Source organism: Camelus ferus, chromosome 25 (assembly GCF_009834535.1).
Source record: "Camelus ferus isolate YT-003-E chromosome 25, BCGSAC_Cfer_1.0, whole genome shotgun sequence".
Lineage (NCBI taxonomy): Eukaryota > Metazoa > Chordata > Mammalia > Artiodactyla > Camelidae > Camelus > Camelus ferus.
In genome coordinates, this window is record NC_045720.1 from 99,728 (window position 1) to 227,128 (window position 127,401).

At 50.6% G+C, this 127,401-nt stretch overlaps 8 protein-coding genes and 2 long non-coding RNA genes across 25 annotated transcripts; 6 read left to right on the forward strand and 4 right to left on the reverse strand.

Annotated features, from left to right (window-relative positions):
- Nucleotides 1-2,475: 2,475 nt before the first annotated feature.
- LOC116659900 lies at nt 2,476-8,850 on the forward strand. Its single transcript, XR_004315273.1, has 4 exons — nt 2,476-2,495; nt 3,194-3,307; nt 6,895-7,000; nt 8,722-8,850. It is a non-coding gene; the product is annotated as an uncharacterized LOC116659900 (long non-coding RNA).
- A 406-nt stretch (nt 8,851-9,256) lies between these two features.
- Nucleotides 9,257-10,791, forward strand: LOC116656669 (zinc finger protein 252-like; the record flags this gene model as incomplete). Its single annotated transcript, XM_032468210.1, has 1 exon — nt 9,257-10,791. A coding segment is annotated over one exon (1,497 nt), but the record flags the coding sequence as incomplete, so codon positions are not given.
- A 7,565-nt stretch (nt 10,792-18,356) lies between these two features.
- LOC102505134 (zinc finger protein 16) lies at nt 18,357-34,974 on the forward strand. Its single transcript, XM_014562792.2, is given in 4 exon segments — nt 18,357-18,433; nt 21,050-21,206; nt 31,124-31,595; nt 31,597-34,974. Coding segments are annotated over 3 exon segments (1,890 nt in total). The 5' UTR covers nt 18,357-18,433; nt 21,050-21,058; the 3' UTR covers nt 32,867-34,974.
- Nucleotides 21,076-63,146, forward strand: LOC102504606 (zinc finger protein 250). Of its 7 annotated transcripts, XM_032468200.1 has the most exons (7): nt 46,672-47,886; nt 48,304-48,383; nt 49,545-49,640; nt 49,848-49,974; nt 50,111-50,224; nt 51,768-51,830; nt 59,871-63,146. In XM_032468200.1, the coding sequence occupies exons 1-7, from the start codon at nt 47,823-47,825 to the stop codon at nt 61,145-61,147; spliced, it is 1,821 nt and encodes a 606-aa protein (XP_032324091.1). In that variant the 5' UTR covers nt 46,672-47,822; the 3' UTR covers nt 61,148-63,146. The 7 variants fall into 7 exon arrangements, with proteins under 7 accessions (XP_032324095.1, XP_032324094.1, XP_032324093.1 ...); XM_032468204.1 differs by lacking the exons at nt 46,672-47,886; nt 48,304-48,383 and adding an exon at nt 21,076-21,206; XM_032468203.1 differs by lacking the exons at nt 46,672-47,886; nt 48,304-48,383 and adding an exon at nt 36,952-37,286.
- A 7,345-nt stretch (nt 63,147-70,491) lies between these two features.
- ZNF34 (zinc finger protein 34) lies at nt 70,492-83,051 on the reverse strand. Of its 4 annotated transcripts, none has more exons than XM_006188942.3 (6): nt 82,291-83,051; nt 76,592-76,642; nt 75,241-75,327; nt 74,816-74,942; nt 74,300-74,419; nt 70,492-72,386 (listed from the first exon to the last, which is right to left on the reverse strand). In XM_006188942.3, exons 3-6 carry the CDS (start codon nt 75,271-75,273, stop codon nt 71,026-71,028), a joined length of 1,641 nt encoding a protein of 546 aa, XP_006189004.1. In that variant the 5' UTR covers nt 75,274-75,327; nt 76,592-76,642; nt 82,291-83,051; the 3' UTR covers nt 70,492-71,025. The 4 variants fall into 4 exon arrangements, with proteins under 4 accessions (XP_006189004.1, XP_032324099.1, XP_032324097.1 ...); XM_032468208.1 differs by having other exon boundaries at nt 74,816-74,991; nt 82,291-82,758; XM_032468206.1 differs by having other exon boundaries at nt 82,635-82,734.
- A 1,021-nt stretch (nt 83,052-84,072) lies between these two features.
- Nucleotides 84,073-86,591, reverse strand: RPL8 (ribosomal protein L8). The gene is given in 7 exon segments (XM_032468211.1): nt 84,073-84,270; nt 84,427-84,542; nt 85,374-85,467; nt 85,469-85,593; nt 85,861-86,002; nt 86,079-86,225; nt 86,448-86,591. Coding segments are annotated over 6 exon segments (774 nt in total). The 5' UTR covers nt 86,217-86,225; nt 86,448-86,591; the 3' UTR covers nt 84,073-84,111.
- Nucleotides 86,592-90,700: 4,109 nt separating this feature from the next.
- Nucleotides 90,701-97,438, forward strand: ZNF517 (zinc finger protein 517). Its single transcript, XM_032468209.1, is given in 8 exon segments — nt 90,701-90,856; nt 92,694-92,925; nt 93,328-93,391; nt 94,025-94,151; nt 94,448-94,561; nt 95,270-95,363; nt 95,365-95,908; nt 95,910-97,438. Coding segments are annotated over 6 exon segments (1,419 nt in total). The 5' UTR covers nt 90,701-90,856; nt 92,694-92,925; nt 93,328-93,346; the 3' UTR covers nt 96,405-97,438.
- A 4,005-nt stretch (nt 97,439-101,443) lies between these two features.
- On the reverse strand, nt 101,444-103,391 carry LOC116659905. Its single transcript, XR_004315280.1, has 3 exons — nt 102,884-103,391; nt 101,700-101,865; nt 101,444-101,616 (listed from the first exon to the last, which is right to left on the reverse strand). It is a non-coding gene; the product is annotated as an uncharacterized LOC116659905 (long non-coding RNA).
- A 206-nt stretch (nt 103,392-103,597) lies between these two features.
- Nucleotides 103,598-116,732, forward strand: ZNF7 (zinc finger protein 7). 7 transcript variants are annotated; one of them, XM_032468250.1, is made up of 6 exons: nt 103,598-103,648; nt 104,065-104,520; nt 105,846-105,890; nt 106,242-106,368; nt 110,220-110,336; nt 111,716-116,732. In XM_032468250.1, exons 1-6 carry the CDS (start codon nt 103,613-103,615, stop codon nt 113,497-113,499), a joined length of 2,565 nt encoding a protein of 854 aa, XP_032324141.1. In that variant the 5' UTR covers nt 103,598-103,612; the 3' UTR covers nt 113,500-116,732. The 7 variants fall into 7 exon arrangements, with proteins under 7 accessions (XP_032324141.1, XP_032324142.1, XP_032324145.1 ...); XM_032468251.1 differs by having other exon boundaries at nt 110,223-110,336; XM_032468254.1 differs by lacking the exon at nt 103,598-103,648 and having other exon boundaries at nt 104,429-104,520; nt 105,723-105,890.
- A 6,388-nt stretch (nt 116,733-123,120) lies between these two features.
- COMMD5 (COMM domain containing 5) lies at nt 123,121-125,734 on the reverse strand. Its single transcript, XM_032467767.1, has 2 exons — nt 125,473-125,734; nt 123,121-124,362 (listed from the first exon to the last, which is right to left on the reverse strand). The coding sequence occupies exon 2, from the start codon at nt 124,304-124,306 to the stop codon at nt 123,632-123,634; it is 675 nt and encodes a 224-aa protein (XP_032323658.1). The 5' UTR covers nt 124,307-124,362; nt 125,473-125,734; the 3' UTR covers nt 123,121-123,631.
- Between the last annotated feature and the right edge of the window lie 1,667 nt (nt 125,735-127,401).

The following is a 127,401-nucleotide window of genomic DNA, read 5'->3' on the forward strand; positions in this document are numbered from 1 at the left end:
CCGGCACCCTTGCATTAGTACGCGGTGTACCCAGGATTGGAACTCAGTCCTGTTGGAGTCCAGAACGCATGCTTCTAACAGCGGCGTTATGTGCCTCCCATTTGAGGTTGAAAGTGAAGGCAGAGCGCGTTTCGGAGGGACCACTTGTGAGTCACAAAGGGCATGAGCGCCAGGGGCCTGTCTAAGGCAAACTCTGGCTGAGGACCAGGAGGTTACCCCTGGCCCAAGTGGCCTAAGGTGGAGGCTCAGGGAAGGCCCAGGAGAAATGAACTAGGCATTAATAGGCTTGGGTTCACTCAGTTAACCTGTCCAACAGAGGTTTGCGTGATGAAGGTCGGGCAGACAGGTTTGTTCTGCGTTGTGTCTCAGGTTCTCTTGGGTTTTCCTTCATGGTCATTCTAAACAGAAGTGTTTCTCCTTTCCTTTTTTTCATCAGGTAGGAAAAGCCTTTCCTGAAAGCCTCTTGGCAAATTTTGCTTAACATCTTGTTGACCAGACTAGGCCTTGTGGTCACCTAACGCCAGAGTAGCTGGATCAAGGAAAAAGGGCACGTTTCTACTGAACTAAGGAGTCTGTTTGCATGGAGGGGGTCTCCCAGGGTAGAGGCTGGCTGTATATCAGAAGCCAGTTTGGAAGGGTTTCCTGGGGGTGACACCCTGTGACACCTGTCAGCTTAAAATGTAACCAGATCTGTGGTTTTCTAAATGTCATGTGTATACTGAAAGTTTCCAGTGTATACCCAGCCAGCTTCAACCTCTCTCTTGAAATTTGGGCATGTGTATCCAAATGCCCTAATTCTCTACATGTATGTCTATTAGTTATCTTAAACTTGACATGTGCAAAACAACTTTTAATTTTTATCCTTCAAATGTACTGCTACAGTCTTATCTTTCTAGGTAGTTGGAAGTTTCATCATCTCAGTTATTTGGGCCAAACATCTTGGTGTCTCATCCCACGTTAATTTGTAAGCAAATCCTATTGACTGTTCCTCTGAAATGCATCTAGAATCTGACCACTTACCACCTTCTGCTGCCATCTGGTCCAGAACACTATTGTGTCTGGCTGTATTGTTGCTGGGGCCTTCCACCCTGCCGCCTAACCCCTAGTCTATTTTCAGAGCAGCAGCTGAGCTGGAGAAGCCACAGGTCAGGTCACATCTCTCTGCAGAGACCTTCCAGATGCCTCCCAGCTCATTCAATGAGTAAAAGCCCAGTCCTGTATTCTACAAGGCACCCACCCTCTTCTCTCTCGCCCTTGCCTACTCTGCCTCAGCCCCTCTGGCCTCCTTGCCCTTCCTCAAGCACATCAAGTGGGCTTGCACCTCACAGCCTCTGCACTTGTGCAACCCCCACCTGGGGTATATCTCCCTGATAGCTACACAGTGCCTGCCCTCACTCCATCCAGATCTCTGTTCTGATGTTACTTTATCAGAGGTACCTTTCCTGGCTGTCTTTTGTAAAATATCTCCTACCACCACTTGCTGCCCTCATTTCTGTTCCTTAACGTCACCTGACACAAGCCTCACCTCCGTCAGCCTCCGTACTGGCTTGTGCTTTGCCTTAGAGTAGGAGCCTGTTCTGCTTGATCTCAGCTGCTTGCCCACCGCCCAGGACTTTCTAGGTGGGCCTGAGATGCAGCACATTGTCTCCCCCAGCCAAGTGCACTACTAGGGACCTGGCTTTCATCCCAGCACCACTGGCTGCTAGGGAGGCCTCGTGGCAGGCAAGGGAACATACAGTCTCAGGCCACTGGGTACTTGGTCCACGTGCCCTTCCTGGGGATTTCAGGTAACCCCAAACTAGGTCTCTGCTGCCACAGACCTCTTGAGGTACTGGCGCAGATGTTTCAGAGTTGCCATGGGGAGAGAAAGCAGGTCAAGCTCCATCACACTGTTCCCCCTGCAGCTCTGCCTTCCTCTGGACAAGCTCAGAGACCCCATGATGGCCGTCAGGCAGCTCCTTCCTGGTGGACCCCAGGTGAGTGGTCCTCATAGAGACACCTCTGTGAGGCCCCAGGCCTTTCGTGGCTGCAGTCTCTTCATGGTTCCCTCTGAGGTGCTGGTCTCAGAGGGTGGATGATGCCCTGTATTCACCCCCAGTGTCCTCAGCCCTTGGGTTCAAGTCCCTGAAGTGTGCTGCACCCTGTGTTGTCCCAGCCCCTGAACTGGGTACAGTGAGGGCGGGGAGTGGGCAAGAAAACAAGTCAAAGTGATGCCTGCCTCAGAGCCCACTCTTGTGGGGAAGACAATCTAGTACATGTGCTTTGGGGGTGGGGGGGGTGGCGGTGCCCATCCTCACCCTGGTGCCTCCTGCCCCCAGGCCCTCCCTGGGCCTGACCCTGGGGTTGCAACAAGCTCTTGTCGTTCCAGGTCTTGGTTTCTTTCGAGGATGTGGCTGTGCTTCTCTCCCGGGAGGAGTGGGGCCATCTGGGCCCTGCTCAGAAAGGCCTGTACAGGGATGTGATGCTGGAAACCTACAGGAACCTGGTCTCGCTGGGTGAGGCTTCTCCCTGGAGCTCAGCTCTGGGCTTCCTGCCCCATGAATGGCCCTGGGGACTGGGACGAGGGCTGACCTCAAAGCTATTTAGTATTTCTCATCCTCTCTGCCCAGACATGGGGTGTTTTTCACCCTGGTCCCGAATAGTCCTGGTCTGCGCAGAGGAGGGGACAGGCAGTGCCAGGGACTCCCCCAATTTCTTTGTAGGACATATGGAAGGAGAATGTTATTCATTGAACACCAAGTATTTGCATATCTCCTTAATTAATCTTCATACATCTTTGAGGTTGGTGATAGGGTACACAGTTCATAGGTGAACGTGAGGCTGACAGACACCATCACTGTATTAAGTTCACATAGGCTCCCAGGGAGGATTTAGGATTTGGGTCCATTTGGCTTCAAAGCCCTACCTTAAACCTGGCTCATACTTAGGCCTTCTGCTGGGTATCAGCTCCTCCTCTACCATGAATCTTCTACATGGTATGTTCAGGCCCCAGCTAGGTCCCTTATCCATGGCCTCCCGGAGAGCTGGGTTTGACTTTTCTTCAGCTGGAACACAGACCTCTGTCTGTCTCCCTGTTTTGGAGAGCAGATGGCATGGGAGCTCATGACAGCCCACAGGCGCTGCCCTTGGGGCCGTCTTGCCCTGGACCTGGGTGAATTGTCAGTCCTGCTTCCTTTTCTTTTCTCTGGAGCAGGACTTCAAGGTTCCAAACCAGATGTCATCTCCAGGCTGGAGCAGGGGGAAGAGCCATGGGCCCCACACTCACCAAGATTTGAGGGGAGCTGGGTCTGGAGACACAGGAGTCAAGGTGAGTCTGCAGGAATACGCCAGGCTCTCCTGCCCTGCTGGCAGGTGCTGCCCCTCACCAGGTGCTTCCCGTGAGCTCCAGACGAGTCTTGTCTTTGCTGGCATTTTGCTTTCCTCCTTCTCCACCGTCTGTCTCTCCTTTTCTCTTTTCCTGCTGTTCATGGCCCCTATTCTGTGCCCGTAAATGGGTTTGTATTTACCTTTTACCCTAGAAAGTGCTCTTTCAGTTCCTGAAAAGAGCTCAGGCGTCTTTCTCTGGCAGCTGCCTCCCTGCGCGGAGCCGCCTCCCAGTCACTTCCATGTCACCCCCTCTTCAGGCCTTGCTGGCGAGCTCTGCCTTGGCTGCTTAGAGACGCCACCAGGAGACTTGCCCTTCTGCCCAAACTCTCACTCCTGCCATTCATTCAGAGTTCCCAGGCTGACTCTGGGCTTTGGGGAAACATATGAATTAGGGCTTCTTCCTGTGTAGCGAAGGATTTGGGCATGTAAACAGTAAGCAGGGCAGAGTTCCCTGCTCTGTGCTGCCATGGCAGCTAACATTGCCTGGCTGGTTGTGCTCAGTGCATTCCCAGCACTGTGTTGGCACAGTGAACTTACACAACCTCCAATATCCATGCAGAGTCAGTGCTCAGGACACAGGCACAGAGAGGTTCAGTTGCTAGCCCAAGGTCACACAGCTGGCCAGGGACAGAGCTGGGTAGTATCCCTGGCAGACAGGTTCCAAACCTCACACCCTTTTTGTTCTTTCTAAAAATAGAGTTTTTAGGATATAATTAGCATATAACATGCTGTGCATATTAAAACATACAATTTGGTAACATGTTGAATATGTATGCGCCTGTGAAACCATCCACTCCCATAGAGAACCAACATTCATTACCCCAGAAAAGTTCCCTCATGTCTCTTTGTAATCCCCCTCACCCTTTCCCACCTCTGTTCTGAAGCAATTATTGATCTCCTTTCTGTCATTATAGATTACATTTTCTAGAGTTTTTTTATAGTTGTCATCATAGCACATGTATTCTTCTTTGGCTTTTTTTGATTCACATAGTTATTTCGAAATCCATTCATGTTGTGTATCAATAATTCATTTCTTCTTATTCCTGATTGGTATTCTCTTTTATGGATATCTAGTTTGTGTATCCATTCTCTGTTAGTGGACATTTGGATTGTTTTCAATTTTTGATTCATACAAATAAAGCTGCCATAAACATTTTTGTACAAACCTTCATATGACCATACATTTCCTTTTCTCTTAGGTAAATACCTAGGAATGGAATGGCTGGGTTACATAGCAACTGTTTATTTAAACTTTTAGGAAACTGCCAAACTGTTTTCCAAGGTAGTTGTACCATTTTACATTCCCACCAGCAATGGTTGAGAGTCCGTTTCCTCCAGTTCCTCACCAACACTTGGTGTGGTCAGTCTTTTTAATTTTAGCCACTGTGATGGATGTGCAGTGGTATCTCATTGTGGTTTTGTGTTTAATTTCCGTAATGATTAAAGAAGCTGAGCATCCTTTCATGTGCTTGTTTTCCTTCTGGATTTCTTCATTGGTCTGAATGTCTGTTCAGATCTTCGCCTATTTTTAAATTGAGTTTTTGTCTTACTGTTGATTTTAAAAGTTTCTTTCTGATTACAGGATGTTCTCTTTATAAGTCCTCTGTCAGATAGATGCTTTGCATGGGTTTTTCTTCCACTCTGTGCCATGTTTTTGTTTTTGTTTTTTATAATTTTCTTCAGCGTGTTTTGAAGAGTATAAGTTTTAAATTGTGGTAAAGTCCAGTTTATCAGTTTGTTCTTTTATGGATTGTGCTTTTGGTGTCATAGCTGCGAAATCTTTGTCTAACCCAAAAGATTTCCCTCTTTGAGAAGAAAATTTTATAATTTAAAATGTGTACATATTGCATTTCAGTCTTGATTCACATTGAATTAGTTTTGGTTGTGAGGTATGATCCAAGTTTACTTTCTTACCAATGGGTCTCCAGTTATTCCAGCCATTTGTTGAAAAGACTGTCCTTTCTCCACTTGCATTGCCTTTGCACCTTTGTCAAAAATGAGAGTCCGTGTGTGTATGGATTGATTTGGGGGCACTTGAGTCTCCCCTTGATCTGTTGTCAGTCTTCACTCCACACACTGTTCTGATTGTGAATGCTTTACTAAAAGCCTGGAAATCAGGTAGCGTTAGTCCTCTGATTTTTGTTCTTCCTTTTCAGAGTTGTTTTGGCTTTTAGGTCCTTTGTATTTTCATATGAATTTTAAAATCAGCTATTGATATCTGTAAAAAGTCCTGCTAGTATTTTTGTTGAGATTGCATTGAATCCATAGATCAATTTAGGGGAACCTGACATATATTGAGTTTTCTGACCCATGAACAAGATATATATCTCCATTTATTTATGTCTTGGTTTCTCAGTAATATTTTATAGTTTTTTTGTGTACAGGCATTTTACCTCTTTTGTCAGATTTATCCTTAAGTATTTCATAATTTTTGGTGTTTTTGCACATGGTATTTTTTTTAATTCCAATTTCCAGTTGCTCAGTGCTTGTATATAAAAATAGAATTAAATTTTGGATGCATACAGTGGGAACACTTGTGTATGTGGGGGAGGTAGGGTAACAAAGTGCTGTAAACAGTTTGTAACGTGGCCTCTGTCTCTCTCACCTGGACTTTCCCTGATGAAACAGAACCAGTTACACGTACTTTTGGGGTCCTCTGCAGCTTCTCCACATGCAGTGCCTCACCTGTGAGATACACAGTCTGTTAAACACTGTCCCCTGGTCACTTCCTTTTCTGTCCTGTCCTACCTCCCTACCTGGATGGAGCAGTAGTCCGTCTCCTGGGAGATGTCCACTCTCTGGGTCCACGGTGTGCAGTGGGGAGAGGCCTGAACAGAGACACGGGTGTTTAAGGGGAAGTAACAGGGCCACGTCAGGTGGAGTTGGATTTGATTCTTATCCCAGGAGAGTAGGAAGCTACGGGATGTGTGTTTAAAAATAATTTATTTTTGTGCAGTAATATGTATCAATTTAACAGCACAACAGAACTGATCTGTGTAGAGAAGTGTGATGATATGAATAAAACATCACCCTAACTCTTGCCTCACAGAAATGTTCGTTCTCTGTGTTAGGTGATGGTCTTTCACAGACCCCAGATGCATTGTCTCAACCAGATAGAAGTTTGTCTCCCTCCCAGGTAACTGGGTCCCTGTTTGGTGGGTTCTCACTTTGACATGTTCGTTTGGAGGCCGGTTTGTTTGTCTTGTTTCTCTGCCACCTTCTGGAGCAACCTGTCCAAACACTCAGCTCCAGGTTTAACGGCAGGCCATGAGAGAAGAAAGGGTGGAAGGGCAGTTTCACTCCTTGAAGTAGTCAGAGTCCGGTTACGTGGCCCCACCTCACACTGTCACTTCCTAGCAGTTGCTCTTAACTTACCCACATGTCCTTGTGGTTCATACAGACAATTCCAGTGACTGCAGAACGGGTATTCCTGTAGAGCTGTTTCCTCTTCTCCCTTTCTATGCTGCTGTTGTACACCTGTGCGTGTTACAAATACAACAATACATGTTTGTAATTGTTACTTTATAGAATTCTGTGTCTACCATGGAAACTGAAAGAAGAAATGAAAGCAAGCACATATGTATACAGTTTCTACGGTCTTATTTGCCGTTTATCTTCCTTTGTTCCTGTGCATGTAAGTTACCGTCTGCTGTCACTTCCTTGCTCCAGCACGTCTCTACTCTCACCTACCTCCTTTGTGCTGTTTTTGTCGCATTTGAGACTTTTCTGTCTGTGACACTGAGATTTAGACTAATGTATATCTCATCCTCATCCCATTTCTGGCACAGAGCCCTGTAAAACCCTCACCCTAAGTGATAAGGCCAGTTTGAGAACACCCCAGGGTATGCATAGGCCAGCAGTCCAATCCAGCTGGACTGGACAGCAGTGTTCTCAAAAGTCAGTCTTGGAGGTTTGACCTGACTCCAGGAGGGTGGGAGGAGGAAGGAGTCTCCTGCCCTCTCAGCCACATTTCTCCAGGAGCTTCACCTGGGATGTGGAGGGGATGATGAGCGCTGGTGGTCTAACCTCCTGGTGAGATGTGGTAAGCTTTGCTGGGAGCTGAGGGGAGAGGAAGCCCCTTCTTGTCCCATCTAACTGGAGGGAGTATCTGTCGTGCTGAGCTGAGTGAGTGGGGGTGCAGCTGGTCACGGTTCAGGTTTCACACACACTTGCTCTTCTTACCAAGTTTTGGTAGAGTTTCTTGGATAAGCGTTTCTCCATTGGCTGTTTGCCCTTAGGACAATTTCCAAAGACAGTAAACGGTTGTTAGTCTAGGCTGGGTGTTTGTTTGGTTTTGTTTTAGTACTTCCTGCCAGCTCTGCTCGCTTCGCTGAGACATGCATCCATGGGGTTCATTACGCTGTCATCAACACGGAGTTTCCCAGCTTTTGGTTTTGAAGAATATTTTTGCTGGACATGGAATTCTCGGTTGACAGTTACATTCTTCAGTACATTAAAGATGTCCTTTGTCTGCTGTCTTCCACTTCTAAAGCCCTGCAAGTGTGGCGACTGTGGGAAGGCCTTAAGCGTTCGCTCCCCACTGGTGCACCATCACAGGACTTACACCCGGGAGAAGCTGTATGAGTGCAAGGAGTGTTTTGTTTTGTTTAGGGTCAGTTTCCTTTCGTTGGGTCTCAGAATCCAGGTGTATCACAGCTGTCACAAATGTCCCGGCACTTCTGCTCATTGGAAGCGTATGGTGTGGGCTGCTGCACACATCTGGCTGTTTTGCCTTGTGCTGCACCTTCTGTTTGAAGGGTGGGCTGCTTATTTGTTTCTGTTTTTCTCTATTTTCTATCATTTTTGTCTGTGAGACCAGTTGTCCAGATGAAATTGTTTTTCCTGTTACTCATTATTCTGTATACCCTTCATTCGTTAAGTCATTTATGATTCATTTATTTCTCAGCAGGTGTTTGAATGCCTGTTGTGTGTAAGCCAGGGAGATACCGTGTTTCCAGAGTGTGCGGCAGTGAGGTCAGCAGAGCTGGTGACCTTCCAGGCCTCCACTCCCTTCACCTTCCTTATGCTCCTCCTTTCTGGGAGCCCCTCTCCCTCAGTCTGCCCCACACCCCTGCTCGGCCTGTGCCTGGTGAGCCCACCTGCAGGTGGGGGCCTCTGACCGTGGGCCTCCTTCCCTCCCTCCTTCACTCCCACACCAGCTCTCACTGCGCTGACAGCACGCTTCTCTCTGCTCACCTTCTCTTTCCTCTTCCCAGTGAGGTCGTTTTTTCTTTTTGCATCCTAAGAACCCAAATCCTCCTAGGAGAGAATTGTTTCGTATAAATGTTCCTATTTACGTTCAAATTATCTCCCATAGTAAAACATGAGTAATTCATTTTCTTCCCATTCTTTCAGGTTATGAGTCTAGGATGGATAAAAGGGAGTTGACTCCAAAGCAGGAAATTTCTGAGGAAATAGAATCCCAGAGAACAGAATCAGAAGAACACGTAAGGACTGCTTCCAAGGAATATGATTTAGAGGAGATGAGTAGAAGTGAGAGAAAGCTAAAGAATTGCTGGGGAACATTTGCAGTGGAGGGCCTTGGGAAGGGCCCCCCCGAGAAGAGCAGTCTCAGGCCAGTGACAGTGACACGAATGCAAACCCCCACAGGGGAGGGAGGCCCGAACGGCAGGCCCACTGAGGTGAACTGCTCTGCAGATGCAAACCCCGTCAGACACCGCAGACTCTCTTCAGGGGAGAGTCTCTGCCAGGATGTGTCACATGCAGAGAACGCCCAGCCGAGTGAGGACCTCACAAACCTCCAGCGTTTCCATGTAGGAGAAAGAGCGTGCCAGGCACCCGAGTTTGTGAAAATGCCCAGGCAGAGTTCACTTTTCATTGAGAACCAGAGGATTCACTGTCCAGAAAAACCCTTTGAAAAGTGTGCTGAGTGTGGAGAAGCTGTCAGTCAGAGCAGAGCCCTCACAGAGCATCAGAGGGCTCACAGTGCAGAGAAGTCCCGCACAGTGTGAGGAACGCAGTGAAGCCTTCCCTGCTCCTCCCTGCAGTTGCTCAGGACTGGGACCCTCGCACTGGAGAATGGCCCTACGAGTTTAGTGAGTGTGTGAAGGCTTTCAGTGCACACTCGCCTGACGGTCAGCATCTGAGAGTTCACACAGTGGAGAAGCCTCATGAGTGCAGGCAGTGTGGAAAGGCCTTTGGTCACAGCTCTCACCTGACTCGTCATCAGAGGACCCACAGTGGGGAGAAACCCTACACGTGTGAGGAGTGTGGGAAAGCCTTCAGTAGACAGTCGCACCTCACGCAGCATCGGAGAACCCACTCTGGAGAGAAACCGTATGACTGTGCTGAGTGTGGCAAAGCCTTCAGTGCACGATTATCTCTCATTCAGCATCAGAGAGTGCACACAGGAGAAAAGCCCTATGAATGTAACGAGTGTGGAAAGTCCTTCAGCCTGAACCGAACCCTCATTGTTCATCAGAGAATTCACACTGGAGAAAAACCTTATGGGTGTGATGAGTGTGGGAAAACGTTCAGTCAAAGGGGACATCTTATTCGGCATCAGCGAATCCACACTGGAGAGAGACCCTTTGAGTGTAAGGAGTGTGGGAAGGCCTTCAGCCAGAGTTTTAACCTCGTTCACCATCAGAGGACACACAGTGGCGAGAGACCCTACGGGTGTAATGAGTGTGACAGGGTGTTCAGCGCACTCTCCTCTCTCGTCCAGCACCAGAGAGTGCACAACGGGGAGAGGCCCTATGAGTGCCACCGGTGCGGCAAGGCCTTCAGCCAGGGCTCACACCTGAACCGGCATCAGAGGAGTCACACTGGGGAGAAGCCTTACGAGTGTAGCGAGTGCGGGAAAGCCTTCGGACAGGTGTCTACCCTGACGAAGCACGAGCGGACGCACAACGGGGAGAAGCCCTACGCGTGTGATGTGTGCGGGAAAGCCTTCGGACAGGTATCTACCCTGACCAAGCACGAGCGGACGCACAACGGGGAGAAGCCCTACACTTGCAGCGACTGTGGGAAGGCCTTCAGCCAGAGCGCACACCTCATCTGCCATCAGAGAATCCACACTGGGGAGAAGCCCTACGAGTGCGGCGACTGCGGGAAGGCCTTCAACGTTCGCTCTTCCCTGGTGCACCATCACAGGACTCACACTGGGGAGAAGCCGTACGAGTGCAGGGACTGTGGCAAGGCCTTCAGCCAGCGCTCTCAGTTTATTCGGCATCAGAGGAGTCACACTGGAGAGAAACCCTACGTGTGCAACGAGTGTAAGAAATCGTTCAGTGTCCGCCTGTCCCTTATTCAACACAGGAGGATTCACACTGGAGAGAAGCCCTATGAATGCACTGAGTGTCAGAAATCCTTCCGACAGCGCTCCCACCTCATGCGACATCAAAGAACGCACAGTGGAGAGTGACCTTATGCGTGTGACCAAAGTGGGAAGACTTTCAGTCAGGGAATAACTCTCATTGGTCAAGAGAAAATTCACAAGCTTCAGAGAGGCTAGCAAGCCCAGACGCTGTTGGCTGTGGGGACCTCTGGTGCAGAGACGCTTTCATGCAGCACCACCGTAAAGGCCACAGTGGGGAGGGACTGCTTTGTTTGATCAGTTCTTCACTGTTGCACAGCAGGAGAGTCATACTGATGAGAAGGCTGTCACTTTACGACGTTCAGCCTGGACATTCAACCTTCAGGCCTGTAGCTACCTCCCAGTGCACTGCTAACTGAAGGGAGGCTGCCAGATTATGTGGTAAAAGTTCCAAGGTAACGCACCTCTGTGTGAGTGGCCCCGACAAACACAGTAAATACTCTTGCTCTGACCCTGTCTTTAAGCCCCAGACCTTCCTGCTCAGTTCGATGCCCCCTTTGGCCTGGTCTTTCTTCTCTCTTCTCTTCATCTGCTTCAGCTTCAAGAGAAGCAACTGGGATCCTTGGGCTCTGCGTGATGGAGCCAGCCTGGAGTTCTCTTGGTTGTTTGTAGGGCCTTTCTGGAATGCTTTTGCTCTAGTAAGAGGGACAATGCCTTTACCTTCAAAAGCATTCCCCATTTTTAGCATCAAACAATGCACAGTGGCGAGAAGCCTCTTGAGTAGAAGCAAAATTTGTTAAGGAAAGAGGTGAGGCTTGTGTGCAGAGGCAAACAGTTGGAATCTTGCTGAGAAGTCGAGTGACTCATATAAAGTGGGTTCCAAACTAGAGGATAATTTGGAAAGGAAACCCCTGAGAATTGGGAAGAAGATGGGCATAAAGTAGACACTGTGGCGTGGGACCCAGGACATAATTGAGACTCTGTTGGTAGTTTCCAGAACCATTTCTGAGGCAGAGAAGGTGAGTGGTTGATGTTCCCTTTCGCTGGGCAGCCTGGCGTGGGGCGAACCCTGTCAAGGCGGCAGGACCCAGGTGAGGCAGGGCCACAGTGCTAAGCAGCCTAGTGGGTAGATTGTCGTACGGTCGTTTGTCTGCCTGTGAACCGCTGTCTGCATGCTCACAGGCGCTTTTGGTCCCTTTTGGTCCCTCCCTGGGCTTTGTTGGTCAGCAGTGTCTCAGCGCCCTTGGCTATCCCACACGCAACCTGAGGGGCTCTGCCCTCAGGGCTCACCTTGTCCTGCAGTGTCTCTTCAGTGTCTCCAGAAATTTCTCTAGCACTTCCTTCTACTTCTTTTCTGGAGGAAAGGTTAGCATCAAAATGGGCTGAAATAGGGTTATAAATGTGAGAAATTCAGCAAAAACAGTCTGTAAGAGACAGTTCTAGAAACTGAAATCTGGCAACTGACAGTGTCTGTAGAGTCTCTGATGAGCAGGTGGGGTCGTTTGTGCCGACACTTGGGAAAGGGTGAACCAGTTGAGATTTGGGATGAGCTGTAGTGGCATGGTGCTTTGTGGATAAGAATCAGGGCAAGAAGGAAGAGAAGGAAGAGTGATGAATTATGTAATAGCTGGACATTCTGTTTCTTCATAGTATCCTTCTGAATAATGAGTTTATTCCAATTTTCCTGCTCATTGAAGGAACTTTCTCTTAGAAGTTGACCTGCCTTTTCTGATACTGACTTGACTCAGGGTTCAGGCCTCATTTTCCAGGCTCCTAGCTGTGTAGTAATAGTATTGGTCTTTACTCATTTTAGGATTTTGAAAAGCTGGTTGGAAACTGCCTCTTGGTGATACCCCTCCCAAGCATTCTTCACCACAAATAGCTTTGACTTTTTTAAGTGGGGTTAGTCCACTGTGATGACAGTGGTTATCACGTGCTGAACAAAAATCCTGATTCCGTCATCAAACCTTTACCTTAGCGTGTGCCAGTTACTGTGATGATGCTTTGCCCGGGTTTTCTCATTTAATCCTCACGTCAGCTCAGTGAAGTAGGGACTTTTAACCCCGCTAACCCCATGTCACGGTGAGACTGAGGCACAGAGAGGCTGCTCAGTGGAGGCTCCAGCACCACGAAGCTCCACCGCCTATGGGTGTGGATGCCTGCTGAGCCGCCGCAGGCCTGCACCTGCTGCACCCCCAGCACCCCAAAAGTTAAGGTACCACTGGGCAGGGGGCTGGCAGTCCTGCGGCTGGCCCATCTGACTATTTCTGGACTGTTGAAAGTGTGGTTTAGTAGATGAGTCTTCCAGACGTGTTACCCACAAAGGAAAATGGAAAACGGTCCACAGTTGGGAGTCTCTGGCCTGTGACTTCACTAATCATTGCCTAGTCACCGTGTTCCACCTGAGAGATGGAATGTCTGTCTTCCTGAGATGACCGGACACCTTAACCTCCTGAAGCTGTGTCAGAAGCTCCTTCCCTGGCTCTCCTGGCTGCGGTCTGAGATAGGGCCTTGGAGCTTGTCATCCAGTTACAACTTCTGCTTGTAGAGAAAGGACTTTTAGGAAGGAAGAAAAATTAATTCACTGTTACTATTCCAAGGATCGCCTCAACATCCTTTCAAGAGACCGAAGGACTAGGAAACTGTGGCAGTATCTTCCTCAAGGCTGCATGATTAGAGTGCCAAATGAGGGGCAGGGGGGAGGTGACTTGGGTTTTTCTTACACTTTCATCTTTACATACAGTCGAAAGTTTTCTTAATTGAGAACCTCAGCTTTTATTCTAATCCTCTTTCAGGTAGTTTGGCCAAAACGCCCTCATGAGTAATTCCTGCAGTCGGTTTGGATTAATGTTTTAGTTTTCAGTTAAATATTTCACGCAAATTGCATTGAATTTTATATACATAGTTTTCTATTACATAGTTAATGTTCTACATTACGTAGTTGATGATTCCAGTCATAAACTGCCCAGTTGCACTCCTAGCTTCGTGATGGCATTGACATTGGTTGGGAGCCGTACTGTCCTGGCACAGGGCACTCACCCACTCGGTCCCCCCTGCTGCTGAGCCGAATAGGTTGGCTAAGGTGAGAAGACACGGGCGTTTCAGGTGCTTGGTTGGTAGAAACTTTCTAGAAGAGCTTTGTGCCTATGCCAGCAGGCGTGTAACCTTCCCAACCCCACTGTGGCCCACACCAGTGGCACTGGCTTTGGTCTCCTGGAACACACTAGAAGCAAGAGACCTGTTGCCAGAACAGTTGTGACCTCCAGGAATCTGAGGTCTGCTCAGCAGGCGTCATACCGTCTACTTGATGCGGTTCTGAAGGCGCCCTTGTTCCTGCTGCGCTGGTCAGTCATGCTTGTTCCCCCCGCGAGGGAAAGCGAAGGCAGGGCACTCTCAGGTCCCCGAAGGCTGCTGTTCTAGGGAAGTGACAGCTGTTTTCCCATAGGTCTTTCTTACCTGTGCTGTATAGCAGGCAGGTATAGTCTCCTACCTCAGATCTCTCTGTATTGGTCATTCTTACCACACGCTGTGTGGGATTATGACAGGACAGAACTTAAGGTGGTTAATACTTTGAGGTAGACATTACTTTCTGCTCATTGGACTAGTAGAGTATGGATGGTCTGGTCTCCATGAACTACTTTTGTAGCCTGGCTGGACTTGTGAGCCAGAGATATTGGTGGGGGTCGGGTCCTGTTGGGGGTGTGGAGAAGGACCCTTACCTTCAAGCTTGTACTCCAGGAGCTGCCCGTGGACTCAGCCTTCCTGGCAGACAGCTATTACCGTGAGGGCGATGGTTCACGGGGCTCAGGCAGATCTGCTTCCTGTGTGGGCATCACAAGTGTGGTATTTACTAATCCAGTATTTTGCTAATTCTGGTGTCTGACTATTGCCAGAACACAGGATTATTAAGTAAAATTCCCAGAGGCTTTGGGCAGCCTTTGCTGTAAGGAGAAAGGGTGCCCCAGGCAGTGGGGGCAGGTGCTGAAGGTTCCCAGGGGCCCCTTCACTTGCCTTCTGTGCCTGCCTGTCTTACAGCAGTTCCACTGGGGCCTTGCCATGCTGGACTCAGGGTTGATCCATGTCCTTGACCTCTACCACTAGCTCTTGAAACACAACTGGATGTGAATCAGAAACAGACTGAAATCTGGTCTTCTCTGCTGTAAAAGGTGTTCTGCCCTTAAGTGCCTGTTAATCTGTTGTGTGAATTCCTGTGCCAGTCCTATGCTTTATCATGTGTAGTTGATGTTTCCTTTTTCCCCACCAGTTCTAGGGTTTATTTGAGTTTCTTGTGCTTCTTCACAAGCATTGAAAAGTAATGGGTGGATTCCATTACTGCTTACATTCATGCAGGAGTGAGTGGCCCGGTCACTGCCCCTGATTCCAATTTCTGAGGCCCTGACTCTCCAGGCAGCTAGACTGAGCTGAGTCATTTCACTTCCATGCTGTATATATGCCGCTGCTTCTGTATCTGAAGGTGGGGTCAGAAGAAAACTGCAGACTTGAAGGTGGAGGGGTTGGCTGTGTGCATTAGGGCTCCTAGTTACAAGTAACAGACACCTACTTAAGGTAACTTCAGCAAAGAAGGGTGCACCATCCGTAGGGACCCAGGGACGTCTCACGGAACCCCACATGGAAAAACTGGAGTCAGTAACGGGAAGTTTCTGCATTTCCCACCCCTCGGCTTGTATCCTGGTTTCCCTGCAGACCTGCCTTCTCAGTTCCACAGTCCACTGGGCTGAAAAACTGGCCACCACAGTTACTGGGGTCATCTCTGCTTCCCAGAGACCTGCCAGAATAAGGCTGGGAACTTAGTGTTTTGATTCATATTCTAAGGAGAGGGCTCTGGCCAGTCTCTGGTCAGGTGTCCACTCATGTATCCTGTGGACTTGTGGGGCTCCAACAAATGTGGCCATGGGTGCAGAGTTTGGGGAAAGGACTGACCCACCTTGGCCATGTGGCAGCACCTCTCCAGTTGGCTGTGTCCAGAGGGATAGATGGCTGCTGGTGCCACTATTCATTGAGTGGGCAGGGTCATCCTAATGACCTTGATGGGTGAGTGGTCAAGGTCAGGCACTGCCTTCCCACCTGAGCTTGGCGGTGCAGGTGGCCTTGAGGTACCGTGAGCTAGGGAGAGGAGGGGCAGCATAGAGAGGGCGATAAATACAAGACAGGAGACCTCGGGCTTTAACCTGTGTATAGATGGGGCCTTTGCATGGGAACTAAATGGAAGTGTGTAGACAAGCAGCTGGCCCAGGCTCCCAGCTGTCGATCAGGAGACCCTGTAGAATTGGGCAGTCCCTTGCCTCCCTCCTCAGGGTGGTGGTGGAGGGGGGGAGGTGCGTGAAGCCCCAGAGTGCCAAGTCCACTGACAGACCCAGGGCCCAGAGAGCTCCTCCCAGAGCTGAGTCTGTGAGCCAGCTGCTGTCCTGAAGCTCCCTCCCTGCCAGGGAGAGGGTCTCAGCAGGAGACTCTGCACTGTCTGCACAGAGGTGACTGCTAAGCTCGCTTACAAGTGTGTGAAATTATGGCATCCAAAACAGCTACACAGTGTACCCAACAACCCCACATCAGCCTCACCCTTGGACACACAGCCAGCACAGCGTGGACACTGCTGTTTCACCTCCTCAGCCTTCTCCACACTGCAGATTGGGGTGGGGGGGGGGGGCAGGCAACTTGCCCTTTGTTCTAGGACCTGGTGGAGAGGCTGCACCTTGTCCACAGGGACTCAGCTGAGCTGCCTGGCGACTGGACAGGACTATGGGGTTTTCCTCTTGGCCAGGGGCTATATCCTGCTGCAGCAGGTGACCACAGGGGAGACTGCAGCAGAAGCAGCTCCTCATCTCCCTTTTCCATTCCCTCTTCCCCTCCAATTCATCGAGCAGGATATCCTCAGGCAGGGAAGCTGGGTCCCTGACCACTGCCTTGGGGAACCTGCCATACAGACTTCTGATTTTTACATGAGAGAAAAATACCCAAACTTCAGGTGCTAGCACGAGTTATCCAGGCTTCTAACCCCTCCAGCCCAGCAGCGTGAGGTGGTGTCTCTGCCATTTAATTTGTGTTTCTCTGATGGCTAATCAGAGCATCTCCTCCCAGGGTGTCGAAAATATTTCCTGTGTATTTTTTCTGCTAACCGCATTTCTTTACTGTCCACATTCAGGTCTTAAGTTCACTTAGAGACTCCCATTGTATGTGTTGTCAGGGGTCTGGTTTTGGTTTTCTTCATTGAGTGAGATTACTTTTTCAGCACCTTCTAAACAACCAAAACTGTCACGGATGGTGGTACCACTTTTATCATTTGTTAAATCACACGTGTGAGGAAGTCTGACCCTCAAGCTCCCTTTTGTGCTGCTTTTCCTGCTTGTCGGTTCTTGTGCTGATACTGATGGCACAGCTGCCTGCTTCCCTTTTTAGGCTGATTTGGCTATTCAGTGACTTTTTTTTTTTTTAATTTGTAAGATTTGCTTAATGGCCTGGCTTATGATTATTTTTTAATTGAAGTATAGTCAGTGTACAATGTGTCAATTTCTGGTGTACAGCAGTGTTTCAGTCATACATATACATACATACATTCCTTTTCAATATTAGACATTGAATAGTCCCTTGTGCTATACAATATTAACTTGTTTATTCAGTGACTTTTCTTTTTCCATCACATCAAGTTTCCTTGTAAAACTCTAATTAGAATTTTGATTGGATTGCAGTGAATTTATAGGTTAAATTGGGGGAAATTTTATACTTTGAATTATTAAGTTGTCTCATCATAGAGCAAGAAATCTCTCTCCATTCACTCAGATCATCTTCTGTGTCCTTTACTAGAGTTTCAGAGTGTTCTTCACAGAGGTCTTGAGTGTTTCTTGTTAGTTCCCCAGTATTTCATAGTTTTTGTTGCTATTGTGGTGGACATTACTTTCTTGTTACCTTATATGATTGGTTATTGCTGCTGCAGAAAAATGTTCCTTTTTCTAGCTTAAGATAAATGTTTTTGTCTTCTTTAATAATGAAAAAGTATTTAAGGTTGATATACATTATATTTTTTCTCTGAAAAATATTCAATGAATATTATATATTTTATACTTTACACTGAGTTCTATAGGTGTGGGGATGAAGTGCTTTGCTTTTTATTGCTTTGTAAATAGTCTGTAATTTTCCAGCTAGTATCATTTTTCATACATAAGTTATGTAGACACTGTTTCGTAAAGTCCAGTAGTTAAAGGGTTTGGGTCAACTTTTTATTACATATTTCTATTCTAATTTTGATAGTTTATTCTGCCTGTAAAATGCATACTTTAAAATATTTGTATTCTTTATGTAGAAATGTATAATCAATTTTTATAAATGTCCCATGGGCAAAATGTACATTGTCTATTGAAGGTATTTGGGTTTTTTCCATCTGTCTGTCAAATCATGTACTGAGGGATTCGGTTCTTCCACGTGCATCCCATTTTTGATCAAGCAAAATCTGTTCAGATGCTAGGTACCTGTGTATCTAAGTCCCTGGTTCTCCCTGAATTTATAATCGCTTCTCTCTTTTTTTATATTTCTTTGCCACCTGGTCAATTAGTTGCATGAGCCAATTCTGAATGTAGGGCTCTCCTGGCGCCAGGGACCTCGCGGGGGTCGGGGGCGGGTCCACCGAGTCGCCCCGACCTCCCGCAGCCTAGAGAGGCTACGCTGGGTGGGGCGGGCCCGCGGGGCGGAAGTTGAGGCGGGACTTCCGGAGTCCGCCTCGGGGCCGAGCCGCTTGGGCCCTGCGGCCTTGCGCGCTTCCTGGAGAGACCCGCGGAGGTAGGAGGTGGCCCGGGTGAAGCGTCCACGTTGCTGACCGTGCTGCCGCGTGACTCTGATGCCCCCGCGGTGCAAGCCAGCCCGGGCAGTCTGAGCTCGGATGCGCGGGAGGTCGTGGGGACCGCGGGCGGAGGGGCGGGCGCTGCTTGTCGTGGGCGGTCGCAGCCTCGGAGGGCCCCTCCCCGGAGGGCTTGTTGGGGGCGGTGAATGGTGTCTTGGCGCGTGGGGTGAGGGTGGTAGACGCGCCCCAGGAATTCTCTGCGAACATCAGAGCTGTACGCAGCCGGGTGAGAAATGAATGGGGTGTCGCTTGGCGCCAACTGTCCGGCCTGGAGGCCCAGTCGGTGATGGATTCCCCCTCCGGATGGAGAACGGGCTCTGGGGATGGAGAGTGGGGCTGAAGGCTGGGTCATGCCCATTCTGTGGATGCCTGCGTGGACTGTGGCTGCTGGTCCTTGAAGTCGTACCTTAGCATCAGGTTGAGCCTGTAGCCAGGAGAACCAGCTTCCAAGCTCGTTGGTAGAATCGGTTCCCGAGGGTGCATGTTTCCTTGATGACTGTCCTTAGCTCCTGGAGCACCTGTGAGTCAGCAACAGCTCGTGTGATTAGGTTGCGTCCTCCAGGATAACTCAGACCCGTAACCTTACTTTCCTCTGCAGAATCTCTTTTTGCTGTGCAGCGTAGAATATCCATAGGTTCCATTAGGATGTGGAAATGGGTAGGGAGGGACATTCTGTCTACATAGACTGGAGCTATGTCCTCCTGGGCAAGATCCCATATATACTGAAGTGAGAAAAACAAGACGTAAAACGAGCATCATTTGGTACAGTTTATAATAAGAAGGTGAAAGATACACGTATTTGCTTTTGTAAGCTAACAGCAATCTGGAAGGATACATTAGAACCTGGGAAGGGGAACTAAGTGGCTGGCTGGGAGATACTCCACCTTAAGTCCTCTTAACCTTTTGAATATTGAGCCTTATGACTGTGCTCCAATTCAGAGACAGTGATGATCATTTCAAGAATATTTAAATGGAATGAAATGAGTAAATATTGCAAGTGACTGAGTCTCCCCTTGGGAGAGGGTAAGTGAAGGTTCACCCTTGGAAGCAGCATCTGCCTTGTTCTGCTGCTGCATGGTTGGGTGCCTTGAGTCAGTGCTCTCCCTGCTCTGAGTCTCACCTGCACCATTCCTTTGAGTGACCACACCAGGTTAATCTTCCTGAGATGGTTCGTGAGTTATGACTCTCCTAATGTAGAAATACGGCTGGTGCCTCACTTTCATCAGTCAGTCATGGCCTCTTATAATCCATCCCCAGTAATCCTGTCTCTGAGCTTTGTCCACCATCTCACCCCTGCCTTCTCCCACCTTTCCAGCAGGCATGGCCTAAGCTCTCTTCTCTGGTCCTGGTTTAAATGCCCACCTGCCCCAGGCTCCACCCCTCCCCTACTACCTGTGTCCAGAGCACTCGCCCATCTCATATGATGCATTTGCTGTTATCTGTCTCCCCAGTGAGATCCATGAGGGTGATGGTCACACTGTCCCCAGAACAGACCCTGGAATATAGTGGGTGTTTTGGAAACACTGAAAGCATGTGTCCAAGTGGAGAAATCCAGTCCAAAGATTGGCTGGCAGATTGGCCACCCTGGGCTTCTGCCAATGTGTCCTGCCTCGTCTTCTCCACCCTTGAAGGGCAGAGGGGTCAGTGGTACCTGTAGATGGTGCAGTGTGAGTAAGGGGCCAAGATGTGTCACTCCACTCCTGGTGGGCTGCTGGGCAGAGCACAGTGCATTTGCACAGAGACAGCAGTGGGAGGGTTGGAGGAAATTAGTAACTTGGTCCATGTGGGGGACCCATCATGTGTCCAGGTGGGAATGTCCCGTCTCTTGCTCAGAGAGAGCACTTAGAGCCAGGGATGAACCCAAGTTTGAAAGTCTTCACAGCATAAAGGATGTTGATGCCTTAGGACTGGACGAATTAACCAAGGAAGTTAATATAGGGAAAAAAGTGAACCCTGGGGGACCAACATGAAGGGGGAGATAAGGAGGAGCCTCGAAGGGAGCCACTGGTGCAGCAGAAGGGCAGCCCAGGAGGGTGGGGTTGGGGACACCCTCTGTGGATGCTGCCAAGAGGGCACAGTCAGACAGGATTGACCAGTAGGGTGGCGCTGTGATGACTCTGTGCATATCTGCAGTTCATGCTACCCCTGGCAACCCAAACTCTGGAGCTGCTGCTCCGCCAGTGACTGGGTCTGGTGGCGAACCTCCAGGGCATTGTGTCAGGAACAAGGAATGTCCCACAGGAGGCACAGGCTCCACAGGAGCCGCTCTCTTAATCAGGGCAGGCCTGAACCCTTCCAGGTGGTGCCCACAGGGCACTGTGTGCTCACCTTGCCTTGTGGTCATCATCTCGCCCCTTCCCACCCATTACCTTCGCTCGTGAGTCCTGTGTCCCTGGCTGACCCTCCCCTTGGTTCTGGAATCAGGGAATGTGGCATCAATCACCAGGCCCTCTTCAGGTCTCAGGCTACAGGGGTGGAGGGAGTAACCCCTGCCTGGTGGGAGGACGAGTCCCAGGACCCTCTGCACACTCACCTGCATCCTTGCTGGTCTCCAGGTCCCAGCCATGCCCAGCCTCAGAGCCCGCCCTGAAGAGGCAGAAATGGAGCCCTCAGTTCCAGGACCATCCCCTTGGACCCCTGGAACCCAGGCCTGTGTGAGTGATGCTCCCGCCATGACCCACCCTGGATCTGCCCTTCAGCATCAGCAGCCAGGTACTGGGAGTGTGTTTCCTTGTTCTGATGCCTTGTTCTGGGGGGACTTTGTCTACATCACCTAGTACTTACCTCAGGAGGTGTCCATGTCGTTAGGGGCAGGGTGCTTGTGGATCTGAGGGGCCAAGGCAGAGATCAGAGAGAAAGTTGGCCTGGTGCCTGGCTGTCCTGGTGCCCTGAGCAGGACCCTGGTTTCCTCACTTGACATAGAGGGATGTGGCGTGATGGTCACCAGCTGAGCCCTGCCTTACTTATTCACCAAGCTGGTGCTGGTCCCTGCACTTGGACCCCTGCCCTAGTCCATCCTTGGCCCATTCCCTCCTGGCTGCATTCACACTGCCAGATACTCCCAACCCCTTCAAATACTGGAGAGTCCTTCCTGAAGACCCCTCACTAACTCACCTCTTCTGTGAGCCTCTCAGCAGTCTTAGGATCATTGTAAGCTTTCCTTACTGGGATTTGTTTTACAAGAAGACACTCTTAACTGTGTGGGACCTATTAATTGTACTCAGGACATCTGAGCAGAGTACCCTGGTCAGACCTTGTGTGGCCAGGGAAGGTTGGGCAGAGATGGTACGGGGCAGTCCTACGTCTGTTAGAGGGAGGGGATGGATAGAAGATGAGAAACATGACGGAGTCCCAAGAAGTCACCCTGAGGGACAAGCCTGCTGCCAGATGCCCAAGGATATGCCAGGCAGAGAATGGTGAGTTAGGCCAGGACTCTTGGTCCAGGGAGAAAACAGGCTGATGATAGCTCAACCTTTAAAAGCCTCTGTAGAGCAAAATGGAGTAGGCAGCGCCTGACACCAGTTCATCCACATAAACGTTAAAAAAAAGTAGAAACTGCCAAACCAGATTTGTCAAAATGTAGAAAACATGCAGGTTTACAGCGACCAAGCAAATGCTGAATCAAGAAAAACACAACTTAAAAAGGAAAACTCAACAAACACTCCCTGGTTCAGTAGCAGTCTTAAAGTGAGCAGCCTGTGTTCCCAGTGTGGGACCCTGGTCCCTGGTTCCAAAGGGAGCAGAGCAGAACTTACTCAAAAACCATTTTGTTCTCACTTATGTGGGGTTTGATAAAGAATTGATGCAGTGTCTCTATGTTGCCTAACTCAGAACTTACTCAGCAGAAAAGTGGTGAGCTCAAAAAAATAAAGGTGGGAGGGTGAGGGAGAAAGAAAAGAAAAGTGGTGGGCTCAAAAAAAAAAAAGAAAGAAAAGAAATGTGGTGGGCTCAAAAACATTGTAAGGTGAACTAAAACCCCACAGTACAGTCAACCACCTAAAACCTAAGAGGGAGAGCTGGAAAAATGAGGGTATTCAAAAGCACCCTTATATATCAGGGAATTGAAAAAGCCACACATGTGCCCAGGATAGGTTGTATTCTTAGAAAAGACCTATGAAGACTGTAGCTTCACTTCGGCTGATCTCTAAGATCAGTGGAAGCAGGAAGCCACATCAGAGTAATAAATAGAGTCCCAGCACAGGGCCAATCCACAAAGTGGGAGAAGTGTATTATTTTTATTTTACTGTTAGTGTTCAAGGAAACCTCCATCAAAACAGTAGCTGAACACAAGCTAAAGAAACAGAGACCTCAGTGACCACACATTACAAGGAATGCAGTTTTTGCAAAAATAGTTTGGAACATGACTAAATTAACAGATGACTGTAGCCTTCAACAATTGAGAACAGGGAAAAAAAAAAAAAAGCCTGTAGATGGGAGAGACTGATTTACAGAGTTACCACAATATTCAAATGTCCAGTTTTTAACAAAAAATCACAACGAATAAAAACAAGCAGGAAAATATGGCTGGGCCATTCAAGGGAAAAAAGTTAACTGGCAGAAGCATCCCTGAAAAAGCACAGATACTTGACAGACCATAAATCAGCTGTGTTAAATGTGCACAAAGATCTAAAAGAAACCATGGACAAAGAACTAAAGAGAAATGATGCACAAACGAAATAAGAATATCAATAGAGAAAAGTACAAATTTACAATTTTATATAAAAAGAAAGAATGGAGAAAGAGATTAGAAATCCTAGAGCTGAAAATTACAATAACTAAAATGAAGAATTTGCTGGAAGGTTTCAACAGCAGATTTGAGCAGGCAGTTGAATCAGTGAGCTTGAAGATAGACAATTGAAATTATCCAGTCTGAGGAGCAGAAAGAAAAAAGTTTGAAGAAAAGTGAATGGAGCCTAGCAGACTCATGGGATACCATCAAGGGAACAAGCACACATTTGGGAGTCCAAGAAAAAGGATGGGGGAGGGGGGGGTTGAAAGAATACTGGAATAATGGCCAAAGTGGCTTAAATTTGATGAAAGAGTTGAATCCACACATCCAAAAAGCTCCACAAACTCCAGCCAGGATACAAAGAGACCCACACCAAGACTCATAATCAAATTGTGAAAGGACTGAATCTTAACAAAAGGCAAGAAGCCCATCTTGTACAAGGGATCCTCAGTAAGATTAACAGCCAGTTTCCCATCAGAACCCTTAGAGGTTGGAAAGCAGTGGGAGGACATTTAATGTGCTGAGAGAATGAACACGCCAACTAAGAATTCTGTATCTGGCAGAATGATCTTTCAAAACGAAGGTGAAATGAAGACACTCCCAAATAAACAAAAGCTGAGGATGTTTATTACCAATAGACCTGCCCTGTAAGAAATGTTGAGAGAGTCTTAGCAGTTAAGATGAAAGGACTTCAGACAGGAACTTAAAGCCATACAAAGAACTAAAGATCTCTGGTAAAATTAACTACAGAGGTAAGTTAAAAAGCTAGTGTTATTGTATTTTTGGTATATAACCCCACTTTTTATTTCTTATTTGATTTAAAAGACAAATGCATAAAAACAATCATAAACCTGCACTAGTGAACACACAACATACAGATTCATTTGTGACAGCAGCAGCAGAAATGTGGGAACACAGCTGTGTAGGAGCAGAGTTTTTGTATGCTATGGTGGCTAAGTTGGTATCAGTTCAAATTTGATGGCTTTATTTGGGGGTTTTAATATACTGCATGGTGATTATAATTAATGTATTATATACTTGAAAATTGTTAAGAGAGTAGGTCTTAAAAGTTCTCACCAGATACATGCACACACACACACACACACACACACACACACACACACACACACACACACAAAATGGTAACTATGTGAGGTGATGGATGTGTTAGCTACCCTTATGGTGGTGGTCATTTCATAGTATATATGTATATCATATTACCCTGTCACACAGCTTAAACTTATACGATGTTTCATGGCAATTATAGTTCAACAAAGCCGGGGGGTACCAAACTAGATTGTTTTAGGATGTTAGGATGTTAATTATAATCCCTATGATACCGCTAAGACGATATCTTTGAAATATACACAAAAGGAATAAAGACAATCAAGATGGTACAATTCCAAAAGAGAGAGAGAGAGAGAAGAGAAAGAAAAGAAAAAAGAAGGAAGGAAGAAAGAAAGAGAAACAAAATGGAACACAAAAGGAGGCAGTAATAGAGGAAATGAGGGACAAACGGGATAAAAGATACCAAAAACAAAAAATTCAGAAAGCAAAGTGGCAGAAGTGAGTCCTCATTGGTAATTACTTTAAATGTTACTGGTTTAAACTCTCTAGTCAAAAGGCAGATATTGACAGAATGGATTTAAAAAGCATGATCCAACTATATGCTGGCTACAGGAGGCTTACTTTAAATCCAAAGAAACAAATAAGCTTAAGTTGAAAAGTGAAAAAATACATTCCATGCAAATGGTAACCAAAAGAGAACTGGAATGACTATACTGATACCAGACAAAATCAGCTAAGTCAAAAACTGTTACAAGAGAAAAGAAGGACATCATATATTGATGAAAGGGTTGATTCATTAAGAAGGTAGAGCAGTTACACATAAAAAAGAACCAAAGTACATGAAGCAAGCAAAGATTTGAAAGGAGTAGTGGATACTTTTACAACAATGGTTGGAGATTTCAGTACCTCACTTCCAAAAATCGATAGAACATCTAAACAAGTTCAATAATGAAATAAGGAAATTGGACAACACTGTAACCCAACTAGAGCTAAACAGTCATAGATATGCACACCAGCAAGGAGCAGATGCACATGGAACATCTTCCAGCACAGACTGCATGTTAGACACAAAGCAAGTCTTACTACGTTTTAAAGAATTGAAATAATGAGAAATATCATCTCCAATTGTAACAGCAGGAAAACTGGAAAAATCACAAGTATGTAAAAATAAAACCACACACTCTTAACCAGTGGGTCAAAGATGAAATCACAAGGGAGGTTAGAAAATACCTACAGACAAATGAAAACAAAACCACAAATACCAGAACTTAGGAGTTGCAGGTAAGGTAAAGCCAAAGGGGAAATGTATAGCAGTAAATGCCTACGTTAAAAAGAAAGAAAGACCTTAAATCAGCGACCTAACTACATCTTAAAGATCAAAAGAAAGAAGAGCAAACTAAGCCCAGAGCTAGCAGAAGGAAGGAGACAGTAAGCATTAGAGCAGAAACAATAAATGAAACAATAGAAAAATGATAGAGAATCAATGAAATTAAAAGTTGTTTTTTTTTTAAATGATCAACAGAATTAACCTTTAAAGTAACAAAAAAAGAAGATACATAATGAAAATGGGATGGGGACATTACCACCAACCTTACAAAAGTAGAAAGGAGTAAACAAGAATACTCTTAACAGTTGCATACCAACAAATTAGATAAACTAGATGGAAGAGATACATTCCTGTAAATTAAAAAAAGAATTACCAAGAGTGACTCAAGAATAGGTAGAAAAATCTGAATGGACTTACAATAATTAAAGATTGAATCAGTAATTTTAAGAACTCCTGACAAACATTCAGGACCAAATGGCTTCATTGATAAATTCTTCCAAACATTTGAAAAAGAATTAATACTGATTTTCTCAAACTCTCCCAAACTATAGAAGAGGAAGGAAAGTCAAATAAATACATCACAGGAAAAGGAAACTGCATATCAAGACATGTTATGGCTAAATGTGCAAAACCCTCAACAAAACGCTCAGACTGAACCCAGCAGCATGTTAAAAGTATTATACCCCATGACCCAGGGGGATATAACCCAGGAACACAAGAGTGATTCAACATGAAATCCAGTCAGTGCCATTCACCACACTGGTAGAATGAAGGAGAAAAACTAATCATCTTGATGCAGAATATGTTGACAAAATCAAACATACTTTCATGATAAAAACACTAGGAAAAGTAATAATACGAGGCATCCTCCTCAACATGATAAAGGATATTCACGAAAAATCTGCACCTAACATCATATATATTAGTGAAATATTAAAAGCTTTCCCCCAAAGATCAGGAAAATATACCTGCTTTCAAGTATATCACTATTTTACTGGAAGTCCTGACCAGAGCAATCAGGCAAGAAAAAGAAATAAAAGGCATTCTAATTGGGAAGGAAGAAATAAAATTATCTCTGTTTGCATAAGGCATGATCCCAAATGTATAAAATCTCAACGAATCCATTAAAAAGCTACTAGACCTAATAAATAGAATTCAGCAAAGTTGCAAGGTACAAGTCAACACAAAATCAGCTGTGTTTCTGTATGCAAAAATGAGCAACCTGAAACGGAAATTAAGAAAATTCATTTATAATAGCATGAAAGAGAAAAAAACTTTACAAATACATTTAAGCAAGTGGGTGAAAGGCGTGTTGACTGAGAGCTACAAAGCATTGCCAAAAGAAATTAAAGAAAACCTAAATAATTGAAAAGACAGCCCGTGTCCATGGATTGGACTTAATAATGTTATGATGTCTGTGCTATCCAGAGCAACCTGTAGATTCAATACAATCCCTATCAAAATTCCAACAGCCTTTTTTTGCAGAAACGGAAAAGCCATCCTCAAATTCATGTGTAATTACAAGGGACGTCAAATAGCCAAAACAAACTTGAGAAAGGACATCCAAGGAGTCATTTTTCCCGGTTTCAAAACTTACTGCAAAGCTGCAGTAATCAAAACAATTTGGTACTGACATAAGGATAAACATATAGATCAATGGAATAGAATTGAAAGTCTAGAATAAGCCCAAACGTCTGAAGCTGATTGACTTTCAACCAGTGTGCTAAGACTACTCAGTGTAGAAAGATAACTCTTCAATACATGGTGCTGAACAAGTAGATTTCCACATGCAGAACAATGAACTTGGACTCACTACCTCATGCCATATGCAAACATTGAAATCATCCAACAACCAAATACAAGAACCACAGTCATAAAGTTGTTAGAAGAAAACGGTATATTTTCATAACCTTGGGTTTGGCAATAGATTCTTAGATAGGACACCAAAAGCATGAGCAACAAAAGAAAAAGGTAAATTGGACTTCATCAAAAAAACTTTGGGGCATGAAAGAACATTATCAAGAAAGTGAAAAGACATCCTACAGAATGGGAGAAACTCTTTGCAAACTGTATAGCTGGTAAAGGTCTAGTACCCAGAATATATAGAGAACTACAACTCAACAACAAAAGACAAACAACTTGCTTTTTAAATGAGCCAAGGAATGGAATAAACATTTCTTCAAAGAAAATATACAAATAACCAACAAGCACATGAAAAGATGTTGAAATTTATTAGTCACTTGAGAAATGCAAATCAAAACCCCAATAAGATTACCACTTCACACCCACTAGGATGATTGTAGAAATCAAATAATTAACAAGTGTTTTCAAGGATGTGGAGAAATTGGAACCCTCATACATTGCTGGTGGGAATGTGAAAATGTTACAGCCACTGTGGAATACAATTTGGCAGTTCCTCAAAAGTTTAAACATACCATTACCATGTGACCCAGCAACTCTACTGCTAGATATATGCTCCAAGAGTTTAAGGCAAGTACTGAAACAAGCACACGTACATCGCGTTCATAGCACTGTTCACAATAACTAAGAGGTGTCAACAGCCCAGATGGCCATCAGTGGATGAATGCATAAGCAAAATGTGGTATATCCACACAGTGGAATATTACTCAGCCATAAAAAGGCATGAAGGAGGGAGAGTATAACTCAATGGTGGAGCATGTGCTTAGCAGGCATGAGGTCCTGGGTTCAGTCCCCAGTACCTCCATCAAAAAATAAATAAACCTAACAATACGAAACAAAAAGGATCAAAGTACTGATACCTGCTGCAGTGTGAATGAGCCTGCAAAAGCATTAGGTTACGTGAAAGAACCCAGACATCAAAAGTCACATACCATCTGATTCCATTTATATGAGGCATCAGGGATAGTTAAGTCCATAGAGACAAAATGCAGGTTGGTTACAAGGGGCTGGGGCAGGGAGATACGGGGGTAAACTGATGGGCTTTGGAGTGATGAAAATGTCTTGGAACAAGATAAGGTTTTGACTGCACAACATTGTAAATATACTAAACGCCACTGATTGTTCATTTAAAACAGCTAATTTTATGTTTGTGAATTTCACCTTAATAAACTATTACGTAAAACAAAAGCAGAGCCACAGCGGGAGGTGGGAGACTAGTGGAGCCGGCGGGGGATGTGGCCCCCGGGTCTGTGTGGCAAGCGAGGGGTCAGGCACTGGGTGTGGCCCCTGCTGCACCCCTCAGCAGCCAGCACCGCAGCCACATGTGGCACTCACACGAGCGCGGCTCTGAGGCAGGTGCCTCTCTGAGCTGCTCTTCATGAACCCGGAAGCTGCTGATCACAGTCTTCATTGAGCGCTTCTCTCAGGAAACACGGGTGGTTTATCATGTGCTGGGAGAGCTCAGAGCTCCCCTTCTCTCCAGTTGCATCACACTCGTTGGGCAGCGAGGACAGTGCAAACAACTGCGTTTGTTTTCAGACCTTGTCCTTCACCTTCACAGCCAAACTCGATTGTTTTAGTTTTTTTAAGATTTTCTTAAGGGAAGCCATGTTTCTGATTTTATATTTCCCTTCAAAAGAGGAACTTTTCATCATTTTTTCCAGTAGTTCTTATGTTGCTGAGAACATTACATCGGGTTTAACAAATCAGGAGTGACCTCTCATCACTCTCACCACCGGACTTGTCTCCTGTCTCAGTGAAAGGCTTCCAGGTCGACAGTCACTCTGGCCCAAAACCAGTTCCCATGGCCACCCCTCCTGAGCCACACCAGTGACCTTGTCTCAGTCAGGGTCAGCAAACCATGGTCCAAGGCCAGATTCAGCCCGCCTGTGGTTTTTATGGCTGGCAAGCAAAGAACAGTTTTAAGGTTTTTTAAGCATTTTAACAAAGCTGACTGTGTGACAGAGATCACGCAGCCACAGAGCCTGAAATGGGTCCCCTCTGACCCCTTATGGAAAAGCTCCATTCCTTCTCCACCTGCAGCCAGAAGAGGGTGGGGGCTCCCTGGGTTGGTCATGGGGCGCAGTGGGAGCATAGGGGTCCTGGGCCATCCCAGCCAGACCCTTGTTTACTACACCAGGTCCCTCATCACTCCTGGGAGCCCGCGTGCCGTGTGTGAGGACTGGCCTGCCTGAGGGTCAGCAGGAAGTCCAACCTCGGTGCCTCCCTCTGTGTGCTGGCCTCGTGGCCCAGCGGGCATGCCACAAGCAGCGTGTTTGGACGATGGGTCAGGTGACGGGGACGTGAACTGTCACCACCAGGCACGTGGGCATGCCAGGCAGGCAGGCTGAGTTTGTGGCAGTCTGGTTCTGTGTTGAGATCAGTGGCGACTCCTTTGAGAACAAGTGTCCAGATGAGGGGAGACAGTGCTGCTGTGGTAGTAGGTCCCAGAAGTTCCAGGCAGGAGGGTCAGTGTCATCCTGAGCTGAGGGGCAGGGCAGAGGGCAGCAGGCCCAAGGAGGCTGGGGATATGGAGGGGTGTCCACCCACCCACTCAGCACCACTGGGTGGCCCCAGTTCTGAGACACACAGCCCTGTCTGGGGCAGTCAGGGCTGTGCAGGGAGAGCAAGGAGGGGCAGTGGTCAGAGAAGCCCTCTCCTGTGAGGTGCTGGAGCAGAGACCAGCGGTGGGAAGGGGGAGCTCAGGACCATCTGGGGCAGGTGCACGGTGACCCTAAGGTGTTCACTTGCTCCCATGTCACCAGGCTGTTGTGGGCAGGAGGGAAGGTGGGAGGCCAGTAAGCTACTCCCCATCCAGGCAGGAACAGGCAGCAGTGGCATGGCCTGTGTCTCCATTTGAACGGGAGAGTGAGAGATACTTTAGACATGAAAAGAAGCAGCCTTGTGCATGCCTCCACCGCAGAACGGTGGGGCAGCAGTTTAGCCCCTGTATCAGCCGACACCAGTCAGAATGCATTTCTGTGAGTCAGGCAGCCTTGGCAGGATGGGGCCTGGTCTCTGAAGGATCCTCTGTTGAGTGGGACAGAACTTGACATTCCAGAGGCCATGACATGACACAGTCAAAGCCTGCTCTGCTCCTCTGAAGGGAAAAGTCCCCTGCGCCTGCTGGCTCGGGGCCCACCCCAACACTGGGATTCCTACAGTGAGGCCAATGCCAGTGCTTGGTGCTGGGAGACAAACAGCTGGGCCTGAGCAGCTGGCACCGTGCGCTGTGCATCTGGAACAGAAGAGGGGAGCACCCTCAGCAGTGTAGCAGGCAGTGTGCGGTGCTTTCCTGGAGCAGGCTGGGTAGAGCCAACAGGACTTGCTGATGGCCTGCTGCGCGCAAGGGGAAGGGCAGCTGAGAGCCTGCCTCGCCTCAGGCCAGGATTTTGTCCTGCCTTGGAAGGGAGGCTGCAGGTGATTCCTGAAATGTGGGGGCAGGGGGCAGCCTCATCCCCTGAGCTCTCCCAGCCCCTCACGGTTCCCTCGAGAGTCCCAGGACCACCCTCCGTGGGTCCCACGCTCCCAGACTTGTCTGTACTTCCTGTTTCCTTCCAAGTGACCTCATGGTTGTTATTTCAGGTTGGGCCCCTGGGACTGAGGGCAAGGAGTTTCTTCAGAAGGAAGAGCTTTCTGAGGATTTGGAATCACAGGCAGGAAAATCAGAAAACTATGCCAGTGATGACTCCCGGGCACCTGAGGTTGGAGAGCTCTGTGATGATGTATCAGAAAGAGACTGGGAGTTCCTCTACGGGGAGGGCCACTCCGCCCCGGAGCAGGTGCCCCTGAAGGGCCACGTGGGAGAGAAAGAGGTGGATTGTGATGACCCGGAGAGAAGCTGCAGTCTGAGCCCAAACCCAGGGGCACAGCAGGGAGTGACTTTGAATGAGGGGACACGTCTGCACGGTGCACGTAGCCACCAGAGCTCCCAGCACAGCCTGGACCCAACCATCTCCGAGGGGGTTCACACAGCCGAAGGCCAGTTCATATGCAGCGAGTGTGGGAAGACCTTCCGAGGAAGCCACGGTCTTACTCAGCATCAGATAACGCACACCTGGGCAGAAGTCCTTCATCTGTAGCGAGTGTGGAAAGTCCTTTGGCATGCACTCGGAACTCCTCCAGCACCGGCTTAGCCACCGCGGAGAGAGGCCTCACGTATGCACCGAATGTGGAAAGGCCTTCGGCCAGAGCTCCAGCCTTAAAAAGCACCTCAAGTCCCATATGAGTGAGAAGCCCTATGAGTGTAGTGAGTGCGGGAAGGCCTTTAGGCGGAGCTCAAACCTCATCCAGCATCAAAGAATTCATTCTGGGGAGAAGCCGTATGTGTGCAATGAATGTGGGAAGGCCTTTAGGCGTAGCTCAAACCTCATTAAACACCACAGGATCCACACCGGGGAGAAGCCTTTCGAGTGCAGTGAGTGCGGGAAGGCCTTCAGCCAGAGCTCACACCTGAGGAAGCACCAGAGGGTTCACACTGGAGAGAGGCCTTATGAGTGTAGTGAGTGCGGCAAACCGTTCAGCCGGGTCTCCAACCTCATTAAGCATCACAGGGTTCACACTGGGGAGAAGCCCTACAAGTGCAGTGACTGTGGGAAGGCCTTCAGCCAGAGCTCCAGCCTCATTCAGCATCGCAGGATCCACACTGGAGAGAAGCCTCACGTGTGTGGTGTGTGCGGGAAGGCCTTTGGTTACAGCTCGGTGCTCAGGAAACACCAGATCATCCACACAGGAGAGAAGCCTTACGCCTGCAGCGTGTGCGGGAAGGCCTTCAGCCACAGCTCGGCCCTCATCCAGCACCAGGGTGTACACACGGGCGACAAGCCCTATGAGTGTCACGAATGCGGGAAGACATTCGGGCGCAGCTCCAACCTCATCCTCCACCAGCGGGTTCACACCGGGGAGAAACCCTATGAATGCACAGAGTGCGGGAAGACCTTCAGCCAGAGCTCCACTCTCATTCAGCACCAGCGGGTCCACAACGGATTGAAGCCCCACGAGTGTAGCCAGTGCGGTAAGGCCTTCAACCGCAGCTCAAACCTCATCCACCACCAGAAGGTCCACACCGGGGAGAAGCCCTACACGTGCGTGGAGTGTGGGAAGGGCTTCAGCCAGAGCTCGCACCTCATTCAGCATCAGATCATCCACACTGGCGAGAGGCCCTACAAGTGCAGTGAGTGCGGGAAGGCCTTCAGCCAGCGTTCGGTCCTCATCCAGCACCAAAGGATCCACACGGGGGTGAAGCCCTATGACTGTGCCGCCTGCGGGAAGGCCTTCAGCCAGCGCTCCAAGCTGCTCAAGCACCAGCTGGTCCACGGCAGGGAGTGAAGCCCCCCACCCCCCGCCCCCAGAGCTGACCGGCACACCCACACCTCCACCCTCACAGCCACTGTCCCACTGTCCCCAGAGCTGGGCCTGCTATGAGACCTCTTCATGGGCTTCCTGCCCGAGCTCCCCCTCCTGTGACCTTGTGTCCTTTTTGTTTTGTTATCAGACTGCCACGTGTTGGGAGGGAGGAGATTATAGGGCTGCACTCTCAAACACAACCAAAAAAGTGCACCAACGTTTGGTTCCAGATAACTACGGTAATTCTTTTGTTCGATAACTAGTCATAAGGAGCAAGTTCTTCGTCAGTGGCTATAGTTGGTATTCTGTCCACATAAAATCAGATCAAGAGTTGTTGAGGTCTGATTGTTGTCACCCTCCCCCAGAAGTGGTGTGTGCACAACGCCACCACCTCCTCACCCTTTCTTGTCCCTCCCATTCCACAGTGAGATGCGAGATTCCCCCACTGCCCCTCTCCCTGGTGGCTGGCTGCAGTCTGAGGTCCTACCTTCGCATTCTGCTGTGACTTGGGCCCCTGTGGTCCCACTTGGGGCTGTTTCCCAGCCTCCAGCTCCATGCCTTAACCACAGAGCCCAACTTTCTCTGTGCCCCTCCTGTTCACTCCACAGGCTCCCAGGCTCAGCTTTTCCCCAGGTACATCACCTGCTGGGTGAGCACTGGGTCCCTCCTCAGTTTCCCTGAGCTGTGCCCCTAGTCACCAGGCAGGGGGAACTTGGCCCAGAAGCAGCACGTCTGCCACCTGGGAGGCCCCTGGATGCAGCCAGCAAATCTAGACCTGGAGGTGTCATAGGATGGGTGGAGGGAGGGGCACCTGCATTATCTCTGGAGGGGAGACGGCCACAGGCAGGTTTTGTCAGGTTTGTGTTAAGGTGGAAGGTAAGGTTTTGGCTTTGGGCTTCCTGGGGAGTAGAGGCAAGGCTGGCAGTTGCAGACGAGGAGGGAGAGGCTGTTGACTCGGATGCACAGCCGAGTCCCATGGGCTTGGGCAGGGTGGGTTGGTTGCCTGCCCTCACCTCAGACCACGCTGAGCAGCCATCACTGTCACACCCTCCCCTCTGCTTCAGACCCTCCGCTAAGGCAACACTGTGCAGCTTGGACACAGCCCCACCCTGTCCTCCAGCTCAGCTGCCCGGTCTCCCACCTAACAACAGGCACCTCTTCTGGCTCCTTGTCCAGCCTGGTTCTGTGATTCCTTTCTTCAGTAAATACATGCTGAACTTGCCCTGGGCCATTCACTGGGGGAGACTAGACAAATGCCTGCCCTCGAGTTTGCCTTCCAGTGGGGAGAGAATTACCCAATGGTTGTGAGTGCTGTGAAGCAAAAGTAAAGCAGGAAACGGGGTCTGGGTGTTTTGGGAGTTCATTTTTAAAGTGGGGGCAGTCAGAGAAGGGCTCCCTGAACATCGTTTGAGCTACGACCTGCAGCAAGTGAGAGAATGACCAGTGAGGTGGGTGGAGCAGGGGCGGAGGGCGCAGGCAGGTGAGACCACAGGGGCCTGGCCTGCATAGGCTTGGGGCCCCACCCTGAGCAAAGTGCTGGAGGGTTTTGGTCTGACCTGCCTTTAACAGGCTCATCTGCCATCTGCTATGTGCCCATGTCACTCCCTTCTCAACTCCTTTGCCCCCTCCCCTGGCCTCCACGCCACTGGAGGCCCCCTGGGGCCAAGGCACAGGCAGGCAACGGGCCTCCTCTGGGAGGCAGAGGTCTGGTCCACAGGAAGGACGGTGGCTGTCAGCTCCTCTGGCCGCTCGGCCCTGCTGGCAGCTGGGAAGGGTTCACCTATTTGGGGTGTGCTGTCCACTGAGAAATTTCATTTCAGGATGTCATGTTTCCAAAGAAGAATGGTCTTGAAAAGCAAGTTTCTGTCAACCACAGGTTATGTCTTTCCTTTGACTTTCACAGCATCCTTGGAAGTGCGCTTCCTGGGAACAATGGCTGAGCAGTTTGCACCTCAGTCTCCCACCCCCGTTTTGCCCCTTCCCTTCCCCCACTAGTATCCACTAGTTTGTTCTCAATCTCTGTGAATCTTTTTTGTTACATTCATTGGTTTTATTTTTGGGATTCCACATATAAGTGGTATCATACAGTATTTGTCTTTCTCTGTCTGACTTATTTTGCTTAACATACGCCCTGCAAGTCCATCCATGTTGTTGCAAATGGCAAGATTTTACTTTTTAATGGGTGAGTAATATTCCGTGTTAGCTCTAGACCCATTTTTCTGATGTTTGACTGTTGACAGCATTTAAGCCTCACCCCTGCCCTCCCCACCCCTGTGCCACATTTGGGCACACTGGTAAGAAAGCCCAGGTGCCCCTCCCTCAGTGCCAGCAGAAGTTTCAAGCCACCCAGGCCCATGCTGGTCCGTGGTGGGGCTTCCCTGGCCCCACCCCAAACACAGCAAACACCCAGGTGAGTCTCCTTGTCTTGTGCTGCTTGTGCTCTCATACCACTTTGGACCCGTCCCTGCTGACCTCAGGTATGTGAGTACTAAACCTTTTCATACACGTGTGTGTATGGCATCATCAGTCTTGACATCAAGCCAAGTCTTTGATGGAGGGGGGAGGGTCCATCCACCTCTCCAGGTGACTATAACAGTTGAAATTGGTACTGGGAGCAGGATGCCCAGACAATGACATCGCCTGGAGTCTCTCTGCTCCTGCTTTGGCTTTACTAACAGGCCTGCTGTCTGCAGGCGAGTGTGCACTCAGCCGAGCTGCACGTGTCGCACTGCGGGATCGCGGGGAGCCTCTGCTGCAGAGTTAGGTGACCCGGATCAGCAGCTTTGATACCTACTTAGTGTTTAGGGACTGGAGCATGGAATTGGGCCCCCGTCAAAGTGGCCCTGGGTCGTGTACCTGATCCCAGACCTGTCGGCCTTTAGGATCAGGGGAGAGACTGCACCCTGTGCAAGGTATGCATCCATCGGGTTGTCACTCATGGAAGAGCAGGCATTAGGTGGCAAGCTCAGGTCCACACTGCAGAGAGCGGAAGCTCATTTGGTGTGCCACCACCTGTGTCACAGCAAAGATCCTTACCCTCAGGGCTCTAGGGAGAAGCTGTGCCAATGGACTAACTCAAACCCAAGTTAAGCCAGGGGGTCCTTAAATGCTATCAAGGAACCTTGCCTTGCAGAGGCACTTGACCCTGATGACGCTGGTTGAAGGCCCTCTGGAGGAGGAAGTTTATCAGCATAAGTGCAGTAGACAGGATCCTCCTCAAAAAGGGGGAAGGAAACCAAAGCAAACCCACAATTTGACCCAACTGGACATTCAGAACTTACTAAGCTTACATAACAGAATGATAAAAAGTTTTTGTGTCTCTATGACATACCTGCTAAATTTACATCTGCTGAAATGCACCATAAGTTGGCCGAGGGCTTCTGGTGCAAGAAACTGCCCTCTTGTCCCCGTACAATATGCCATTAGAGCTGTAGCTGCTGGCCACAAACTGGGCCATCCTGAGCCTGTGACCCTTCATACCCAGCTGCTCGTCATGCTCAGGGCTGCTGAGGCCACCTCAGAACAGGATGGACTAAACCTGTGCTCTCTGGCATATTTCACCTGGGACTTGGCAGGCAAGAACTTGGATGGCCTCACCTATCCTCAGTCCCTTTCCAGATGCCAGGGTGCTAGGCCCTTTGGCAACCTGGGGGTCCCCTTGGGGAGAACTGAGTGAGCAGCAGTGGGCGTTCATAGCCTGTACGATCAGAACTGCCAACCATACTAGGAGATGGAGCTCAGAGGGGAGCTGCTTCTCACGTCATGACGTGCTACCTTGATGAAAGGCCAGCCCTGAGGTCGGCACAGCTGGGCGAACTTCAGCTGTTACCTCAGCACCCGATGGCCTGGCTAACAGATGGCCCATCTGCACAGCTTTACAGACTCGTGCAGTTGCCTAAGCATTGCCCCCTGGGAGAAGTGGCTCAGTGGTAGAGTGTGTGCTTAGCATGCACGAGGTCCTGGGTTCAAGCCCCAGTGCTTCCATTAAATATAATAATTAATGAAGAAAGAAACCTGATTACCTGCCCCCCCCCAAAAAAAAACCCAAAAAATTTTAAGAAATTTTAAAAATAGTAATTCATTTCAAAAAATTAATAAAATAAATAATACCCTGGGGAAAAAAACCAGTAAGTTGCCCCCTTTGGTATAAAAAGTTCCAGGAATCTCTTGCCTCATAGCTGCTCCAAAATACTGATCAAAGTCACTAGAGGTCTCTATCTGTACTCCCCAGGATGCCCTCCTCTGGAGTTCCACACTTGCCCTTGAAGCAGGCACCAGCAGGACCTTCACCTCCCCTGCCAGCCTCAGGCTGCAGTCTGCTCAGAGGGCCACACAGCTCATTTAAACAAACACTGATTCAGTTGAACGGAACATGGTGTGTCTCTTGTCATCAAACCTCAAGGTGAGTCATAACTGGTGGTCTGGTTCTGTTGGTTGATGTTTGCTGATGGCTGTGAGGCCTCATCCTCCTCATTTCTGTGCCCACATCTGGGAGCCGGGTGCTCCCTCCTCTGATGCCAGCAGGACACTGAAAGCACACAGGCCCTCACTTATGCTTGGAGACCCTCCTGCTGACCACACCTTCTGACTTCAGTAAAGACCCAGCCCAGTGACCCTCCTTGCTCTCTCAGCCATTTAAGACCAGTTTGTGAGGCCTTCCCTTCTCTCCTCAGAGACCTCCATTATGTAAGTAATAAAGTGTTTCATACCTTCGAAAAATATAGAAGCCCCCTTTGGCCCCCACATCTTCCACCCTGCTCTTTGGTTTACAGACACCAATAAGTCTTGTGTACTGTGACTTCTCTGGAAGTTCCCTTCAACCTCCTGAAACCTAGATGCCCCTGACTGCGCTCGCCCACCAAAGCCCCCTCCCTCCCCCAGGTACCGCTGAACTAGAGGGTATTCTCCTTGCTCCACATCCAGACGTTATTTCCATCAATAACCCACAAACTCCAGGGACACTCTGGAGCACAGTGTGTGAGAGAGAGCAGGACCAGGATCGAGAGGTAACTCCAGGGTCTGAAGGGAGAAAAGGACCCTGATGCTGAGGACAGTGCAGGCCACGCCGGGGCAGCTGTGGCAGCAGGAGAGTCTCAGCTGACCACTCACCTGGGACTTGGCAGGCAAGAACCAGACAATCATCACTGGCCCCTGGGCTTCCTTGGAAGCAACACAAAGGTGGGGGCAGCCTGGCTGCCAGGTACCCCATGTGGTTTATTCTGTGTGCAGTGTCTTCCTCTGTGCCCACGGGCCAGGCTCTGAGCCTCTCCAAAATGTCAAAACATCACCTAGAGAGATCACTTCCAGCTGGAAATTTGATACAAAAGAAAGGTGGCGTCTCAAATCCAGGGGAGAAGGACGAACTTCATAATATGTAGAAATGGGAAAACAAGATAGACATTTGGAAAAAAATACAAAATCAGACTCATTCTTCACATCACATAGCAGAATAAAGTCCAAATGGAACAGAGATTCACGTGGAAGCAAAACCAAACAAGTACTAGATGAAAACATGGATAAATTCCTCTAGAACCTGGAAGTTAACGAAACTTTACTGTAACTCAAAATCAAGAAACAACAGGGGAAAACAATGATAAATTTGACTATACAGAAATAAATTTTTGCATGACCAAAAACAATATAATCAACAAGGTAAATGACAAATTGGGGGAAATATTTGCAGCTGATGTTACACATAGCACATATAAAATTAATATATAAAAGATTATTTAAAAATTAGGATTTCATTTTCAACAAATGGTGTTGGAACTATTGAATAACCACATACCAACAAAATGAACCGCAATCCTTACCCCACACTATGTACAAAAATTAACTGAAAATGTATCATCAACAAAAATGTAAAGCAGAAACTCCTAAAGAAAACAGAAGAAAACCTTACCAGCCTTGGCTTTTGAGAGGATTTATTAGATACAACACAAAAAGACGGAAGTTTCAAGGAAGTAAATCAGTGAATAGGACTTCATCAAATTTTAAACATTTTGCTCCTTGAAATGAAATGGGAAAAAACGCATAAACTGGGAGAAGATATTTGCAAAACATATCCAACGAATTTGTATCCCATCCTATAAAAAATAAAAAATTAGAAGACAAATAACCCTATTTTAAAAAAAAAAAAAGCAGAAGATTTGAATGGACGCATCACCAAAGAATATATACAGATGGCAAATAAGCACAAGAAGAAATATTGAACAAGATTAAGTGTTAGAGCAATGCACGTTAAAACCACAGTGAGACCACTCATACCCACGAGAATGGCTAATTTTGGAAACAAGTGACTCTACCAAAAGTGGGCCGTGTATGCAGCAGCTTGAGCTGTCATACCTGAGGGGGATGAAAAGCAGTTTGGAGAGAAAAAAAAAAAAAAAACTTTGGAAAGAGGTCGGCAGTTCCTTAGAAAGCTGAACTTAAGTCTACTGTACCACCCAGCCATGCCGCTGTAGATACTAACCCGAGAGAAGGGAAAACACAGGTCCACACAAAGATGCAGACACAAATGTTTGTAGCAGTTTTAGTTGCAATAGCCCAAACCTGGAAACAACCCAATGTCCATTAAGAGGTAAATGGATAAACACATTGTGATGTATGCTTACAATGGAAGGCTAATACCCCCCAGTCAAAAGGAGCAACTGTTGATACATGCAGCACTCTGAATAAGTCTCAAAATATGTAAGCTGAGTGAAAGAAGCCAAGACCCACGCACACTCAAAACAAGTGCCGTTTACTTAAAACTGTAGCCAATACAAATCAAGCTAGAGTGACAGCAGTTCACCTGCCAGTGGTGGGGAAGGGGATATATTTTGGGCTCATGGGTTTGTTCACTGACTTGATTGTGGTGATGGTTTCACAGGCATATGTTGTGAAAAATTTCTCATCAAGTTGCACAATTAAGATGTGCAATTTATACCTCAATAAACCCATAAAAAAGACACAGCAATCAAATATTTTTAAAAATCAATGCATTATCAGCCTTCTAGTGTGTTTCCCCTCAAGAAACTTCCACTTCTCTAGATGGGGTATTTCTAAGTACTCTCCATTGTGCACATTGATTAGGTAGAGGATGAACTGAATACTGAAAGTTGATGAAATCAGGCTTAGAGAATATAAGTTAAAATCTACTTTGAAGTCTACTCTGAATAACCATCTCTCTGGTATCAAGTCGATTGCTTATTATAACTTCTCAAGTTGCATTCAAAAAGACTACAAGGACTTTGGCAATGTTTAATCTTAAACAATTGATAAATTGGTGCATTAAAAACAGAGTTTTAAAAATATCTGCAGCTTACGTCACAAAGGGTTGACATAATAGTGCTTCTGAAATCAGAGGGACGAGACTGAAACAGGGCAGGACCCTGTGGGGCCTTCCCAGGACAGACACACACACCCCACTGTATCCTCTGCCGGCCTCCTGTCTGTAGGAAAACCTAAGTCAAAGAGTAAGTTTAATCAGAGAAATAAGCAAATACAGAAACAAAGGGAAATAGTCAAGCAATACAAAATAATAACAGTTTAGTCACTAAACAAAGTCAGCTATCTTTATTTCCTCCTCAAGGGCTGTAGACAGTATTCTGAGCCATGTCCTTTGAGCTGTCTTGTAGATACTGAAACCCTCACCTGATGGGAGAAGGTAACCACATGATGACCTGACTGTAGGCATGTCATAAGCTGCCACAATTCCAAGAACTGGACTCAAATAAATGGGAACAAACTGACCCTGGAACTGAAGATTAACTGTACTGACAACAATCAAGATGATGCTGATTAGACACCACGTGACTAATTTCAGGATGGCTGTCAGAGCTGACTGCGGTTCTGCTTATAGCCCCCTCCCTCCGCCTGTACACCCCTGAGACTCCCCTTTATAAGCTCTTGTCCCCTGATTCACAGTGGAGAGATGGTTTCTGGATACAAGTCTGCCCTCCCCCCTACAGTTGCCAGCCTCCAGAATAAAGCAAAGTTTGCTCTCTACCAACATGTGCCTCTCTTTGTATTGGCTTTCGAGTGGCGAGCAGCTGGACCCAAGTGTTGGTGACAAGACCTATAAGCAAGTTCACGAACAAGTAAGTGAAAGTGGCATTAAGACATAGGAAAAAGATGTTCAACTCCACCCCGAAGAAACATGCAAAAGGAAACCACACCAAGATGCCTTTCCTTGCTTCTCAAATTGGCAAAATACCAAACATTTGACAACATAGTTGGTTCACAAGGGTGTGAAGAAAGACCACCAGAGGGAATGCATGACCTTACAACCCTTTGGAGGGAGCCGGGCAACACACAGCAAAGACGCAGTACAAAGACCCACTGACCAGGGGACGTCTAGGGATCCATCCTGAAAGTAAACTGGCAGAACTGTGGAAAGACCCATGTAAAACTATTCATTACAGCACTAACTTGAATGGCAACAGACGGGAAACAACCCAAATGTCCAGTAGTAACAGACTGGTGAATACACTGCCGCACAATCATGAAGGAGAGGCGTGTGTAGCTGCAAGAAAGAGTAAGGGATATCCCTGTGCTCTGCCAAGGAGAGGTCTCCCGAACGCTGTGGCCTGAAAGATGCCAAAGGGCAGGCCTGTTCGTTGAAGTTTACTTAGATTTTTTTAAATGGAAGGAGAAACCATAGTCTCAATAAGTGTCTACAGACAGAGGGAGATGACAGGTTGGTGGAAACAGGGAGAGAAGCCAGACTTCTCTGAATGTTCTTTTTTGTCAACTTGGCTTTGGAACCATATAAGCTTTACATAATCATAAAACAAAATTATATAAAACTGAAAAATGTAACCTTAAAAAGCAAAAGCAAAATGAGACAAAGTGAGCTAGTATATACAGTTGGGGTCTGAACTCCACAGAAACAAAAAATGTTTAATTTACTTTGAAGCAGAATAATATCCAAAATGGGATAGATCCTAACAACAAGAACAGCAAAGTAATTCTAGATTATTTTCAATAATCATACTGTTAATAACAATGGCATTGTTATTCTGACTCAATTACATATATATAGTAAAGTAAATAAGTAATTGTGTTTAGATAATTAGGACCCAGGATTTTAAATATAGAAGAAAAAGAGATACAAATATAAAATCAAAGAAGTTAAAGCCACCTAGCCCTAAATTTGGAATTTGAAATATAATTCTAAATTCATGGGGTTTTTTACATTTAAAACAATGTATTCTAGCTCTGTCCTCAGAAAAGACCTCGAGATAACGTCTAGCCTCGTGGCAGTGAGCACCTGCAGAGCCCAGCTGTGCCCTCCAAACCCCACTTCCTACTGAGAGGGACTGGGGCTCCCAGGATTATGGGAACTGAGCCTGAGATGTCCTGTCATATCAGAAACTGAGGAAGCCATCAATGATCAAAGGGCTTGTGTCAAAGAGACTCAGGGCGAACTTGAAGAAGTTCACACTGACCACAGATGGGATGATATGAGTATTAATTTTCAAAACTCGAGGTGGGAGGGTGTAGCTCAGTGGTAGAGCATGTGCTTAGCATGCACGAGGTCCTGGGTTCAATCCCCAGTGCCCCTGTTAAAACAAACCAAAAAAATAGACCTGATGACCTTTCCCCTCCAAAAGAAACAAGCAGATAAAACTGTAATGAACTAAAACGCATTATATTTATTAAATTTTTTAGTTCAACTAATAATAGAAAAAAGAAAAGTACCAAACTGGTCACCTCTGGAGAATGCTAGGAAACCAATTCATTATTCTGAAAGTTATAAATAAAGGCAATAATTAAGCATCTACTTGCCTTTTCTCTGTGGACCATATTTCAGGGCAACCAACCAATTTATAGGGGGAAGTTTGTCTTTATAGAACTGTTTGCACAATGCAGAAGGGCGCCAAAACCAGAATGTCACCATCCTGCAAACTCTGAGTGGGCTGCACTCGGGCAGAGGCTACTGGACGAACACAAGCCCCCACCTATGAAGTGTTCTTGCCCCTGCCAACCTAACCCGGTCAGTCTCTACAAGCTTGCAGGACTGTCTAAGGACAGAAAGTTACCACAAGAATGCAAATGGCAAAATCCCAAGTGTGAGAAACAACACAGGGTGCTGACTTTAATGAATAAATTTCAAAGAGGAAAAAAAGAGGTGGGAGGAGGCTATCAGTTAAGAGATTTTAAAAACCTATTGACCAAATGCATTGTGCATTTGTGTACCTAGTTTTAATCCCAATTTACACAAACCGATTGTAAAAAAAAAAAAAAAAAAAAAAAGATAATATTAATGTATGAGAAAAATGGTAGAATCTGAACACTGATTGGATATTTGATGATAACAAGCGATAATTGTCAACATTTAGGTGTGATAACGGTTCCATAATTGTTTTGTAAGGGCCCTTATTTTTCAGAGACAGATATGGAAGCAATTATTAAGTAAAATGACTTCATGTGTGGGATGGGAGGGAAGTAACTGAATAAAGAACAGGTGAAAAGAGATGGGTCAGTTACTGTTTCAGCTGTGTGATGAGCATGAGGTTTCACGGTACCACTTGCCCTACTTTTGTACATCTTTGACATTTTCCATAGAAAGAAGCTAAAGGAAAGAGTGAGGTAAGTGGGTCCTCAAACAGGGACTCCTGTCCCCCTTGCCTGCTCCGTTTTCCTTCCCTTCCCAGCACACTGGCTGCCAAAGTCACCTAATTTGCAGCTTTATGGTGTTTTCCCCACCAGGACGTGAGTTTGAAAGGAAGGAGCTCTGTTTTGCCTGCTGCGGATAAAGGAGATCAGGAGACTGGACAACTGGTGCAGACAGCAGAGGCCTAGTCTCCTCACATTCTCCCGGGAGCCAGCAAAGGGCAGGGGGCGGAGGGCGCACAGGAGGCGTTTCCCAAGCGCAGTCAGACCTGTGGGGTCAGTGCCCAGCAGAGGAGTGGCTGGATTAAAAGGTGACCCTCTATAATGCGGATTGAAATTGCTGGACAGGTGAGGCGGCGTTTGAGGGTGTCCACTCGCCAGTGTCGGTCATCCGTCTGTTCGCTTCTTGGCCAGGAGCTCTTACAGGTACTTGGGACGTGCCAGTGAACAAAATGAGCAGAATCCCTCTGGCACTTACGTTCTAGACAGGAAGGTGGGAAAGGTGCTCAGGAGAGATTTAATTTGCATTTCCAGTGTTGTGAGTAATGTTTGAGAGTCAGTGGTATTTCATTTTCTTTGAAAAGTTCATATTATTTGCCTAGTTTTCCTTAATGATTAGAGGAAAATCTATATTTTAAGAAAATGTGCCCTTTTGCTGTAAAACGATGTACGAATATTTTTTTCCGGTTTGAAGCGTGTCTATTTTTCTACTTTGTTTTCATTTTTTGTGTGTGTGTGTGGTAAAATTCATCCTTCCAAATTTGATACAGGAGTTCTCCATGTGGATTCTGTGATGACAAAAACCAGTTGTGCATAGGCTTTCCACACACAGTAGACTCACAAACGTCAATGGAGATGAAAGCTTTAGTGATCATTTAATGAAGCACATGCTTTGAGAACTGTGGGCCAACACAACTGGTTGCCTACTGAATATCCAGTTCCCACTTCTTCCTTACAGATTGAGTCCTGATTTTGTTGAACATGGTACTGTTCCCAGATGGAAAGCTACATTTTCCAAGCTCCCCTTGGAAAAGCTAGAGCTGGTCTTGTAACACTTCAGGCCAGGGAGCTTTAAGTCACCGAGTGTAGCTCCGAACCAGCTCCCTACAGTGAAGCTGACTGAGAAAGTATTTGCTTTTGTTTTTTTGCTTTTTCACGTTCTGCCTGGAGTGTGGATGTGATGCCAGAGACAGAGCAGCTTCCTTGAAACCATAAGGCAGAAGCAACACAAGGAAATTGACTGGCTACAGCTTAAGCAGTTGCCTGATATGAAGAGCTTAGATGGGGGTTCCATAAATAGCTAGCAAGGCAGTAGAGCCACGCAGTCTAATGGCCTCCTTCTTTAATCACTTTAACACTGGCAACTGGACAAAACCAGTCCTAAGGCCGAACTCGGCCGACCTCGGCGGTCCCGGGGCTGCGCCGGAAGCTTCCGAGAGGCCGCCGGAAGTGCGGTGTGGCCTCTCTAGGCACGATGGCGGCCTCGTTTCTCGGTGGTGGAGAGCGCGGCACCGCGGTCAGTCGGGAAAAAAATGAGCAGGGAGGGGAAGGTGGGGCCGGGGGCCGACTGGGAAGTGTCGCGTTCCGGGATTGGTGGCGTGGGAGGTGTGGGCGGAGGCGCGGCCCTCCGGGATTGGCGGGCGCGCAGACGAGGCGGGGCGTCCCCTTTGTCTGGGTGGCTGCGGGCGGCCGCCCCTCGCGCGAGAGGCTGCGGCGAGGACGGTGAGTGGGGCGCGCGGCGCCGGGACCTCCCGCCCGCCCTCCCGGGACCGCGCGCCCTCCCCACGGCCGGGCGCTTCCCGCGCGCCCGCCCCCGCCCCGGGCCCTACCCCGCGCCCCCGCTCGCCGGCGGACCGGCGGCCCCGGTTCTCCGCCCGCCTGCGTCGCCTAGGCCCTGCCGCCGCGCTCCAGCCCTGCCCTCCATTCCCGTCCGGCCGTGGGTGTTGAGTGCGTCCTTGTCAAGCTGCATGTGACCGGGATGGCGTGTTTTGTTCTGGTGTGGGCGTTTTGAGCCGGAAGAATTCAAGTTTTTAACGCTCAGATGTTACTCTCAAGGCCTTTGGCTCTGAGCCGGGGCCCCTCCAAGATTGGCTTTAATATAAACCGCTGTTTTCCTCTCGTGCTTATGAGACGGTGGCTCCATCTGGAATCTGTTCTGGCGTGGGGCGAGTTGGGAATCTAGCAGCAGTTTTTTCCCTAAATCCTGATATGTCTGGCACTCTACCTGTTGAATAACTATCTTTCCATTGACTTGGAAAGCCACCGTTGTCCTGTGTCAGATTCTTCCTGTCCCGGCCCATTCCTGGGACTCGCGGTGTTTTGATGTGCATAAGGGTTGGATTTTCATGCAGATCGGTGCCCCACCCCGCGGGCTTTCTGCTTTTGGTTTTTTGCTGAGAAAGGCCTTTCCCGTCTAAAGTGATAAAAATTTACCTGTACTTTTATTCAAGTTCTTTTTATGAGGTAATTTTAAAATTTATGTCTTATTCGTTAGCTGAAAGGATTCATTCCACTTTTGGCTTATGGGATGAAAATGATCTAATTATATCTGTGTTTTTGCTCAACTCTCTGGGAGGTTGGTTGAGCTTTGTGCAAAGGTCCACTTTTATTTGTTTGTTTGTTTTTAATGAGGTGTAGTCACTTTACCATGCTGTGTCAATTTCTGGTGCACAGCACAATGCTTCAGTCATACAGGAACACACATATATTCCACTTTTAGACCATTGTCCAGTTCTGCTTATTGGCCGACCTTCCCGAAATTTGACAGCCTGGCCTGTCTCCTTGTGTTTACAGATGTGGCCCTGCTCTGCCCCTCTGGTCCTGGCCCTCTTGGCTTTTGGCATGGCTTTGTGGACACGGGGGCAGAATTAACATCTTATTTCTCATGTTTATTTTAAGCTTGTTTCCTGTTGCTCTTGTGAACAGAACCTTTTTCCCTGTGTGTTTCCTGACTCCGTGTTGCTGGCGCGTAGGAAAGCTGCTTGGATGCACATCTGTGGTCATTTGCTTCGGAAGGTGGCAGGGTTGTGCTTTGTTCTTTCAGTTGGTTCAGAACTGCATCTTTGGAAGGTGCTTCCACCTGGAGCGTTGGGCTCCATGGCGATGAAGAAGGAGGCAGTGGGCATTGGAGCTGGAAAACCTGGGGTGAGGATAGGGAGGAGGAGGGAGGGGACTGGGAGTGTGCCTGTCACAGCCTGTCACTGTGGGCTGGGTCTTGGGAAGGACAGGCATGATTTTACATCAAGATCATCAGTAATTCCATCAAGAGTGCTAAGTTCCTATAGCTTAGCTTACAAAACAAAATAGTAATAATAAAGGTAAATTCTAAGTTGTGTTTCTGCAGTCCCGTTTTTAGTTCCTGTGAGTCAGAGCGTCTCACTGCAGTGTGACCACTGGTGCAGAGGACGTTGATCTGTTTCGGTTTGGTTTGGGTTATTTCCTGGGGAATCTCCAAAAACAAAAATCCTGCATCTGAAGACTGACCCTGAGCTGTGGGTGGGCGGGCACCTCTGGGCTGGGTGCTTTTTGTACTTGCCCCGTGTTGGGGGTAGCGTGTCCTGCAGTAGATGTTCACCTGGTGCTTGCTGCTGCTCTAAAGGATGTGATGTATGGTCTCACTGCTCCTTTAGTTTCATTCACTTACTCCGCAAACGTTGAGCTGCTGTCTGCTCTGCTGTGAACTGAGTGAGGCAGAGGCCTCCCAGGGGGTTCAGGAAGGGCTTCGGCGAAGAGGGCGTCATGGCCAGATGTCAGCCAGTGGGCAGGAGCCACCCAGCAGAGGGGAGGCCTGGGCAGGGGCTGGAGGACAGTCACTGTGTTCCCTTGGTAGGGCCGGGCAGGACCACTCTGCCACGGGGCCAGGTCCTTGGCACACACGGAGGCTGGATCAGGACTGGGGTGTGAACGGCAAGGAGGAAGTCTCCTTCAGGATGGGGACTGGGTGCAGGTGTGCAGGCCAGCTGGGGCCGAAGTGGGGCTCGTGGCTGGGTGCTAAGTGTCTGAGGTACTAGAGGACATCCATGTGGAGATGTCCAGTTGGAGGACAGGATTGCCAGCTCAGCACCAAAAAAGGAGCCCCTGGACTCACTGAACATCCACGCTGTATGATGGCCACTCCCAGTGCCCTGTATGTAGTGAATGTGGAGCAGGAGGCAGCTCAGGTGCACAGACACAGAGTCAGGAGGCAGCAGGAGCCGGCCTGGCCCACGCCTCGTGGCCGCATGAGCCAACACCTCCTGGATCAGCTGTACTAGCCAGCCGCCAGCACCCCTTGAGGAGGCCCTGAATGGGGTTCCTCTTGGTGTTCTTTGTCTGACCCTGGCCCAGGTGTTGTCAGGTCATGGTGCAGATGGCTGCCTATCTCTGCCAGGTTCCCGGGGCACCGAGCTGGATTGTTCACGAAGGTCAGTGCCTTATGCAGATGAGGAGGACAGAGGCCCCCACAGAGAGGGCAGTGCGCAGGAGACCTAGTGGTGACTGAGTTGCTGGAGGGCAAGGTGACCCACTGTCCCCACTGCTAGCAGTAGACAAGAATTTAGCTGCATGAGGTCATACGAGACTTACCAGGGCCGCTTGTGGTGGAGGGGAAGGAGGCCACACGGGAGGCAGCCGCACAAAGCCATGGGGAGGATGACTGAGCACAAGGAAAGGCAGGTCTGGGAGACCCAGGAGGGGACACAGTTGGGGGTGGGACATGGGGTTGCGGGGAGGGGACGGGGAGGATGGAGGGGATGGAGGGGCAGGAGGGGTGGTGCTGCCCTCAAGCTGTGGGGATGGGTTAGCCGCCAGGAGGTCAGGGGATGCTGGCTTCTCTACGGCAGGTTCCGACACCTGGCCACACGGACCATTCCCCGTTGTTTCAAATTCCATTCTTGCCTGTCATCCAGCGTCACATTTTCAGGTGAATTCTAAGGTAGTTTTATTCACTTCAGAAGGCTCCTATTGGAATTCTAATTAGAGTTGTGTTGCACTTACACACACAGAAACACACACACAAATTTGGAGGGAATGGGCATTTTTGGTGAACGAGGGATGGGGCAGTGAGGGCCAGCCTCTCACCAGAGCCTCCTGTCCCACGGAGGCGGTCACGGTTTGGAGTTCAGCGTGTGTCTTTCTGAAGGTTATCTATGTAAACATACTCATGCACCTGCTGTTCACCAAAAAATGGGGTGATGGCTCCCTGACTTCTGCTTGCAGGCGACCCTCGGTGTGAGGTGAAGTGTCTGTCCTGTTTGTTGAGGGGCCCACGTGTGGAGGTTGAGCTCAGCCTTGTATTGCTCTTTCGTGAGTGATCTGCCTGCTGGGCTTCCGTGTCCCTCTTGCAACCCCCCTCGGCCTCCAGAAGATGTCAGCCCCTTTACCCTGCCAGCAGAGCTCTTGGTCCCCCCTTTTGTCTGACAGTTCAGGTGTGATGGACACTTAAGCTTAACTTTTCCTGATGTGTCCCCCAGAACCCGCCCACCACCAGGCCTTCCTGGGCCACTCTGGGCTCATCCACCAGAACCCACTGCATCTCATGCTTCCGCTGCACCACCAGAGCCGCCCCCAGGCTGACAGCCTCTGCCCCGTGGGCGCACCAGGGCCACTGGGGCAAGGCCAGGCATGGCCGTGCACTGGCATGCCCACAGGAGCCTCGTGCTGAAGCTGAGTGTACAAGGCCTGGGGTGGGGTCCCCACAGGAGTGCAGGCCTCCAGCTTCTCACTGGGGGCCATCTCTGGCGGCAGCCTGGCCCGTGGCCCACACCCACACCAGACCAGGTGACAGCTTGGCTTCTCAAAGCCCTGGTGGATGCTCCCACACAAGCCTTTGTGTGTCTTGTGGGCCAGGCCTGGTGAGCTGGGCAGACGATTCCCCAGTCGCAGGGCAACCAGCTGACCACAAGGACCCCAGGGGTATGGAGAGCAAAGCCTTGTGGCCAGAGCCCTGGGGTGCATAGCATCCTCCAGCATCTCAGAGGTGGGACCTTCCTGGGCCCAGGGCCATAGCACCTGGGTCTGTCTATCCATGTGGCTCTGTGGGTGGCAAGGCTGGGCCCCTCACGTGCTCCCTTCTCTCCCTCAGTCCCACAGGCTCCTCCAATTTCCATCTTCCTCGAAGACCCCAGGGGACCAGGTGATGGCAGCGGCCGGGCTCCTGCCGCCACTGGCGGGACCCCAGGTGAGCTGCCCCTGTGGCCTGGGCAGGACCTGGTCCTCCCCCTACTCCTGCTGGCAGCCTGCACACCACTGCTCCCATGAATTCTGTGGCCCCTTCCCACCCCCTCATTGTGTCCCAGGGTGTCTCCCCATACCCCACGTTGCTCACACCCACTTCGTCTTGGATGTGGAGACTCAGTCCGACCTGCAGCAGCCCCTGTCCTTCCAGGCCAAGGTGACCTTCGAGGACGTGGCTGTGCTCCTCTCCCAGGAGGAGTGGGATCGCCTGGGCCCTGCTCAGAGGGGCCTCTACCGACATGTGATGATGGAAACCTACGGGAACGTGGTCTCCCTGGGTAAGGCCCCTCAGCAGGCCTCATCTGTGTCTGTGCTCGGCTCTGGGGGCAGCGGGTCTCCCAGGGTGGGGCCATGTCTCATGCCTGCAGGCCACGCGGGAGGGTGAGGGTGCTCACAGCTGTTGTGTATGAGCAGGACTTCCAGGATCCAAGCCCAGGGTGATCTCCCAGCTGGAGCGAGGAGAAGAGCCATGGGTCCTGGACAGGCAGGGGGCAGAGGAGCACAGGGGCCTGGGCAGCGAGCACTCAGGTGAGTGTGAGAAGCCAGCCTTCCTTCTCTGAGGGCTGAGCAGGTCCCAGCACCTGTGGGTGCTGGCGGGGGACCAGGGGCTTCCACTTGGGCTGGGCCAGGCCGAGGCCCAGTGCAGGGGTGAGCGTGGACGGGCAGCATGCTGGGCAGGGGGAGCACACGTGGTGATTATGCCCCTGTGAGGCCCTGTTCTTATGGGACGTTCAGATTTTGAGGGATGCCTGGTTAGGTTAGGATAGAAGGAAGGAAGGCTGAAGCAGGCCATCTGAGATGAGGAACAAGACAAGGGAGCACACACCCCAGCCACTGGGGTCCCACTGAGTATGAGGCAAGACACACAAACACACAGCAAAACTTAAAGCTGTAAGAGTTGGAAAGAAGGAAGAAAAGTGCTGCTTGTAGTTCATGGGAGTGTCTAGTTGCAAGAGGATTGATCAGGATTCGCAGGAGAATTTACAGGGACAAAATCAGTTTCAACTCTGTTCATCAGCAGCAAAGGTGTGTTTTTTTTTCTTCCCCCCCACCGTCTTATTGGGATACAGTTGACATACGGACCACATGTTTAAGGTGTATGGCATAATGATTTGACTTACGTACACCGTGAAATAATGACCACAGTAAGTTTAGTCAACATCCCTCATCTCCTAAAGGTACAAAAACGAGAAAAAGTGTTTTTTTTAAAAGGTGTGACTTTTTAAGAGATAACATTTACTGCAGCACCAGAGATGGGACATACCTAGTGATTAATCTAACAGAAGATGTCCAGATCTTCATGGAGGACAGTGTGGAAGGGAAGGTGGCAGCCAGCAGTTCCTGAAGCAGAGGCGTCCAGTGAAGGAAGGGGCATCTGAGCCTCAGGAAGCTCAGCTAGCCTGTCCTGCCAGATGTGGCCCCTCAGGATGTGGCTGCCTGGCTTCAGGGTCCCGGCGTGGCACTTCCCCCCTTGTTTCTGAGGACTGTGTGGAGGGGCACCAGGTGTTACAGACAGCCCGCCCCTTAATGACCTTGGAGGTCAGGTATCCTCAGAGGAGCAGTGAGTGTGCTGGCCCCAGAGGAATTCAGTTTTCCAGTGAACTTAGGGAAAGACACAGCATCGTGTCGAGGAAACCTGAAATCTAGTGCAGAACTCCAAACCGCTTGCTGACTGCAGCCGCAGTGGGAAGACAGCTGCTGCCCACCAGACCCGGGCTCCCTAGTGGCAGCTGCAGTCCCACCTGACGGAGATCTTAGATGAGTGCCTTCGGGTTTGATGCCAAAGAGACAGATTTCCCCCAGAGTGTGGCAGGTTGGAGAGGAGAAGCTTCTGCACAGAAGCACCTGGTCCCCCTATCCCAGCCACCCCCACCCGCAGCCTCAGAGGAGGGGTTCTGAGAGATGGTGTGCCCAGGGCGGGGCCATCTGCTGCAGCCTGGGGCCCCAGGGCTCTGACAGAGGAGCGTGTGCCCCTGCCAGGCCCTGTGTTTCTCACTCAGAATTGTACTGTCTTACAATAGCGAATAATGGAGAAGTGTTTGTTGTCCCTTCAACTCTGTTCCTTTCGCAGGCGGCCTCACGTGTGACCACATGACGGCTTGTGTGCATCAAGACAGTTCATCCTGTCCATGGGGTGAGTGTACGTTTGAGCTGCTTTTTCATCCAGTACAGTCTTGAAGGTGCTTGTAGGCCACCAGAATGTAGATTCCCAGGGTGGTCTGAGGCAGAGCGTGTCTTCTCACACAGCACAGTTTCCACAAAACACCAGGGAGGGTTTTTTAATTCAAAATGTGTTTCAGTGGAATTGTATTGTCTTGTCACACTCAGAACATTCCTCCCTACTCTGTCCTTGAAACAGCATCTGAGAGTGAGGGCAGAAGGCGCCTGTCCCGGCTCTTGGGCAGCCTGAGTCTGTCTGTGGACGGGAACACAGGTCCAGTGTGTTTGTGCTGTGGGTGATTGAGGGAGTGATCACTGTGCAGTTAATTTATTCTTCCGTGTCAGAGTCATCTTCCTCATCTTGTTACTTTGGCATCAGACCAGAAGCCACCCGTTCAGGAAGCTTTAAATGTTAGACTTGATACTTTTCAACGCAAATGAGCAATTATTTCTTTGATCTGCTGGCTTTATTCAGTGAAGATGAGGCTTGTAAGTCAAAAAACAAAGAGCCAAAACTTGTATACTATTTTAAAAAACACATAGTGTAACTTTTAAAAAATACATAAAAGTCTTATTATACAGATGGCAGTGAATTCAGATTTTTTAAATGAAGAACCTATTAAATCCTATTACCATTTATCAATTCGGTACACACTGAATAAATCATTCCTCTGAAGAGAATAAAAGTTGAAATACCCAATAAGACCAGTGGGCAAAACATAAACAAGTTCTTTTTTCTTTTAATTGATGTGTAGTTGACTTACAATATTGTGTTAGTTTCAGGTGTACACCAAAGTGATTCAGGTGTATTTTTTTTTAATTCTTTTCCATTATAGTTTATTTCAAGATATTGAATATAGTTACCTGTGTTATACAGTAGATCCTTGTTTATCTATTTTATATTTAGTGGTGTGTATCTGTTAGTCCCAAACTCCCAATCTATCCTCCCCCTTTTCCCCGCTAGTAACCATAAGTTTGTTTCTGTGTCTGTGAGTCTTTTTCTGTTTTATAAATAAGATCATTTATTCTATTTTTTAGATCCCACATATAAATAGTGATATGCGATATTTGTCTTTCTCTGACTTATTACACTTGTATGATAATCTCTAGGTCCATCCATGTTGCTGCAGATGGCATTATTTCATTCTCTTCTATGACTGAGTAATATTCCATTGTGTGTTTATACTGATCTTCATTATTTCCTTCCTTCTGCTGTAGGTTTTGTTTGTTTATCTTTTTCTAGTTCTTTCAGGTGGTAGGTTAAGTTGTTTATTTGGCATTTGTCTTGTGTTTTGATGAAGGCTTGTATGGCTGTGATCTTGCCTCTTAGAACTGGTTTTGCTGCATCCCGTCGGTTATGTATGGTTGTGTTTTCATTGTTTCTCTTGAGGTATTTTTTAATTTCCTCTGATTTCATCATTTACCCATTTTCTTTTTCCTTTTTTCAGTTTTATTAGGTAGAATTGTTACAATTTTCATGTATACAGTATAGTGCATGCAAACACATATATACAATATGCTGCACGTACATTTTTAAATTTACATGTTTGTACTGTTCATTGTTTCTAAGAACAGTTTAGAGCTTTAGCTTTTTAAACTTACATAGTTATCGAAGGAATACAGCCAACCACAAAATAAGAATCAGCAGAATGCAGTAATCCAGTCATAAAGGACAGTCACATGTGCTTACACATATTCAGGAATTCAGTCATCTAAGTTATAAATAATAAGCAGATCCTTTGTGTCCTTTTTTTTAAGATTTCATATATAAGTGATATCATGGCATTTTTCTTTCTTTCTGGCTTATGACCCACTGGTTTTTTAGTGGCATGTGTTTATTCTCCATGTAATTGCTTTGAACAAGTTTCTGATAGGAGAGAAATACCAAAGGGCCAGTAAACATGAAACTACTCAGCCTTCATTACCTGTCAGTAAAGTGGATGTCAAGACCACCGTGATATACTGTGTCACACCTTCAGAACAGAGCGGAATGGAAAGATTTGATGACACCCAGGTGGGCGAGGGTGTGGAGCAGCTAATGGGGGGTGGGGAGGCACACACTCACCTTGGAAAGCAGTTTGCATCAGCTGGTGAGGCTGAGTATGAACCCCCCGTCAGACATTCCTGTGTGAGGAGGACACATGTGACAGCACAGGAGTCTTCACAGAGGCTTCAGGTGAAGACGCTGGGAGCAACCCAAGTGCCCACCAGCAGCAGGATAGACAGACAGACACAAAGACACATGACAGAGCATCTGCAGTGGACGTGGTTGGATAACTGCTGCGGGAGGACACAGTGACTCCCAGAAACACGATGTTGAGAGGGGAAGGCTGTGAAGACCCAGGGACCTTGGAATTATAGAAATCTCAGAAATATGCCTAACTAAATTCTGATCTAGAGACACAGGGTTCTAAGATTAAACTACTTTAAAAAAGAAGAAGCAGGGGGTTTTCCACTTCCGTTCAAGGGGAGGTAAGAGGGACCAGAGTTACCCTCCAGTTGAAACAACTGCAACACTGAACAAGATACATGAAACCGCAGCTCTCAGGATGTGTGACATCAGTGTCTCAGTGGAAGTCAGTCAGTGAAGGAAAGGAGTCCCTGGGACGCAGAAAACAAAGGTGAGCCCTTCTCACAGCCTGGAGAAGGTCGCAGAGCAGGGAGGGGAACCCGGCAAGCCCAGTCTCCCCAAGTTAGGGAGGCCTGGCTGGGCGTCCAGGGATGCTGAGGTGGCTGGAGTTCTCACGGAAGAGTAACAGAGAGGAGTCAGTTTGACAAAGAGAATTCTGCAGATATGAGTCCCCCATGTCCTCAGTCATGTACAGGTAGCACACATGTACAAGGAAACAGTCCAAGGCCAGGGAAGAGCTGCCTGAGGGAACTGGAGGGAGTTGAAGCTGTGGTAGCCAGCATCGAGTGTGGTTCTTATGAAGGACTGAATGTGCCCCACCCCAACCCCCATTCGTGTGCTGAAGCCCTGAACCCAACATGAATGTATTTGGAGATAGGGCCTTAAGGGAAGTAATTAAGGTTAAATGAGGTCATAAGGGTTAAACCCTAACTTGAAAGAATTAGTGTCCTTATAAGAAGAGACCAGAGCTCTGTGTCTTGGCACACACAAGAGAAGATGGTGGCCACCCACAAGCCAAGAGTTCTCAGGATGAAATCTTCCTTGCCGGCACCTTAATCTTGAACTTCCCTGCCACCTGCTGTTCTGGCTCCTCAGTCTGTGGTGTTTTGTCAGACACTTGAGCTGACCAAGGCACCTCCAAGACCCCTGTGCTGTGGTGTGCATGCCCTGCAAAAATCCCTAGGACTGGATTATGGGTTTTCCTGTTATGATTAGGTTGTGTTCAATGGTACTGTTGCCTTTACGGAATGGAGAACCTTCTAAATCTGGGTCTAGAGGTCAGAGAAGAGTCAAACTCAAAGAATGAGAAGGCCCTGATGCGCCACGGCTGCCTTGAAGTTGCAGGCAGGAGGCGGGAGCTGACGTGGCCATGCTGACTTCCACAAGGAGACAGTCCCCTTGGTCCTGCAGCTCCACGGAACACTTTGCCAGCAATAAAAATGACCCTAGAAGTGGATTTATGCCCTGAGTCTCCACAGGAGATTTCAGACTGGCTGACACCTTATTTCACCCTGGAGATACCCTGAGCAGAGAACCTAGCCACACCATGGGGAACTGTGGCTATGCAGAAGGGTAAGCTCATGAGTGCCGGGTGCTCACACAAGGCTGGGTACAGCCTGCTTCCCAGCAGCAGCAGAGCTCCTCTGACTCAGGGCACCACCACTGAGGGTGCTGAGGAGGGCTGCCTTCACGAGTTCGGGGAGGGCCTCAAACACTGCTCTGGCCAGACCTAGAAATACCCAGCACCGGGGACCGAGAAATCCATGATGCCCAGCACCTAATACAAACACCAGACATGTAAAGGAGCAAGACAACACACCCACAGTGAGAAGAAAAAAGGCGAGTGAAACCAGAAGTGACAGGGACTACAGGGCTTGAAGACAAGGGCATTAAAACGGAAAGATGTTCCGTGCGTTCAAGGGGCAGAGCAGACACTGAGCATGTTAGGTGGAGCATGGAAGATTTCTTAAGGATCCCAATTAATTTCTAGAGATGAAAATGACAGTGTCTGAGATGAAGAATTCACTGGATAAAATCAGTGGCAGATTAAACATTGCAGAAGAAAAGATTAGTGAACCTGAAAACAAAGTCATGGAAAATACTGACAAGGAACCAGTGGAGGGCATACAGCTCAGGGATAGAGCGCATGCCTGGCATGCACGAGGTCCTGGGTTCAATCCTCAGCACCTCCTCTAAAAATAAATAATAAATACACCTAATTACTAAATTAAAAAGGAAACAGAAGAAAGGCTCAAAAAGACTATTAAATGGAGTGTCGGTGAGCTGTGAGACAACATGAAAAATCCTGTTATATATGATTGAGTGGGAGGGTCAGAAAAATATTGGAGGAGGTGACAGTTGAAATCTTCCCAGATCTGATGAAACTATACACCCACAAGTCTAGGAAGCTCAGTGGATCCTATGCATAATAAATATGAATGAAAGTATACCAAACCACATCATAATCAAATTGTTGAAAACGAGTGACAAAGAACCTATGAGAAGCAGCCAGACAGGAGACCCTGCACAGAGAAGCACAGGCCAGCTGACACCGACTGAGGCTGTGGCGGGGATGCTGAGCCGCGCTGGAATGACAGGGCCATCGCCGAGAGGCCAGCACAGGAGACACGGCAGAATCGTGAGAAATACCTAACTTTTTTTAAAAGGAGAAAGAAGAGGGAAGAAGGAACACCGATGTTTAGCGGCTTCTCTGGGGTCAGTGTCCGTCTCTTGGCAGCCCACCCCTGCACGGCTGTGTGGGACTTCACGACCTGCCTCCGTACGGGCCTGCTCTGGCTGCCAGGACCAAACGCCAGCGACGGGGGGCTTAGCCACTGGAGAGAAAGCTCATGTCTCACAGGCCCAGAGGCTGAAGTCCAGTCAGGCGCCTTCCCATTCTGGTGTCTTCGAAGGGCATTGAGCCCGTCACAGGGCCCCATCTGACAACTCAGCTAGGCCTCATCCCTCCCAGAGGCCCTGCCTCCAAATGCCACCACACGGGGGTGGGGCCAGGGGTGGTTAGGCCTTCAGAGTGCAAATTCGGGAGGACAAACATTCAATCTGACAACTTCCCTGTACCTCCGTCTCTAATGTTTTTGATACTGTCATAGGTTTTATGGCTTACATATGCTGTAAACCCACAATGTGTAACTACTGTTTTTGCTTTAGACAGTTGTCTTTTTAGAGTGATTTAGAAAACTTTTTCAGTCTTTCACATTTACCTTCACTTTAACCATTTCCAAAAATCTTCACTTTGTGCAAATTCAAGTTTCTGTCACATGTATTTCTTCCCCATGAAGAACTTCCTTTAATATTACTTTAGGGTGGATTTGATGGTTATGAATTCTCTCCATTGGGTTTTTTTCTTTCCAAAAAATTATCTTTCTTTTCTGAAAGGAATTTTTACTGGGTATAGGGCTGTAAGCTAGCAGGTTTTCCCTTTCAGCACAGCTAGTCTTCTGACTCAGTGATTTGGGTGATGCATCTGCTCTGATTCTTACTTGGTTCCTGTGTCTTGTATGGCTTTTTCCCCTCTAGCTGCCGCTAAGATTTTCTTTCGTGTTGGTTTTTAGCAGTTTGAATAGGAAACATGTTCGCCTCTCTCTGAACTTCTTGGATCTGTGTTTTGGTTTCTCCCATTGTTTTTAGAAAAACCTCAGCCATTGTTTTCTCAGGTATCTTTGCTTCCCTGTTCTGTCCCTCCTAGGATCCCACCACATGCCAGTCGGGCTCCTTGGTGTTGGCCCACAGCTCTGGGGTGCCCGGCCCGCTGTTGTTTATTATTTATTACTCACTCTTCCTCCTTCAGTCGAAGTACTTCAGGCTCCCTGGTTGTGTCCTTAGTCAGGTTGAGTCTACCGGAGGATGAGCATGTTGGAGGCACCCTCTGCCCCATCGGACCCTTCCTCGCAGAGGCTCCTCTCCGCTGCTCTTCCCCGTGTGACCGTGCAGGCTGTTCCAACACGTGGGCCCCCTCCTGGCCTGGTTGTACTGTTGCTCAGTCTCTTGACCATGTGTACGTGCGTATTGAGGGTCACCGATCTTTTGTGGGACGGTAGTGGAAGACGTAAGCCGTGGGTCTGGAACTTCCTGTCTGTGGAGTGAGGACACCCAGCCTCCTGTGTGCTTCTATATGTCAGTGCTTGCTAGACTTGGGGAAGTGCAACCAGGGGATGCTCTGCTGTCCCGGCCCCTCAGTCTCAGCCATTCCCCAGCTGAAGGATGTTTCTGACTGTCTGGGCCTGTGGTTGTCTCCCCCATCCCAGGAGCAGAGGGTGGTCTTGTCCCTCCCCCAGCCACGATTTCATCTGTCCCCAGGAGTGGGGAGACGCCTCCAGTGACTCTCGGCTTCTGTTCCAGAAAGAAGGGTTCCCCCCTCTTCCAGACCTGTACCCCCAGGGGAGCCCATGGGGATGAGCCCTGTGTCTGCAGCTGCCAGGGGTTCTTCGACAATTCCTTGGGTGTTTAAGCTGGATTCTCACCCCTCCCTGCAGCCACAGCCGCCATGGGCCTGTCTTCGTGCTGTATGTGACCTCACTTCTGTGTGACGGATTCAGGAAAGTTGAGATTTTGTGGATTATCTGGCTTTGCTGGAAGAGATGCTCCATCTCCTGGGGGGGACGCCGTTAACAAAGTGATCAACTGATACACATCGTTTTACACAACATAGTGACGACTAGACTGGCCCGTGCGGTCACAAGACTTTGCTAGATTGGGGTTGCGTGCTTCTGATGGCCACAGCAAGGAGCCCTCGGGCCCGGACGAGGAGGCAGTGCTGGGGCAGAAGACGGTACCTGGTTGGCAACAGGAACACGGGTTTGGGCACTGATGTTGGAAGAGTAGGATACGGTGTCGGGAGAGACATGGGTCCTGGAGGCCCCCGGCCACAGGAGGAGGGAAGAGCCAGGTTCTGTTCTGGACTTTTCAGGTTGGGTGTGTTGGTGGGCCATCCAGATGGAGAGGCCTGGCTGCGGGCAGGACACCCACCTGAGCCCTGGAGAGCTCAGGGGGCAGCTGAAGTTTGGGGTGGGCCCTTTGCCTTCAGTGTCACTTCTGGAAGGGACCCTGGGGAAGTCTCCCACCCCTGCTCCTGCCTCTTCCAAGGTGACCCTCGGCAGGGGGTTTGCTGCGGGCTGGCCACCTCCATTCCTTTGCAGGAGGGTTAGCGTCTGGTATGTCTTGGTCCCTCCAGGTCAGGAGACTCGCAGGACAAATCGAGCACGTTTTATTCGCCGACTGCCTTGGCACATATCTCTCCAAACACTAAAAACGTCTGTCCTAGAAGGCCCCCTGCTTGGTGGGGTACTGCTTTGAGTCTGAGCCCAATGTTTTTCACGGGTCCGTGTTTGGGTTTGAGGAAGCCCCACTATACAGCACCTGTCTTCTCAAACCAAATTCTGAGTGAATTAAAAAGAGAAGCTTCTAGTTTAGTAATGCTGTTACCATTAAAGAAAGCACCAGGAAGGCTGATGGGACTTGGAAATACCCTCATCACAGGTAAAGCAGGACTGGGTGAAATGGACTGGCTGTCGCTTGGTGTGCCTCCTAGTGCAGAATTCCAGGGAAAAAGCCTTACCCGCCAGGCTCAGGTGGAAGGGTCTCCCGTGTGTCACAGCCCTGCCGTGTGCGTCTGCTGGATGTGCACGCAGGAGCTCATGAGGTTCCCCAACAGCTCCCCCCACAGTCCTGGGTGTGGGCTGAGGCCGCTGCTGCAACCGCGCATGCACCTCACGGGACAACCTCAGACCAGCTGGTGGCTTCTTGGCTGTGAGCACTCAGGCCACAGCCCTACCGGCCACCCTGCCCAGCGAAGCACCTTCAGGGTTGACTTACTCTGCAGTTTTGAGCAGGGTTAACGCATTCACTGTGGTTTTATCATCCCAGGATGTGAAAACAAGGAGCAGAACCAAGATGGAGACTTGAGCCTGAGGCCGCTCACCCCAGAGGAAACGTCAGCGATTGTGGGGCGAGCCCCAGCCAAGTGGGCGGAGGAGGGAGGTTGTAAACCTGAGCAGAGCCTCTGCCCGAGCCCTGGCCCTGCCGCGCCCCCCGAAGGCCAGGCTCCAAGGCCCTACAGGTGCGTGGAGTGCGGCAAGTGCTTTGGTCGGAGCTCCCACCTCCTCCAGCATCAGAGGACCCACACCGGGGAGAAGCCCTATGTGTGCGGCGTGTGTGGCAAGGCCTTCAGCCAGAGCTCCGTGCTCAGCAAGCACCGGAGGATCCATACAGGCGAGAAGCCATACGAGTGTGACGAGTGCGGAAAGGCCTTCCGGGTGAGCTCGGACCTTGCCCAGCACCACAAGATCCACACGGGTGAGAAGCCGCACGAGTGTCTTGAGTGTGGCAAGGCCTTCACTCAGCTCTCGCACCTCATCCAGCACCAGCGCATCCACACAGGCGAGAGGCCCTACGTGTGCCCACTGTGCGGCAAGGCCTTCAACCACAGCACCGTCCTGCGGAGCCACCAGCGCGTGCACACCGGGGAGAAGCCGCACGAGTGTGGGGAGTGTGGCCGCGCCTTCAGCGTGAAGAGGACGCTCCTCCAGCACCAGCGGGTCCACACTGGGGAGAAGCCCTACACCTGCAGTGAGTGCGGCCGCGCCTTCAGCGACCGCTCTGTCCTCATCCAACACCACAACGTGCACAGTGGGGAGAAGCCCTATGAGTGCGGCCAGTGCGGCAAGGCCTTCAGCCACCGCTCCACCCTCATGAACCACGAGCGTATCCACACCGAGGAGAAGCCCTACGGCTGCTACGCATGCGGCAAGGCCTTCGTGCAGCACTCCCACCTGACGCAGCACCAGCGCGTGCACACCGGCGAGAAGCCCTACGTGTGCAGCGAGTGCGGACACGCCTTCAGCGCCCGCAGGTCCCTGGTTCAGCACGAGAGGATCCACACAGGCGAGAGGCCCTTCCGCTGCGCGCAGTGCGGCAAGACTTTCAGCCTGAAGGCCACGCTGATCGTGCACCTGCGGACCCACACGGGCGAGAGGCCCTACGAGTGCAGCCGCTGCGGCAAGGCCTTCAGCCAGTACTCCGTGCTGGTCCAGCACCAGCGCATCCACACGGGCGAGAGGCCCTACGAGTGCGGGGAGTGCGGGCGCGCCTTCAACCAGCACGGGCACCTGATCCAGCACCAGAAGGTGCACCAGAAGCTGTGAGCTCGGCCACCCGGGGGGCCCCACTCAGAACCCCGGCCCAGGCCCGGAGCCCCCAGCCCCGGAGCCCCCAGCCCCTCCCCGGGAAGCCCTTCTTGGGTGAGTCGGTGTCGCAGAGACTCAGGCTGGGGAAGCACTGGCCCTGTTGTCTCTGCGGAAGCTTGAGGGGAAGCCTATTGTGTTTTTCAACATCCTGAAGCTGCACTACAGAGTAGTCACCCCTTGGTAGCCAATTTTGGTTAAGACAGCTATAGTTCATTGTTCAGCATTACTTAACTGGAAGTGAGAAACTACAGGAAGTTAAGGCATACGGATGGCTGTCACAACACAACTTCCTTACACCTCAGAGTTTTTTTTTCTTAGAACATTATGACTGTTAGAATTATTGGACCTAAAGTTAGAACGTGGGCCTATTTTCAGTGTTATGTTAAACACTAAAGTGCTGTGTGGATAAGATGACGTAAAAAAAAGATTGTCACCACATGTCATGTGATACGGCTAGAAATCCTAAGTGTGTGGAACCACTTGTTTTCTATGAAAAAGGGGGACAGTGTCAAGATTAATCAGTGAGAAGTGATGTAAACTTAGCTCTTTACCTGGTGCTTTAACTTTATCCAAGATCAGAGGGATGTCCTAACTTACGCATGAAAATTTAAATCAAAAATGGGTCTTTTTCTCAAAACTCATCGTGACCTGCAGACCCTGTGTGCATAGTCGTGGGATGTGCGGGCTTCTGGGCCCACGTGCACACAGGAGGGGCCGGCACACTCAGACACTGGGCCTCACAGCTGCTGCACCGACCAGGTGCCTTGAGACGTTACGGTGTTTCCCAAAAATGTTACTGAAAAGACAGTTCTTCAGCACATACTTTTTAAAACATAAAATTCTCAAATTCAAATAGCTGTTTTTGTTTGTTTTTACTATTTCTAACATTTCTATCCCTATGTTTGAAGGTTTTATTTCATCTTTTTTACCCCTAGTTCCAAGAGTCTCGTACCCAGTGTCATATGCTGTGATGAACCTGGTTTTCTCATAATTTTCCTGAGTTTTTTTTTTCTCTCTATGGAGAACATTATTGGCTTCTTAGGTAAAATTAAGCAGTAGCGTATGGAGCTCTTAAGTCCACAGCACTGCACTGCAGTGCAGACGGACGCTTGTTGTCTCCTGTGTGTTTCACACCACAGATGACCTCACTCTGGTGTTTTACACCAGAGATGACCTCACAGGGAAGGGCCCACCTTTGCTGACTGAGTCCACGGCTGGCATCTGACTGGATGCTGCTCGGAGCCACTCCTCAGGCATAAGTCCTACCCGTGTGGAAGAACTAAGAGTAAGAAACAGTCCTGTTCCAGTCAGGATGAGAACAAGAGGTCAGTTAATTTCAGTGTACAGAAATGCACACTGGGAAAGGCCGTCTGTGTATCACAGTACAAGTCACTCTGATTGCCACGTCCTCCAGTAACCTGGGGTTTTGAGGGAACTCTTTCCAAAATGTACAGTTTGCTTTCCCACCTTCTCCAGTGACATGTCCTGAGTATCATTCTGCCCTTTCCTGCGGTCAGCTGCCGTTGACCCAGGAGGGCAGCTCTAGGGCCCTCTCCCTGGGGAGGACCCCTGGAACGTGCATTTTTGCCCAAGAAGCAGGAGTAGCACACGGCCCGCTGGGACCCATGGGCGGTCTGAAGTGGCTTCATAGACCAGAATGACCTTTGGGGACCCCTCACCCTGACACCAGCCTTCTCAGCGTTTTCTCCCGTCTCTGACTTGTCAGCAGAATTCCGTACTTGCTTTGGACTTTTTATTTTGAAGCCTTTACATTTTGTGTACTTATTTTATAATAATTTATAATAATATTTGTATTATTTCTCCTTATGGCTACCAAGAATCTGACACTCAGTTCTCTTCAAATTTTCTATTATTTGTGAGATATTTTAGGCCACCGGGACTTTGGTGTACTGTGTATAATCTGACATATTTTCCAATAAAAGAGCAACGCGTGGAACACGTTTATGGGTGATGGAAGATCAGCAACTTGGCCTGAGGATCTCCTACAAATCAGAGGCCATCGGAGATGAGTGGGCAATCTCCAACAAGAGAAGACACAAGCAGGAAAGCCTGCAAAAGGTCAAGGGTGCCAATTCCAAACAAACATGCCCCCTGCTCATCAGTTAGTGAAGGCCATGCTGTGATGGTGGAGCTGTGAGCAGATGGGAAAGGGCATCGCTGGTGACCTGTGTCAGCTGTGGGGACACAACAGTGTGACCCACCTCTGGAGGAAGGTGACTGCACACAGGACTTGGCTAGCAGGTGCCAGGTAGCCCAGAGGGTCCCTGAGGGTGGCAGGGGCATTTCTAGAGGACAGGCCTGGGAAGCTTAAGCCACCAAATGCCAGCCCACGCACAGAGGGGTAGGGGGTGGGAGCAGCACTGGGGGTCTTTGGCCCATCTGATGAGTTTGGAGAACACTTTTAGTTTCATGTGTCAAAGCTGAGAAATGCCAGTGAGGTGAAGATCAGGGTCCCCAAGAGTACCCTTACTTCTGACACCAGCCACAGGTTTCGTGATCCCCAACATCACCCTCAAGTTCACTAATCTGCTATAAGGACACACAGAACTCACCTTGAAAGCCGATATACCCCGGTTATTAGTGTTACAGGGGACAGACAGGTAGAAATGGGCCAGGACATCACATGGGGCAGAATCCAGGAGTAGTGCCAACTGTGGAGCTCCGCTGCCCTCCCCGCAAAGTAATCGTCAGCACTGCTTCCTGGCACTGCTGTGCGATCATGTGCTCAGGGTGTCAGCAAGGGGGCTCACCTGCACCTTGGTGTCCAGAGTTCTTACTGGGGCTCGGTGATACTGCTGGCTGCCTGCGTGACTGACAGCCCCCACCTCTGCAGAGGTCAAGCTGATGCTGCACGGCCAGCCCAAGGCCTCCACCATAAATCACACTGTTAGTGTAGACCACCTGGCTTGGCCCGAGGCTGCAGATAAAGACACTTCTCTGGCAGGACTTTTCAAGCACCCAGGAGGAGTCCAGGACAAAGGCCAGCCCTCTCCTGGGCTCCGGTTAGTCTTTTCTGCAAAAGGTGATTAAGAATACGTTGCCGCCAAGACCTGCCTCCAACTACTGTGACCTCAGGCCCAGTCACTTCCCTCCTGAGTCTGGGGTGTCACGGTGGAGAATATACCATGGAATTAAATCACTGCAGGAAGACCAGCCCAGCTATCAGTCTGTGTTGTCCATGTGCTGAGTCTGGGACTCTGGACAGTGCAGCTGCCACAGGGTCAGGTGGAGCCACTGACCCACCATGAGGAGGTGTCCAAACATTCCACAAGCACAAGGCACCTTGAAGAGGCTCACCCAGGAGCCCGCACACACAAGACACTGGGACAGGCCGGGCAGGGTGGGGCAGGTGCTGCCCTGGGCCAGGCCACCCTCCATCCGCAGCAGGAGAGGCCACACAGCCGCCTCCAGCAGGGCCTCAAGGAGACCCTGGAGGCTACTAGACCCTGGGGGGTACTGGAGGACCCGATTAGCCCCAGGATAGGGCCGGGAGGGCAAAGATCCAGCTCCATGGGTCTCTGCCCCAGAGGTGTGCACAGAGCCAGGCACAAAGACCTAGCATGTGAGCATGAACCCACCTGGCCTCACCATGACCTTCGGGGATGCTGGCTCGAGGACCTCCCAGGTCCTCACTGTCTGACTGTGGGACCCCAGCTGCTGATCTCTTGATGCGCTACTGGCTGCCCAGAGCTATTAAGCAGCCTCTGCTCTGGGATGACATCGCTCCCAAAGGTTGCCCAAGACAGCTCAATGGAAACATCTAGAACCAAGGGGTCCCTCTGCCCACGCTCCATCCCCACCCCTAGACAGGCTGGACACTTGGCCCCTGTGAAAATGTGTCACCAGCTCACATTACCAGCCCCATTAAGTCAAAACAAAACAGCCAAGAAAACTGTGGGGTCACTAGAGGTAGTTCTGCAGGACACAAACACCAGCCTGCCACTTTCCCAGGCACACTGTACCATTAAACACAGTCCCTCCAGTGCCACTGGCTCAGGGGATGCCCATGCTGATGAGGCAAAGGGACCCCCAGAGCAGGGGTTAACAAACAAGCCAATGAAACGGCACCTGGGCCACAAGCAGTGACAGGACAAAGGGTGTGAAAGGAGAGGTGGTTCCCACTGAAACCAACATGGAGACATGCAGCCTTCAGAGTAATCAGGCAGTCAAGTGCAGTACCAGCCACAGCCACACCTACTTACTTGGCAAGTTACAACTCCACCATCCACGCAGTGAGGAAAGGTGGAATCAGACTGCTCTGCTCCGCACCCTGCAGGGAGTGGTTTTTGATGGTCACTGCTGGTAATGCTGGATACTGGGTACAACCACCCTGGAAAGCGTTTGCATATAAACATCAGTGTCCTTTACAACGTTACCCTGTTCTTGGAAATGTATCCTAAAGACACAGTTTAAAAGAATAAAGGAATTAAGTTACTGTGGAACTGAATTAGTCACTGTGAAATAACTATGTCCAAATGGTAAGTTTTATAAAACTTAAACATGTCAGATACACAGAGATTCTGTCGCTACTGTAAAGGCAGTTATCAGGGAGTGATGTCACAGCAGATGGCGGAGTAGGAAGCTCCGGGAACCTGTTGGCGCACCTGAATGCCACCGCGCTGGCAGGAGCTGTCTGGAGTGACTGTCCAGCAGTCAGAGCTTGCAGCATCCAGGAGAGAGCTTGATGAAGAGGGTGGAAAATTTCAGTGAATTTCCACATTTAGCCAACACCTACCATGCCCACCGCCTGGCCCCAAGACGAGTGGCCATGTGGACAGTGCCGGAGCCAGGGTGGGCACTTAGGTTTTGGTTCTCTGAACAACAGCAGGTGCTCTGACAGCCAACAGCTACTCCTGTTCACCATGCAGCTAGCACAGGGCTGGCTGTCATTTTTTTAACCACTGGTTTAAAATGGGTAAAAGCAGTTTCCAGGGGAATTAAAGACATGCCTTTTTCTTCCCCATTTGGGAGCCAGGTATTTAAAGAAACCTTTGTTAGGTCACTGGATGACCACACAGACAGTGAAATAGAAACTTTAGGGACGAACACATCAAAGAATACACACTCTGCAAAAAGCTTAGAGAGGTCAGAGCCCTCAACAAACAAGATTCAGCAGTCCCTGAGGGCTGGGAGACTTAGAGCCCAGAATCAACACCACACGATGCTCAGAACGTCCAGAGGTCAACAAAAAATTACAAAATGTACCAAGCAAAACCTGTGGGACTGAAATGTACAATAACTGACATGAAAGGCTCACTAGAGTGGTTCAACAGCAGATCTGAGCAGCAGATCAATGAACTTGAAGATAAAACTACTGCAATTACCCAGTATAAGGAGCAGAAAGAAAAAAGAATGAAGAAAAGCAAACAAATCCAAGCCAGCTATGAAATATCGTCAAAGGTACCAACAGACACGATACAGGGTTCCCAGAAAGAGAGAGATGGGCAGAGAAGGCATTTGGAGACACAATGGCCAGGAACTTCTGAAACCTGAGGAGACATGAAAATGTATGTCCAAGAAACAGTAAATTCCAAACAGGATAAACTAAAAGAGATCTACACTGAGACACATTATAGTCAAACTGTCAAAACCCAAGACAAAGACAATTCTGAAGGCAGCAACAGAGAAATGACTGCTCACATACAATGAAATGAAAGGATATTTAGGCAGTAATTCAAAGCTGTATGAAAAATAAAGAACCTAGTAAAAGTCACTGCACAGGTAAGTATAAAACCAAGTATTACTATACTTCTGTTACGTTTCATAAAGTCTCTTTTTCCTACATGACTTAATAGGCAAATGCATAACCACAATCATAAACATGGTGATGGGCATGCTCATAAATGTGTGCACAGAATACACGCACATAGAAATCATACATTACACATCGCAAATAAATCACAAATCACACATATGCACACCCCAGTGTCATAAATAGGGGAGTAATCATAAGTATGTTGATGTATAAGGATGTGATTTGTGACAACAACATAAAGAGGGGACATGTATAGGAAGAAAGCGTTTATACTATTACAATTCAGTCAGTATTATTCAAATTAAGTTGTTGTAAGATTAGGATGTTAATGTAATTCCCAAAGTGACCACTAAGAAAACAACTAAAGAATATACAGAAAAGTAAAGGTGGAAATTAAAATGGTATACTACCAAAAAAAACCCAAAACCTAAAAAGGCAGTAATAGAGAAATTGAGGAACAACAACAACAACAAAAACACAGGACAAATAGATAAATGATAGTAATCACATAAAATGTAAATGGACTAAACCATCCTCTTACAAGGTAGAGGCTGGCAAACTGGATTTTAAAGTCAGGATCCAACTAATACGCGGCCTAAGACTCTCCAGATAGAAGGACACACAGAAAGCCCAACAGAGAGGGCTTCACTTCAAGCGGGCAGAACAATTCACAAGAATAAACACCAATCCTTCTCAAACTCCTCCCAGAAACTGAAGAGGAATACTTCCTAACTTATTACATGAGGCTAGCAGTACCATGGTATTGAAGAGAGACAAAGGAAAAAAACCATGGACCCAATATCCCTTAAGCGTATTCGTACAAAAATCCTCAGCGAAATACAAGCCAACTGAATTCAGCAGATTAAAAGGATTGTGCACCTTCTTCTGTACAGGGAATAATAGCACAGGGAACTATTATTGCAACAACCTTTAATGAAAAAGAATATAAAAACTAACTAAACTAGTACGTCTGCATGACTGGGACATCATGCTGCACTTGAGAAACTGACACATTGTAACTGACAATATACTTCAATTTTTTTTAATTAAAAATTTTTTTCATTAAAAAAAAAGGATTGTGCACTATGACCAAGTGGGATTTACTCCCGGAATGCGAGGGTGGACACGTGAAAACTAACCATTGTAACAACTCACAGTAATGGAATGAAAAAAAAAAAAACCCACTTGAACATTTCAACTGATGCAAAACACTACCCAAAGTGAGCTCGAGTCAAAACAACCCCTGTCAAAATCCCAGTGCCGTTTTCTTCAGAAATAGAAAAACCCATCCTAAAATGCATATGAAATCTCAAGGGACACCAAACAGCCAAAACCACCTTGAAAAAAAAAAATGAAGTTGGAGGGCACACTCTTACTGATTTCAAAACTGACGGCAAAATGGCAGTAATCAAAACAGTGTGGTGCTGGCCTAAGGACAGACGCTAGACCGACAGAGTAGAACTGGGCCTAGGAATAAACCCCTGCACACACAGTCAACTGACTTGACCATGGTGCCAAGACCATTTGTTACGAACTGAATGTTTATGTCCCCCCAGAACTCATAGTTGAAGCTGTGACACCCAGTGTGTAGATAAGGTCTGTGAAGTGGTGATAAAGCTTGGCAGTCGCAAGGGTGGGCCCCTAACCCCAGAGGGCTGATGCCCTTGTCGTAAGAGGAAGTGACCCCTGAGCTCTCTCTCCCCACCAAGCGAGGACACCAGGTGGTGCTCAACTGCAAGCCTGGAAGAGGATCCTCACCAGGAACTGAATCAGCCAGCACCTTGATCTTGGATATCTTAGCCTCCAGAAATATGAGAAATAAAATTGTGTTTTTTAAGCCACCAGGTAGCATTTTGTTTCGGCAGCTTGAGCTAATACACTATTCAGTGGGGAAAACAAAGACTTTGCAATGTTACGGGGAACACTGGATATCCACATATAAAGGACTGAGGTTGGGTCCTTACCTTGTACCATATACACGGATTAGCTCATTAGCTCAAAACAGATCAAAGACCAAACCTAAGACCTAAAATCATAAATTTCTTAAAAGAAAGCAAAGGGGCAAATCTTCATAATCCTGGATTTACCAATGACTTCTTGGATGTGACACCCTAAGTACAGGCAACAACAGAAAATAAACTGAACTTCCTAAGAATTAAAACCTTTTGTGCATCAAAGGACACTATCAAGAAAGCAGACAGACAACTCATAGAATGAGAAAATATTTGCAAATATTATACCTAATAAAGCATTACTATGCAAAATACATAAGGAATGCCTATACCTCAACAACAGAAAACAAACAGCCCAATTCAAAAATGGACAAAGGATTTGAAGACATTTCTCCAGAGGCACAAAAATGGTAAAGAAGCACATGAAAAGCTGCTCGATACCATCAGGAGGGAAACGCAAACCAGACCCAGTGAGGAGCCACTTCACACACATCAGGGTGGCTTGTCCAGAACATGTAAGATAACCAGTGCTGACAAGGACGTGGAGAGCCTGCAACCTACATGAACTGCTAGTGGGGATGCAAAATGGTGCTGCTGTAACAGCAAAGAACAAGTCCGACTCCACATCAGCCTGTTCCTTTGGCTCTAACCCTGCGCTGTTTCCTGTGCTGAGTCACGCTGGTTCTGCACCTTTGGCGAAAGAATGCTGCCTAGAACCTGACATATACAGGACAGCCCATTCTCAAGACTGACCTTTAAGGGAATAACACTTTCCCATTCATAGGGACATAAAGAGTTGCAGAACAGAGAGTAACATTTATCTAGTGGAGGGCAACAAGAACAAAGTTTGCAATAATCAACCACACCCCCTCCCCTTTTTAGTGTAAAAGGAGCCTGAATTCTGACTTGGAGAAGATGGTTCTCCAGGACATTAGTCTGCCATCTTCTTGGCCTGCTGGCTTTCCAAAGGAAGCTGTCACTCCTTGCCCCAACACCTCATCTCCCAGTTTACTGGCCTGTTGTGCAGCGAGCAGAACAAGTTTGGACTCGGTAACATTGCCGTTGTGGAAAAGTTTGGCTCTTCTTCAAAAACGTAAACATAGAATACCACATTACCACACGATCCAGCGATTCTGCTCCTTCAGTTACACCCCAAAGCATGGGAAGCAGGGAAAGTACAAGCACAGATTTGTACACCAACGTTCAAGCAGCATTACACACAACAGTCAACAGGCAAAAAAACACCCACGTTCCACCAACAGATGAGGGGTAAACAAAATGTGGTGTCACAAACAATGTAGTACTACTCAGCTGTTAAACAGTGATGTCCTGACACAGCCACAACACAGATGAACCCTGAGGACACTGTGTTTGGTGAGATAAGCCAGGACATACAGGGCAAATACTATGTGATTCCACTTAAGTGAGGTACTTAGAATAGACAAATTCATAGACACCGAAGACAGAAAAGAGGTTGCCAGCGGCGGGCGAAGGAGAGGTAAGTTACTGTTTAATGGGTGCAGAGTTTCTGTTTGGGATGATAAAACAGTTGTGGAAATAAGACGTAGTGATGGTTACACAATATCGTGAACATATTTAATGCCACTGAATTGTACACTTAAAAGTGGTTAAAATGGGAAATTTTATGTTGTATGTATTTTACTACTATAAAAAATGCAATCACCAATTCTATTAAGTGACACAGGAAAGCACGAACAATATGCTAATTTTTTTAATTTACAAAGTGTAAAAGCATGGACCATGTAGACTTCTCTCCAGTGTGAAGTTTCTGGAGCTGAGGAAACAGGGTCTGCGAGGACAAGCACCACAGTATATTCTGTGAGAATGTTCTCCGTGGGTCTGAGCAGAACCCCGCCAGGCACAGCAGTGCTGAGTTCTCTGTCTAGGGGGAGGCTACAGGAGCTTCTCCTTTTGCTCACCTTGTTCACTCAATTTCTCTAAAGCGAACATGCACTAGTTTGGGTTCAGGAAGAGTTTTAATTAGAAATGCCCTCTCACCTGTGACAGCACTATGCGGACATAAATAAAGGGGTGAGTGGGTCACGTGGAGGAGGTGCACAGCATACCTCACGGGCCCTTCTCCACCGTCATGTGGAGAAGTCTTCCCGGAGGTGAATCCTTTGATGCTGCGACATGTTGGAACTGTGCCGGAAGGCCTTCCCGCACTCACCACACTTGTAGGGCTTCTCCCCGGTGTGAATCCTCCGGTGCTGGATGAGGTAGGTGCCCTGGCTGAAGGCTTTCTTGCAGTCAGCGCATTTGTACGGCTTCTCTCCGTGGTGTGACCTCTGATGGTGGATGAGCCTGGAACTGTTGTGGAAGGCCTTCCCGCACTCGCCGCACTTGTAGGGCTTCTCCCCCGTGTGGATCCTCTGGTGCTGGATGAGGTGTGTGCTCTGGCTGAAGACTTTGCCACAGTCATTACACTCATAGGGCTTCTCTCCCGTGTGGCTTCTCTGATGTTCCACAAGTTTGGTTTTTTGGATGAAGGCTTTCTCACACTCATTACATTTATAGGGCTTCTCTCCAGTGTGAATTCTTTGATGCTGGATGAGGTTAGAACTTTGGGTAAAGCCTTTGCCACATTCGTTGCACTCATATGGCTTCTCTCCAGTGTGAGTCCGGCGATGTCGGATAAGGATTGAGCCGTCACTGAATGCTTTCCCACAGTCGTTGCACTTGTAGGGCTTCTCTCCAGTGTGGATTCTCTGGTGGTAAATGAGGGAAGAGTAGGCGCTGAAGTGCTTCCCGCACTCACTGCACCTGTAGGGCTTCTCTCCGGTGTGGGTCCTCTGGTGCTTCATGAGGTTGGGCCTCTGGTTGAAGGTCTTCCCGCACTCGTCGCAGCGGTAGGGGATCTCCCCGGAGTGCATCCTGCGGTGACTGAGGAACTCGCAGCTCTGGCGGAAGGCCTTCCCACACTCATCACACTTGTAGGGCTTCTCTTCACTGTGAAGCCGCTGGTGCTTGACGAGGTTAGCACTGTACCTGAAGGCTTTCCCACAGCAACCACAATGATGCAGTTTTTTCCCAAGAGGCATGTTCTGATATTCTTTAACAGCTGGATTTGCACTGAAGATTTCCCCAGAATCATGAACTGTCTTTGTTTCTTTGGACCTGTGTACACGTTTATGGTTGTTAAGGTATGACCTCTGTTCAAAGCTCTGCTCACACACATCGCATTTGTGAGGCCTTTGATCAGGGATAGGGTCAGGCCTCAACCTAAGGCTTCCCCAAGACTCCAGGCTGCGCTCCTCGTTGGTCAGTGTGACTGGCCTGGGGCTGCTCTGCTCAACGAGCCTGTCCAGGCTCTCCTCCCGCTCCCTGATGTGCCCACAGGCTTCTCCCAGCTCAGGTCCCTGGAGAACAGTCCCCCTGAGTTGGCCCAGATCTCCATCAAGCATCTCCCCTGAAGTCAATTCCTTGTACTCAGTCCTGGTCCCGTGAGCTGAAAACAACAAACAGAACATCTCAGGGTCACCTGTCCTGACTCTGGAAGAGAGGTATGAGGATGCTGCGGACCACCTGTGGATTACCAACTGCACCATCTCCAAAGTCACAACACCTTGCAGACAAGAGAGCCTGGAGCTTAGGGGCCTAAAGGCCTTGCCCAGGGCTGCAGTGATGCAGCAGTGCAAGCGTCTGCCCAACTCCGACACCCACACCCTTCCTGCCACCTTCTGCTCACAGAGCCTGCCTGGGTGGGACTGCAGGACACCTGTCCTCATTACAAGACGATGGAAGACAAAAGCTTCCTAGCTTCATGGAAATCAGAGCAAGGAGGGGCCCTGAAAGTCACGGGGGTATCTGACAAGGAAATTAAAGCCAAGCAAGTCTCAGGCTGCCTCACAACAGCTAATCCACCCCAAAATCCAGAGTGGGAAGACCAGCTGTCTCCCCAAGAGGACAGAGAGCCAAGCTCATGTCAACCAAAGAGGAGGAGGGGCACACAAGGCCAGGCCCCTCAGCCCACCCTAGCAGGCCACACCCACTCCCAGGGCTCTTCCCAGGGGCCTGAGGAGCCACCGGGGTGACTCACCAGCACCCCCAACTCAAGACATTACACAGGATGCTTTCTGATACCCTCAAGTCTCTGTCCTTCCATTCCTTAACTAGACGTGCACACCTGCTCGCAGGAACACACCCACCAGAAACGCATCCTCTTGAGAGTCAAGCACGGCACACACACAACAGCCCCAAAATGGTGACAAGCAAACCTCCTGCAGGAGTAAATGGCAAATAACTAGTGGTGTGTCCAGGACAAAACAGCACGTGGTGATGAAACAGACCCAGCTCCACGCAGCACAGCAGCCTCACACTGTGCAGATGCCCACAGTCAGAGAGGGCCCATGGGGAGCCAAGGTAAAGGACAGAGGAGGCCCAATGGGCTCCCAGGGAACTAGAAATGTTCTCTAGTTTGATCTGGAGGATGGACTTTTGTAAAAGTTTCCTGAGCTGTGAACAGGGTTTGTCCCATTTCTGTAAGTATTTATATCTAATAAACAAATTCATAAAGTGAAATTCAAGTCCTCTGAGCCAGTGGTTCCTTCCCAGGACACCATCAAGACGCGCAGAGAGGTGCGCATCAGCAATGCCGACACGTGAAACTAGAGAACACCCTCCCCTACAGCATGTTCGGTGGAAGCAGTGACTGAGACCCACGCACAGAAACGGAAACCGTTCCCTGGAAGATCGGGTGACAGAGCAGAGTGCTGAGCCAACGGCCCCGGAAAAGGGGCAGCAGGGCACAAGCTAGAACACACTCGTGTCTGGGGGCGAAGCTGGGCTGAGCACTCCCTCACTTTCCTATGATGGCCTGTAATCGCCAAGGAGGTTAATTCACAAGGCGGAACGAAGCCATGTTCTCCATCCTTGTGGCCCCATCTGACACCCCTCAGAGGGCGTGAGCTCTGGAGGGCAGAGCTCCATGGGGTCCCGTGGGCCCCACCTTCCCTCGGCACACCGAGTGCCCTCCCCTTTTCTCTGCCAACATGGCTCCCTCTCATCCTCCTAGAAGAGCCAGCTCAAGAATCACTGACACACAGAAAATAAGTAAGCAACAGGATGTATTGAAAAGCACAGGAAAATATAAATATTATTTTGTAATAACTTTAAACGAAGTATAAGCTATAAAGATACTGAATCACTACATTATATACCTGAAACTAAGAGAATGCTGTAAATCAACTATACTTCACAAGACTGAGGCACCCAGGCTGGCAGAGGTGACCTGGCTTCCAGCAGAGGCCACTCCCAGGGCTGCCGCTCTGCCCATGATGCATCTTCTCCCCACCCCCGAGTCAGTTCTTACCACACACGCGCTGTTCAGCAGGCAAGTCAGGGAGGCAGCCCCTCACGCACCTGAGCCACGGACTCTCGGTTGCTTGCTCCCCTCAGCTCCCGGCAAGTCCAGGACCCACGGCTCATCCCCACGCTCCAGCTGTGCAATCACCCCAGGCTTGGGACCTGTAGGTCCAGCTCCTGGGAAGGAGACAAGGCCTGGGGTTGGTGCCAAGGATATAGCTGGGTCTCACCCTGGGAATGGCGGGGGAGGGGGAAGCACAGGTACAGTGGGGTGATAGGGAGTCTGAACACCGCATGGAGGGGTGGGGGGTCACGAAGCTGAAGAACTGAGCACAGGGGGTTCTCTCTACCAGGAGGTGCCTCTGCTTTGGATCTGGGGCAGGAGGCAGTCTTATCCAGGGCTGGCTGACCCAGCCCCATCCAAGGCCCCCCCTGCACAGACCAGGCCTGCCTGGGATCAGGGTCAGGGATGCCCGTCTCTGGGCACAGGAGGTGAGGCCCCCAGCCCAGCCCCGGCTGAGCCCTCAGTCCCCAGGGCTGTTCCCTGAGCTGCATCCCAGCAAGGGGCCTCACCCAGCGAGACCAGGTTCCTGTAGGTTTCCAGCATCACATCCCTGTACAGGCCCTTCTGAGCAGGGCCCAGACGGCCCCACTCCTCCCGGGAGAGAAGCACGGCCACGTCCTCAAAGGTCACCTCGGCCTAGAACGACAGGGGCTGCTGCAAGCCCAGGTGTGGCACGGGACAGGACCTAGGGCAGGGGCAGCAGAAGCGCGACAGGGGAAGCAGCACTGGGTTGGCCCCCCAGCATGGCCTTGGGGGGAGGTCTGACCCTTTGGCCAACGAGCCAGCTCACTCAGGGAGGCTGGAGGAGTCCCAGGGTCATCCTTCCTCTGCTCAGCGCCCCGCACCAGAGACACCTGACAGTGTTTGCTCAGGCGAGCAGTCAGGGAAGCCCTGGGTGGAGACCTCACACCTCCCAGGGAAGATGGATGCTCACCTGGGACAGGGCAGATAGATGCAAAGCTGCCATCACCTGCTACCCTGGCCTTCCCAGGGATGGAGGCAGGAGCCAGTCACTCAGGTGCTGAGGGAAGAAAGAGGAACACATGGAGGTCCAGCCTGGCCCCTTGTGTGGGTAGCCTCTGTGCTCGGCCTCCCAGGCTGATTCTGCTCCCTGCGCGGACACGTGTGGCTCCACAGGTCACCTGCCCCCACCTCCTCCCTGGCATATGAAATTGTCTCATTTAGGAGGAAGACGGAGATACTCACCCACTTCCTTTGAAAGAATAAAACAAGTTAAGGGCTGAGGAGGAAAAGGGAGTTAAAAAAAAAAAAACTCAATAGAAGGGGGAGGGTATAGCTCAGTGGTGGAGTGCTTAGGATGCTTCCATGTCTTGGCAATTATAAATAATGTTGCTGCTAATAGCAGGGTGTATGTATCTTTTTGAGTTAACTCTTATTTTGTGGCTGGCTTTACTCCCTTGATAACTATGTAAGTTTAAAAAGCTAAACCTCTAAACGTTCTTAGAAACAGTGAACAATACATATATGTAAATTTAAAAATACATGTGCAGTAAAAAAAAAAAATAATAATCTATCAAGCCATGAAAGACATGGAAGAAACTTAAAAGACATACTACCAAATGAAAGAAGCCAGTCTGAAAAGGCTACAAACTGTACGATTCCAAACAAATGACATTCTGGAAAAGGCAAAGCTACAGAAACAATAAAAAGATCGTGGTTTCCAGGGGTTTGGGGAGAGGGAGGGAGGGAGGAATGAACAGATGGAGCACAAGGGATTTTTAGGGCAATGAAATTATTCTGCATGATACTATAGTAGTGGCTATGTGTCATTATGCATTTGTCTACACCCACAGAATGTACAACATCAAGAGTGAGCCCTAATGTAAACTATGGACTTTGGTTGATAATAATGTGCCCATGTTGGTTCATCAACTGTACCAAATATGTCACACTGATGAGGGATGCTGAGAGTAGGAGAGTATATATGTGTGGTTGGGGAGGGCTATGTGCAAACTGCATTTTCTGCTCAGTTCTGTTGTGAACCTGAAACTGCTCTAAAAGAATAAAGTCTATTAAAAAAAAAAAAATCAATAGAGTGGGGAGGGTATAGCTCAGTAGCAGAGTGCATACCTAGCATGCATGAGGTCCTGGGTTCATGCCCTAGTACTTCCATTTAAATAAATAAACAAACCTAATTACCTAATTACCCGCCCCCCAAATCAATAGAAGACATAGAGCAAAGATTAGGAAGCAAAAACTACAAAAACTAGTAGAAAGAAGTACAATGGATGAGTAATAGTAAGAAATAAAAGGACTAAACTTACCTACTGGAAGCACAAGACTCCGATTAGATACACAAAATGCACCTATAAAACCTAAAATAAAACAACACAGAAAGGTAGCATGTAAGACAGACCAAAGAAACACTAATTAAAATAAATCTATATTAGCTGTGTATCTTTTCAGTATCTTTAAGCTCTTGAGTTCAACATTTACACAGCAGAGTCGACAAACCCTGAACACGCTGCTCAGGGCCCCAGGCCCGCAGACCCGCACCCACCAGCCCTCCTGCCACTGCAGGGTCTGCCTCCTCCCAACCTGCACCACCACTGACCATGCCTCTGGTGGATTTTATCGGGAACTACACCATCTGCACACATCCACACAGTCCGCTTCCCCTCTGCATGCTGTTTGTGAGCTTAACATGCACCGCTGCATGTGATTCTCAGATGTTTATACCAATCAACAGAATTGAAAGCAAAAATCATTAATAGGAACAAAAGCAGACACTGCATATTAATAAAAAGAAAAAATCCACCAAAAGCTGTAATTACAAACATGTATTCTACCTACAAACCCTTAAAGTATACAAAGCCGAAGCTACCTGCAGTGGCAAAGAAGATTGTGCAAACTCTCCCCTAAGACTGAGAGACTTTAACACACTTCCCTCAGAAACTGTAACAGAAAAGAGCACATCTGACTCCACCTTAGATCTGTGCCTTTGGCTCTGGCCTCGTGCTGTTTCCCGAACTGGCTCTGCACCTTCTATAAAAGGGTGTGGCCTAGAGCCTGAACTACACAGGACAGGCCATTCTCAAGGCTTTGACCTTTAAGGGTATTAACAGTTCTACACTCAAACAAAAATAACAAGTTGCAGAACAGAAATTAACGGTTGTTTTCTTGGAGGTGATACGGGGATACCATGATCTGACTCACGTGGACAGCTGCAAGAATAAAGGATTCCGAGAACAAAGAATTTCTCCACCAAGAAGTCTGCAACAATCAACCACAGCCCCTCCTCTTTTTAGTATAAAAGGAGCCTGAATTCTGACTTGAGTAAGACAGTTCTCCAGGACATTAGTCTGCCATCTTCTCGGTCTGCTGGCTTTCCAAATAAAGTTGCTATTCCTTGCCCCAACACCTCGTCTCCTGATTTATTGCCCTGTCGTGTGGCAAGCAGAACAAGTCTGGACTCGGTAACAACCATACTGATGTTACACTAGAAATACCTCGTCAAAAAGGGACCCCCTCCAACAAAAACATAGAAATGAAGACTAAGGTGGAAATGGAAACAAAGGCTACCTAAGGGAAAGTCTGCATCCCTAATGCCCTTATTTCAACAAAGGGAGACTGAAATAATAATCTAAGCGTTCAACAAGGTACTGGACACAGAAAAAGAAAGCAATTCAAGGAAAGAAGATGAAAGAAAACAAAACAGGATTTAAAGAAACAGAAAACTATCTCAACACTGGTTCTCTGAAAATGCTAACAAAATTCACAAACATCTGGCAAGTCCAATGTGGAGAAGGAAAAGAGACAGAAAAGGATAAAAAGATATTTTTAAACATACATAATAAAAAATAAAGAGAATATATTTTAAAATTACAAATCAAAAAAGAAAAAAGGCCATTTAATTTTTTTTAAAATGAGTACAGGATGTAACCTGGTAAATCACAAAGAAATCAAACTCTCCAACAAACATCTGAAAAGATTTTCAATGCTGTTAAGAATTAGGGAATAAATACTGGACAGGGTGTGGAGAAAAGGGAACCCACCTACACCGTTGGTGGCAATGCAGTTTGGTGCAGTCATTGTGGAAAATAGTATGGAGACTCCTCAAAAGACTAAAAACAGACTTACCATATGATCCAACAATCCCACTCCTGGGCAAATATCCAGAAGGAACCTTAACTGAGAAAGACACCTGCACTGCAATGTTCATAGCTGCACTATTTACAATAACCAAGACAAGGAAACAACTTAAATGTCCATCGACAGATGACTGGATAAAGCTGTGGTATATTTATACAATGGAATAGTATTCAGCTATAAAAAATTATAAAATAATGCCACTTGCAGGAACATGGATGGCCCCAGAGAATGTCATTCTAAGTGAAGTAAGCCAGGAGAAAGAAAAATGATACCACTTATATGTGGAATCTAAAAAAAAGACAAATGAACTAATTTACAAAACAGGAACAAACAGACACAGAAAACAAATTTGTGATTACCAGCAGGGAAGGGGGTGGGAAGGGATAAACTGGGATTGAGATTTGTGGATACTGACTAATATATATAAAGTAGATAAACAAGTTTATATTGTAAAGCACAGAGAACTATATTCAATCTTGTAATAGCTTACAGTAGAACAGAATATAAAAATGAACATATGTATATTCACACATGACTGAAGCATTGTGCTGTACACCACAGATTGACACAACGTTGTAAATAGACTATACTTCAATCAAAAAATAATAATAAAGAAAAAAGAATTAGGGAAATGCAAATTAAAACAAGACCTCTCTCCATAGACTGGGCAAAGTATAAAAGGCTTCACAAAATTCAAAGTTGAAGACATGAGGAACATGGAAACCTAGAGCCCTATAGGACTGTAAACTGGTACAGTCAGTCTGGAAATCCACCTGGCATTACCTGGTAGAGTTGAAACCCTGCAAACCTCTGGGTCAGGAAACCTAATTCTAGGTATGTGCCTTACAGAAACTCCTGCTAATGCACAAGGACACACACAGGATGTTACTGCAAGCCTGTGTACAAGCAAAAAGGGAAACAAACCCAGCAGCTGTCCTTGGGGAACCAGCAAGGTCACAGTGCTCAAAAGGAACGAACACATCAGTGTCACACAGGAGACAGAGCACAAAGCTCTAAGGTTGAGTAAACTGGGAAGTGTAGAACATCAACAGTAGGACATGTAGGTAGATTTTAAAATACAAACACTATTAGGTGAATAGAGGTGTAAGAAAATGTCCTGACAGCAAAATAACAATCAACAGAGTTATTTTTCAGGCACCTAAGAGATGGGAGGAAATATGTGCAAACAATACATCTGATAATATGTTAAGAGCCAAAATATTTACGGAACTCACACAACTCAACAGCAAAAAACAAAAACAAACAAACAAAAAAAAAAAAAACCCCACCAACCAACCAATCAAACAAAAAACCCAAATTACCCAATTTAAAAGTAGGCAAAGAACTTGAATAGCCATTTCTCAAAAAACACATACAAATGACCAACAGCTACATGCTAAGGTGCTCAACATCACTCATCATCAGGGAAATGCAAATCTAAACCACAATGAAAACTCTCACCAAAGTGGATATAGAGGGAACATATCTCAGCATCACAAAAGCTATTTATGACAAACCCAAAGCCAACATAATACTCAACAGTGAAAAGCTGAAAGCCTTCCCACTAAATTCTGATACAAGACAAGGATGCCCACTCTCACACTTCTATTCAACGTAGTCTGGAAGTCCTACCCACAGCAATCAGACAAGAAAGAGAAATAAAAAGTATCCAAATTGGAAGGGAAGAGACAAAATTGTTATTATATGCAAGTGACATAATACTCTATATAGAAAATCCTGGATTCCACAAAAAAACTATCAGAACTGACAGACAAATTCCACAAGGTAGCAGAATACAAGATTAATATACAGAACTCTGTTGCATTTCTTTACACTAACGAAATTTTCAGAAAGGGTAAATAAAAAAACAACCCCTTTTAAAATCACATCAAAAAATAAAATACTTAGGAACAAGCTGGACCAAAGAGGTGAAAGATTTGTACTGAGAACTATAAAACATTGATTAAGGAAACTGAAGATGATTCAAAGAAACGGAAAGCTATCCCATGCTCTTGGATTGGAAAAATTAATATTGTTAAAATGGCCAAACTACCCAATCTACAGATTTAATGCGATCTCTGTCAAATTACTCATGACATTTTTCACAGAAGAAATAATCCTAAAATTTATATGTAAACACAAGATCCAGAATTGCCAAAGCAATCCTGAGGAAAAAGAACAAAGTTGGAGGCACAACCCTCCCAGACTTCAGATAACACTACAGAGCTACAGTAATCAAAACAGCATGGTACTGACACAAAAACAGACACATGGATCAATAGACCAAAATAATCCCACACACCTATGGTCAATTAATCTTCAACAAAGGAGGCAAAAATATACAATGAAGAAAAGACAGTCTCTTCAGCAAGTGGTGTTGGGAAAGCTGGACAGCTGCATATAAATCAGTGAAGTTAGAACACTCGCTCACACCACCCATAAAAATAAACTCAAAATGTTTTAAAGACTTAAACATAAGACAGGACACCATACAACTCCTAGAAGAGAACATAGGCAAAACATTCTCTGACATAAATCACTGCCATATTTTCTTAAGTCAGTCTCCCAAGGCAATTAAATAAAAGCAAAAACAAAAAAAGGGACCTAATCAAACTTACAAGTTTTTGCACAGCAAAGGAAACCATAAACAAAATGAACAGACAACCTATGGAATGGGAGAAAATATTTTCAAATGATGCAACCAACAAGGGCTTACTCTTCAAAATATACAAAAAGCTCACACAGCTCAGTATCAAAACAAACAAACAACTCAATCAAAAATGGGTAGAAGACCTAAAAAGACATTTATCCAAAGACATACAGATGGCCAACAGGTACATGAAAAGATGCTCAACATCAATAATTATTAGAGAAAGCAAATCGAAACTGCAACAATAGAACAGCCATCATCACAAAAACTCCACAAATAGTAAAGGCTGAAGAGGGAACCCTCCTACACTGTTGCTGGGAATGTAAATTGGTGACGACACTATGGAAAACAGTAGGGAGATTTCCTGAAAAAACTAAGAACAGACTTACCATATGATCCAGCAACCCCACTCTTGGGCATATATCTGGAGAAAACTCTAATTCAAAAAGGTACATGCACCCCAATGTTCATAGCAGGAATATTTACAATAGCCAAGACATGGAAACAACCTAAATGTCCATCAACAGAACTATAAACTGGATAAAGAAGTTGTATACATATACAATGGAATACTACTCGGCCATAAAAAAGAATGGAATAATGCCATTTGCAGCAACATGGACGGACCCAGAGATCATCACACTAAATGAAGTAAGTCAAAGACAAATATGTATCACTCATATGTGGAATCTAAAAAATAATACAAATGAACTTATTTACAAAACAGGAACAAGACTCACAGACACTGAAAACACACGGTCACTGAAGGGGAAAGAGGTGGAGAGGGATAAATTAGGAGTTTGGGATTAACGGATACACACTACTATATATAAAAAAGATAAGCAAGAATTTACTGGGGGGTGGGTACAGCTCAGTAGTATAGCGCATGCTTAGTAAGCACCGAGGTCATGGGTTCCATCCCCAGCATCTCCATCAAAAAAAAAGTAAGTAAACCTAATTACCTCCCGTCCCCCCCCAAATTTAAGATAAATAAGTAAATGAGAAATTTTTAAAATAGAATTTACTGTATAGCACAGGAGGCTATATGCAATATCTGAAATCTTACGATAACCTACGACGGAAAAGAGTGAAAACCAATGTACATTTGTCCGCATTTACGTATACATGTAAACTGAATCTCTGCGCTGTACCTCTGAAACGACACAGTACTGTAAGTCAACTAGAGTTTCATAAAAATAAAAAACCTTAAAGGTTTCAGACCGTGTCTGAAGGCCTCTAACAAGAGACACAAGGCCTCGGAGCGCCAGAAGCTAACGACGGTGGGAGGCACGTCCGGCGGGACCGACGGCGACAGGCAGGCGAGGGAGCGCGGTGCAGCGGGTGAGAGGTCGGCCGGGCTTCTCGGGCGCGGAAGTAGCCTGGTGGGGCGCCCAGGAGGGGAGGGGAGGGGATGGGGGCCGGGGCCGGGCGAGGAACGACCCAGCACCGAGGGGGGAACAGTCGGGCTCCGGGCCCTTTCGGGGGCGCCCCGGGGATGGAGGTGTTGGTCGCGAGGGGAGGACCCGCGGCCGCCCCCGCCGCCGCCGGGCCCAGCCCACACTCACCTCAGCGCCGGCCAACAGCGGCCGCGCCACCAGGCCCCGCCGACTGAAACCCAACCGGAAGTGACGTGACCGCTCCTTGAGGACCCCGGCAGGAGGCGCCCTCTGGCCGCTCTGGGAAACGGACGGCACGTCTCGGTGGTCGGCCGCCTGCAGGAACGGCCAAAGCAGCGCCCTACATCGGGGACGTGCCACCAGGTGGCAGTCTGGAGCCACGATCCCGCGGCTTCAGGACCAGCGCAAGGCTTTGATGACCAGTTTCAAACACCAACAGGTAACAGTAATTTTTACTGTTTTCCAGTGAAAATGTCTCCCTGGTGAGCCTCTGAAGGCACTGCGGCCAACAAAAGATCAGGCCCTTTAATTTACAGCGAAAGACAGAGAACCACACCCACAAAGCGGAGAGGATGCCGTTAGCCCACTGTCCCCAGCCCCAGCGTCCACTGGTCCTAGAAAGGGCCTCATTGAGTGCCCGAATGCTCCTGAGCTAAACCCTCCCCGTTGGCCAGTCCCCTAGACAAGGCCCTAGGCCACTTTACCCGGAAGGGAGCGATCATGCCAGTGCTCTTCCCTCCAGATGTAAATACTGCTCTTCTCTACCCACGACTGAGGTCTTAGCCCTACTGTGTCACTGCCTGGGTGTGGTGGGTGGCCTGGGGCAGATGGGGCCCCAGGAAGGCAAGACCAGACACTGAGGTACACACTAGAGACAGGTATGGGACATGAGAACCAGGAGCCACCAGGCAACCAGGGAGACCCAATCATCCAGGAAGGACTCTGCCACACAGCCTCTCAAAACAGCCAAGGCAACCAGTTCTCCCGCACGAGATTCCAGTTAGACTCAACAGCTAGTGCCCTTCCACTGTCTGTGACAAATCCCACCTCAGCCTGCCACCCACCCTGCTGTCCCCAAACCAACTACCACTCCAACGGTCAGTTAGGTACAGTGGCTTTCACATCGGTTCACAAAGGGTCAGGGACAGGGGAGTCTGGGGGCCTTCAGGAAGCACGTGTCCTGGTCCAAAAGCACTGATAGGCCTTAACTCCCAACTTGGCACCGTATGCTCAGCACCATCTAGCCCTGGTTCCATTGCTTTGACCAACTTGTCAATCTGGGAGAAGGTGCTGCAGGGAGCAAGCCAATTTTTCCAGAAACGCCTGGTTCTTCTTTGTAGGATAGGACCTCTGGTCTTCAACCTATGGCTTCAAGGGCACCACTCTCACCGAAGAGCGCCCACACCCTCATCCTGATTCTCCAAGTGCTCCAAGCGTAATTAATGCAAGTGGGGGATTCCATAAGTCAAGGAGTGAAGTGACCTAGCAACCCACCGCCTCTCTCCAGGGCTTCACTGTCTGCTTCATCTTTCTCCTCCCCATACCTGAAGCACCATGCAGTCCTCCCAGCAGGGACCCTTCCCCTGAAACCATGGGAAAGCACAGCTTAGTTGTGAAAAGGACAAGCTTTATTAGGCCCCCAGCCCTAGTTCTCTTTCTCCTGCACAGTCTTGGTTCCCCGGAGGCGCCCGGTCCGGCGGGCAGCAATGAGACCCACTTTCCGGCCAGCAGGGGCATCTCTGCGGATGGTAGAGGGTTTGCCGATGTGCTGGTGGTTGCCACCTCCAAAGGGATGTTCCACAGGCTGCAGGCAGAGAAATGGTATTAACATGGGGGTGGCCCTAGCCTACCTTAGCAGGGCTTGGAGAAAGGCAGGATCAATTGGCCTGTGCTTACAAACCAGCCTCACAGCCCTTGTACCCTGAATACCCGCCCTACTGTCCACTTCTCGGCTACTTACATTCATGGCCACACCCCGCACGCGCGGCCAGCAATTCCTCTTTGCCTTGTACTTGTGGTAGGCACGGCCAGCCTTCAGAATGGGCTTATCAATGCGGCCACCTCCAGCCACCACACCTGTTGGGAGATGAGGCACCCCAGGGAGGTGTATCATACCCTCCCAAACACTGCCAGACACTCCCATCAGGCAGAGCATCCCTTGCTGGGTCCTGCCAGTGCCCCCCACCTATGTCTCACCCACATGTCCCCAGGAGCTTCAGAAATGCCTGGAAACTATCACCGAGCAGCCCTTGCAGCCTAGCAGCTCAAGTTTCTCCAGGCTCTACAGGGTAGCTAAGCCAATGCTTTACTCACGCCATCTAAAAGGCCTATCTTGACCCAAGCTTCTCCAGGAAAGTCCTCCCCTTTGCAGAGTCTGACACCAGGCTCCTCCAAGTGCCCCTGCACCCGTAACCGGACAGCTGACCTGGTCTGCCACTTCCCAGCTGTCATGCTTACTCTGTGATCACACCCTCAAGAGCCTCCTCCATGCAGGACTGGGTTTGCCACGTGGATTAAAAGAGGTTGCTTAATATTAAAGTAACACACCTGGAGTCAGACCCTTCTTAAGACGCTTACTGGGTGACTTTAAGGAAACCACACATCTTTTGAAAAGAATGTGAACCTGGTGGATGTGAGAGCAGGAACCACCTAAGTTCCAGGTTATCCTCAGTGCGTATCTGTCTGCCTTACCCGTCCCAGCAGGATAATCCCAGCCTAACTCAATTTTCAATCAGCAACCAAGTAGTACTCTGCCCTCTTTATGAATATACCATCTAAGATAATGGAACGAACCCAAGCTTACAGAGCCTAGGCTTCAGAGGAGCAGTGAACTGGGTTCCAGGGCCCCATCTGGCTTCTGGCTGTTCACAGGAGACCCCTAGCATCCAACTGCTGCCTTCCACTCACCGACTACAGCTCTGTTGGCGGAGGAGATAACCTTCTTGGAACCTGAGGGCAGCTTCACTCGGGTCTTCTTTGTCTCGGGGTTGTGGGAGATAACCTGTGGCATAGTTCCCAGAGGCCCTGGCCAACTTGCCGCGGTCACCAGGCTTCTCCTCCAGACAACACACGATGGTGCCCTCGGGCATGGTGCCCACCGGGAGCACGTTGCCGATGTTGAGCTGGGCTGCAAGGGGCAAAGACAGCACGGGCGGTCAGCATGACAATGATTCCAGACTACTGCTAGTCAAAAACAACGCAAACCCCCTCGGAACAGCCCCCTAATAGCCGGCGAGGCACTCGACGCCCAGCCATCTCCTTCGGCTCTCCAAGCACCCACCGCGTACTTTCGGCCAAGCGGGGCTCACCACGTGACGTTTCTGCCTCATGTTCCCCTCCAAGGAACCCTGGGCCCCTCCCCACCGCGACATTCCAACCCAGGCGCGAAGCTCACCCTTCTTGCCGCAGTACACGAACTGGCCCGTGTGGATGCCCTCGGCGGCGATGAACAGCTCCGTGCGCTTCTTGAAACGGTACGGGTCCCGGAAGACCACCTTGGCGAGGGGCGCGCCGCGGCCCGGGTCGTGAATGATGTCCTGTGGGTCAAGGTGCCGTGAGCGTGGGTGTCCCCCGGGCGCCCCGTGCCCCCCGGCCCCAGCCTGCGCCCCGCACCTTCACGATGCCCTTGATGTAGCCATGTCGCTCGGCGAAGTCCACGGCGCGCAGACGCGCGGCGCCCTTCCGGTGCTTCACGTGCGCGCGGAACACGGAGCCGGCGCCCTTCCTCTGCCCACGGATCACGCGGCCCATGGCGGCGGTCTGGAGACGGCTCACGATCAGCGCCCGGGCGGCCCAGGCACCCCGCTACCCAGGCTTCAAGGCCCCGCTCCCCAGGCCCCTTCCTCCAGGCTCCCGCCTCTTCTGCGCCCCCATCCCCGGTCGTGCGCCCCGGCGCCCTTTCAGGAGCCGGCTGGGGTCCCTCGCCGGCCCTAGGCCGGAGGATGGCGTTGGATGGCGTCAGATAGCGCCAACATGTCCTACCTGCTGCCGAGCGCGGCCGAAAAAGGAGACGCGGTTTCTGAGAGCCGCCTTATCTTCCGGGGCGGGGCCGAGAGGCTCAACCTTCCGGTCAGGGGCGGTGATCGCAGGCGCAATGCACAGTAGGGACTTGTAGTCCCCCTGCAGGCTCCTGTGGCCCCCTTCGGCGCGCTGGAGCCTGGGCGCAGGCGCACTGAGGTGGTCCGGCTGGCAGGGCCCGTGATTCGAGTGGTCTGGAGACGTGTGGGCGGGGCCCGGGGAAGGGCGTTGGGGCGCCTATCTCTCACCGAGATTTCACGGAGGGTGGGCGTTCCTCTCTGAGCGGCCGAGGAGGCCCTGAGATGTTGAGTGACTTGTCCAGCCTCACGCAGCCCACGACCGAGCGTCTCACTGCGGGCGCGGGGACGCGGGACTCGGGTCCCGGTCTGTCGAGGAAATCGATGGACTGATTCGTGGAACGTGGTGGTTTGCAGAGTGAAAAGACGGGGTCTGGAAGACGATGATAAGTGTCCGACTCCCGCCGGCTCGGCCGCTCTGAGGTCGCGGGGACTCTGCGCTCCTGGTCCTCGGAGAGGTCCGAGTGGCCGTCCCTGGATTGTGGGTATTGGCGGAGAGCCAGAGGATCCTGGTCATTGCTTGGAGGGACTGGGGTGGGCGCCAGTGGGGGTCGAGGTGGGAACCGCGGAGATACCGGAAGAGAGCAGAGGGATCGGTGAGACTCCCGGGGAGGAGGCCTCCCTACCCCCGCACCCCATCCCCCGACGCAGTGCCCTTCGCAGGCAGGTGGAGGAGAGGAAGCCATCCCAGGAAGTGGAAAGGGAAAGGCTGAGGGGCTGCCAGGAGCGGAGAAGAAAGAGGGGTGGGCGGGGTCACACGCGACTGAAAGGATGGGGAAAGGCAGACTGGACAAGTGACCCTGAGGTGAGGGAGCCCGATGACGCTGCCCAGAACCCTGTCGGGGAGATGTGCGGGGTTTAGCCAAGAAAGGGAGCTGCTGGGGTGGGGGCGTGAGGGGTCTGAGCTGGAGAAAAAGAGCAAGTTGGCAGGGCAGGGAGCCTCTAACAAGGCACAAGCTTCGGAGAAGGGGCTTCCGGAGAAGTGGGAGGGGTCCTTACGGAGAGGGTCTCTGGAGTAAGCAGAAAAGGAGGTGGAGCCCCTGTCTGAGTGAGACCTGTCAGCAGACCAGGCCAGGGAGAGCTTAGTGAAGAGGGCTGTGAGTGTGCAGGTGAGGCCTGTGGCGGGAGAGCCAGCAAGGTAGGAAGAGAGTGAGGGCAGGGGTCCCAGGGAGTAGAGGGGCTTGCATGCAGGGCTCTGGGGCGGTGTGTTTGTTGGCACCAATGCCGTCAGGTAGACCTTGCAGGATGGAGGCAAGAAAGCTATCAGGAGAAGGTGACATAAGAGGGATTGAAGGAAGGCCACATGCTGAAGGCACAGGGGAGCAGAGGGGACTGATGTACGAGGTCCCCAGAGTGGCAACAGACTGGGGTGGCAGGGATGGGGGATCAGGAGGCAGCACGGCCCACAGCAGGGCCAGGAGCTGGGGGCACCTGGGCCTCCATGGGTAGGGTGAGGGGTTCTGGGGTTAGCTGGGAATAGGCCCAGGGGACTGGAAGGGCGGCAGGAAAGTGGGATGGAGGTGGGGATGGTGTTTGGACACAGGGGCTGTGAGGTTCCTGGGATGGAGTTGGACGGGGTACGGGTGGACCTTCATTCTTCCTCTGCCCCTGACCTGCTGCCAAGGCCCTGGGTGCAGCCAGGAAGAGGCTGACCTGGCCCCATTGTGTCTAGGGTCTTGCCACATTCTAGGGTGAGACGGGGGCAACAGTGCCAGCCCTGGAGCCCCAGGAGCTGGCTGGCAGCTGGGAGCCCCCACTAGGGGCCCTGGGCCCAGGGAGGCCTGGAATTGTGCTGCTCCAGGGGCTTGCTCGTGTGGGTTCCTCCCAAAGGCCTACCTGGAGGCAGCAGGTGAGGCGTCAAGGGAGGGCAGCCATTAATGGGGCTCCAGGAGATGCAGACACCTGCCTGATGTTTATCACGCCCCCTGCCTTGTGCTTGGTGCACCTGTCCTTGCTGAGATGGGGGTACTGGCTGGCGTCCCTCTCACAGTCCAGAGACCTGAGACTTAGCTCCATCTCACTGGCCTGAATATCAGCTTCTCTGTGAGGCCACTGAGCCTGGCACACAGCAGGGGCCCTGAAGATCTGGGGCAGCCTCAGTGGGCATGCAGTTCTCAGGCCTTCAAGAGGGGCCCACCTGCCTCTGCCCCCAGATGAGGCCCTCTGTCTCCACGAGTTGCCTCTGTTCATGCTGGTCAGCTGGTGGCCTTTGTTGTGCTGTCCAAGTTCACCTCTTCCTTGAGTTTCAAACTTTCCCTTTTAAAGTTTTCTTTAAAACTTTCCTTTTAAAGTTGTTCTTTAAAGGTTGCTTGTCACATACACACAGGAGTGATTTGGTATAAACTTGAGCAACCGTGACTCTCTTCTGCCTTGTTGGGCTTGGCTCCCCGCTCCAGCATCAGCTGCTCCCAAGCAAATATCAGCACTGAGTTCCCAGCGTCTTTAATATGGGAACACTGATCCTGTGTTTCATAGGGCTCTTGTGAGGGTTGAGTGACTAAATACACACCAAGGGTATAAAAGGGCCCACAGACACCAGCAGAGCTGTAGAAGTCACAGATCAGGCACAGGCAGGAGAGGTGGTCTGAGAGGGTGACCAGGAGGGAGCCCTGGCAGACTTCAAGCTCTGGGGCGCAGTCAGCTTCTTGACAAGAGTGTTAGTTTCACAGGGTATTCTGAGTGTGAAAATTCATCGTGTTGTATGCCAAAGGTATTTGTAATTCCTTTCTGTGTATTCTTCTAAAAATCATGTTTTTTTTATTTTATGTATTATTGTTGTTTTAGGGGGAGGTAATCAGGCTTATTTATTTATATATTCTTTTTTAAAATTGTGGTACTTGGGATTAAACCCAGGACCTCATGCATGCTAGGCATGCACTCTACCACTGAGCTATACCGTCCTCCAAAAATCGTGTATTTTAAAAGTGTGCATGGGAACTGGTCAAAATTCCTGGGAAGTCATCAGACCTCCAAAAACCATGGAAGGGGTGGTCCAAGCCTCCTGTATCTCCAAGAAGAGAAGAGGATTTGTGCTAACACCTGGGGTAAAATGGAAGTAAAGAGAAACACATACACGTATATAGACATATTTTTGTGGGTTTTGTGTTGTTTTATATACACACATATAAAAACAAAAATGAAGGGAAATATGCATGTCGAGGCAGGACAACATTTAAATAAACAAGTTCCTTCATGATGCTCATAGTAGCTGAATATGTGTGCTGAAAGATATATGTACACATACACATATACTGTATATACATATATCTAAAACGTATAAACTTCCCTGTAAGTATCCTGCAAAGTGTTTTCATTCTCTTTCAATTCCAAGTATCATCCACTGTCCTGTATGATTTTCTCTTTATCCCAAGAGTTAAATTAGCTTAACAATGCTGCTTTTGTGTGGCCGGGTAGATTTCAGTTATTGTTAATGTTCTCTTTTAAAAAACGTGTAGTTCCTGCTTTTGCACTTTTTAAAAATGAGAAACCATTTAAATAACATTTGATATTGCTTCACATAAGAGTAAGTTTTGTGAAAGTTTTTAAAATTAATATATGCGTAAACATTCATCTGTAAATATAGAAATCTGCGTGTGCTGGGTCACACATTTTTTTACTGAGTCTCAGAAAAGTTTGAAAGACACGACGCTGGGGGAGCTTTTTTTTTTTTTAAGAGGAGCTTTTTTAAAAAGAGGGAAGTGGGTGAAGGACACATGGACCTCTCTTTACTTCCTTTGCAACTTGCTGCGATGTGTAATTATTTCAAAATGAAAAGTTGAAAAGAAAAGGGAGGGGGCTCTGCCTCAGAACCTGGTTTCCTGTAATGATGCTCTGGTCGCTCTGGGGGGTCTCCTGTGACGCAGAGTGCGCGCAGGGTTTGAGGCCCTGTGCGCGGACCCCAGACTCCCGCAGAGGGCTCGCCCCTCGCACCTGGGGGCTCGCCCCGATGCGGCCCCGAGCGCGCCCCGCCCCCCAGTGCCTCTCGCCTTGACCCGCCCCTCCCCCCAGTAACCAGCGGCACTACCGAAGCGCGCGGTCCTCCGAGCCTGCTAGAATGGCGCTGCAGCCCGTTTCCGGGGGGGGGGGGTCGGAGGCGGGTGGTCTCTCCGCTCCGCGGTCCACGCCCCGCGCTGTCGCTGGTAGCGGCCGGGGTTAAGTCGGACACTGCGGAGGGGCGCGGTCTCGTTAATCTTTGCTGACTGAGGCTACAGCCCGCGCTGAGCACCGCGAGGGGCTGATCCGCAGCGGGCGCCGCCCCTCGCTTCTCCTCGGTTCTGGGCCTTGGGGAGGGTCCAGGTGAGCATATGATCTGTCTCCGTTTCCCCCGGGTGGAGAGGGAGGCTTGCGGACCGGGCTCGAGCCTGCATCCCCGGAGCCCGGGTAGTTGCGCGAGCTGCAGCTGCAGGGGGAGGGAGACCCGGGAGGACCAGCTTTGCCTGGGTTTGCATCCCCCTCGGCCTCACGCCGTTGGCGCCGGAGCGCGCCTGCTCGGGGGCGGCAGGTGCTGGTCGCCCGCCCCCGTCGGCCTCTCCCCCGCACCCTCGTTTTGTGGCGGAGAGCTGTCAGCCCCGCGCCCTTCCACCCTCACGCTGTACCTGTGCGGGTTTCCCCTCCGCGGGCTGAGTCATTGATTGGACAGCATTGCGGAGCACTTCCTGTGTCCAGAGGACTCCGATGCTGGGGATACAAGCAGCAGTGAGGAGGCAAAGCCCCCGTACTCGTGGACCGTAGATTGTAATAGAGGTATTAAGTAAGCAAATAGTTTCTGATTGTGATGAGGGCTGGGAAGAAAATAAGTCAAGGGGATAGGACTGAGAGGTAAGAGATTAGGGAGAGCTATGGGCGGTCAGGGAAGGTCTCTCTAAGGAGTAACATTTGAACTGAAACCTGATGGCTGAGAGGCTTTTCTGATCCCTTAAGAGAAACTTCAAAGTGAAGGGAACTGAACCGGAATGGCCTTGGCTGTCCTGGCTGCAGTGCGGTGAGCATGGGGGCAGGTGAGAGAGCTGGGCAAGGTGCCCCAGGCCCATGAAGAACAAAGGTTTTGTTCTAAGTTGGAGGGAAGAATGACTCTTGCTGGTCCTCTAGGCCCCAATTAAATGTAATTCCCAAAAAAAGCCTCCCTCTAACTTAGCACCCCCTCCCTTGATGTTTTCTCTCCTCACACTCTGAGCAGAAACCAGGTCTGTTTTATTATCATTATGACCCTTGCTCTATTCTTTTCAATCCAGCACTGTTTTCATCTGATTAAAGACATATCCTGGTTCCAGAAGTAGAACTAAAAGCAGGTTTTTCCCCCTGCTAACCAGGTAGTTCCTCCTGGAGGACATGCACTGCCCAGATATAAGCAAACAAGAACAGGGTAGCTTCACCCTCCTAGCTGTGGAGGGTGGTATGTATTGAGGGGTAGGGGGCTGGGTCTCCCCCCAGATACTTGTCCTCTGAGATGTTCTGGTTGCCTTGTTGGGGTGAGGACATATCCGTCAGCTGGGGGAGCAGCAATGGTCCAGCCAGGTCCTGCCCACAAAGACAGACAAGACTGCCCTGGACAGACAACCCAGTGGGGACTGGCTCTGCTCTTCTGTGCACTTGCCATGTGCACTGTGCAGGCGCAGCAGGCCCACCAAGCCTCCCAGATCATCTTCTGGAGTCTTCTATACTCTCAGACGGTAAAAGGGCTCTCTTGCCACTTGTCACCTCACGGCATCACAACCACAGGCTTTCTGTTCACTGATGCCTACAGGGGACATCTCTTTACAAAGTAGCAGCTACTTAGGAGGCTCAAGCCCCACAGAAGAGAACACCCTAGACACCTCACCACCACCACCCAAACACAAGCTCAAGTATCTGTTGAGGAAGGGGCTTGGAGACCAGGCCTTGTGCCTGCTCTGCAAACACCTGGCCAGAATTGTATTTATTGACTTTTAAATACCTTTCCTCTGACCAGAGGCAACATACATTTGTAAATAAGTGGTAAGTCTTAGAGAAATCAGAAAAATGAAAAGAAGAAAAATAAGAACAACTCATAATTCTGTGACCCTGCGGTTAGTGGACTAGGGTGTGTGCTTCTGGGTTTACTTTTCTGCTTGCTTCACGTGGTAATGCAGTAAGAACGTTTTCTGATGTTCCACAGCGTGATCTTACTGGTTGCAGAGCCCCCACCTCGTGGATCCACTCATTCGTTTCACAGATCCTTGCTGGGTTCATGCTGTGTGTCAGGCCCTCCTTCAGCCCTGGGGGTACAGCATGAATACCCAGACTGCAGGCCTAGTCTCCTGGGGTGAGGCGGATAAGAAGCGAGTGAGTTGACTGCCTTATGTCAGATGACAGAAGTACTATGGAGAAAAAGAAATCAAGGAATGAAGGTAGGGCATACTGGGGTGGGGGTGGTACTTTCAATAGAGTGGTCCTTGTTGATGTATGACTGAAGCATTATGCTGTACACCAGAAATTGACACAACATTGTAAACTGACTACACTTCAATTAAAAAAATACACACACACACACACATAAGAAAAAAAATAGGGTGGTCCTCAAAGGCCTCCCTGTGAAGGTTGGAAGGAGGGGGAGTGGAGCTGTGCAGGTGAGCATGTCTCGAGGTATGGCTTCTCCTTGTGACATGAGGGAGGCAGCTGGGCTGGCGACGATGTGCCCGCCCCATGCCTCACCCCTTCCTGTCTCTTATCTGGGTGGTCCTACAAGGGTATGGGGGTGGGAGGGTCAGGGCCTTAGGCCTGGGCTCCTACTCAACACTCACTGTCCCCAGCACCTGCCCTTACCCGGACATGGACCCTGGAATGGCGGTCCCACTCCTGATGCCTGGACTCCAAGTGTTTCCTTTGAGCCTGTCAGCTGCCTTCATCTGCAGCTTCAGCTTTTCAGCTCTGAGCACCTTCCCAGGGAGTCCCAGGCCCACCTATGTCGCTCCCACTCTTTCAGGCGTCACGGGGCTGAGTCCGCAAGCTGAGGGTCGGCCTCATCCCTTTGCAGCCTCATGGAGGCTCCGCTTACTCCTTCCTGAGGCAACAGTAGGCTGCCCAGGGCCTTCTGTAGCCCCTGAGTTTCCCCAGCGCCTGGCTCCATCCTAGTGAGAATGGTCAACCCTAACTTGGTGCATACAGCCTTCAGCCTGTCTGCTGGGAGCTGAGAACCAGAGGACCAGAACACTCCCCACCAGTGAGGAGGCTCAGCCACCAGCGACTCTGGGGTGCCCCCTCCCCAGGTCCCTGCTAGCCTACAGAGAGGCATGAGGCCAAGGTTGAGACCCATCTCCCACACTGCCTGTGGCTTCATGGTGGCACAACCACTCCCCCTCCTTTGGGGAGCATTGGGGTGTCCGCTCTGTGCCAGGCCCTGGGGGTGCAGCAGTGACTCCCAGAGCTGAACAGGTTCCCTGGATGTTCCTTATGTGATTTCCGCATCTCCTTCCCTGACAGCCCTGGACAAAGGGTTTATGGTTGCAGGAGGCAACTGTGTTCAAGGACGTGGCCGTGTACTTCACGAGGATAGAGTGGAGTTGCCTGGCCCCGGACCAGCGGGCGCTGTACAGGGACATGATGCTGGAGAACTGCAGGCACGTGGCCTCTCTTGGTGAGGCTTCCTGGTTGGTCCTGGGCCTGCGCTTAGAGACAGCCCTGCCCCTTTTCACTGGCTGTGCTGGGGAGCTGGTTCCTTTCCAAATGCGAAGTCTGAGGGGTTCAGAGGGGAAGCTGGAAGGCCCTTCCGTCTCCCTGGGCCACCCAGCTGCCCTGCTCCTGGGAAAGTAAGTGTTCCCAACCCACTCCCAGGCCCCCCAAGGGCATGCCCCCAAGGCCTCTGGCCAGGCAGCCACGTGTCCTCCCTCCCTCCTGCTCCCTGACTCCTGTTGCTCTCCTCCCTACACACAGGCTTTCTTGTTGCCAAACCAGCGCTGATCTCCCTCTTGGAGCAAGGGGAGGAGCCAGGGGCCTTGATTCTGCAGGTGGCTGAGGAGCGAGGGACCAAGGCCAGCCTGGCCTGGGGTGAGTGGGAGTGTGGGGAAGCCTGGCCTTCACACAGCTCCTTGCAGGCCCCTGGGTGCTCACACAGTGGGAGGGTTGTGCAGTAACCTCCTCAAAGCAGGGGCACATTTCCTGTGAAACCCCCTGCTTGTAGTCCGAGGTCACCCAGGACTAAATTGTACAAGGAGGCCAAGGGCACATGTCCATCCTGGTGCCCAAGGTGTCAGGTCAGTTCTCTGGGGGCAGCCATGTGTAGGGGGAACCCAACAGGGGAGACCATTGAGCTGCTTGGAATCCCCTAGTTCCCAGTAGCTCATGTGCCAGGGGCTGAGCTTGGGGCCACAGAGGCTGCAGAAAGGAAGTTGAGGTGGCCTCCAGTCTGCATGATGCACAGGCAGGACCCCGAGGTGTTGGCCAGGGGGAGTTAGCTGTGGGTGACAGCCCCACACCCTGCTGGTCCCGCCCTGCTCCCAGTCTGACCCCAATCCTTTGGGCCGAGTCAGTGCCCTCCCTCCCCCTTTTTGAGTGCCCCACGTGAGCCAGCCTCCCACCCCTACTAACCTTCCTTTTTGTCGCCTTTCTCATCCAAACCCTGATTTTAAAGCTTCTTGCAAGCAGTTCTCAAACCACCCTACTTGTTTGATATAAAGATTCTGTCTTCAAACCAGTAAGTTCCTTTTGTGAATATAAAGGCTGGCTGAGCCTTCCGTCTTCTGTTCATTCTTCCAGATTCCAGGGCAGAGGCCAGGGTCAAGGATTCTTTTCTGAGGGGAGGGTACTCTAAGGAGGCAGGGCTGTTGGGCTCGGTTTGGGGGCACCTCGCCAGGGAGGACCCCCCAGTTACCTGAACTGAACGGCAGTCCTGAGGATGGGTCAGAGAAGCCACTCCTCCAGCTCCCCGCAGGCGGCACTTGCGGGGAGCTGAGCTTGTCCCCAGCGGCCCTGGAAGGAGAACGGAGGGGCCCAGGCGCCACCCACACGGCGGAGGAGAGGGCCCACAGGTGCGTGGCCTGCAGCAAGGCGTTCAAGTACAACTCGCTGCTGCGCAGACACCAGGTCATCCACACCGGGGCCAAGCCCTACCAGTGCACCGACTGCGGCAAGGCCTTCAAGCAGAGCTCCATCCTCCTGAGGCACCAGCTGATCCACACGGAGGAGAAGCCCTTCCGTTGCGGCGAGTGTGGCAAGGCCTTCCGGCAGGGCGCCCAGCTGGTCGCACACCGCAGGGTCCACGCGCTGGAGAAACCCTTCCAGGGCGGCCAGTGCGGCAAGGCCTTCGGCCGCAGGTTCACGCTCAGCGAGCACCGGCGCATCCACAGCGGGGAGAGGCCCTACGCATGCCTGCGGTGGAGCCAGCGCTTTATCCGCGGTTCCTGGCTCCTCGTTCCTCAAGCGCCGCCGGCGGCACGGCGCCGATGGCGCCCCCGACGGCGGCGGGTGCCAGAGCCCCCTGCTCGGTGCCGCCCCGAGGACCCACTCGGGGGACGCGCTCCACCCGTGCCCCGCGTGCCGGAAGCCTTTCAAGCACGAGTCCCTGCTGCTCCTGCACCAGAGGCTGCACACGGGCGAGAAGCCCTCCGTGTGCAGGGAGTGCGGCCGCGCCTTCGCCCGGAAGTCCAACCTGACTCTGCACCAGAAGACCCACACCCAGGAGAAGCCCTTCGCCTGCACCGAGTGTGGCAAGGTCTTCCGCAGGAGCCACACGCTGACCGAGCACTACCGGCTGCACAGCGGCGAGCGGCCCTACGGGGGCCGGGCCTACGCGAAGGCCTGCAGCCGGCTGCCCACCCTCGTCCGGCACCAGAGAGTCCACGGCGCAGAGCCGAGGCAGGGCCGGCGGGTGCCCCCCTCGGCTCCCCGCTGAGGCGACCACTGGTGGAGACCCCATCCGGGAGAGCCCACCCTGTGCCCCTGCCGGGCGTCCGTCCGGGACGGAGCCGGACGGAGCCGGGGCTGTCGTCAGGCAGCCTGAGAGGAGTAGCGAGGACGCTCTCCACCCCACCCGCAGGGCGGACGACCACTGACCACCAGAGGGCAGCACTTTTCAGCCACCTGGGTCTGGGCCTGGATGCTCACTCAGGCTCCAGTAAACCATGTAGGGGTTATGGGTGGGTTTTGTTTTCTAACCTGTTTTACAAAACTGACTTGTGATCAGATTTTTTTCTTAAAAAAGGATATGTTGTTTTCAGTTCTTCATTATTAGGGTTGACCGGGATCAGACCCTGTTTGCAGGGACTCCAGCCACCTTGTGGGAGGGAAAGGGGCATGGGGACATTTGGAAGTCATGGGTGGACCAAGGGTTTGAAAGGGAGCCAGGGCTGGAGGGGTGATGGTGGCAGAGGCCAGGACTCAAGGGGTGGTCCCCGGGCTCCCTGGCAGCACCACCAGGGCCTGGCCAGGTTGGGTATGACCTTCCTTTGCCTGACTCATCTGCAGATGGTGCTGTCTAAGGAGAAGACCCCTGAGGGCCTCTTAGCGACCTCTCCTCACCATCAGCCCCTCCACCCCAGGAATCCTGAGAAGGCTCACAAGCTGTTGAGGCATCTTACAAACGTGTGCCAGGAAGGAAGCCAGCAGCCCTGAGCCGGGCTGAGGGCCTGAACTGCGAATGTGTATTTTATAATTAATGTGGCTTTTTTCTAAATATAAAGTTACTGTAGAGAATTTGGAAAAGGCAGAAACGTACGAAAAAAAAAAAGAAACATAAAATACCCTTGGTCCACTCTCCAGAGATCACGACTATGATGTTTGGTGTTTTCTTAGTCTCTTTCTAATGCATTTGTGTCGATACTTGTTTTACTGATGGGGAGTATGCCTTGCCTAAACCTTGTGCCTCCTGATTGGCAGTGCCACTGTCCACCTGCCCTCTGTGTGGTTTACTTAGCAGCTCTCTCCTCAGACATTTGTTTCCCACGTTTTCACTGCTATCTTTGACCCCACTGCAGAGACTTCCTTGGGGTCGAGGTGGACTTTCCAGGTCAAGAATACTGGGGGTGGGGTGGGACTAATTTTAATCACTTCATTAATCTTGAAAAATGCCACTCTTGTCTTTTTTTGCATTTCTTGGCCTTTTCATGGGTGACTTCCCTGTAAGCTCTTGCACCCATTTTTACTGGGTTTGTAAGACCTCTGTGTTGTGTTACAATCCCTTTCCCTTCGTATCTGTTTCCTCTATCGTGATACAAACCACGGGGCTTTTTTTGGTGGGGGAGGGAAGGTGGGGGGGGACTGCATCTTAGAATTGAAGAAGTAATATATCACAAATATTTGTTATGTATCAAATTATGGTAATAGTACATGCCTCACAGGGTGTGGGTCCATGAAAACGCTAGCATTGCACTCTGCTTTGGAATCAGTGGTGCAAACATGCCCTCCTCCTGGGGTCCCTGTTGAAGGTCACCAGTATGCCCATTCCAAATCTGTCTCAAATCCTTTCTTCCATCACCATGTTCACAAAGCACAGCTCCTCCTGGCAGGTCCTGAGGCAGAGGTGTTGATTTGAACTTTACAGACCTCGTCCTGACGGCCTTGCTGAGGTCTCTCTCCTGCTTCCATGGGTAGAGCGGGCTCCACTCAGCACCCAGAGCCCTGCAGCATCTGCATCCAAGCCTGGCTAAGCCGGGCACAGAAGCCCCTCCAGGACCAGCCCCACCACTTCCTTCTCAGTTGCACTGGTTAACTGAAGTGATCTGCCCAGCTGTCATCCCCCTGGTTTCACGGGCCACCACACCCACTCAGTCTGTGCCCAAGCCAATCCATAGTCACCGGGGATGTGACTCACCTGATGTGTCCTCCTGGCTGAGCTCAGTTCACCTCTTGGGGCGGCCCAGGGGCAGGGTGTGGTGCTGGAGTCCCACTCCAACAGGTCCAGGAGTACCCAGGGATGGACAGCATCGGCGAAACAGTGAGAGAGCCAGTCAAGGTTTAATCACCATGCAGGCAACTCTGCAAGGCTTTCTTTATTTGTGGTATTTATACAATTTTATCAGACAGGTGATTTCACATTGTGGCCAAGTTGACTCTTACACCTTCATTGTTTACTCTGTTGACCTTTTTCCATACCCGGATGTGGTCATGGGCCTTTTTCGACTTGGCTGAACGTCATCACCCTTATGATTTCTTAAATTTTCCTCTTAGCCTTTTACTTAGTTAATCATTACCCCTTAACCCATTCTCAATTTTATCCCTAAGAACAGCTCCTAACCGAAGACTATTTCACAAAAACAAGCACAAGAAGAAAAGGTCACAAGGGTCCCAGCCAACTGGCGCCTGGAACCCAGACAGTGGGCTGATTAATGTTCCTATTACCTACAAGGAAAGCAGTCTAACTTATAGATAGCTATCTTATGTTTCTTAAAGATCTGATGGAACACATTGTCTTTAGGGCTTGAGGCATGACACACCATGGGGGCCCTGATCTTTTGATTTGTTCCCAAGTACTTTCATTGAAATTTCCATTGTTTGGATTGCCCTGCACAGTCATCGTCATAGCCCCTATTATTTCCCCAGATTGAGAATCATCCTGTACAATTTGTAAATTGTAAAGCCCATGTATCCCAAAGATATCCCCAATCCAACTATAGGCATTATGAACAACAGAAGGAAATGCCAGTATTTTCCAGAGTGACGACTGCTTTGCAATCCGCACGGCCACTTTGCCCCGACTTTGTCAAGGGGCATCGACATTGGTGGAATGGCTCCTGGCAGCGTGGGGTCCTGCCTTGGAAGTGCACAGGTCCCTTCCGATTGCTGGGGAGGCTGGGTCATGTCTCTTCCTGGGGGCGCTGGAAGAGAGGACAGCTAGAGGGCAGGGGTCCCCACAGCCAGAGCAAGAGTGAGTAGGATATGGCCAGAGGGGCCTGGCTGAGAAAGGAGCCTGGAGAGAGGCGTGTGGAGCCGAGGGCATCTCTAAGGACTGTGGCCCAAGAAGGTGTGAATCAGGGTGGCAACAGCCCCAGGAGCGGGGCAGAATGGACACAGACTTCCATCCCAGGAATGGCTAGGCTGGGCACAGGGGGACCTTGGGGACCATGCTGGGAAGGTGCCAGGTGGGTGCTCGAGGCCAGCCTGCAGGGAGGCAGCCCACTCCCAGGGCTCTGCCTCAGGAGACCTAGTGACAAAGGCCAGGCCACCTGGAGGTGTCTGAGAGGTGTGGCTGGTGAAGTTGGGTATGACTGGGGGCATCCAGGTGGCATCTGGTCCCTGGGCGTGGAACTCCTTGGGGAGTACAGGCTCAGGGCAGTCTGAACATCCGGAAATGACTGAGGGTTTTGGTAAATTCACCACTGGAGCATGAAAAGGGCGTCAGGGAGGGCCTTGGAGAGCTTGACACTTAAAGGGCATTAGAGGGCCACAGTAAGATCCTGTAGGAGCAGGAGGTGACTCGGGGTGGTGGCTCCCAAGCGTTCCTGTCTCCTGCCTCTGGCTCTTGGCATCAGCCTGCCCGCATTGGGTTTAAAGGAACAGCATGGAGAGCAAGCAGGCAGGGGGATCACTCTCTGTCTCAGGGACACACAGAGGCACAAATGCCTGGCCCTGGCACCAGCTCAACAAGCCGGCTGGGAAGCCACTCAGGGTTTATCTGCATTTGGGGGCCTCAGAGGGCCTGAAGGCAGGGTACCCTTTGCCTCTAGGATGTTCAGGGGATTGTGAGTGGGTCCTTGTTAGTCCACCCATCCCTCTGCAGCCACAAACAGCTCCTTTTTTCCACCCTTCCCCTTGTCCAGCACACATGCAGTGTGTTACATGTTGGACCTGTTTCATCCACCCTCGTTTGTTGTTTTTCTAAAGAAGAACCAAATATTCTGGAATTGTCCAGGAAACATACATGACCGGGCCTTTATGCTTTCACTTTGAGTTAATCTCAGCTCACTAGCATGAGCACAAAGGGGATTTCCTTCTGATTTTGAAAAAATATTAGCAAGTCCCTGAAGGATTTGTAGAGTGTGGTTTTCTAAGTAAGCTAAGAATATACTCAAAGTGCCCTTTTTCCAAACAAAAGAAGCCCATTTTTCAGCCTTGACTTTCTTTCCAACTTCTTAAAGTGTGGTAAAACATGTAATATTTACCATCTTAGCCATTTTGGTGATATTAAGTATATTCATATTGTTGTGCAACCATCACCACCATCCATCTCCAGAACTCTTCATCTTGCAAAACTGAAACTCTGTCCCAATTAAAGAGTAACTCCCCACCCACCACTACTCCTAGCTCCTGGCAACCACCATTCTACCCTCTGTCCCTATGATTTTGACTACTCTAGATTGACTTAGCCCAATGTCCTCCCAGTTCATCCATACTGTAGCATGTAACAGGTTTTTTTTTTCAGGTTGAGTAACATTCCATTGTATGTATGGACCACATCTTGCTTATCCATCATCTGTAGATGGACACTTGGGCTGCTTCCACCTTTTGGCTATTGTGAATAATGCTCCTATGAACATGGATTTAAATATCTCTTTGAGAACCTGCTTTCAAATCTTTTGTGTGTATATCCAGAGGTGGAGTTGATTGATCATATAATTCCATGTTTAATTTTTTATGAACCCCCATACTATTCTCCATAGTGGCTGTACCAATTTACATTCCCACTAGCAGTGTACAAGGGTTCCAACTTCTCCACATCATTGCCAGCACTTGTTGTTTTCTGTTTTTATGATAGTAGCCATCCTGATGGGTATGAGCCCTGACTTTTAACTTGCAGTATCCAAATGGGTACTAACAGGAAGCAGCTTTCCTCTTGGAAAAGAACCTAAAAATACTAGTGACAATCTAGGAAAGTGAATTTTGTGAAATGTGCATCTCTGAATCACTCTTCAGCCATATTTTTTCCATATTTGGATTCCATCCTGATTAAGCTTGAATCCCCGTTCTGAGTGAAGGAAAGTGTTTTGTTTCTGGAAATCCTGTTTTTCAGCTTTTATTTCCCTTTAAAGAAAAATAAGTTTGCTGGCCCAGAGGTTAGTTAGTCTTTCAAACAAGCTTCTGTTCAGCACGTGTGGTCTTTGTTGAGCACAGGAGAGAGATGGCATATCACAGGCTCTGCTTTGAAAGACTCGGGTCCAGGTGAGAAAAACCTGAGTACAGGCAGGAGTCAGGAGCACAGGCCTGTGACCTGGGGCCCCTGCGACCCACCTCCTCAGGACCCCTTGGTACCCACCTTCAGCTCTTCATTCATTTAGCTCTCAGGATTCCGAGCCCCTGACCTCCTCAGGTGACATTTCCCTGGGGGCTCAGGGAATTTCTGCTTCTGTTCAGGGTTCTGGGGTCTCCTGGTTCTGCCTGCCAGCTTCTGAGCCAAGCAAGGCTAGATCCAAAAGGCATTCCTAGAGATAGCAAACAAGCCCTGAGAGCAAGGCTTTGATGCAAACCAACCAATCCAGAGCTGACTCCCAGCTATCTCCTATATCAAACTCACATACCACACCAATATCCCCTGCCCTAAATCACCCCAGGGCCAGGTGTCAGACAACTACAGACCATTCCTACAGCCTGTAGCCTGTTGAAGTTACTCAAACCATATGGTCCTTAGCTAATTCAGAGGACCTGCCCTGCCTCACCCATTCCTTGCTGCAGAAACCCCACTAAAGGCCCTGGGCCACACTCTCTCTCCCTCTTCTGCCTCCTGACCAACCTGGCGCTTCCCTGTGTAGCCCTGCATGGTGTGCCCTGCTTCCTGTTTCTCGAGACCTGTGCATACAAACATCTTCCTTCATTTCTGAGTCTGCATGTCTTACCATCCCTGATTAAAACAAACCCAAGGTACATTTTAACATGCCAGGGGACCTTTGAGTGCACACAGATGGTGATGGCCCTCAGTGGGGCTCTGTTCCAGTTTGTGGAAAATATTACTGCTCTGGGCCATCTACAAGAATGCAGAAAGCGGCCTTGGAAATACATCCTTTGAAATGATTTTTAAACTGGGCTTTCCCCCTGGGATACAATCCCAATTCCAGGCTGGAATAACTGGAAAGCCATCTGGTCTGGCAAAGAGAAGGGGCACAGTGACCATTCAAGGGACCATACAGGCCCCTGTCTGTCAACAGTCTGTTTGCTCAGTGGGTCCGAGGCTCAGGGAGGATTATGGGACTGAGGTGGGGAGGCCCTGGAAGAGCCTGTAGTGGTTGGATGCAGTCCCCTTGACCCACACTCCTACGCAGCACCCTCAGCACCTTGACACCTGCACCCTCAACTCTGCCCAAGTGTCTGCTGGGCGGACACCTGGTCACCAGGCCCAGGCTCTCGTGGTGGCTGAGACGGCTCTGTCCTCAGAGTCTGCAGACCCAAACGTCAGCCCTGGCTCCTGCTCTTGCTCCCTGTGTCATCCTGGGGTTGCCCCCTCACCTTGAGCACTTCAGGCTTGCCAGGATCTCCAAGTCTGGGTGGTGCTGTGTGAAGATCTTCCAGCTGGAAGGCTCCCGGTAGGTCGGGACCACCAGTGTGCTCAGTGTACCAGGGTCATTCCTGGATGCACTTGTTTGGGGGCAGGACCTGGAGGGCGCCTGGGAAGCAGGCGTATTCCCTGTCTTTCCCCATTCTCCATTCACTTGTTTAATCATCCTTTGCACAGATGCTTTCTGAGCATAACCAGGGAGGAAGTGAGAATGGGAGAGTTGGGATCGAGACGCGGGGGCGTCGGGTGGGGGCGCCGGGACCACGGGGCACAGAGGCTCAGGGAGAGGAGCTGGTTCCTCCGAGCGCATTTGTTTTTCCCTTCGGCCTCGACCTCTGGTAGGAGGCTGTCGGGGGGGCCGACCCCGCCCACTTCCTTCCTTTGGCTTCTGCCCGATTTCTCCGTGGCTCTGAGCGACCCCGGGATTTGGATCGTTAGGAGTCGGGTGTCAGGGTCCTCCCCGCGAAGAGATCTGCGCACTCTGTGCCCCGCCCTTCCCACCTTCAGGGTTGCAGGGTGTGAACTGCGGGTCAGCCAGGCACAGAGCAAACCCTCAGGTGAAGACCTCCCAGGACCGGAGCCGCACGTGGAAGCTGACGAAGGCAGCGTCCTACCCAAGCCCCCAAAGACGAAGGCAGCGTCCTACCCAAGGCTTTTGCGGTGCTTTGGCCTGGCCCCTGATGGGGAGGCTCCTCCCGGGTCCCAAGGAACTCGGGGTGAGCCTGCCCCCACAGACAGGGTAGAGCCTGGATCTGGGAGAACACGCAGAACAGATTGCCCCGGGGTCCACACGAAGCTGGGGATGGTTGGGGTCGCAGAGAAGAGAAGCCCTGACCTGACTTCGGGGCGCGCCGCCCTTCGCTTGGGGTCCCATCCCACCCGGTCTCTCGGCAGGTTCTGGGCTGTCCTGCTCCCCGAACCCCGCGACCCTGGGACGCAGCCAGGGACCCCAGCCTGGCGTCCCGGGTGACGACCCTCCCCTGGGCTTCTCCGTCTCTCGGTGGTCCACAACCTTCCTGAGGGCCCTCCTAGCCTCATCTCTGGCCTGTCGGTGCCCTGTCCCAACTCTGCGGTGCCCTCGGCCTGGACCACTTGCTCCACCAGGCTCAGAACACCTGATCTTTCCACACAGCTTCTCTGCGCCGCCAGCTGGCTGCTGCCCCCGGGGCAAGGCCTGGATAGGGGAGTCTCCGTAGTCCTGGGGCCTGGAACGTGCCCAGCGGTTGCATTCAGCTACAGAGAAGCCCGGACACAGATCCCGGGACTGGTGACCCGAGGTGCGCGGGACCGGCCCGGGCGACCCTCAGGCTCTCTTTCGCTCCACCGGGATCCGCTCCTCCCCGTCCTGGGAGGAGAGAAACCACGCACCAGCCCCGGCTCCGCCGCCTCACTCCCCAGACGCGTCTTTTCCCGGACGATCTGGCCCCGCCGCCTGCCCACCGGGCTGCTGGGCTGGGAACCACCGAGTCGCCCGAGCCTCCGAACCGCCCAGAGCGGCCGGAAGTCTCCGGGACAGAGTGGGCGCGGGCGTTCGGGGCCCGTTTCCGGCGTCGTCGCGCGTGTGGAGCCTCGGGCGGCCCCGGGGCGGGTGAGTCCGAGCGACCCGCGCGGGTTAGGGCCTGGGCGGCCCACGTGCTCCTCGCCCTCGGGCGGAGTGGCTGCCGGCGGCCCCGCGCCCTCCCGCCTGCGACGCTGCGGGCCCCGCGCTGCTCGGGCCTCGGCGGGGAAGCGCGGGTGGCTCGGAGAGTCCGCGGGGGCGGTGGGCGAGCCGCGGCCGCCTGGGCCCGCGGAGGCGGGAGGCGGAGTCCGGCAGATCCGGCCGCGCGCCAGCCTCGTGGTCCTCCAGCCAGATCTAGGCCTGCCCCAGGGGATCCCCACCCCTGGCCCTCTCTTCCCCTCACTCACTGCCCCTCGAAGACCTAGACTTAGTGACAGTGACGAAAAGGGCTGTGCTTTGGGAGGGGGCGGGTCTTTATCTTCTCTGAATTCTGGCTGCTGCTCTGGGCCTGCAACTCGCAGCCGGGGACCCAGGATCCAGCACTGGCAGCCGCGGGCCTCCTGGTCAGGCCCAGATGGGGGCGCGCCTGACAGTGGTCACTGCTGCCTGGGTCAGCCTCCCTGTGCTCCCGGCCTGGGGCTTCTGCCTTCAAACCACTTTTTGAGACAACCCCCACCTCCAGGAACTCACTTCTCATTCTGACCTCCTAGGGGGATGCCTGGGGAGGGGGCCGAGTTTATGTACTGGGGATGGGAGGTGGGGTCCTGCATCCACTCTTCTTTCCCTGCAGTCCATCCTTCTGGTTCCTGTCCGCTCCAGCCTCCAGTGCATCATGCTTCCTCTTGCTGTCTGTGATCCAGCCCCTCTGGCTTACTCAGCCCATTCCTTCCTGCCTCGTGCCCTTTGCACAAGCTGTTCCTGCTGTCTAGGGTACCCTCTCCCACTCCCTTACCTTGCCTGAGTTAGCTTCTAGGGGAAGTGACCCATCAGACTAAATCAGCATTTCCTACTGTAAATGCTTTCAGAGTTCCTTGTACTTCCATGCTATTATCATGGTTGTAATTTGGCGTTTGTGTGTGTGATCGTTTAACTCTTTCCTCCACTAGACTGCTCTGTGAAGGCAGAGTCCTTGTGCATTGTTCACTCCTGAATTCCCATTGCTTAGTGGAGCATGTGGCAATCACCCATTATGTTTCTGTGGAGTGAGTCACACACGCCACACACTCTGAAAGATGAATGAAGCTTCGGGGGGCAGATACTCAAGTGCCATGGCCTCTTTGACCCTGCCCCAGGTCACTGCCAGAAAATATCTGGGGTTGGAGGTGAAGGATCTGAGAACACGGTACTCCCTCATCTAGCCTGGAAGTCAGCCTCTTACTCCAAGACCCTGATCTCACTCTCATAACTGCCAGCAGGTCTCTCGGCCTGGACGCGTGGATGACCGCACACCGAACCTCATGGTAGGAGTCTGACTTCCTTCATCCCCTCGCTTGTCCTGTGAGGACCCCTACCTCCTTCTCTGGGCACCCACCCTGTTCCTGGGCCTGGCCCCGGGCCCTTGCTCGGCTCCTTGTTTGGTCCTCGCCAGGCTCTGGTGTGCCCATGGCCACTCTGGGCCCAGCCTGAGGCCCCTGCAGAGAGTTGTAGATCAGCATGGTCTGCCCGCCCCCCGCCAGTACTGTCTATCCCCTTGATTTTAGAGCCACAGGGCCCAGTGACAGCCTCACCCAGCTTGTGCATGTGCCTGAGACGCCCCGTTAGGCAGCGCCAGTATGGGGCTGGCACCCATGGGCCCCGGTGTGTCCTTTCAGGAGGCTGTGACATTTGGCGATGTGGCTGTGCACTTCTCGCGGGAGGAGTGGCAGTGTCTGGACCCTGGCCAGAGGGCCCTCTACAAGGAAGTGATGCTGGAGAACCACAGCAGCGTGGCCGGACTAGGTGAGGCTTCACCTGGACTCCCTGTGCCGCACCATCAGTCAGTGTCCACCTAGCCAGGCCTCTGCTAGGGGCTGGGGATGTGGAGGCTGTATGGTCAAGCCCTCTCAGGCTAGACAGGGGCCTTGAACCTGTGAGTCTCTGTGGGTCAGAAGCTGACCCGGGAGGGTCTCGGTGAGCCAGGCAAGCTCTGAGCTTTGCGCACATCACGATTCAGTCCTCACTGTGTAGGTGGACTTCTGGGAGCTAACGAAGCCTCTTTTTTGCCTGGGTCAATAGATAAGCTTACTGTAAGAAACAGAATCCAAACAGAGTAAACAACAAAATGGAACTTATTGGCTCATGGGATCCAAGGAAATGGTTGTACAACTGAAGCCTGGGTGGCAGCAATGCCCCAGGGACCTCTATGTGGAGGCTGTTGCCTCCCCTCTCTCCTCCTGCCTGCCACCATCTTCCTCTCCCATCCCCCACCGCCATAGGCAGACGCTCCAGCGCACTTCAAGCCTGTCTCTCTTACTGTGCTACAAGCCCATGGCTTGGATTGTACCCTTGTGGGGGAGGGTGTGCCCCCGCTGTGCTGGCCCCACAGGGTCTTTAGCCCCATCACACATAGCACCTGGGCCACTGAGAGAGCACTGGGTGGGGGGCCAGGAGTGGGCTCGCGCAGCAGAGGGGTGGGACCAGGCCTGTCCCTCTCTGCTCTCCTGTAATCCACGCAGTAGAGCACTTGGTGAGCCTGCCTGCTGTGAACTTGCGGCTCTCTGATCAGTGCTCACCCCGAGCACCTCTTCCCTCTCATTAGCATTAGGCAAAGCCAGGTTTCTTCAGTAAAGTGCTCAAAGCTTTGGCCTGTTTTCTGCTGGGGTTACTGGGTCTTACTGGTTTGAATGTGTTTATTATTTCTGATTGCTGGCTTTCATTGAATCCGAGGTACTGTACGTTGTGAGACACGTCATTATCTTATGTATCAACAAGAAGTAGAATGCTGCTGATTATACTGCCGCACGACTTTTTCTTATTCCGTAAACATTTTTTATACTTTTTATGAGCGCTCTTAGACCCCCTTAGACGTGGCTTACCGTGCGCCAGTGAGCTAGAATGGGAAGGACAAGAGGAGAGAGTTGGCTTGGGTGTTGCTCATGTCCCCTCCTGTCTTCTGGTGCGTTGGTTTCTGTGTTCATGCTTTCACCTACTGGCGTCTGTGGGCCCTTGGGAGCCTGAGGGCTGAGCCTTTAAGTGTTGCTGGGTTTCCTCCCATCGGCAAGGCTGGTGCCCAACATTGGCGGCCGCTCCTTCTGTGTGGATCTGGTCGCCATGCCCGGCCTCCTGTCTTGTGCCTGGTTTGCACACGTGGGCCGATTTGCCAGAGACTGAACTGCAGTCCCTGGTCCGCAGCACTTTGCTTCTCCAGTCTTGGACGTGCACCCCGCTGCTCTTCCTCCACGGCCTCCTGCCTGTGCGGTCACTCCTGCAGAGAGCAGGACAGTGCTGTGACTTGCCACCGTGCCTGTATGCATGCAGTCGCTTCAGCTGTCACCGCCCCCAGCCGAGGACAGCAGGTCCCAGGTGTGACCCACGTTCAGACGTGCACGTGCTCTTTAGGCCGATGTTAGGCTACATCCTGTGTGGTGACACCACACAGGTGTTGTGCTTTGTAATTATCTTTCCCATTCTTTCGTGTTTGCTCACTCTGAGGTCAATTAAATCAGTTTTTGCCTTACGAGTTGTACCTTTGAAGCTCTTTCTTACTCCAAAGTCACAGAGACGGCCTGCAGTTCTTCATGTGGATTTGGTAGTTCATCTGTCTCGTTTAGGTCTGGGCTCCACATTTGTGTGTAATTAAGTAAAATCCTTTTCTCTGTACACACACACAGCCGTTTTCCCAGCACTACACTGTCCACTCTTCCTGGCTGATTGCGGAGCTGCCCTGACGGTGTGTTTCGAGCTTGGGTCTCTCTGGGCCAGCTCGCTGTTTTTTATTTGGTTGTTTTATCATCATTGTTCTTTTTTGCTTTGACTCTGCAGTTTTAACACCTGGCGGGCAGCTCTCTTTATCCTTTTTAAAGTTTCCCTTACCTACTCAAGGCCGGCAGGGTAGTTGCTTCATGTAAGTCTAGAATGAGTGAGAGTTCCTCAGAAATTGGGAATGGTTTGAATTTGCAGATAGCATGAAGGGAGCTGGCACCTTTCTGTTAACTGTTCCCATCGAGGATCGTGGAATGGTCTCCATTATCTCACTTACTGTGTTAGAGGCTTGGAATTTTCTCCCGAGTGGTCTCATGTTTGATTCTTTAGGTTGTTTTGTGACTGTATCATTTTTATGTTACCATGTTTCTAGCCGGTTACTGCTGGTTTTGGAGGTAGATCTTGTGTTTGGCCACCGAGTCGGGTCTCTGCTTTTTCTGGTGTCATGTTCTAGGAGAGCTTGCCAACGAGACCTGGGTGTTCTCCCTCCTGTCCCCACGTGTCCTGATGGCTGGCGATGGCCAGAGTACCAGTGCCCTTAGGACTTCTGCGTACATGCTTGTTTTGTTCTGATTTTAAAGGCAATGAATGCATCTGACTAAGAACAGAAGTTGGCTAAGGAGTTTTGTTTTTAATCATATGAGTGTATTGAATTTTGTCTTTTTTAGTTTTTGTACAAATTGATCTATTCATTCAGATTTTCAATTTGGGGGTCATGTGTTTGTTTGTAATACTCTTCATTTTTAATCTCTGTTGTGTTTGTATTTGTTTCCCTTGTTTATTTTATTTTTTGGCAGCATCTTTTCACCATGTTGACCTTGATCAGTTTTGCCACAAGGCTACTGTGTTCCTCTTTTCAAAGAACCAGCTTTTGGGTTGTTTTTGGTTTTTTTTTTTTGGCAGGGATTTTGTTTCCAACTCCTTGAATGTAATGTCTGCCTTTTTTATGTTTACCATTCTTGTTTCTAGTAAATGCATTTAAAAATAGAAAATTCTGTCTGTGAGTACCGCTTCAGCCGCTTCCTACAAACTTTGACTCATAGTCATTTGTTATTCAGTGTCCAAGGGGCTGACAGGTTTGTGCCCCTGTTGGGACTGCTGGCACGTCTAGTTGGCGTTTGCACTGGGCACGGTCGGTGGTATTGTTCTGTGGCCTGTGCTCTGACTCCCTCTGTGGCTGGCCCGGGGTGAATGGTCCATGTGTGCTTGGCAAGAACACCTGTTTCCTGTTGAGCGTGGGGTCCTGCCGTCACCTGAGGCCTTCGACCGAGGATCTCTGCCTGCCTTTCCTACCCCACGGCCTGAGGGAAACCTGAGGGGAGCCCAGCCAGAGGGATGGGCCAGGAGCACACCACACAACCTCCCCACACGTGGGGACGGCAGCCCCAGAAGGCCAGTGCCAGGTGGGTGCCCGGGATCTGCACCCCTCCCCTGACTGCTGACGCCCCAAGGGCTTCGTGTGAGGACTTGAGGCTGGGGCTGCCAACTGAAGACTGGCCTTTCTCACCTTCTGATTTAACATCTGTTTTGGTTGTTGGTTTGTTGTTGTTTGTCTCGTTTCTTAACCACTCCTACCTCCTCTGCGCTGAGGGACTGCCTGTCTCTGCCGAGGGAAGTGCTGGCAGTGCCTGGGGCAGAGCTGGCCTGTACTTTGCAGACAGGGTTCCCTGGGGATCCTGGCCTTCCTGCAGATGGAGACAGGGACAGGGTGGGAGTCCCGGCATTCCTCTGTGTCCAGATCCGACAAGAAGGGCCCCTGTGCCCAGACCTCACCCACAATAGGCGTTCAGCAGCCCCCGGCTCCTTTCCTTCTGGGATCCAGGGAAGGCTGAGCCCCACCCTGCACTCCTGCCACACTGATGCCGTCTCCTCCTCTGCCGCCCCCACAGCAGGATTCCTGGTCTTCAAGCCTGAGCTGATTTCCCGGCTGGAACAGGGACAGGAGCCCTGGGTCCTCGACCTGCAGGGAGCAGAGGGGAGAGAGGCAACGAGGGCCTCCCAGACAGGTGAGGCTCGGGCCTGTGGTGGGGAGGCTTCCAGGCACAGGTGAGGAGGAGTCCGGAGCGCCCGTGCCCACGAGGGCTGCAGGTTGGAGGCTAGAGGCAGACCCCTGGGAGTGGCCACGCCTGCAGCTGGGAAACCATGGGCTCGGCTCGGAGGTGTGGGCAGTCATGGAGGGGCTCAGGAGAGGCTGAGCTACAGAAAAGCAAGAACATAAAGCACCTGTGATTATGGCAAAAAGTTTGTTACTGAAACGCGTTGTGTTCAGTTTCTACTTTTTCTAATGCTCTTTTTTTTCAACTAATACTCTTATTACGCAAAGGTACAAACGTGTGGACCCAAGGGAGGCACTAAGCTTGGCTCTGAGTGTCTCTGAGACAGTTTCCTGCTTCTGCCAGCAGCTCCCTCCAGAGCTTCCTAGGGGCTTGAGTGATTCCAGCCTCCCAGACCAGGCTCCAGGGCTGGGTTAGGGTTCTGGGACTGCTATAACAAAACACCACCAACTGGAGGCTTTAAACAGCAGAGATTTTTGGCTTCTCTGTCCTAGAGGCCAGATGTCCAAAATCAAGGCCTTGGCAGGGTCGTGTCCCCTCTGAAACCTGTAAGGTAGGAGCCTTCCTGCCTCTTCCAGCTCCTGGTGTCCCTATATATTCCTTGTCTGGCGGCCACATCAGTCCTCCATGTGGACAGCAGGCAGGGGTAGGCGGTCCCTCCAGAAATCCACGGGAAGGTGGAGCCAGTATGTCCACCTGGAAGCTGAGGGGCCGACCAGCAAGGGGGCATGGTCAGGTGGGAGTTGGAGTGGCTTGGTGGCAGCTGGAGAATGCAGAGTTCAGGCCTGAGGTCCAGCTTAGAACCCCACCCAGTGGACAGCCCGATGCCCAGCCATCTTGGGCTCACCCCCGTGTGCCCCTCAGCAGCTCTTGTGCCTCATTTTTCTCGGTACCTAACGTCCTTCTGTTTGTAGTGTTCAGTCCCTCTTTCTTCCTCACTCTACCTCCTCTGGAACCAGGAGCCTCTGACCTCTCAGCCTAACCCTGCCTCTCACTAACCCTGCCACCCTCTCAGGCTCACTTTGGATTTTTTTCATACTGGTTCCCTGTAGGATGACACGCCCTCCTCGTGTGGGGGTGGCTCTTTGCACTCTGCCATGCACACAGTAGCTGAATGAATTCATAAGGTAAAACAGCATGAATGAAACCAAATTTTGAGAACTCTCAGAGGCACTGACTTGTGTCACCTTCCCACGTGGGGTGTCTCCATGCTCAGTGCGTCCTGTCCTGGTGGGGCTCAGTCCCAGGGAAGATCTGCACCCCAACCCCAGTCTTTGTCCTCTCTCTGAGCACGGGGCATGCGGAGCAGTTTTATCTCCTGCTTATTTCAGGTTCCACGATTGGGACTGATGGAGAGCAGGCCTGTGAGGACGTGGATGTTGTCAAATCAGGATCCCATATGGCAAGGGTAAGAACTCCTCCGCAGGATTTTCCTCAGAGTCCTGGCTTTGGAGGCACCTCTGATTCAGAGGTCTGGTCAGAGAGTCAGCCAGGCTCCCGCTTCCAGAAGAGCTGCTTGAACACGGGGACTGTGGTTCCCAGGAAGACCTTTGTCCAGGAGGAGGCCCAGGGGTATGATGGGCTGGGCAGCAGCACCCACCTGAACTGTCAGCCTGATAAAAGTCAGGGGTCCTCCCGAAGGTGCAGCATGTGTGGCAGGAGGTTCAGAGCTGCTTCAGGTGTTGCTCTGCATCAGGAAATTAACACACAGAAGAGATCTAACCCATGTCAAGAGTGCCAGAAAAAATCATCTGATTGCTCACAGGGGAGACATCAAAGTAACTTGCATGGAGAGAAGCCATATGAATGTGAGGAGTGTGGGAAAGCTTTCCGGCTGTGCTCACAGCTTAGTCAGCATCAGAGAATCCACACTGGAGAGAAGCCATTCAAATGCACTGAGTGTGGAAAAGCCTTTCGCCTGAGCTCAAAACTTATTCAGCATCAGAGAATTCACACTGGAGAGAAGCCCTACAGGTGTGAGGAATGTGGAAAAGCCTTTGGTCAGAGCTCTAGCCTCATCCACCATCAGAGGGTCCACACGGGAGAGAGGCCCTATGGCTGCCGGGAGTGTGGGAAGGCCTTCAGCCAGCAGTCTCAGCTGGTCAGGCACCAGAGGACTCACACGGGAGAGAAGCCCTACCCATGCCGGGAGTGCGGGAAGGCCTTCAGCCAGAGCTCAACCCTAGCTCAGCACCAGCGGATGCACGCTGGGGAGAAACTGCAACTGCCAAGAACCCCGGATGGTCCCAGCCTCCTTGCGCCTCAGAGGACCCACGCTACAGAGAAACCATTTAAGTGTGGCGAGTGTGGGAAGGCTTTCAGGTGGGTCTCCCGCCTTAGTCAGCATCAGCTGACTCACACCGGAGAGAAACCCTACAAATGCAACAAGTGTTCGAAAGCCTTTGGTTGTAGCTCACGGCTTATTCGCCACCAGAGAACTCACACTGGAGAAAAACCATTTAAATGTGAAGAATGTGGGAAAGGCTTTGTCCAGGGCTCACACCTCATTCAGCATCAGAGAATCCACACTGGAGAGAAGCCCTATGAGTGCAGTGAGTGCGGGAAGGCCTTCAGCCAGAGCTCCAGCCTCATCTACCATCAGAGAATCCACAAAGGGGAGAAGCCCTATGAGTGCCTCGAGTGTGGAAAAGCCTTCAGTATGAGCACACAGCTCACGATCCATCAAAGGGTTCACACCGGGGAGAGGCCCTATAAGTGCAGCGAATGTGGGAAAGCCTTCAGTCAAAACTCCACCCTTTTCCAGCACCAGATCATTCACGCGGGAGTGAAGCCCTACGGTTGCAGTGAGTGCGGGAAGGCCTTCAGCCGGAGCTCCTACCTCATCGAGCACCAGCGCATCCACACTCGGGCCCAGTGGTATCATGAGTACGGGAATGCCCTGGAGGGGCCTAACCACGTAAGCCGTAAGAAGGTTAATACTGCCAAGAAACTGCATAAATGTAGTGAATGTGAGAAAATATTCAGGTGGCGCTCACATCTAATCATACATCAGAGAATTCACACTGGAGAGAAACCTTATAAATGTAATGAATGTGGCAAAGCTTTTAATCGCAGCTCAAGGCTTACTCAGCATCAGAAAATTCACATGGGATAGACCTCTCACCTTTGCAAATGTGTCTAAATGTGATTATACATACAGCCTTAACTTACTTTACGTGGGATCATTTGTCCTGACGGTTCAGAATGCTGGGAACAAGCCAGACTTGCTCTCTTAGGAAAGGGAATGTCCATCCAGATTCGTACAAGCTGTGTGTTTATTGCTGGCATGCCTGACCTCACCGCCTTCAGTAAAGCCTGTGTCCCTCACATCCGGGTGCGCACGTGCCGCATCTTGAGTTCACAGTGGACGAGGAAGAGGCATGAGGAAAGCCCCGTGAGAAGTTAGCCAGAATGTCTTCCTTAAGCACTGCTCGCTCAGACTGCCCTCAGCAGCTTGTGTTAGCAGCAGTGCACAGGGTGCTAAACTCCTTTCTCCGCCTCCTTTGAGTCTCATCCCCCAGCAGAGCAGCCCAGGGGGAGGCCAGCCAGCGCAGCTGCCTTTGATGGAGCGAGACCTGCGGAGCAGCACCTGGGCTGGGGACAGGGCCATCCGCCCTCCCCAAATCCAGGGCCTAGCTGCCCATCTGAGCAGGAGTTAAATGGGCAGCCCCTTGCATCACATAGCCTCTGCCATCCCAGCCCCACAGGAGCCTCGCGTCCGCCCAGGGTTGCCTCTCAGAGGCCAGGACGTGGATTGTTTATTGCTGCTGACCGGACTTCCTCAGAGCTCCAGCCGCCAGAGCTGGGAGGTGTGCAGGCAGACACGGGAGCCTGCACCTTTTCTCGGAGGCGGCGGTAGGTGGAGGCAACCGCTCACCAGGCGTCGGCATGGGCGCGAGGGTCCCCCGCAGGCTTCCAGGAGCACCAGGTGTACATCAGCCGGGAAACAGCTTTTGCCGTGAACAAGACCAAGCCCCTCCATGGGGAGCCAGCGGGGTGGGGGCATCGCCTCATCTCCAGGTTTTCTCTGCCCGCACAGCCTGGAGAAACGACCTGGGTACAGGGTTCAGGGCCACGTGGCCTCCTTGGCACGCACGGTAAGAATGTGCAGGGAAGACCTCTGCTCTATCAGCTGCTCTGGTTAATCTGCCTCATGGGCTGGGACCATGCAGAGCCTCACGGGCGATCTAATTAAGGCTCCAAGCCACAGGATGAGCTGCCCTGCAGCACTGACTCCAGCCCTTCCCCGGGGTCCTGGACTCACCAGCTGAGGCTTGGGACCAGGAGTCTTATTTGGACAGGCTGTAACCCTGAGGGGCGAAGGTCACTTCAGGATCTATTGCAACACTGTTTGGGTCACTGTCACGTTGGTTTGGTTAAGCCCACGGGCAGGTCCTCAGAACACTGCAGCCTCGATCACTGTGTGTGGCGTGGCCCAAAAGCAGCCTGTGGGTTTGTATCACGTGAAACAGGTGCTGCTCCCTGTGTGCCTGGATGTGTGTGGGGGGGGTGTCTGGAGCTCTCTGGTTGTGTTGGAACAGCAGAGTTCAGGATGGTCGAGTCCACGTGAGTTTGTGTTTGGTGTGTGGGCAGGGACGCCAACTCTGAAGCGGGTCAGCCAGATTGCCAGCTGCTGCTGCTTAGCCTGGCACTAGGATGCTGGTTCCCAGGCTGCAGCACCATTTCTTGGGATGAGGACTGACCCCCAACCTGCACCTGCACCTTCGGAGGAGTTCCCTCCCTGGGTGCGAGGCACCGCGAAACAGATCAGTGTGCCCACTTGAGTAGCTGTGACCCTGTCTCCCTGGCCACCCCTGCTCCACCCAGAACTTGCGTCCAGAGGGTCAGCGCACAAGGTCCCGGGATGTCTACAGACTCTGCAGAGACTGGGGACCTCCTGTCTCCGCCATGGCTGCTGTGCTCAGCCAGGTGGTGGACAGGTGGGCACATCTGAGTGGCCGCAAGTACTTTAGGCTTATGAGCCACCCCAAAATGGGACAAGAGTCAAGGTCCTGGGTGGACCTGCCACATGCCTGCCGTCCACTGGCACCTGGCACTGGCCTGTGCTGGCAGGACCTCCTGAGGCCCTACCCCCTCGCCACCTCCCGGCCCGTGCACCCTCAGAAGGCGGTCTGTCACTGGATGCACTGTCCCCACAAGGGAATCGCCTCCTCCTGGCCACTACCTGGTAATGACAGAGAGGAGGAGGGTTGCCTGGACCCCCTATTCTGCCCTGAGAAGGATGTTTCTCTTTCCCCTGGCAGCACCTGCGGGCCGCCCCAAAGAGGCCTTAAGTCTCCTTCAGGTCCTGGATTCTCTGCACTCACACAGCCTAAGTCTGGGACTGGCCGACTGCAGCCTGGGGGCCAAACAGTCCGCCACCTGCTTTGTGAGGCCGGGTACAGTCACCAGCTGAGGCCAGCAGTCTGGGCCGCCCTAAAGCCAGTCAGTCCTGTAAGTGCGCCCATCCAAGAAAACGGGCTTTCCCCAGCAGGGCGGCTGCTTCCGCTGCAGCCAGTGCCACAGTGTCCTCGCTTTGCTTCAAGGTCTGTTGGGAGGGCGCTCCTTATCACTCTGCCCACTTCCCACCCATTTGCTCAAGTGAATGTCAGCATTTCAGTGAAATCTGGCTTGCCTTTGACAGACCTGAGAGCCAAGAGTGGTTTGTACGGTTTTAAGCAGGTGGGGGAGAAGATGACTGTTTTGCAACCCTTGAAAATTACACTGAAACCGGGCTTCACGTAACCAGGTAAAGGTCCCTGGGGCGCAGCTGGCCCAGGGGTTTGCGAGCTGCCTCTGGCAACAGGCCACGTCACCACCCTGGCTGGCCCTGCCTCCTTAACTTGGGTCAAAATTTCATGCCTCTAGGCTTTGAGGGATTCTTTTCCCTCTCAGTTCTCAGTGTGGTTTGTGCATTGAAATGTCCCAGTACAGCCAAGAATCCAATGGAAGTAAAGCTGAAGTCCTGCACTCCAGTCTGGAATATCGGCTGCACTAGTATGCCGGGGCAGGGGATGGCCCTTCCTTAGCTCATCTGTGTGAAGGCGCCCGGTATTTGTGTGCCAGTTGGTGAGCTGTGAATTCAAGCCCTGCACGGGTTTAAGATCCCGGCACACACGTGGGGCGTGCTGGTCCCTCTGCAGAGGGAGAGGAGAGGGCTCCGTGCCAGGTGGGGCACGTTCTGGAATATTCTGTTCTACTTGGAAGCTATATTTCCCAATTTGGGCTTCAGTAAATGCAACAATAAACTCCTTTTAAGAATTTCCTGAATTCTTTCAGAGTAGATTTTTAAATACTTTAGCTTTCTCTTTTGGAGACAATAAATTAAACCCATAATTTTAACCTGAAGTTGCTTTTTATCTCATTACCAGATTAAGCTTTGACTTATGACATTTTGGGGTTCCTGGAAGCTTCACAAACACAGTGGTGGTGGGGTGTGTGCAGAGCCCAGGTGATCTTTTACATCTTTATGTCCCCAGTGCATGTGGCTTGCACTCAGCCTGGAAAATGTTTGTTGAATGGGTGAATGATGCGTTGGGGCTTTAGAGCCCCACAGAAGAGAGAGTCTTCCAGCATCAAGAATTTCCACAGAGATCTAAATAAAGTCAATAAAACGGGAGTGGTTTTCCAGGAGCAAGGTCTTACTCAGGCCTGGGACGAAGGTGGGTGGGGCTGGCCCCTCGCCTCAAGTCCAGGTCCAGGGTGGAGGCTGACCACAGATGAAGGTGGACAGTCCCTCTACAGCCTGGGGGCACCTTGGCCACCCCAGCCTGGTGAGAGCCCTGCTGAGGGGTATGCAGCAGTTACAGCCACCGCCCACCCGCCACCTGGTTTTGTACGGCCCTGGTATTTAAATGGTTGAAACATAATTTTGTAACATGAAATTAAAACTTCAATGTCCATGAAACCTTTGTTGAAACAATGTGCCCATTTACTTAGATGTTGTCTCTGGCTGTGTTTGTGCAATGACAGCTGACAATCCTTAACGACCTGAAAAGCTAAACTACTCTGGCCCTTCAGAGAAAAGTTCACCAACCCCCGAGTTGAGGATGTAGGTGAGCAGCACCCCCGCTGGCCTGCCAGTCTGTGCCCCATGGCTGGAGAGATACCCTCCAGTTGGATGTTGTCTGTTGCCCCTGCTCCCATGGTCAGGCCAGAGCCGTGGGTGCGGCCTTCACCCTCTCTGTCCAGCCCTGCCTCGGGAGCCAGCAGTCCCAGGAACATCCTGCTCCCTACCTTCTGTGTCTCACCAGCTGTACTGGATGTCTTGTCACTGTCTGTGCCCCATGGCTGGAGAGATACCCTCCAGTTGGATGTTGTCTGTTGCCCCTGCTCCCATGGTCAGGCCAGAGCCGTGGGTGCGGCCTTCACCCTCTCTGTCCAGCCCTGCCTCGGGAGCCAGCAGTCCCAGGAACATCCTGCTCCCTACCTTCTGTGTCTCACCAGCTGTACTGGATGTCTTGTCACTGTGGCCTCCTTGTCCCTCAAGACAAAAGCACAGGGGCTCCAACACAAGGACAACCCAGAATTTGCAACATCAGACGTCAGGAACTCAGCCAAGGTCCCCGTACAAGTCTGTGCTCCCCTCTCCTGGCCGCAGGGGCTCTGCTAAACAGTTGGCAGGGCCACCAAGTCCAGTCTCCCAAGATGGAGAATGATGGAGCGTGGTGTTCTGACCCTGCAGTTCCTGACCAGTGTCCTGAAAAACCCAGACAGGGCCTCCGGGGGCAGAGGGGGAGCAGGGGAGCAACCATCCCGCCCTGACCCCTACTCACAGCAAGGGGCCTCCCAGAGTCTGCTGACCATCATCAGACCTCCCTCCAGAGGCGCAAGGAGCGGACTAGCAGGGAGGACACCCCAACGTAGCGGTGGAGACAGACAGCCAGAAGCTCTGGCAAGGCGCAGGAGGACAAGGGATCTCTGTGGCCTGGTGGGCAGGAGGGCGTGCAAACCTGGTGCTGACTGTCTGAGACTCAGCCAGCCCGTCTAGAAGCAGAAGAGCGCCCCCACCTCCGAGGACAGCCGAGAGGGTGAGGGGGCGTCCAAGCGGCAGCTCCGGCCTCCTCCCAGGGGTCCCTGGGGGAGGGGTCTGTGCGTGTCTCACGGATGCCAGCACCAGGGCCACCTGGGAGGTGCTGCTCCACTGCTGCCAGGTGCGGCTCGGCACCACAGAGTCTCAGGCGTTCGCTGGACTCATCCTGCGCAACAGAAGCCCCCAGGGTATGGCTTTCAACCCGGAATGTGTGTCCTTGGGCCAACAGCTGCTCAGGGTATATGAGGCCGCGTCGAGAGTCTCTGGAAGCCCCCAGGGACACTCACTGCCTCTCCTGCCACTCTCCGGGTTCACACGCCCACAAAGTCAGCAGATGCAGGCCAGGTGGGGAGGGAAGGCTCACGAACAGAACATCTGCCCCCCACATCAGCTGTGTGACGCTGGGCAAGACACAAACCTCTGCGCTTCCTCACCTGCGAAGTGGGGAGACCTGACGTGCTAACACGCGTGGTGGGGCTTAGACCTGCACCTGTAAACTTCCCTGCTCTCGGCTGCGTTGACAGGATCTGGCCTGCAGGGGGTGCCCGAGGACGTACTTTGGGTCAGTTTAGGAATAAGATCAAGGGCTTTAAAATACACATTTTTTTGCCTTTTAAACGCTATGCTAAGTGAAAGAAACCAACACAAAAGGCTACACCTTGTATGATTCAATGTAAAAAATGTTCACGTTCTGCCTCCTCTGTTCCTACCTCCAGTTTCAATATATAAAATCCTTTTACCATTAACATCGTGATTTTTTAATGGCAAAAAAAAGGGGGGAGGGGGCAGAAGCTTCTATGGAACTGAATGTTCGTGTGCCCCCCCCCCCCGAGTTCATGTGTTGAAACTAACTCCCAACGTGACTGTGACTGCGTTAGGAGGCTGAGCCTCTGGGAGCTGCTTAGGTCATGAGGGTTGCCAACGCCTGGTAAGAGGCCCCACAGAGCTCCCTCACCCCCTCCTCTATGAGGGGACACAGCGGGAAATCTGCAGCCAGGAAGAGGCCCGACCTGCTGGGTCCCTGATCTGGGATGTCCGGCCTCACAGTGAGAAGTAATCGTCTGCTGTTCTACAGGCTCCCCAGTGTGCAGTGTTTTGTTTGTTAAGCCCAAGAGAAACACCCACCAAGGACGCATGTTTTGCAGCCATTAGACACAACCGACCGTCGTGTTCAGGAAGAGGTGAAGAAAGAGCTGTTAACACACAGACGCGGCCTAAGTATGCCATCTTGTCAAGGTGGTTCCATGGATGTCTATGGGCAAAGGGGCTTTTCAATACTTTTTTAAAAAGTTTGTTTGTTTGCTTGTTTTTACTTTTTGGGTTTTTCCAAATGTATCACGAGTACATATTCCCTAAACATGCCTACAGGTCGAGAAAGAACTACACACCCAGAAAGCCCCCGTCACTGCTTGGGGCAGACGTGGTGCTCAGCTCACCTGTACACGCCCTCTGGGGGCAGCAGCGGCTGGCACCGCCCAGCCCCGCTCAGCCCCACTCCTGTCCTCAGGGAAGATGGGCCCAAGGACGCCAGCTGACCCTGAAGGAGACACAGGGGGTCTGCACCCCTTGGCTGAGCCCACTGAGGGTTCTACCTGGGGCCTGACCTCCACAACCCCCGCCCCAAGTGGGCGACAGTCCCCACCAAGGTCCTCAGCCTCTTCCTCCCGGGCCCTCAGCCCATACCTAACTTTCCATGAGACTATGGGCGTGTTCAGTAAAGAGCACCAAGCAAACACTGCTGCCCTTGACAGTCCTGGCACAAACCAGGGGCAGGAGAGGGCAATGCAGAAGGGAGGGGGTTCCAACACAGATGTGGCCAGATGCCAGGCGGGCACCCAGCTCATGAGCTTTTTTCAGAAGAAGTTCCTGCCTGCCACTTGGGCCTATTAATCCTACCAGATTTGTGACCTGGTTTCCCAGCAAAACAGACCACATAGGCAGGACCACCACCAGAGCAAAGACAGCCCAACAGCAAACAGCTGGCTAGAGACTAGAACCGCTCCCCCCAAGGTCTCTACCTAGGGTGCGGTTATGCTGGCGCATGGGGACCCTGGAGGCCTCAGGAGAGGCAAGTGCTACTGTCTCCCCACAGACTCCAACTGCTGCGGACTGAACTGTCCCCAACCCTCTCATGTTGAAGCCCTGGTCTGCAGTATGACTGTATTTAAAGACGGGCCCTTGAGGGAGGTGATTATGGTTAGATGAGGATGTAAGGGTGGGGCCCTGAGCCAACAGAATGGGTGCCCTCTCCCTGCCACACATGATCGCAGACACACGCGCGGGCACTGAGGCATGTCTGCAGGCCAGGAGAGAGGCCTCACCAGGACCTGACTGTGCTGGCACCCTGATCTCAGACATCCAGCCTCCAGAACCACGAGGAAGTAGATTTCTGTGTTTACGCCACTCAGACTATGGTATTTTGTTACAGCAGTTGGAGCTGCCTGAGACTCCACCCTAGAGGCACCCAGGAGAGGCCCCTCTCCCCTCTCTGCTGCTACTGCCAGCTCCACACTGGCAACAGCCTCTCCATGACTCCCAGTCCCCGCCCTGGTGCCCTACACCCTGCTATAAACACAGCATCCAATATGATCCTTTAAAAACAATTGTCACATCACATTCATTTCTCAGAATTGAGCCACAGTTCCCACAGAGGCCCTGGGGGCCTGCCCTGTGCCCTGCCCTCCCCTCCTCACTGCTGGGGCACCACAGGTGTTCCCTCGGCCCAGCCCCCGGTCCTCAGGCCCTCTGCTCCCTCACTTCCTTCAGGTCTTTGCTCAGACACCACATCCTCAAGGAGGCCCGCCCCACAACCCATCTTAAAATGACAGACCATATCCCATGTTCTTGGACTAGAAGAATTAATATTGTTAAAATGGCCATACTGCCTAAAGCAATCTACAGATCTAATGCAATCCCTATCAAATTACCCAGGACATTTTTCACAGGATTAGAACAAATAATCCTAAAATTTATATGGAACCATAGAAGACCCAGAACTGCCAAAGCATTACTGAAGAAAAAGAATGAAGCTGGAGGAATAACCCTCCCAGACTTCAGACAATACTACAGAGCTACAGTAATCAAAACAGCATGATATTGGTCCAAAAAGAGCCATATGGATCAATGGAGCAGAGTAGAGAGCCCAGAAATAAACCCACAAACTTTTGGCCAATTAATCTTTGACAAAGGAGGCAAGCATATACAACAGAAAAGAGACAGTCTCTTCAGCAAATGGTGTTGGGAAACTGGACAGCTGCATGTAAATCAATGAAGTTAGAACACTCCCTCACACCACACACAAAAATAAACTCAAAATGGCTTAAAGACTTAATCATAAGACAAGACACTATAAACCTCTTAGAAGAAAACAAAAGCAAAACATTCTCTGACATAAATCTTAGCAATGTTCTCCTAGGGCAGTCTACCCAAGCAATAGAAATAAAAACAAAAATAAACAAATGGGGCCTAATTAAACTTACAAGCTTTTGCACAGCAAAGGAAACCATAAGCAAAGCAAAAAGACAACCTACAGAATGGGAGAAAATATTTGCAAAAGATGAGACTGACAAGGGCTTAATTTCCATAATATATAAACAGCTCATACAACTCTTAATAATAAAAAAAACAAACAATCCAATCCAAAAGTGGGCAGAAGACCCAAACAAGCAATTCTCCAATGAAGACATACAAATGGCCAATAGGCACATTAAAAACTGCTCATCATCACTAAATATCAGAGAAATACAAATCAAAACTACAATGAGGTATTACCTCCTACTAGTCAGAATGGCCAGCATTCAAAAGTCCACAAATGATAAATAATGGGGAGGGTGTGGAGAAAAGGGAACCCTCCTACACTGTTGGTGGGAATGTAGTTTGGTGCAGCCATTATGGAAAACAGTATGGAGATTCCTCAAAAGACTAAAAATAGACTTACCATATGATCCAGCAATCCCACTCCTGGGCATATATACAGAGGGAGACTTAATTCAAAAAGATAGATGCACCCCAATGTTCTTAGCAGCACTGTTTACAATAGCAAAGACACAGAAGCAACCTAAATGTCCATCAACAGATGACTGGATAAAGAAGTTGTGGGTGTGTGTGTGTGTGTGTGTGTGTGTGTATGAAATGGAAAACTACTCAGCCATAAAAAGAATAAAATGTCATTTGCAGCAACATGGATGGACCTGGAGATCATCATTCTAAGTGAAGTAAGCCACAGAAAGAAAAATACCATATGATATCACTCATATGTGGAATCTAAACAAACAAACAAAAAGACAAACGAACTTATTCACAAAACAGAAAGACTCACAGACACAGAAAACAAACTTACGGTTACCGGGGTGGAAGAGGGTAGGAAGGGATAAATTGGGAGTTCCAGAGGTGCAGATACTAAGTAGCACACACAAAATACATAAACAACAAGTTTATACTGTATAGCACAAATAATCATATTCATTATCTTACAGTAACTTATGGTGAAAAAGGATATGAAAACGAATATATGTATGTTCATGTATGACTGAACCATTGTGCTGTACGCTAGAAACTGACACAACACTGTAAACTGACTATACTTCAATAAAAATATACGTAAAACAAAACAAAACAAAACAGAACGACAGCCCAGCCCTCCCACAGCCCTGCCTCCCATCTAGGGAGGCTACTCATCTCCGCGTCACTCGTCACCCTCTAACAAGCATGCCAGCTGTTTTTTATTATGCATTATTATAATGTTCCCCCTCCCCACTAGAATGTTGGCTTCTTAAGGAGGAGGGTTTCAGACAGGGATTTCAGACAGAGGGTGAAATGTTCACTGAAACACACAGTTCACAAAAGCAAATGAGCAAGAGCTAAGATGCTACATGGGGCCAGGCAACCTCCGTGTCCTTACAAAGGCTTTGGCCTGGACCCCAGACTGAGGCCAGAGCACAAGACCCGGCCACACTGGAGTAGTGGGTGCCCTTACCCAGCAAGAGGACCGACTGATAGCTGGAGAGGGGGCCTGCAGTTCAACGCCTAACCAGTAAGACATGTTTTTTTTATAGTTACTTTACTTCCAAAAAAGGCGGAAAGACATAGCTGCCTTCACTTAGAGAATGCCACTCAAACACTGTCCCTGGAGTGTCTCCTAGGAAGGGTGGGCTTTGCTCCGGAGACACCTGTCAGCCAGCTGTCCCGGGGTGGCTGGAAAGGGGCTGGCCAGAGGTCAGTCCTGCAGTCTGCGCTCGCACCTCTTCTCTAGGTCAGCCATCTCCTTCAGGACAAGGGCAACGCCAAACCGCAGCTCCTGGAACTTGGCTGTGGGGACCTCGAAGCGGTGCGCTGACCCATCCGAGAGCTCTAGCTGCATCAGGACGCTGGGCTGCAGGGAGCGGGCCAGGGCGCTGGTGGAGATCGCCACGTCCACCCTCCACCGGAAGTCAGCAACGTGGGGCAACCAGGCCCCCTGCCGCCTGGCCACAGAGTCAAGGAGAGGCCGCTGGCTCCCAAACACCACACTGGCCAAGTCCACAGCCAGGTCTTGCGGGATGCAGAGCTCCTGGAGCTGCTTCTTGAAGGCTTCGGGCTTCAGGCTGGCTGGGGGCAGCCGGAGGGCCTGCTGGACCAGGGTGTGTGTGCCAGCGATCAGCGCTCCCAGCCGCTTCTCGGATAGTTCTGCACCAGCCCCCAGGCGCCACATAGCCTCGCGGCAGTCTTCTCCCTGCAGGCTGCTAACCACCAGCTTCAGCAACTTTCTGAATGTGCCCCTGTCCAGGTCCCCCAGGAGCCGGGGCATTGCTGCCACCTCTGGGGGCAGCTGAGCCCCCAGGAAACTCACCCGGCCACTGTGACTGTCACCAGGGTGATGCGGGTATGGAGCCGCAGGACCCACCGCAGACATTCTGCTTTCCGCTGTTTAATCAGTCAGCCCAGGCTGGAGGTGTCTGCTGCAACTGTCTGAAGGGGGATGAGAGAGAAGCCCAGTAACTCCCGTGTCCTTTGGGCCAGGGAATAAGGACTGATGTGGTCTCCACCTCCCAGATGCTGACAGTGTGAACCACTGATGACAGCCAGTGTGATGTGACGTGCCCTGGAATCAGGTGGCAGAGGGGCCCTGGAAGGGCGGTAGGCAGGAATCCGCATGGAAGGAGGATGAGGTGTGGAGGAGAGTAGGAAGAGGACCAGGAAACAGGAGAGCATGCATGAGTTCTCCGAGTAAATCATGGAAGAATGAAGAAGAAAGGTCCAGAGAACACAAGGTCAGAACAGCCACTGCTGCTGCCTTGACCACTCCCAGATCACTCAACTACTCCACCTCCAACCCTCACAGGCTCTGCAAGAGCCAGATACTGTTCTCACCCTACCAACAAGGAAATCGAGGTCAAAGCCACTGCCCACGTCAAGGACTGGAACCCAGACCTATCTACTCAGAAGCACGGGGGAACCAGACAGCGCCTCCCAGACAGCAGGGGCTGAGGGACCTGTGGCAACAGAGCTAGGAGCAGGATCTGAGGGAAGAGCTGCGATGTCACCTGAAGAAGCTGCACAACACCCCAGCACGTCTCAGGTGATCCTCACACACCTGCTTACGCGGGAGTGCACCGCCCTGTCCCCAAGGCGCCCCCTGGCCCACGGTCCTCACAGCGCGGTGGGACGAGGCACGGTGGAACGCTCCACCGCTTCATCGCAGCACACTCTCCCGGGAAGGCCGGGCCCCTCGCCTGGCTGTCAGCGACCACGCACTGCCAGAACTCGGGGTTTTCCCTCAGGGCCTGGCTAGTATCAGGGCAGCAGCCTTCCACTGCCTGGCCGCCGGACGCCCGGCCTCTGCCCCGCCCCGGAGGCCAGCATGCGGCCTCCCGGGCGGGGAGGAAGGAGCGCCCCGAGGCGGCCACCCACGCACGCCCGAGCCTCCGCGCCCCGGCCGCGGTCAGTGCCCACCGTCCACCGGCTCTCGCGGACAGGCCTCCTGACTCCAGAGCGTCCCGCGGCCACGCGACCAGTCCAGGTCCGCCGCGCGGCCCGCGACGGCGACCCACCCCCGCGCCCAGGTAGCCGCCCACGCACCTGGCACGCGGTCCCGAGCGGAGAGCGGCGGCGCGCGCGGCCTGGTCCCGGAGGCGACCCAGAACCACTTCCGGGCACCTCCGGGACGGCGGGAGGAGCCGCCTTCTGCCACCCGCGGCCCGAGGGGCGGGGCCTAAGCCTCCGGGTTGTTCTTAAGGGGGGCGGAGCTGGGGGGGGGGGAACCTCATTTCCCGTCATCCTCCGCGAGGGGGACCGGCGCCCGGCGTGAACCCACCAAGCGCGGATCTCCGCCGGGCCGCGGGCGTGGCGGGGCGGGGCGGGGCGGGGCGGGTCCGGGGCCGAAGAGGAAGCCGAGGTCGGGTTGGGTGGGGGCCGGGCCGAAGAGGGGCTGGGGCGGGGCCGGGGCGGGGCCGAGAAGGGGAGGGGCCGGGGCCGAGGAGGGGGCGGGGCGGGATGCCTGCTCCGCTGTGAGCGCTCTTGGGTGTCTCCGTTGGGCGCTTTGAGTGGGTGAAGTGTCTGGGATGTGCCTTTATCTCAGCAAGGCGGTACTTTAAGAATTGAGTGAAAAGAAGCAGGCAACCCAGTGAACCGATTGAGCAAGGGGAGGAAGATATCAAATGGCTTTGCTGGTCATTAAGGAAATGCAAATGGGAGCCTCACGGAGCTGCCGGCGCACACCACTGGAATGGTGCTAAATGAAAAAGACGACGCGATGGGCTGGATGTTTGTGTCCGCCCCCCCGCCCTGTTAATATGTTGAGACCCTAATCTCAGTGTGATGGTATTTGGAGACGGGGCCTCTGGAAGGTACTTAGGTGGGGAGGAGGAGCCCTCATGAATGGGATTCGTGCCGCTTAAGAAGTGGCCACAGAGCTGACTATCTCTGCGCTCTGTGAGGACACACCAGAAGTCAACTGACTGCAACCTGGAAGAGGTCCTTTCCCAGAACCCCACCACCTGGCACCCTGAGCTCAGACTTTCAGCTTTCAGAACTGTGAGAAATAAATGTCTGTTGTGTATAAGCCACCCAAACTATGGTATTTTGTTATAGCAGCCCAAACACAGACAAATTAAGTGTTGGAGAGGACGGGAACAAAATGAAACCCTTCTACACTGTTGGTGGGAATGGAAAGTGGTATCGTACCCTAGAGAAGAGTTGTGCAGTACCTGAAAAAGTTAGAAGTATTTAAACAAAGTCCTACTGTATAGCACAGGGAACTATATTCAAAACCTTGCAACAGATCATAAAGGAAAAGAATATGAAAAAGAATATATGTGTAACTGAATCACTTTGCTGTGTGGCAGAAACACAACATTGTAATTCAGCTATACAATGAAAAAAATTTTTTAAGTTAAAATATTTATATGACCAAGCAATTCCATATCTGCTTATATGCACAAGAACAATGTAAATATGTTCACACAAAATCTTGCACAAAGTTGTTCTTAGCAACATTATTCATAATAACCAAAAATGGAAAAACCCAAATACACATCAGCTGGTGAATCCATAAGTGTGTTGGGCTGTATCCATTCAGTGGAATAACAGTCAGCAGTAACAAGGGATGAACTACTGGCTAGAACATGGATGAACTTTCAGAACGCTGTGCTGAGTGAAAGAAGACAGACGCAAAAGACCACATTCTGCTGTGATTCGTTTACATGGAATGTGCTGTGTGATTCAGTTTATATGAAATGTCCAGCTAAGGCAAGGAAGAGGGCAAAGCACCAGCAGGTGCAGGTACAGAGAAGGCCTGGTGAGCACACAGGCCAAGGTGGCTGGTCCTTCTTCAGGCATCTGTTCCAGTGTCCCCTGTTTGAGAAGGTGGTGGTTCAGAGGATCTCAGCATCAGGGACTCTTGTGCCTGGACTGTGGGTCCATCAGAACCTCTCTGCCTAGAATGAGAAAGCTCAGCCTGGGAAAGAATCATCCCCTATCTGAGTCCCTGGTGCTCTCACAGCTCTGGGT

Coding starts and splice junctions, on each gene's coding strand:
- COMMD5 (XM_032467767.1), bottom strand. CDS start 124,306: ATGTCTGCGGTGGGTCCTGCGGCTCCATACCCGCATCACCCTGGTGAC.
- ZNF7 (XM_032468250.1), top strand. CDS start 103,613: ATGGGGAGGCTCCTCCCGGGTCCCAAGGAACTCGGG. Junction 103,649..104,064: donor CGGGTCCCAAGGAACTCGGG/GTGAGCCTGCCC, acceptor CTTTCCACACAG/CTTCTCTGCGCCGCCAGCTG. Junction 104,521..105,845: donor CTCGGGCGGCCCCGGGGCGG/GTGAGTCCGAGC, acceptor AACTGCCAGCAG/GTCTCTCGGCCTGGACGCGT.
- ZNF34 (XM_006188942.3), bottom strand. CDS start 75,273: ATGGCAGCTTTGCATCTATCTGCCCTGTCCCAG. Junction 74,943..75,240: donor ATCTATCTGCCCTGTCCCAG/GTGAGCATCCAT, acceptor CTGTCGTTCTAG/GCCGAGGTGACCTTTGAGGA. Junction 72,387..74,299: donor ACCGAGAGTCCGTGGCTCAG/GTGCGTGAGGGG, acceptor TGTTGTTTTCAG/CTCACGGGACCAGGACTGAG.
- LOC102504606 (XM_032468199.1), top strand. CDS start 46,469: ATGCACATCTGTGGTCATTTGCTTCGGAAGGTGGCAGGGTTGTGCTTT. Junction 46,628..49,544: donor TTGGAGCTGGAAAACCTGGG/GTGAGGATAGGG, acceptor TCTCTCCCTCAG/TCCCACAGGCTCCTCCAATT. Junction 49,641..49,847: donor CGCCACTGGCGGGACCCCAG/GTGAGCTGCCCC, acceptor CTGTCCTTCCAG/GCCAAGGTGACCTTCGAGGA.